Source organism: Zea mays, chromosome 1 (assembly GCF_902167145.1).
Source record: "Zea mays cultivar B73 chromosome 1, Zm-B73-REFERENCE-NAM-5.0, whole genome shotgun sequence".
Classification (NCBI taxonomy): Eukaryota; Viridiplantae; Streptophyta; class Magnoliopsida; order Poales; family Poaceae; genus Zea; species Zea mays.
In genome coordinates, this window is record NC_050096.1 from 129054943 (window position 1) to 129174713 (window position 119771).

General features: G+C 47.0%; 2 protein-coding genes and 1 pseudogene across 3 annotated transcripts; all 3 read right to left on the minus strand.

Moving 5' to 3' along the window:
- Positions 1 to 37530: 37530 nt before the first annotated feature.
- On the minus strand, positions 37531 to 45727 carry LOC103644908 (bifunctional dihydrofolate reductase-thymidylate synthase-like). Its single transcript, XM_020542213.1, has 4 exons — positions 45390 to 45727; positions 44890 to 45289; positions 44771 to 44815; positions 37531 to 37638 (listed from the first exon to the last, which is right to left on the minus strand). Exons 1-4 carry the CDS (start codon positions 45716 to 45718, stop codon positions 37531 to 37533), a joined length of 882 nt encoding a protein of 293 aa, XP_020397802.1. The 5' UTR covers positions 45719 to 45727.
- Positions 45728 to 47807: 2080 nt separating this feature from the next.
- Positions 47808 to 48381, minus strand: LOC109941388 (uncharacterized; annotated as a pseudogene).
- Positions 48382 to 54200: 5819 nt separating this feature from the next.
- Positions 54201 to 101391, minus strand: LOC103638582 (pentatricopeptide repeat-containing protein MRL1, chloroplastic). Of its 2 annotated transcripts, none has more exons than XM_008661455.3 (19): positions 100977 to 101391; positions 100100 to 100775; positions 99765 to 99975; positions 99551 to 99614; positions 91153 to 91297; positions 90937 to 91052; positions 90731 to 90859; positions 90398 to 90589; positions 90140 to 90304; positions 89908 to 90048; positions 89589 to 89688; positions 73475 to 73583; positions 73308 to 73399; positions 60752 to 60842; positions 57059 to 57290; positions 56882 to 56974; positions 55809 to 55857; positions 55317 to 55410; positions 54201 to 54678 (listed from the first exon to the last, which is right to left on the minus strand). In XM_008661455.3, the coding sequence occupies exons 1-19, from the start codon at positions 101313 to 101315 to the stop codon at positions 54447 to 54449; spliced, it is 3270 nt and encodes a 1089-aa protein (XP_008659677.1). In that variant the 5' UTR covers positions 101316 to 101391; the 3' UTR covers positions 54201 to 54446. The 2 variants fall into 2 exon arrangements, with proteins under 2 accessions (XP_008659677.1, XP_008659684.1); XM_008661462.3 differs by having other exon boundaries at positions 99765 to 99991; positions 100977 to 101363.
- Positions 101392 to 119771: the final 18380 nt, after the last annotated feature.

The following is a 119771-nucleotide window of genomic DNA, read 5'->3' on the forward strand; positions in this document are numbered from 1 at the left end:
AAGACTTTTGAGCTTCTCCCTGTTTTCTTTTCTTTTTTCTTTGCACTCGATGGTGCGTTCTCAGCTTTTACATTTACATCTTTGGGGGATATTGCTCTTATAGAGCTGAAATCAGAAAAAGGGAGATTACATGCTGTGGCCCCATTAAAAACCTTTCTCCCCCTTTGGAAAGGAAAAGGGTGCCACAAGAAAGAATAGAAAAAATTACATCAAGCTAGACATAATATCGCCGAAGCTCATCCGCATTCCATGATCTAGGAATGTCGTTGCCGTCCATATCCTTCAATCTGTAGGAACCGGGTCTTGACGAAGATACTACCAGAAAAGTTCCTTCCCACTTCAGCTATAGCTTGCCTACTGTGTCTAGGTTGGCCACTCTCCGAAGCACCAAATGTCCTGGCTTAATATTCTTTAGTCGAACCTTTCTATCACGCCATTTTATTGTTTCGGCTTGGTATTTATTGATGTTTTCCACAGCCTGAAGCCTGATCCCTTCTATAGCATCTTTGTCCACAGAATAATCAGCTTCGTCTTCTGCCAAAGCCACTGTTCTTATTGATCCTGCTTTTGCTTCTTCCGGAGTTATTGCTTCGTCACCAAATAATAACTTGAATGGTGTAAAGCCTGTTGACCTTGATGTCGTTGTATTGTGGCTCCACACCACTTTAATTAATTCATCTGGCCATTTTCCTCTGGGCTGATTGAAGATTAATTTCATTATTCCCATCATTATGATGCCATTAGCTCTTTCGACAAGTCCATTTGACTCTGGATGCCTAACCGATGCAAAATGGATCTTCGTGCCAATTTGTCCACAGAACTCTTTAAAAGCTTCGGCATCAAACTGTGTTCCATTATCCACAGTAATGGCCTTCGGCACTCCGAAGCGACAAACGATGTTCTGCCAGAAAAATTTCTGAATGGTAACCGAAGTTATTGTGGCTAAAGGCTTCGCCTCAATCCACTTGGAAAAATATTCTACTGCTACCACAACATATTTTAAATTTCCTTGTGCTGGTGGTAGCGGGCCTAACAAATCAAGGCCCGACCTTTGCAATGGCCAAGTGGGTTGTATTAACTGAGTCAGAGACGAAGGCTGTTTTGATCTCTTGCGCATTTCTGACAGCCTTCGCACTTTTGGACTAATTCCGCTGCATCCGAAACTGCCTTTGGCCAATAAAATCCTTGACGAAAAACTTTTTCCAGCAAAGGCCTAGATCCAATATGAGATCCACACAGGCCTGCGTGCATTTCCTTCATTAATTCTATACCTTCGGCTCTAGATAAACATTTGAGTAGTGGAGAACAGACTCCATGCTTGTACAGCTCCCCTTCTATTATAACATATGGTCGAGCTCTTGCCTCTATTCTCTTGTTATAAGCTTCGTCATCTGAAAGGAAATTACCCTGAAGGAAAGAAATGATCTCAGTTCTCCAATCTTCACTATGAACAGGAGATATATTGAAGACTGCTCTTTCAAGAAGTTCAACCGAAGGTGCTTTTATTGTTTCAAGGAATACTTCCGAAGGTAAGGGCAACCCCTGTGTTGCTGACTTGGCTAGCAAATCAGCATGTTCATTTTCTCCTCGAGGAATGTTTTTGACAGAAAACCCTTCAAAGGAAGCTTCAATCCTTCGGACCGTGTCTAAATATTTCTCAAGCTTCGGGTCTCTTGCTTTACAACCCTTGTCAATATGGCCAGAAATAACCTGGGAATCGGTTTTAAGAACCACCCTTCTAATCCCCATTGCCTTTAACTTCCGAAGGCCCAAAAGCAAAGCTTCGTACTCAGCAATATTATTTGTGCAGCTAAAATCAAGTCTTGCTGCGTAGCAAGTTCTAACTTTGGAGGGTGCAACTAACACAGCAGATGCTCCTGCCCCGAAGGTTCCCCAAGAACCGTCACAAAATACCGTCCATACTTCGGTATCTTTAGTTGTTTCTTCTCCTTGAGCCCCTGGCGTCCAATCGGCAATGAAGTCTGCTAACGCCTGGGACTGTATTGAGGATCTGTGCACATAATCAATGCTGAACTCATTGAGCTCCGCAGCCCACTTTCCAATTCTTCCAGTAGCTTCTCTGTTCCTCATGACATCCTTCAAAGGTTGTGACGAAGGAACAATTATATGATATGCTTGAAAATAATGTCGAAGCTTCCGGGATGCCATTAAGACGGCATATAAGACCTTCTCCAATTCTGTATAATTCTTCTTTGATAGACTAAGAACTTCGGAGACGAAGTATATTGGGGCTTGCTTTTTGGTTTGTCCCTCAAGTTTTTTCTTGAACAAGTGCCGCACTCACTGCTGAGTGCGAAGCTGCCACGTACAGCAACAGAGGAGCCCCTGGCGCTGGTGGAGTTAACGTCGTTAGGTCTATCTAATACTGCTTCAGCTCTTCAAAGGCTCTCTGCTGAGCTGATCCCCATTGAAAGACTTCGGCTGACTTCAGCACTTCGAAGAATGGTAAATTTCTCTCTGCTGATCTAGATATGAATCGATTGAGAGATGCCAGTCTTCCTGTCAGTCGTTGAGCCCCCTTCTTTGTGCTTGGCGGCTCCATCCGAAGAATAGCTTCGATCTTATTTGGATTAGCTTCGATTCCTTTTGTTGAGACCAGACAACCAAGGAATTTCCCCTTCTTTACTCCGAAGACACACTTCTCTGGATTCAGCTTCAGACCAGCTTGTCTGAAATTAGCGAATGTCTCCTGCAGATCAGCAATGTGATTTTCTTGCTTGGTGCTTTTTACTATAATATCATCAACATAGGTTAGCACATTTCTGTCTATCTGAGAATGGAGAACCTTCGCTGTCATTCCGCTGAAGCTTCCTCCAGCATTCTTGAGCCCCTCAGGCATCCGAAGATAACAATATGTTCCACTAGGGGTTATGAAGCTGGTTTTTGGCTCATCCTCCTTCTTCATCCAAATTTGATGATAGCCTGAGTAACAGTCTAACAGACTCATAAGCTCTGACGAAGCTACTGCGTCTACTAGAGAATCTATCCTTGGTAATGGAAATTCATCCTTTGGACAAGCCTTATTGAGATCAGTAAAATCAATACACATTCTCCATTTACCATTGGCTTTCTTCACCATAACAGTGTTGGCTAGCCACTCTGGGTATTTCACTTCTCTGATGACCCCAGCGCTAAGAAGTCTTTTTACTTCATTCCGAGCACCTTCAGCTTTGTCGTCAGACATTTTCCGAAGCCTCTGCTTTCTAGGTCTAAAGGATGGGTCAACATTGAGTGAGTGTTCAATGACATCCCTGTTAACACCACAGAGATCATTAGCTGACCATGCAAAGACATCTTTGTTGTTGAACAGAAACTTTATCAATGTTTTCTCCTGTTCCTCAGACAATTGAGATCCCAGCAGCACCTTCTGCTCTGCGATATCTTCGCATAAAAGCATGAGTTTCGGCTGATCGGCCGAAGCAGCCTTCTTCCTTCTGTACTTGTACTGCTCACAAGCTTCGGCTTCATCTATATTATGGATTGCCTTTGAATCTGTCCAGCTCCCCTCAGCCTTTCTGGCAGCTTCCTGACTCCCATAAATAGCAATAGGTCCTTGATCCGAAGGTATCTTCATGCAAAGATATGCAGGATGAAGAATTGCTTCAAAAGCATTGAGTGTTCCGCGACCAATGATTGCATTGTAAGGGTACTCCATGTCGACAATGTCAAACACAACTTGCTCAGTCCTTGTATTGTTGACAAATCTGAAGGTCACTGGCACGGTAATCTTGCCAAGCGCTACAATTTGTCTTCCTCCGAAGCCACAAAGAGGGTGCGTAGCATCATGAATCTTGTCTTCTGGCTCTTGCATCTGTCTGAAGGCTTTAGCAAATATAATGTCGGCTGCACTGCCTGTATCAACCAAAACATTGTGGACTAGAAATCCTTTGATGACACAAGATATGACCATAGCATCATTGTGATGGTAATCCTTGAGCTGAAGGTCCTCTTGGGAGAAGGTAATTGGGATATGAGACCATCTTGACTTGATGATGGGTCACTGTACCCCGTAAGTTCTGCATTCCCTTAGGAACGTCTTTTGAACTTCTTCGCCTTTTACTTTCGGCGGTATCGCGTTGACTTTTCGCGCTTCGCCTTATACTTTGGCGTAATCAGCGTTGACTTTTCGCTGTAAGCTCTGCATTCCCTTAGGAACGACTTTTGAGCAGAAAACTTACGCTACGCTCCCTTAGGAACGGCTTTTTGTAGCTTCGTCGTGCTCTGCATCCCCTTAGGGACATCTTTCGAGCTTCTCCCTGTTTTTCCCTTTTTCTTTGCACTCGATGGTGCATGCTCAGTTTTTACATTTACATCTTCGGAGGATATTGCTCTTATAGAGCTGATATAAGAAAAAAGAGAAATTACATGCTATGGCCCCATTAAAAACCTTTCTCTCCCTTTGAAAAGGAAAAGGGTGCCATAGGAAAGAATAAAAAAGATTACATCAATCTACACATAATACCGCCGAAGCTCATCCGCATTCCAAGATCTAGGAATGTCGTTGCCGTCCATATCCTTCAACCTGTAGGAACCGGGTCTTCACGAAGATACTACCAGAAAAGGTCCTTCCCACTTCAACTGTAGCTTGCCTACTGTATCTGGGTTGGCAACTCTCCGAAGTACCAAGTGTCCTGACTTAATATTTTTTAACCGAACTTTTCTGTCACGCCATTTTATTGTTTCGGCTTGATATTTATTGATATTCTCTACAGCCTGAAGCCTGATCCCTTCTATAGCATCTTTTGCCACAGAATAATCAGCTTCGTCCTCCACCGAAGCTGATGTTCTTATTGATCCCGCTTTAGCTTCTTCTGGGGTTATTGCTTCATCACCAAACAGCAATTTCAATGGTGTAAAGCCTGTTGACCTTGACATTGTTGTATTGTGGCTCCACACCACTTTGATTAATTCGTCTGGCCACTTCCCCCTGGGCTGGTTGAAGATTAACTTCATTATTCCTGTCATTATAATGCCATTAGCTCTTTCAACAAGTCCATTTGACTCCGGATGCCGAACCGATGCAAAATGGATCTTCGTGCCAATTTGTTCACAAAACTCTTTGAAAGCTTCGGCATCAAACTGTGTTCCGTTGTCCACAGTGATAGCCTTCGACACTCCGAAGCGACACACAATATTTTGCCACAAAAACTTTTGAACAATGACCGAAGTTATTGTGGCTAAGGGCTTCGCCTCAATCCACTTAGAAAAATATTCTACTGCCACCACAACATATCTTAAATTCCCTTGTGCTGGTGGAAGTGGGCCTAGCAAATCAAGGCCCCACCTTTGCAATGGCCAAGTGGCCTGTATTAATTGAGTTAGAGACGAAGGTTGTTTCTGATCTCTTGCACATTTTTGACAACCTTCGCATTTTTGGACTAATTCTGTCACATCCGAAGCTGCCTTCGGCCAATAAAATCCTTGACGAAAAACTTTACCGAGCAAGGGCCTAGATCCGATGTGAGATCCACACAGCCCTGCATGTATTTCTTTCATCAGCTCTATACCTTCAGCTCTGGATAAACATTTGAGTAATGGAGAACAGACTCCATGCTTGTATAACTCCCCTTCTATTATTACATATGGACGGGCTCTTGCCTCTATTCTCTTATTATAAGCTTCGTCATCTGAAAAGAAATTGCCCTGGAGAAAAGACATGATCTCAGTTCTCCAATCTTCGCTATAAACACGAGATATATTGAGCACTGCTCTTTCAAGAAGATCGACCGAAGGTGCTTTTATTGTTTCAAAAAATATTTCCGAAGGTAAAGGCAACCCTTGTGCCGCTGACTTGGCTAGCAGATCAGCGTGCTCATTTTCTCCTCGTGGAATGTTCTTGACAGAAAACCCTTCGAAGGAAGCTTCAAGCCTTCGGACTGTATCCAAATATTTCTCGAGCTTTGGATCTCTTGCTTTACAACTCTTATCAATATGACCAGAAATAACTTGGGAATCGGTTTTGAGAACCGCCCTTCTTATCCCCATTGCCTTCAACTTCCGAAGCCCCAAAAGAAAAGCTTCGTATTCAGTAATATTATTTGTGCAGCTGAAATCAAGTTTCACTGCGTAGCATGTTTTGACTTTGGAAGGTGCAATTAAAACGGCAGCTGCACCTGCTCCGAAGGTTCCCCAGGAACCATCGCAGAACACTGTCCAAGCTTCGGCATCTTTACTTGCTTCTTCCTCCTGAGCCCCTGGCGTCCAGTCAGCGATGAAATCTGCTAGCGCCTGGGACTGAATCGAAGATCTATGCACATAATCAATGCTGAACTCGTTGAGTTCCGCAGCCCACTTTCCAATCCTTCCAGTAGCTTCTCTGTTTCTCATAATATCCTTCAAAGGCTATGATGAAGGAACAATTATATAGTATGCTTGAAAATAATGTCGAAGCTTCCTAGAGGCCATTAAGACAGCATACAACACCTTCTCCAATTCTGTATAGTTTTTCTTTGATAAACTAAGAACTTCGGAGACGAAGTATACTAGAGCCTGCTTTTTCAATTGTCCTTCAAGCTTCTCCTGGACAAGCGCCGCACTTACTGCAGAGTGCGAAGCTGCCACATACAGCAGCAGAGGAGCCCCTGGCGCTGGTGGAGTTAAGGTTGTTAAATCTATCAGATACTGCTTCAGCTCTTCGAAGGCTTTTTGCTGAGATGATCCCCATTGAAAAACTTCGGCTGACTTCAGCACTTCAAAGAATGGTAAATTTCTCTCTGCTGATCTGGATATAAATCGATTTAAAGATGCCAGTCTTCCTGTTAGCCGTTGAGCCCCTTTCTTTGTGCTTGGCGGTTCCATCCGAAGGATAGCTTCGATTTTATTTGGATTAGCTTCAATCCCTTTTGTTGAAACCAAACAACCAAGGAATTTCCCCTTCTTTACTCCGAAGACACATTTTTCTGGATTCAGCTTCAGACCAGCTTGCCTAAAATTAGCGAATGTCTCCGGCAAATCAACAATGTGATTTTCTTGCTTCGTGCTTTTTACTATGATATCATCAACATATGTTAGCACATTTCTGCCTATCTGAGAATGAAGGACCTTCGCTGTCATTCTGCCGAAGCTTCCTCCAGCGTTCTTGAGCCCCCTCAGGCATCCGAAGATAACAATATGTACCACTGGGGGTTATGAAGCTGGTTTTTGGCTCATCTTCTTTCTTCATCCAGATTTGATGGTAGCCTGAATAACAATCTAGTAGACTCATGAGCTCTGACGAAGCTGCTGCGTCTACTAGAGAATCTATTCTTGGTAATGGAAATTTATCCTTTGGATAAGCCTTATTGAGATCAGTAAAGTCAATGCACATTCTCCATTTACCATTGGCCTTCTTCACCATAACAGTGTTGGCTAACCATTCTGGATACTTTACTTCTCTAATGACGTCAGCACTAAGAAGTCTTTTCACTTTGTTCCGAGCACCTTCGGCTTTGTCATCAGACATCTTCCGAAGTCTCTGCTTTCTGGGTCTGAAGGATGGATCAACATTGAGCGAGTGCTCAATTACATCCCTGTTCACACCACAGAGATCATTGGCCGACCATGCGAAGACATCTTTATTGTTGAACAGAAACCTTGTCAAGGTTTTCTCCTACTCCTCAGACAATTGAGACCCCAGCAACACCTTCTGCTCTGCTATATCTTCACATAAAAGCATGGGCTTCGGCTGATCGGCCGAAGCAGCCTTCTCCCTTATGTACTTGTATTTCTCACAAGCTTCAGCTCCATCTATATTATGGATTGCTTTTGAATCTGTCCAGTTTCCTTCGGCCTTTCTGGGAGCTTCTTGACTTCCATGAATAGCAATAGGCCCTTGATCTGAAGGTATCTTCATGCAAAGATATGCTGGGTGAAGGATTGCTTCAAAAGCATTGAGTGTCCCGTGACCATGTCAACAATATCAAACACAACTTGTTCAGTCCTTGTATTGTTGATAAATCCGAAGGTCGCTGGCATCGTGATCTTGCCGAGTGCTACAATCTGCCTTCCTCCGAAGCCACAAAGGGGATGTGTAGCATCATGGATCTTATCTTTGGGCTCTTGCATCTATCTGAAGGCCTTAGCAAATATAATATCCGCTGCACTGCCTGTGTCAACTAGAACATTATGGACCAGAAATCCTTTGATGACACAAGAAATAACCATAGCATAATTGTGAGGGTAATCCTTGAGCTGAAGGTCCTCTTGAGAGAAGGTAATTGGGATGTGGGACCATCTTGACTTGATGAAGGGTCCTTGCACACCGACATGTTGTACCCTTCTCTGTGCCTCCTTCTTCTGCTTCTTGTTAGCTGGCTATGAGCATGATCCGCCAGTTATCGGGAGTACCAGCTTCAGAGCCGAAGCAGCTCCAGCTTGGTTGTTGAACGAAGCCATCAGCTCAAAAAAGTGGAAGTGAGTTCACCGGAGGTGGGCGCCAATGTTGGGGACTTGTTCTCAAATGCTATGAATTAAGAACAAGGCAACATGAAATGTTCAATATTAATGCCCTTCGTCCGCTGAAGCATTATCTCCCCTAGGATTTAATGAGCTTCGGACGAATGCCATGAGCAAAAATATCACGAAGGTCATATCTTCGTGATCAAACTTAAGAGACAATATGAAATAAGATATAAAGCATAAGACATTATAGAAAGACATACCGAATATGAATTACATTATTCACATATTTTATTATATGAACTTAAATATTAAAACATAGTAGTTAGATACATTTATACCTTCGTCTTGGCAGGAAACAATAATTCCAGCACAATGTGACAGCGATTACAGAATTCCGTGAACAGTGTCGGGGTACTGTTCACCTATTTATAGGCACAGGGTGCAACCTGTGTTAAATTACATTTATGTCCTTTACAACCGACTACAATAATGACACAAAACATCATGGGTCTTTAAGTCAATCCATCTTTAAGTCGGTTCGGCCCTTCGTCTTGAGATCTGTCATTGTGCCGAAGCTCTATAGGTAATAGCTTCGGCGCTTGCTCCTGAGAGAATCTTCCGAAGGTGTTCTCTTTCTTTAGGATCTTCGGCTACGAAAAGCATACCCCCAACAATGGTTTTCCTATTGTAATCGTCTATTATTATAGGATATTCGAGACAGTTTGATAAATATTGTATGACTAATGTTTGTATTCTCTATGGTTCTTTAGAAGCAGTGTCTTAAACAAAAACCTAATTCAAGACGGTTTATCAGACAAAATAACTTAAACAAATAACTTTTTTAGACGGTTATAAATTAAAAATTGTCTTATATAATATCTTTTAAGACGGTTTACAAACATCTTAAATGTGGGACATCTTTTACGACTCCATCAAATTTGGACATTTCATAAGCGTCTTAAGAACTAAAAATTAACCGTCTCATATAACATGTTTTGTAGTAGTGTGGCACCCCGGCGAAATTCTCAGGACAGAGTGCAGACACCACATGCTACAAGTGTGGTAAGACTGGGCATTATGCTAACGTTTGCCCGTAGAGGATTGCTACTACCCCCATTCAGAACAAGCAGCAGACTCCAGGATCTAGCAAGGGATTCACTATTGCCAGGGTTAATCAAGTCAGTGCTGATACTACTGCTGAAGGAGCTGACATCGCTATCGGTATGTTTTATATTAATGCAATTCCTGCAGCAATATTATTTGATTCTGGTGCTACACATTCATTTATGTCTGCTCGATATGCCAACACAAATGAGTTACCACTGCAAAATATGAAAACACTAATGGTAGTAATTACACCTAAAGGGCCTATTGAGGTAAACTATATGACACGCAGATTAACTTTGACAATTATGGGAAGAGAATTCTGGGCTACCCCTATAGTATTAGAGGAAAGCAGTATAGATTTGATCTTTGGTATGTCATGGCTAAGAAAAGCAAAGGAAGTTATACACTGTGCTAGGGGAACTGTAGAACTCACCAGCTCTAAAGTAGAAAGGTTTGAAGTTGAAATTATCGTAACTGCCTCTACCAGACCCGTCGTATTTCTAGTGGATGGGAAGTTTGTAGGCAACAACATTCGTGTCGTTAGGGATTTCCCCGATGTCTTTCCAGAGGAGTTACCCGGGATGCCACCAGATAGGGAAGTTGAGTTTGTCATTGATCTCTTACCTGGGACTACTCCTATTTCTAAATGGCCATACGGGATGTCCATAGAGGAACTAATAGAACTTAAGAAGCAACTAACTGAGCTGCAGGAGGCTGGGTACATTCGCCCGAGTTCCTCACCTTGGGGAGCACCGGTTCTGTTTGTACAGAAGAAGGATGGATCACAGAGGATGTGTGTGGATTATAGATCCCTTAATGATGTTACTGTGAAGAACAAGTATCATTTACCTCGCATTAAAGACTTATTTGATTAGATGAGAGGTGCAAGGGTATTCTTGAAGATTGATCTCAGGTCGGGGTATCATCAAATGAAGATTAGGCCATCTGATATTCCCAAGACGGCTTTTTCAACCCGATATGGTTTATATGAATTCACGGTTATGTCATTTGGACTAACTAATGCACCAGCTATTTTATGAATCTGATGAATAACGTGTTCATGGAGTATCTTGACAGATTCGTTGTGGTATTCATCGACGATATTCTTATTTATTCAAAGAGTGATAGTGATCATGAGGAACATCCACGATTGGTGCTACAAAAGCTACAGGATAATTGACTCTACGCCAAGTACAGCAAATGCAAGTTCTGGATTGACGAGGTGCCATTCCTTGGGCACATCATCTCTAATGGTGGAATATCAGTGGATCCTGCTAAAGTCAAGGAGATAGTGGAGTGGAGCATACCCAGTACAGTTACTGAAGTCCGGAGTTTCTTGGGGCTTACAGGCTATTATCGGTGATTTATTGAAGGGTTCTCTAAGATTGCTAAGCCTATGACCTCACTGCTAGAGAAGGGAAAAGAGTTTAACTAGGACTGGAAGTGCCAAGATAGTTTTAATCAACTGAAGTTGAGATTGATGTCACCCCTAGTATTGATTATGCCGGATCAGCAAAAGGGATTTGATATCTATTGTGATGCGTGCGGCCAAGGCTTGGGGTGTGTGCTTATGCAAGAAGGACACGTGATTGCCTAAGCGTCTCGTCAGTTGCGGAAACATGATTTGAACTATCCCACTCATGACTTAGAACTGACAGCCGTAGCGCATGCGTTCAAGATATGGAGACATTAAATTATGGGAACCAAGTGCCAAGTGTACACTGATCACAAGAGCTTGAAATACATCTTCACTCAAAAGGATCTCAACCTTAGGCAACGCCGTTGGTTGGAGATTATTAAGGATTATGATTTGGAAATTCACTATCACCCGGGCAAGGCGAATCTGGTTGCGGATGCCTTGAGTCGGAAGGAGCACGTCCATGCAGCTATTGTGGCCCAGCTACCCGATGAGCTTGTTGAGGATTTCAGGAGACTCAACCTGGGAATAGTTGCACATACTAAAGAAGTTACTATTGAAGTGGAACCTACCTTGGAGCAAAAAATCCGCAAGGGTCAACTTGGTGATGCTAAAATCCAAGAGATCAAAGATCTGATTACTGAAGGTAGAGGTCCAGAATTTACGGAGGATGAGCGAGGCACAATATGGTTGAAGAACCGGATATGTGTTCCCGAGATTGACAGCCTTCGTGAGACTATACTAAAGGAAGCCCATGATTCTGATTACTCTATTCATCCTGGTAGCACTAAGATGTATCAGGATTTGAAGCAGAAGTACTGGTGGTATTGGCTGAAAAGAGATGTGGCTGCACATGTGGTGATGTGTGATGTGTGTCAAATAGTCAAAGCTAAACACCAAAGACCAGCTGGACTACTGCACCCGCTAAAGGTACCCGAATGGAAGTGGGAGGAGATTGGTATGGACTTCATTGTCGGGTTGCCTCGCACCCCGGAAGGGTATGATTCCATATGGGTGATTGTGGATAGACTGACCAAAGTGGCCCACTTCATTCCGGTCAAGACTACTTACAAGGGATCTCAATTGCCAAAGTTATACATGGCTCGGATTATGTGTTTACATGGAGTACTGAAGAAGATAGTTTCGGATAGAGGCTCACAGTTTACCTCCAGATTTTGGAAAAGCTTTCATGAGAATATGAATACAAAGTTGAGTTTCAGTTCGGCCTATCATCCTCAAACTGATGGCTAGACTGAAAGGACCAATCAAGTACTAGAGGATATGTTGAGAGCTTGTGCCCTTCAGCATGGAGGCAGTTGGGACAAGAGTCTACCATATGTTGAGTTCTCATATAATAATAGTTACCAGGCCAGTCTGAAGATGTCACCATTTGAAGCTTTATATGGCAAGAAGTGCAGGACTCCTCTATATTGGGATCAGACTAGAGAAAGATAGTTCTTTGGGCCTGAACTTATTCAAGAGGCAGAAGAACAAGTCTGTATAATCCGAGAGAACTTGAGGGTAGCTCAGACCAGGCAAAAGAGCTATGCTGATAATCGAAGAAGACCACTGGAGTTTGAGGAAGGTGATCATGTGTACCTTGAGGTGTCACCACTTCGTGGTATGAGGAGATTCAAAGTCAAAGGCAAATTATCCCCTCGCTTAATTGGACCCTTCAGAATCTTTAGGCGAGTTGGGGAGATGGCCTACCAACTCAAGCTACCTGATCATCTATCCGATGTACACAATGTATTCCACGAGTCTCAACTTAAGAAGTGTCTCCGTGTCCTCGAGGAACAGCTACCAATGGAGGAACTCAGTGTTCAGGGTCATCTGACTTATAGAGAATATCCTATCAAGGTTCTTGATATTTTGACTCGAGTTACAAGAAATAAAGTGATAAAGATGTGCAAAGTGCAATGGAGTCACCATGGAGAAGATGAAGCTACTTGGGAGAGAGAAGAGGAGCTTCGAATAGAATTTCCTCATCTTTTCCCTAGTCCTTCCTAATCTCGAGGACGAGATTCTTTTTAAGGGGGGTAGGATTTGTAATACCCAAAATTTGTAAATCATAAGAAGGATATAATGTCCTTATGTGTTTTGCTTCTATATATAAGCACATGTGAACAATCACATTTAAAATGAGTAATTGACTAATGGCATCTAAAATAAATCATGCATCATGCTGGAGTTTATTTGTGTGTGCATATAATAATAAAAATCTATAGAAAAACACCAATGTTCAAATTGGGAATTTAGACCTAAATTTGGAATTCTAGAATTTGGACAAAAAGAAAAATACTATACAAAATAAAGAAATAAATATATAAACACATGAAATCCTTTCCATACTAGTATATTCAATTTGTACATCTAATGTGAGTGCAAGTTCACAAACTAAATTTGAATCCAAGTTTGAAAACCTAAATTTAGAAAAGAAAGAAAAAAAAGAAATACAAAAGGAAAAGGAAAAGGGTAATTGGGCTCACTGCACCAATTCGGCACACATGACCTCACCCTTGCGCGGCCCAGTCATTCCTTTCTCTTGCGCCCGCGTGTGCCTACCCGTGAGCACCTGCCACTGGGGTCCACTTGTCGGTCATCGTGGCTTGCGCTGCGATGATTTGCGCCCGCTAACTGAAAGGGAAATAGGGTCAAACCTTTTCCTATATGATTTTGGTGGTTGAATTGCCCAACACAAATTATTGGACTAACTAGTTTGCTCTAGATTATAAGTTCTACAGGTGCCAAAGGTTCAACACAAACCAATAAAAAGTCCAAGAAAGGGTTCAAATATAAAGAGCAAAAGACAACAGAAGGCTGTCATGGTCTGGCGCACCGGACTGTTCGGTGTGCCACCGGACAGTGTCCGGTGCACCAGGGTGGATCAACTCCAACTTGCTAGCTTCGGGTTTTCTGGGAGCCACTCCGCTATAATTCACCGGACTGTCCGGTGTAGAACCGGACTGTCCGGTGTGCCATGTGGAGCAATGGCTATTGCGCCAATGATCGTCTGCAAAAGCAATAGTGAACAGTAAACAGTGCGCGACTACGCGCGCATCGTCAGAGCAGGCGCCAAAAGGCGCACCGGACAGTGAACAGGACCTGTCCGGTGCACCACCGGACTGTCCGGTGGCCCAGTTGTCAGAAGCTCCAACGGTCGAACCCCAACGGTTGGGTGACGTGGCTGGCGCACCGGACAGTGTCCGGTGGTGCACCGGACTGTCCGGTGCGCCCTTCGACAGCAGCCTTCCCCAACGGCCACTTTGGTGGTTGGGGCTATAAATACCCCCCAACCACCACACTTCAAGAATCCAAGTTTTCAGCCAACACATTCAATACAAGAGCTAGTGCATTCAATCCAAGACACAAATAGAGTGAATCAAAATCTCTCCAAGTCCCAATTCCACTCAAAGCAATGGTGACTAGAAGAGAGAGTTTTGTCGTGTTCTTTTGAGCTCTTGCGCTTGGATCGCTTTTCTTCTTCCCAATTTCTTGTTCCCAAGTCATTTGTAATCAAAGCAAGAGACACCAATTGTGTGGTGGTCCTTGTGGGGACTAAGTGTCCCATTTGATTGAGAAGAGAAGCTAACTCGGTCTAAGTGACCGTTTGAGAGAGGGAAAGGGTTGAAAGAAACCCGGTCTTTGTGACCACCTCAACGGGGAGTAGGTTTGCAAGAACCGAACCTTGGTAAAACAAATCACCATGTCATCCGCTCTTATTCATTTGTGATTTGTTTTCGACCTCTCTTTCGGACTCGATTATATTTCTAACGCTAACCCTGGCTTGTAGTTGTGCTTAAACTTTATAAATTTCAGATTTGCCTATTCACCCCCCTCCCCTCTAGGCGACTTTCAATTGGTATCAGAGCCCGGTACTTCATTAGAGCCTAACCGCTCGAAATTATGTCGGGAGCTCACGCCAAGAAGGAGATGGTGACCAGCGAGAAGCCCGTCACAAGCCACGGAAAAGCTCCATCGGGAGAGTCCGGCAACAAAAGGGAGGAATCACCTCCCCGCATCAAGTCACACCGGAGTGGCGACAAGAAGAAGAAAATTAAGAAGGTGGTCTACTACGAGACCGACTCTTCGTCGCCTTCCACCTCCGGCTCCGACGCTCCGTCCGTCACTTCTAAGCGCCATGAGCGCAAGAATTTTAGTAAGATCCCCTTACGCTATCCTCGCATTTCCAAACGCACTCCTTTACTTTCTGTCCCACTAGGCAAACCACCAGTTTTTGACGGTGAAGATTATTGTATGTGGAGTGATAAAATGAGGCACCATCTAACCTCACTCCACGCTAGCATTTGGGACATTGTTGAATTTGGAGCGCAGGAACCATCCGTAGGGGATGAAGGCTATGACTCGGACGAGGTAGCCCAAATTCGGCATTTCAACTCCCAAGCCACTACTATACTCCTCACCTCTCTAAGTCGAGAGGACTATAATAAGGTGCAAGGGTTGAAGAGTGCCAAAGAGATTTGGGACGTGCTCAAGACCGTGCACGAACGAGATGAGGTGACCAAGATCACCAAGCGGGAGACGATCGAGGGGGAGCTCGGTCGATTCATGCTTCACTAAGGGGAGGAGCCACAAGCCATGTACAACCGGCTAAAGACCTTGGTGAACCAAGTGCGCAACCTCGGGAGCACCAAATGGGATGACCATGAAATGGTAAAGGTTATTCTTAGATCACTCGTTTTTCTTAACCCTACTCAAGTTCAATTAATTTGTGGTGATCCTAGATATAAACTAATGTCTCCCGAGGAAGTGATAGGAAAGTTTGTGAGCTTTGATTTAATGATCAAAGGCTCTAAACAAATAATCGAGCGAGGCGCCACCTCTACACCCGAGGTGCAACCCGTCGCCTTCAAAGCGACGGAGGAGAAGAAAGAAGAGTCTACATCAAGTAAGCTCCCCATCGACGCCTCCAAGCTCGACAACGAGGAGATGGCGCTCATCATCAAGAGTTTCCGCCAAATCCTCAAGCAAAGGAGGGGGAAGGACTACAAGCCCCGCTCCAAGAAAGTTTGCTACAAGTGTGGTAAGCTCGGTCATTTCATTGCTAAATGTCCGTTATCAGGTGATAGTGACAGGGGCGACGACAAGAAGGGAAGAAGGAAGGAGAAGAAGAAGTATTACAAGAAGAAGGGCGGCGATGCCCATGTTTGCCGGGAGTGGGACTCCGATGAGAGCTCCACCGACTCCTCCTCTGACGAGGACGCCGCAAACATCACCGTCAACAAGGGCCTTCTCTTGCCCAACGTCGGCCACAAGTGCCTCATGGCAAGGGACGGCAAAAAGAAGGTAAAATCTAGAGCCTCCACTAAATATGCAACATCTAGTGATGAGGAGAACTCTAGTGATGATGAGGATAATTTACTTGCCCTTTTTGCCAACCTAAACATGCGACAAAAGGAAAAATTAAATGAATTAATAGGTGATATTCATGGGAAGGATGAACTCTTGGATAGCCAAGAGGACTTCCTTATTAAAGAAAACAAAAGGCATGTTATGGTTAAAAATGCTTATGCTCAGGAAGTAGAAAAATGTGTAAAATTAACTAGTGAGCTAAGCACTTGCCATGATACTATTTCTCACCTTAGAAATGAAAATGCAAAATTAATTGCTAAGGTTGAGAAGTTAGATGTTTGTGATGATTCAATTGTTAGTCTTAGAAATGATAATGCTAGTTTGATTACTAAGATTGACAAGTTGAATGCATCACTCTCTAGCCTTAAAATTGAAAATGAAAAATTAATTGCTAAGGCTAAATGTTTAGATGTTTGCAATATTTCTATTTCCAATCTTAAGAATGAGAATGCTATTTTACATGCTAAGATTGATGAGCTAAATGTTTGCAAACCCTCTACATCTACCATTGAGCATGTTACTATTTGTACTAGATGTAGAGACATTAATGTTGATGCTATTCATGATCACCTAGCTTTAATTAAAAAACAAAATGATCACATAGCTCAACTTAGTGCTAAAATCAATGAGCATGACTTAGAAAATGAAAAATTTAAATTTGCTAGAAGCATGCTCTATAATGGGAGACGCCCTGGGATTAAGGATGCCATTGGCTTCCAACAGCGAGACAATGTCAAGCTTAAAGCCCCTAAAAGATTGTCTAATTTTGTTAAGGGTAAGGCTCCCATGCCTCAGGACAACGAGGGCTATATTTTATATCCTGCTGGTTATCCTGAGGATAAGATTAGGAGAATTCATGCTAAGAAGACTCATTCTGTTTCTCACCATGCTTTTATTTACAAGAATGAGGCTTCTAGCTCTAGGCGTTCTATCCATGTTAAAATGCCTAAGAAGAAATCTCCTATTGCATCAAATGATCATAACATTTCATTTAAGACCTTTGATGCTTCATATGTTTTAACTAACAAATCAGGCAAAGTAGTTGCCAAATATGTTGGGGCCAAACACAAGGGCTCAAAGACTTGTGTTTGGGTACCCAAGGTGCTTGTTTCTAATGTGAAAGGACCCAAGACCGTTTGGGTACCTAAGAACAAGGCCTAAATTTTTTTCTAGGTTTATGCATCCGGGGGCTCAAGTTGGATAATTGATAGCGGGTGCATAAACCACATGACTGGGGAGAAAAGGATGTTCTCCTCCTACGAGAAAAACCATGATCCCCAAAGAGCTATCACATTCGGGGATGAAAATCAAGGTTTGGTCAAAGGACTTGGTAAAATTGCTATATCTCCTGACTAGTCTATTTCCAATGTTTTTCTTGTAGACTCTTTAGATTATAATCTGCTTTCTGTTTCTCAATTATGCAAAATGGCTACAATTGTCTTTTTACGGATTTAGGTGTTACTGTCTTTAGAAGAAGTGATGATTCAGTAGCATTTAAGGGAGTGTTAGAGGGTCAGCTATACTTAGTTGATTTTAATAGAGCTGAACTCGACACTTTCTTAATTTCTAAGACTAACATGGGTTGGCTCTGGCACCGCCGACTAGCCCACATTGGGATGAAGAATCTTCATAAGCTTCTAAAGGGAGAACACATTTTGGGACTAACAAATGTTCATTTTGAGAAAGACAGGATTTGTAGCGCCTGTCAAGCAGGGAAGCAAGTTGGTGTTCATCATCCACACAAGAACATCATGATGACTGACAGGCCGCTTGAGCTATTCCACATGGACCTATTCGGCCCGATAGCTTACATAAGCATCGGCGGGAGTAAGTACTGTCTAGTTATTGTGGATGATTATTCTCTCTTCACTTGGGTGTTCTTTTTGTAGGATAAATCTCAAACCCAAGAGACCTTAAAGGGATTCTTGAGACGGGCTCAAAATGAGTTCGGCTTAAGGATCAAAAAGATTAGAAGCGACAACGGGACGGAGTTCAAGAACTCTCTAATTGAAGGCTTTCTTGAGGACGAGGGCATCAAGCATTAGTTCTCTTCTCCCTACACGCCACAACAAAATGGTGTAGTGGAGAGGAAGAATAGAACTCTACTTGACATGGCGAGGACCATGCTTGATGAGTACAAGACTTCGGACCGGTTTTGGGCGGAAGCAGTCAACACCGCTTGCTACGCCATCAACCATCTCTACCTTCACTGAATCCTCAAGAAGACATCGTATGAACTCCTCACCGATAAAAGCCCAATGTGTCATATTTTAGAGTCTTTGGTAGCAAACGCTTTATTCTTGTTAAAAGAGGTAGAAAATCTAAATTTGCTCCTAAGGTTGTAGAAGGCTTTTTACATGGTTATGACTCAAACCCAAGGGCATATAGAGTCTTTAACAAGTCCACTGGACTAGTTGAAGTTTCTTGTGACATTGTGTTTGATGAGACTAACGGCTCTCAAGTAGAGCAAGTTGATCTTGATGAGCTAGATGATGAAGAGGCTCCATGCGTCGTGCTAAGGAACATGTCCATAGGGGATGTGTGTCCTAAGGAATCCGAAGAGCCTCCACAAGTGCAAGATCAACCATCATCTTCAAACCAAGCATCTCCACCAACTCAAGATGAGGATCAAGCTCAAGATGATGAAAATGAAGATCTAGAAGAGCCACCTCAAGAGGAGGACAATGATCAAGGGGAAGATGCCAATGATCAAGACAAGGAAGATGATGAGGGTCAAAGACCGCCACACCCAAGAGTCCATCAAGCGATACAACGAGATCACCCCGTAAACTCCATCCTCGGCGATATTCATAAGGGGGTAACCACTCAATCTCGTGTCGCTCATTTTTGTGAACATTACTCCTTTGTGTCTTCTATTGAGCCATACAGGGTGGAAGATGCATTAAGGGATTCGGATTGGGTGTTGGCAATGCAAGAGGAACTCAACAACTTCACGAGGAATATGGCATCTTGTTCAATGTCCTAATCAAAATGTTGTAGGAACCAAGTGGGTCTTCCACAACAAGCAATATGAGCATGGTGTGCTGACAAGGAACAAAGCCCGACTTGTGGCCAAGGGATATTCACAAGTCGAAGGTTTGGATTTCGGTGAAACCTATGCACCCGTAGCTAGGCTTGAGTCAATTCGCATTTTACTTGCCTATGCTACTTACCATGGCTTCAAGCTTTATCAAATGAACGTGAAGAGTGCCTTCCTCAATGGACCAATCAAGGAGGAGGTCTATATTGAGCAACCTCCCAGCTTTGAAGATAGTGAGTACCCTAACCATGTCTATAAACTCTCTAAGGCGCTTTATGGGCTCAAGCAAGCCCCAAGAGCATGGTATGAATGCCTAAGAGATTTTCTTATCGCTAATGGCTTCAAAGTCGGAAAAGTCGATCCTACTCTCTTTACTAAAACAATTGCAAATGATTTGTTTGTATGCCAAATTTATGTTGATGATATCATATTTGGGTCCACTAACAAATCTACTTGTGAAGAGTTTAGTAGGATCATGATTCAAAAATTCGAGATGTCTATGATGAAGGAGTTGAAGTATTTCTTAGGATTTCAAGTAAAGCAACTTCAAGAGGGCACCTTCATCAGCCAAACGAAGTACATTCAAGACATACTCACTAAGTTTAGGATGAAGGATGCCAAGCCCATCAAGACACCCATGGGAACTAATGGGCATCTCGACCTCGACACAGAAGGTAAATTCGTAGATCAAAAGGTATACCGGTCGATGATAGGATCTTTACTCTATTTATGTGCATCTTGAAAGGGAATTAGGCTTACACCTAGTTCCTATATAATTTTGGTGGTTGAATTGCCCAACACAAATCTTTGGACTAACTAGTTTGTTCTAGTGTATAAGTTATACAGGTGTCAAAGGTTCACAACCTAGCCAATAAAATGACCAAGTGTTGGGTTCAACAAAAGGGCAAAGAGCCAACCGAAGGCCCTCTGGTCTGGGCGCACCGGACTGTCCGGTGTACCACCGGACAGTGTCCGGTGCACCAGGGGACTCCAGCTCGAACTCGCCACCTTCGGGAATTTCCAGGGGCTCTCGCGCTATAATTCACCGGACTGTCCGGTGTACACCGGACAGTGTCCGGTGCGCCATGGAGAAGCGGCCTCAGGAACTCTTCAGCTTCGGGAAAAGCCAACGGCTCGTCCGCTATAATTCACCGGACATGTCCGGTGTGCACCGGACTGTCCGGTGTGACTCCAGCACAACGGCTATCCCGCGCCAACGGCTACCTGCAGAGGCATTAAATGCGCCGCAGCGCGCGCAGACGTCAGGTTTGCCCATACTGGCGCACCGGACAATGAACAGGAGCTGTCCGGTGCGCCACCGGACATCAAGGGTGGCCCACAAGTCAGAACTCCAACGGTCAGATTCCAACGGCACTGATGACGTGGCAGGGGCACCGGACATGTCCGGTGTGCACCGGACTGTCCGGTGCGCCATCGAGCAGACTGGCTCCCCAACGGCCACATTTGGTGGTTGGGGCTATAAATACCCCAACCACCCCACATTCATTGCCATCCAAGTTTTCCACTTCTCAACTACTACAAGAGCTCTAGGCATTCAATTCTAGACACATTCAAAGAGATCAAATCCTCTCCAATTCCACACAAAACCCTAGTGACTAGAGAGAGTGATTTGCCGTGTTCATTTGAGCTCTTGCGCTTGGATCGCATTCTTTCTTTCTCTTTCGCTCTTGTGATCAACACTCAATTGTAACCAAGGCAAGAGGCACCGATTGTGTGGTGGCCCTTGCGGGGAAGTTTTGTTCCCGGTTGATTGAGAGGAAGGAAAGCTCACTCGGTCCGAGGGACCGTTTGAGAGAGGGAAGGGTTGAAAGAGACCCGGCCTTTGTGGCCTCCTCAACGGGGAGTAGGTTTGCAAGAACCGAACCTCGGTAAAACAAATCCACGTGTCACTCTCCTTATTTGCTTGCGATTTGTTTTGCGCCCTCTCTCGCGGACTCATTTATTATTACTAACGCTAACCCCGGCTTGTAGTTGTGATTATTTTTGTAAATTTCAGTTTCGCCCTATTCACCCCCCCTCTAGGCGACTATCAATTGGTATCAAAGGAGGTTGCTTCATTAGAGCCTAACCGCTCGAAGTGATGTCGGGAGATCACGCCAAGAAGGAGATGGAGACCGGCGACGACAAGCCCACTACAAGCCAAGGGAGCACTTCATCTTCATCGGAAGAGTCCCGCACCAAAAGGAGGGAGAAAAAGAAGAGCTCCTCCAACAAAGGGAAGGAGAAGAAATCTTCTTCTCACCACAAAGAGAAGAAGGAAAAATCTTCTTCCCACAAGCCGCATCGGAAAGGCGATAAGCACAAGAGGATGAGGAAGGTGGTCTACTACGAGACCGACACTTCATCAACTTCTACCTCCGACTCCGATGCGCCCTCCGTCACTTCTAAGCGCCAAGAGCGCAAGAAGTATAGTAAGATCCCCCTACGCTACCCTCGCATTCCAAAACATACACCTTTACTTTCCGTCCCATTAGGCAAACCACCAACTTTTAATGGTGAAGATTATGCTATGTGGAGTAATTTAATGCGATTTCATCTAACCTCTCTCCACAAAAGAATATGGGATGTTGTTGAGTATGGTGTACAGGTACCATCAATAGGGGATGAGGACTATGACACGGACGAAGTGGCCCAAATCGAGCACTTCAACTCCCAAGCCGCAACCATCCTCCTTGCCTCCCTAAGCAAGGAGGAATACAACAAAGTACAAGGATTGAAGAACGCCAAGGAGATTTGGGACCTACTCAAGACGGCGCACGAGGGTGATGAACTCACCAAGATCACCAAACGGGAAACGATCGAGGGGGAGCTCGGTCGCTTCCGTCTTCGCCAAGGGGAGGAGCCACAAGACATGTACAACCGGCTCAAGACCTTGGTGAACCAAGTGCGCAACCTCGGGAGCACAAAATGGGATGACCACGAAGTGGTTAAGGTTATTCTAAGAGCTCTTATTTTCCTTAACCCCACACAAGTTCAATTAATTCGTGGTAATCCAAGATATCCACTAATGACCCCCGAGGAAGTCATCGGGAATTTTGTGAGCTTTGAATGCATGATTAAGGGCTCCAAGAAGATCAACGAGCTTGACGAGCCTTCCACCTCCGAGGCGCAACCGGTGGCCTTTAAGGCAACGGAGGAGAAGAAAGAGGAGTCTACACCAAGTAGACAACCAATTGACGCCTCCAAGCTCGACAATGAGGAGATGGCCCTAATCATCAAAAGCTTTAGGCAAATTCTCAAGCAACGGAAGGGGAAGGACTACAAACCCCGTTCCAAGAAGGTTTGCTACAAGTGCGGTAAGCCCGGTCACTTCATTGCAAAATGTCCTATGTCTAGTGACAGTGACAGGGGCGACGACAAGAAGGGAAGAAGAAAGGAGAAGAAGAAATACTACAAGAAGAAGGGCGGCGATGCCCATGTTTGTCGGGAGTGGGACTCCGACGAAAGCTCAAGCGACTCCTCCGACGACGAGGACGCCGCCAACATCGCCGTCACCAAGGGCCTTCTCTTCCCCAACGTCGGCCACAAGTGTCTCATGGCCAAGGACGGCAAAAAGAAGGTAAAATCAAGGTCCTCCACTAAATATGAAACATCTAGTGATGAGGATGATAAAAATGAGGAGGATAACTTACGGATTCTTTTTGCTAACCTCAACATGCAACAAAAAGAAAAGTTGAATGAATTGGTTAGTGCTATACATGAGAAGGATGAACTCTTGGACTCTCAAGAGGACTTCCTTATTAAAGAAAATAAGAAGCATGTTAAGGTTAAAAATGCTTATGCTCTAGCAATGGAAAAATGTGAAAAATTGTCTAGTGAGCTAAGTACTTGCCATGAGACTATAGACAACCTTAGGAATGAGAATGCAAATTTGTTAGCTAAGGTTGATTCTCATATTTGCAATGTTTCAATTCCTAGAAATAATGATGATGATTTGCTTGCTAGGATTGAAAAATTAAACATTTCTCTTGCTAGCCTTAGAAATGAGAATGAAAAATTAATTGCTAAGGCTAAGGATTTTGATGTCTGCAATGCTACTATTTCTGACCTTAGAACTAAGAATGATTTGTTACATGCTAAGGTTATTGAATTAAAGTCTTGCAAACCCTCTACATCTACTATTGAGCATGTGTCCATTTGCACTAGATGTAGAGATATTAATGTTGATGCTATCCATGATCACCTTGCCTTAATTAAAAAACAAAATGATCACATAGCACAACTTAATGCTAAAATTAGAGAGCATGACTTAGAAAATGAAAAATTTAAATTGGCTAGAAGCATGCTCTATAATGGGAGACGCCCAGGCATTAAGGACGGCATTGGCTTTCAAAGGGGAGACAATGTCAAAATTAATGCCCCTCCTAAGAACTTGTCTAACTTTGTTAAGGGCAAGGCTCCCATGCCTCAGGATAACGAGGGTTACATTTTGTACCCTGCCGGTTATCCCGAGAGCAAAATTAGGAGAATTCACTCTAGGAAGTCTCACTCTGGCCCTAACCATGCTTTTATGTATAAGGGTGAGACATCTAGCTCTAGGCAACCAACCCGTGCCAAGTTGCCTAGAAAGAAAACTCCTAATGCATCAAATGATCATGCCATTTCATTTAAAACTTTTGATGCATCTTATGTGCTTACTAGCAAATCTGGCAAGGTAGTTGCCAAAATTGTTGGGGGCAAACACAAGGGCTCCAAGACTTGTGTTTGGGTACCCAAAGTTCTTGTATCTAATGCCAAAGGACCCAAAACCGTTTGGGTACCTAAAACAAAGAACTAAACTTGTTTTGTAGGTTTATGCATCCGGGGGCTCAAGTTGGATACTCGACAGCGGGTGCACAAACCATATGACAGGGGAGAAAAGGATGTTCTCCTCCTATGAGAAAAACAAAGATCCCCAACGAGCGATTACATTCGGGGATGGAAACCAAGGTTTGGTCAAAGGTTTGGGTAAAATTGCTATATCCCCTGACCATTCCATTTCTAATGTTTTTCTCGTAGACTCTCTAGATTACAACTTGCTTTCTGTTTCCCAATTATGTCAAATGGGCTACAACTGTCTTTTTACTGATATAGGTGTCACTGTCTTTAGAAGAAGTGACGATTCAATAGCTTTTAAGGGAGTGCTAGAGGGTCAGCTATACTTGGTAGATTTTGATAGAGCTGAACTCGACACTTGCTTAATTGCTAAGACTAACATGGGTTGGCTCTGGCACCGCCGACTAGCCCATGTTGGGATGAAGAATCTTCATAAGCTTCTAAAGGGAGAACACATTTTAGGATTAACAAATGTTCATTTTGAGAAAGACAGGATTTGTAGCGCATGCCAAGCAGGGAAGCAAGTTGGCACTCATCATCCACACAAAAATGTCATGACTACCGACAGGCCGCTGGAGCTACTACACATGGACTTATTCGGCCCGATCGCTTACATAAGCATCGGCGGTAGTAAGTATTGCCTTGTAATTGTGGATGATTATTCTCGCTTCACTTGGGTATTCTTTTTGCAGGAAAAATCTCAAACCCAAGAGACCTTAAAGGGATTCTTGAGACGGGCTCAAAATGAGTTCGGCTTGAGGATCAAGAAAATTAGAAGCGACAACGGGACGGAGTTCAAGAACTCTCAAATTGAAGGCTTCCTTGAGGAGGAGGGCATCAAGCATGAGTTCTCTTCTCCCTACACGCCACAACAAAACGGTGTAGTGGAGAGGAAGAATCGAACTCTATTGGACATGGCAAGAACCATGCTTGATGAGTACAAGACACCGGACCGGTTTTGGGCCGAAGCGGTCAACACCGCCTGCTACGCCATCAACCGGTTATATCTTCACCGAATCCTCAAGAAGACATCATATGAACTCCTAACCGGTAAAAAGCCCAACATTTCATATTTTAGAGTTTTTGGTAGCAAATGCTTCATTCTTATTAAAAGAGGTAGAAAATCTAAATTTGCTCCTAAAACTGTAGAAGGCTTTTTACTTGGTTATGACTCAAACACAAGGGCATATAGGGTCTTTAACAAGTCCACTGGACTAGTTGAAGTCTCATGTGACGTTGTGTTTGATGAAACTAACGGCTCTCAAGTAGAGCAAGTTGATCTTGATGAAGTAGGTGAAGAACAGGCTCCATGCATAGCGCTTAGGAACATGTCCATTGGGGATGTGTGTCCTAGGGAATCCGAAGAGCCTCCAAATGCACAAGATCAACCATCATCCTCCACGCAAGCATCTCCACCAACTCAAAATGAGGATGAGGCTCAAGTTGATGAAGGGCAAAATCAAGAAGATGAGCCACCTCAAGATGACAGCAATGATCAAGGGGGAGATGCAAATGATCAAGAAAAGGAGGATGAGGAAGAACCAAGACCGCCACACCCAAAAGTCCACCAAGCAATCCAACGAGATCACCCCGTCGACACCATCCTCGGCGACATTCATAAGGGGGTAACTACTCGATCTCGGGTTGCACATTTTTGTGAACATTACTCGTTTGTTTCCTCTATTGAGCCACACAGGGTAGAGGAAGCTCTCCAAGATTCGGATTGGGTGGTGGCGATGCAAGAGGAGCTCAACAATTTCACGAGGAACGAGGTATGGCATTTAGTTCCACGTCCTAACCAAAATGTTGTAGGAACCAAATGGGTCTTCCGCAACAAGCAAGATGAGCATGGTGTGGTGACAAGGAACAAAGCTCGACTCGTGGCCAAAGGGTATTCACAAGTCGAAGGTTTGGATTTTGGTGAAACCTATGCACCCGTAGCTAGGCTTGAGTCAATTCGCATATTATTAGCCTATGCTACTTACCATGGCTTTAAGCTCTATCAAATGGACGTGAAAAGTGCCTTCCTCAACGGACCAATCAAGGAAGAGGTCTATGTTGAGCAACCTCCCGGCTTTGAAGACAGTGAGTATCCTAATCATGTCTATAGGCTCTCTAAGGCGCTTTATGGGCTCAAGCAAGCCCCAAGAGCATGGTATGAATGCCTTAGAGATTTCCTTATTGCTAATGGCTTCAAAGTTGGCAAGGCCGATCCTACACTCTTTACTAAAACTCTTGAAAATGACTTGTTTGTATGCCAAATTTATGTTGATGATATTATATTTGGGTCTACTAACAAATCTACATGTGAAGAGTTTAGTAGGATCATGACACAGAAATTCGAGATGTCAATGATGGGGGAGTTGAAGTATTTTCTAGGATTCCAAGTCAAGCAACTCCAAGAGGGCACCTTCATTAGCCAAACGAAGTACACTCAAGACATTCTTGCTAAGTTTGGGATGAAGGATGCCAAACCCATCAAGACACCCATGGGAACTAATGGGCATCTCGACCTCGACACGGGAGGTAAGTCCGTGGATCAAAAGGTATACCGGTCGATGATTGGTTCTTTGCTTTATTTATGTGCATCTCGACCGGACATTATGCTTTCCGTTTGCATGTGTGCAAGATTCCAATCCGACCCTAAGGAATCACACCTTACGGCCGTAAAACGAATCTTGAGATATTTGGCTTACACACCTAAGTTTGGGCTTTGGTACCCTCGGGGATCCACGTTTGATTTGATTGGTTATTCGGATGCCGATTGGGCGGGGTGCAAAATTAATAGGAAGAGCACATCGGGGACTTGCCAGTTCTTGGGAAGATCCTTGGTGTCTTGGGCTTCAAAGAAGCAAAATTCGGTCGCTCTTTCCACCGCCGAAGCTGAGTACATTGCCGCAGGACATTGTTGCGCGCAATTGCTTTGGATGAGGCAAACCCTGCGGGACTACGGTTACAAATTAACCAAAGTCCCTTTGCTATGTGATAATGAGAGTGCAATCAAAATGGCCGACAATCCCGTCGAGCATAGCCGCACTAAGCACATAGCCATTCGGTATCATTTTCTTAGGGATCACCAACAAAAGGGGGATATCGAGATTTCTTACATTAATACTAAAGATCAATTAGCCGATATCTTTACCAAGCCACTTGATGAACAATCTTTTACCAGACTTAGGCATGAGCTCAATATTCTTGATTCTAGAAATTTCTTTTGCTAGCTTGCACACATAGCTCATTTAAATACCTTTGATCATATCTCTTTTATATGCTATGACTCATGTGTTTTCAAGTCGATTTCAAACCAAGTCATAGGAATATTGAAAGGGAATTGGAGTCTTCGGCGAAGACAAAGGCTTCCACTCCGTAACTCATGCTTCGCCATCACTCCGAGCAACTCTCTCTTCTTTGGGGGAGAAATAAGCATCAAGGAAAAGGACTTCATTCTTGAGGGAGAGAGTAAAAGCTCAAACGCAACAGGACTTCGTCTTTGGTATAATCTTAACTCATTTATTCATGACCAAAGGGGAAGATTGCACTTCAAGGGCTCTAATGACTCCGTTTTTGGCGATTTATGCCAAAAAGGGGGAGAAATGAGCCCAAAGCAAAAGGACCGCACCACCACCACCAAATTCAAAAACTTAGTGCTTTCCAAAAAGTCTTTATCATTTGATATCCTATTGTGTTCAAAAGGGGGAGAAAGTAGTATTTCAAAAATGGTATATCAAAACCCTCTTGAACACTAAGAGGTGGATCTCTTTTAGGGGGAGTTTTGTTTAGTCAAAGGAAAAGCATTTGAAACAGGGGGAGGAAATTTCACATCTTGAAAATGCTTTTGCAAACTCTTATTTATTTACCTTTGACTATTTGCAAAAGATCTTTGAAATGGATTTACAAAAAGAATTTGCAAAAAACAAAACATGTGGTGCAAACGTGGTCCAAAATGTTATATAAGAAAGAAACATTCCTTGCATATCTTGTAAGTAGTTATATTGGCTCAATTCCAAGTAACCTTTGCACTTACATTATGTAAACTAGTTCAATTATGCACTTCTATATTTGCTTTGGTTTGTGTTGGCATCAATCACCAAAAAGGGGGAGATTGAAAGGGAATTAGGCTTACACCTAGTTCCTATATAATTTTGGTGGTTGAATTGCCCAACACAAATCTTTGGACTAACTAGTTTGTTCTAGTGTATAAGTTATACAGGTGTCAAAGGTTCACAACCTAGCCAATAAAATGACCAAGTGTTGGGTTCAACAAAAGGGCAAAGAGCCAACCGAAGGCCCTCTGGTCTGGGCGCACCGGACTGTCCGGTGTACCACCGGACAGTGTCCGGTGCACCAGGGGACTCCAGCTCGAACTCGCCACCTTCGGGAATTTCCAGGGGCTCTCGCGCTATAATTCACCGGACTGTCCGGTGTACACCGGACAGTGTCCGGTGCGCCATGGAGAAGCGGCCTCAGGAACTCTTCAGCTTCGGGAAAAGCCAACGGCTCGTCCGCTATAATTCACCGGACATGTCCGGTGTGCACCGGACTGTCCGGTGTGACTCCAGCACAACGGCTATCCCGCGCCAACGGCTACCTGCAGAGGCATTAAATGCGCCGCAGCGCGCGCAGACGTCAGGTTTGCCCATACTGGCGCACCGGACAATGAACAGGAGCTGTCCGGTGCGCCACCGGACATCAAGGGTGGCCCACAAGTCAGAACTCCAACGGTCAGATTCCAACGGCACTGATGACGTGGCAGGGGCACCGGACATGTCCGGTGTGCACCGGACTGTCCGGTGCGCCATCGAGCAGACTGGCTCCCCAACGGCCACATTTGGTGGTTGGGGCTATAAATACCCCAACCACCCCACATTCATTGCCATCCAAGTTTTCCACTTCTCAACTACTACAAGAGCTCTAGGCATTCAATTCTAGACACATTCAAAGAGATCAAATCCTCTCCAATTCCACACAAAACCCTAGTGACTAGAGAGAGTGATTTGCCGTGTTCATTTGAGCTCTTGCGCTTGGATCGCATTCTTTCTTTCTCTTTCGCTCTTGTGATCAACACTCAATTGTAACCAAGGCAAGAGGCACCGATTGTGTGGTGGCCCTTGCGGGGAAGTTTTGTTCCCGGTTGATTGAGAGGAAGGAAAGCTCACTCGGTCCGAGGGACCGTTTGAGAGAGGGAAGGGTTGAAAGAGACCCGGCCTTTGTGGCCTCCTCAACGGGGAGTAGGTTTGCAAGAACCGAACCTCGGTAAAACAAATCCACGTGTCACTCTCCTTATTTGCTTGCGATTTGTTTTGCGCCCTCTCTCGCGGACTCATTTATTATTACTAACGCTAACCCCGGCTTGTAGTTGTGATTATTTTTGTAAATTTCAGTTTCGCCCTATTCACCCCCCCTCTAGGCGACTATCACATCTCGACCGGATATTGTGCTTTCCATATGCATGTGTGCAAGATTCCAAGCCGATCCTAAGGAAGTTCACCTTAGGGCCATGAAACAAATCTTGAGATATTTAGTTTATACTCCTAAGTTTGGCCTTTGGTACCCCAAGGGATCCACTTTTGATTTAATTGGATATTCAGATGCTGATTGGGTAGGGTGTAAAATTGATAGAAAGAGCACATCAGGGACTTGTCAGTTCTTGGGAAGATCCCTGGTGTCTTGGGCTTCTAAGAAACAAAATTTAGTAGCTATTTCTACCACCGAAGCTGAGTACATTGCCACAGGCCATTGTTGCACGCAATTGCTTTGGATGATGCAAACTCTTAGGGACTACGGTTACAAATTAACCAAAGTTCCTCTCCTATGTGATAATGAGAGTGCAATCCGCATGGCGGATAATCCCGTTGAGCACAGCCGCACTAAACACATAGCCATTCGGTATCACTTTTTGAGGGATCACCAACAACAGGGGGATATCGAGATTGCTTCTATTAACACCAAAGAACAATTAGCCGATATCTTTACCAAGCCACTAGATGAGAAAACTTTTACCAAACTTAGGCATGAGCTAAACATTCTTGATTCTAGGAATTTTGATTGATATTTTGCACACATAGCTCATTTATATACCTTTGATCATATCTCTTTCATGTGCTATGACTAAATGTGGTTTTCAAGTGTATTTCATGCTAAGTCATAGATTGAAAGGGAAATGGAGTCTTCGGCGAAGACAAGGCTTCCACTCCACTCCATCAAATTATTTACCCTTCGCCGTCACTCCGCATCGCTTCAACTTTGGTATAATCCTTCACTCATATATTGTTTACCAACGGGGGAGAGAAAGTAAAAGGGCTTATATTTCACTCACAAGTATTCGTTTTTGGCGATTCATGCCAAAGGGGGAGAAAGTATTAGCCCAAAAGCAAAAGGACCGCACCACCACCAATTTCAAAAATGTATTTGTATTAAAGAAGTTTTTCAATTGGTATATTATTTTTGATATAATTTCAAATTTGTATGACCCCTTTCAAAATTAATATCCAAAACCCTCTTGAGCACTAAGAGGAGAATTTCATTAAGGGGGAGTTTTGTTTAGTCAAAGGAAAAGCATTTGAAACAGGGGGAGAAAATTTCAAGTCTTGAAAATGCTTCTCGAAATCTTATTCATTTATCTTTGACTATTTGCAAAAAGACTTTGAAAAAGAATTTCCAAAACATTTGCAAAAACAAAACAAGTGGTGCAAGCGTGGTCCAAAATGTTAATAGAAATAAAGCAATCCATGCATATTCTATGAATGTATAAATTGGTTTAATTCCAAGTAACCTTTGCACTTACCTTATGCAAACTAGTTCAATTCTGCACTTATATATTTGCTTTGGTTTGTGTTGGCATCAATCACCAAAAAGGGGGAGATTGAAAGGGAAATAGGGTCAAACCTTTTCCTATATGATTTTGGTGGTTGAATTGCCCAACACAAATTATTGGACTAACTAGTTTGCTCTAGATTATAAGTTCTACAAGTGCCAAAGGTTCAACACAAACCAATAAAAAGTCCAAGAAAGGGTTCAAATATAAAGAGCAAAAGACAACCGAAGGCTGCCCTGGTCTGGCGCACTGGACTGTCTGGTGTGCCACCGGACAGTGTTCGGTGCACCACTGGACACTGTCCGGTGCACTAGGGTGGATCAACTCCAACTTGCTAGCTTCGGGTTTTCTGGGAGCCACTCCGCTATAATTCACAGGACTGTCTGGTGTGCCATGCGGAGCAACGGCTACTGCGTCAACGGTCGTCTGCAAAAGCAACAGTGAACAGTGCGCAACTACGCGCGCAGAGTTAGAGCAGGCACCAGAAGGCATACTGGACAGTGAACAGGACCTGTCCGGTGCACCACCGGACTATCCGATGGCCCAGTTGTCAGAAGCTCCAACGGTCGAACCCCAACGGTTGGGTGACATGGCTGGCGCACCGGACAGTGTCCGATGGCGCATCGGACTGTCCGGTGCGCCCTTCGACAGCAGCCTTCCCCAACGGCCACTTTGGTGGTTGGGCATATAAATACCCCCCAACCACCACACTTCAAGAATCCAAGTTTTCAGCCAACACATTCAATACAAGAGCTAGTGCATTCAATCCAAGACACAAATAGAGTGAATCAAAATCTCTCCAAGTCCCAATTCCACTCAAAGCAATAGTGACTAGAAGAGAGAGTTTTGCTGTGTTCTTTTGAGCTCTTGCGCTTGGATCGCTTTTCTTCTTCCCCATTTCTTGTTCCCAAGTCATTTGTAATCAAAGCAAGAGCCTCCAATTGTGTGGTGGTCCTTGTGGGGACTAATGTCCCATTTGATTGAGAAGAGAAGCTCACTCGGTCTAAGTGACCGTTTGAGAGAGGGAAAGGGTTGAAAGAGACCCGGTCTTTGTGACCACCTCAACGGGGAGTAGGTTTGCAAGAACCGGACCTCGGTAAAACAAATCACTATGTCATCCGCTCTTATTCGCTTGTGATTTGTTTTCGCCCTCTCTTTCGGACTCGATTATATTTCTAACGCTAACCCCGGCTTGTAGTTGTGCTTAAACTTTATAAATTTCAGATTTGCCTCTTCACCCCCCCTCTAGGCGACTTTCACTAACCAACTAGACCCGCTCGGTCGGGGCTTCAGCCGTATGTGTGTTCCCAAGTGACCGCCTTGTGGGCCCCCTGTTAGCTACTTCCTTGACCACCCACCCGTGCTCGGCTGTTGCAACTGCCGCCGGAATCCTCACCATAGCTCGGGGCCACCTCGCCCGAGTCTCCAGGGATCATACCACGCCTCGACCTGGGGTTATAAGCCGCGCCCAAGCCGCCAGTTAGTTCCTCTCTCACCCAACTCGCGACCTAGGAGATAGAGGAGGGAGTCATGCGCGTGGTCGTGGGCAGAATTCATGTTTCACCGCCTACTAGTGTGTGGTGCTGGGTCAGGGAGCTTCCCCTGAACCCCCTGATTGCGCTTGTTGTGGTGGCCAGGAGGGAGAACGGTCCTTGCACCTCCAATTTGTTGTCGTGGTCACGGATCCGTCCTGCTCCGCGGGTGGGATAAGGCGCTACACGAATCATAGTAAGATTTGTACCAAAGTTTTTAGTACTCTGTTGTCGTCGTATAGCTAAGACTTTCGGTAGAGTTAGGGCGCTAAAATCACATGCGTTCGTGCACGACAATGGCGTCGCCATAGAAATTTCTTTGCGCCACTGTTGTTCGGTGATGGGTAAAAGGAAGGGGAGATGCGCCTAGCCGTAGATCTATCATCGAACATGCGAGATTAACTACCTGTCTGGTCGGTCGATATGTGACGTTGGTCGATGATCCAACGGATGGATTGAGATCGGGCGTATATTAAATCGTGGGCGCCCGATCATGATCGGACGATCGGAGGGAACGGAGGGTTCGTGATGTGCGCGCTTCTAATCCAAGCCAACCATTCCGGATCGGGCGACCTTCTATGAAGGATACCTCTTTGGTCAGGGATAACCGCAAAAGAACCCACGAGCTTTTAGGAAATAAACCCGCCGTGCAGTGCGGTTGTTCACGGAGACTAGGAAATCTTGCGCAGGGGCCCCTGTGGTTCTCTAAAATCATGTGCGCAGTCCAAGAAGATAGAAAATCAAAGAAAATGATATGGAAATTGTTTTTTAATGTAAAAATAATTGCTAGAACTTATTTAATCCCTAGAAAATTCATATATAGTCCAAACTGATCCATTCCAGTTCCTATAATTTTGTATTAATATTGTCTATAGCTCAGTAACACTCTTTTAAAATGAAAATTGTATTAAAATGATCTCTTACTTAATCTTGTACCAAATACATAGAACCTTCGGAAATTCATAACTTAAAATCCATAACTCCAAATTTAATGATTCTTCTTCCTATGATCTTATTTTAATGTGTAGATTATTAATATGTATTTTGTATACATGTTTGGTGTGATGTTAATTTCTACTTTTATACTAAGCTTGTGAGTATTGTGGCGAGTAGAAGAGCCACTTACCGAGGATCCCGGGGTTCAGCAGGTAGAAGTTGCTGAGCAGGAGCTCATTGAAGGAAAGTTGTGCCCTTGACCACTTTTATTACCCAATAATGTTCTTTATAATCATTTATTCATCCATAGGTTTAATTTTGATTGGACCTAATAGGTCACCCTAGTCTGGTTATCCTTTTACCTTGTTCACCACTGAATCATTTAGGTAGTTTTGCTATTGCTCTATATGGTTTTGGGTTTAATATTACATTATATTCATGTTCCAATCATATTGTTACTTTATTTATTATTCATGTCAAGATCATTATTTTTAATTGGAACATGGAGCTTAACTTGAGAAACACGTGCCACCACAAGGGTGGAATGGGATGCCCTTGACTGACAAACTAGGAAAGCTAGTGGAGGACTACCTTACCCGATAGGGGCAAGGGCAGTAGGGGAGTAAGCATGTAGGGAGGTTCCCGGGTTGATTTTGCTACGATGGCGGTCAGACGGGGGATTCCTGCATTGCTCTTCCTATAAACTGTAGCATGTTTTCTGAAGCTAGTGGAACTTTGTAAAGGCCTAATAGTGTTACCCTGCCCCGCTTCCTTGGTAGAGGTGTATGTGGTCCGATCAACCCCGTGGCAGATGGGTAACATGACTTGTGGGTACAGGGTACAACCTCTGTAGAGTGTAAAACTGGTATAATAGTCGTGCTCGCGGTCATGAGCAGCTCATGACTCTCGCATTATTAAATTATGGAACTAAATTCAATTTGTCATTTGCATTGCTTGGGATTTATTATTAATTTTGTTCTATTATTATTATGATTTGGTATTCGCTTACATCTAGTAATTGCTAATAAAATTAGACCAACTTATTAAAAGCAATGCTCAACTTTAACCCTATTGTTGATCAGCCTTACACATCACATGAACTCCCACCTTTGGTGAGTTCATACACATTCTTACCCATGACATGTTGAGCTATGATCTTTTGTGAGCTCACACTCGTGATATATAACCCCCCACAGGAGAAGAGCAGGTTGTCCAGAAGGAGTCGCACATCGAGGAGTACGACTTGATCTAGGTGGCGTCTCCCAGTCAACTTTATGGCGGCAAGGATGTACATTAGTTTGCTTTATATTTATCTTTTATTTTGTAAGACTTCCGCTATGTAATAATTACTTCTATGATATTGTGACATTTATCTCTATACACTCTGTTATTATATGTGTTGTTCTTCTTTGCCGCACATATGAGACACACCCGGCTTTATCCCTTAAATCCGGGTGTGACAGTACTTTTGGGTAATAACTGGATTTATTACTAAAACTTGGTAATAAATACCTGACGAACTAAAAGCAACTTCTTAACCTTAACTCCACATACAGCTAGTCCACTTTAACTAAACGGGACATTTGCTGAGTACGTTGATGTGTACTCACCCTTGCTTTAAAAACCACCCCACCCAGGTTGTCCCCACTGTATTCAGTGCTCAAGAGGAGATGCAGGCAACATGGAAGACTTTGAGGAGTTCCAGGACTACGACGAGTTCTAGTTATGTTAGTGGCAAACCCTCGGTTAGCTTCCTGTGAAGGCCATATCTGCTACGTTCGCTTTTCTGCACTTTGATAATGTTAATGACTATGTTATGTAATGAATCTGTGGATGTCTTGGACATCTTGATGTAATAAAGTACCTTTCTGCTATTTACTTTGAGCAATGTGTGATAATGTCCAATTATGTAATCGTTGTGTACGTGTGTTTCTGATCCTCGCACATACATGGTTCCCATTTGGTTTGCCTTCCAAAACCGGGTGTGACATAAGTGGTATCAAAGCATTGCTAACTATAGGACCGCTAACCTAGACTAGAATGGTGGCTAGACTTGACCTTTGGTGTCACTTCAAAAGTTGGTCATCTTGACCAATTCTATGTTATATTACTATCTATATACTCATCTCAGAAAAAATTTATCTCACTTTACTTTTGGTTTATTTGCTGGTCATATAGTTCTGCTCTCACTCTTGTGCTTACGATGTCTTTTGTATATGGCCCGTCTTAGATGCACTGCACGTAAGTTAGTGATCCCCTCTTTGCCCTCTCGCCTTGTAGAGCACCCACTGCGCTGCACGGTGATAGGTCAGTCTAGCCACCTAGAGAGACTGCATCATCGCCTGCACGAGGAGCAGGAGAGACGACGCCGGGAGCAGGAGTAGCAGGACTCTTCCCCCTCGCCTCAGCAAGAGGTGCAGTCTGAGAGGCAGCCTTCCCCTACACCTCAGCTAGAGATGCCCCTACACCACAGGGCATCCCGGCTATTGAAGGAGACCCTAACGAAGACGGAGACGATGACGATGGTGGCAGTTTGACAGCCTCGACCTGAAGTACTACCCTCGTCGTTCGACCGACAGTGCTGCAGGTGTAATTGTCTCGCCCGTTGGTGAGGGCAATCCTAGGCTGAACAGCATGGTCAACCTGGTCGTCGTGCTCAACACCGAGCTAGACCACACCCATGATGAGTTGGGCAAGGCTCGGGCGAAAATTACAGAACTACGTGCTGAGCGCGCAGCGCGCCACTATCAGGATGGTGGTTCCCTCGCTCCCGTCCAGATTCAGCACCCTTACCGCTCGCCGCCCCATGGTCGTTATGCTTATGGCACCCCTGACTGTAGGACCTAGATAGATTTGGAGCCATAGATCGACAGAGTTGGAGTCTATAATAATGCTTAATTTGGTGTCTTAGTCTTAGTCAGTCTTAGTTAAAGTTAGTTTTCTTATCATGTTTATCTATGTTTGTCATGATGAACTCATAATGAAGTTGGATCTTTATAATGATTGTCACCAAGGTGTGGGTATCCCCTGCCACTTGGTGTAGTTATTAATAAAGTCAATTATTTAATTGGGCAACCTTTTATTTCCACTTTCCTCTTTATCTGAGAAGTTGTGTTGGCTGTGTCGAGAGTCAATGAAGATGATCATTTGTGCAGTATTGTGAAGATTTCCATATACCTTTTCTTATGCTGAAAGACTGTAGAGTTAGATCTGATGTGTGTATGCTTTCTACAGATGTTTCAGAACAGGCGTAGAGGTGGAAGGCGTGCTCAGCAAGAGCAGCAGGCACCCCAGGAAGATGCACCTCAGAAGCAGTGGCCACCGCCACCCCCGATGACCATTGAACAGGTGTTCCTGATGCAAACCCAAGTAGTCCAATCAATTGGTCAGACCCTAGCAGCAATGCAGCAGGTGCAGCAGCAGCAACCCCCACCTCAACCGCAGATGCAAGTTTAGATGCCACAGATGCCCAGGGACAAGCGAGCGAAGTTCATGAGGGGTCATCCCCTGTATTTGCCCATTCTGCTGATCCCATGGACACCGAGGATTGGTTGTGTACCGTGGATCTGAGTTGCACACTACTGAGTTCAACGATCATGAGAATGTGTTGTATGGTCCCTGCCTGCTAAGGGGAGCAGCACAGTCTTGGTGGGAGTCCTACCTCGCCACCCATGCAGACCCTGAAGCCATCACCTGGGTGGAGTTCAGGGAAAACTTCCGTCATTACCATGTGCCTGAAGGCCTGATGATAGTAAGGAAGGAGGAATTCCTAGCATTGAAGCAAGGGCCCCTGTCTATAAGTCAGTACAGGGACAAATTTCTACAGCTATCACGTTATGCACCTAAGGATGTCAATACAGATGCAAGAGGCAGCACAATTTTGTAAGAGCTTTGGTTGATCCCCTTCACTATCAGCTGATGAACCACACCTTTCGTACCTTCCAGCATTTGATCGATGGAGCAATCATGACCGAGAGGAAGCGTCGGGAGATGGAGGATAGGAAACATAAGATTGGTGGATCTCAGGCCGGGAGTAGTAGTCGTCCCCGTTACTCAGGCAACTCACCTCAGCAGTTCAAGCAAGGCCACCAGCATCAACATCAGCGTCAGCACCAGCAGCAGTACCAGAGATAGTTCCCTCAGCAGCAACAGTACCGCCAGAACAACCAGGCACCTCGCCTTCCTACCAAAGCAATCAACCAAAACAACCAAGTAGCTCTAGTGCAAGGAGGATGTCGCGGGTGTTTCCATTGTGGGGAATAAGGCCACTTGGCGAATCATTGCCCAAATAAAGCAGCTCAGTAGCAGCCAACCCCTAATGCCCCTACCAAATAGAATGCACCTCAGCAAGGAGGCAACAACTGTGGGCAGCCTCATGCCCAGTATGGAAAGGTGAACCACATGGAGGCCGACACAGTCCAGGGGACCCCAGGAGTGGCACTAGGTACATTCTCAGTCGAATCCCATTCTGCAAATGTGTTATTTGATACTGGAGCAACGCATTCTTTTGTAACTGCATCATGGGTAGAAACACAAATTTACCAGTAGCACCCATGTATCCACCTATGAGGGTTAGTTAATTTGGTGGGAGGACCCAAACATATAGATTTTTCCCTAGTGCAAGAGTTCAAAACTCGGGATGCAACCATAGATGTCATCCTAGGGATGAATTGGCTAACCAAATTTCGAGCAAGCCTTAGCTGTGACAAGAGGACTGTGAAGTTAGTGTCCTCGTCAGGAGAGGAAGTGTTTGTCATCAGGTCACTGCCCATATTAAGGAAATCGAGCCATCAGAAGCTACCAAAGTAGTATCATAATTCCTGGATGTGTTTCCCGAGGATTTACCAGGTATGCCACCTAAAAGGAAAGTTGAATTTGTCATAGAGCTTATACCTGGCACCGCCCTTATTTCCAAGAGAGCCTATCGAGTGTCCAAACCAGAATTGGTGGAACTCAAGAAGCAGATTGATGAGTTGTTAGAGAAAGGCTACATCAGACCAAGTACCTCGCCTTGGGCCGCCCAATGTTATTTGTGGAGAAGAAAAATGGGACAAAGAGATTGTCCATTGATTACAGATCTTTGAATGAAGTCACAATCAAGAACAAGTACCCCATGCCCAGAATTGAGGATCTGTTCGATCAGTTGAGAGGAGCCAATGTGTTCTCGAAGATAGATCTGAGGTCAGGCTACCATCAGCTCAGGATTCGACCTTCGAATATACCAAAGACCGCATTTATCACCAATTAAGGACTATATGAGTTCACCATCATGTCATTCGGATTGACAAATGCGCCAACTTATTTCATGTACTTGATGAATAGTGTGTCATGGACTACCTTGACAAGTTCGTAGTGGTATTCATTGATGATATCCTCATATATTCCCAGAATGAGCAAGAGCATGAAGAGCACTTGAGGAAAGTATTGCAGAGGCTACGAGATTGTCAGTTGTATGCCAAGCTGAGCAAGTGCGAATTCTGGATCAATGAAGTCCTGTTCTTAGGCCATATTATAAACTGAGATGGATTAGTTGTGGATCCGAAAAAGGTAGCAGCTATTCTGGATTGGAAAGCACCGAAAGATGTCTGGGGAATCAAGAGTTTCATTGGAATGGACGGCTACTATCAGGGTTTCATTGAAGGTTTCTCCAAGATTGCAAGGCCAATGACAGCCTTGCTGGCAAAGAAAGTTGAGTTCAAGTGGACCCAGCGTGCCAAGAGTCCTTTGAGACGTTGAAGAAGAAGTTGACAACAACACCGGTATTGATTCTGCCTGATATTCACAAGCCATTCTCAGTGTATTATGATGCTTGGTACACTGGACTGGGATGCGTGTTAATGCAAGAAGGGAGAGTAGTGGCGTACTCGTTCCAGCAGTTGAAGATTCATGAGAAGAATTATCCCACTCATGATCTGGAGTTAACAGCAATAGTTCATGCACTCAGGACTTGGAGGCACTATTTGTATGGGCAGAAGTGTGATATCTACATAGATCACAAGAGTCTCAAATACATATTCACCCAGTCAGAGTTAAACATGAGGCAGCGAAGATGGCTGGAACTAATCAAAAACTATGAGCTGGTGATACATTATCACCCTAGCAAGGCTAATGTGGTTGCAGATGCTTTGAGCAGAAAGAGCCAAGTCAACATGATGGACACTCACCCGATGCCATATGAGCTAGCAAAGGAATTCGACAGGCTGAGTCTCAGATTTCTAAACCACACTCAAGGAGTGACAATTGAGTTGGAACCCACTCTAGAGCAAGATATCAGGAAGGGCCAGAAAGATGACGAGAAAATCAATGAGATTCGACAGCTGATCATAGATGGGAAAGGCAAAGATTTCTGTGAAACGCAGAAGGAGTGGTATGGTTCAACGTTAGATTGTGCGTTCTCGACATCAAATCGATCCGGGAACTGATTCTCAAGGAATCTCATGAGACAGCTTATTCCATACACCCTGGCAGTGAAAAGATGTACCAAGACCTGAAGAAAAGATTCTGGTGGTACGATATGAAAAGGGAGATAGCAGAGTATGTGGCTATATGCCACAGTTGTCAGAGGATCAAGGCAGAGCATCAGAGACCCGCAGGTTTGTTGCAGCCGTTGCAGATTCCTCAATGGAAATGGGATGAGATTGTGATGGACTTTATAATCGGTCTGCCTCACACTTGTGCTGGTTATGACTCCATCTGGGTAGTAGTGGATCACTTGACATAGTCAGCCCATTTCATACCAGTCAAGACCACCTATAATAGTGCAGTGTTGGCAGAACTATATATGTCTCGGATCGTATGCTTGCATGGTGTTCCAAAGAAGATAGTATCAGACAAAGGTACCCAATTCACTTCTCATTTTTTGCAGCAGTTACACGAAGCTTTGGGAACACATTTGAAGTTCAGTTTAGCTTATCACCCGTAGACAGATGGTCAAACTAAGTGAACCAACCAGATTCTTTAAGATATGTTGAGAGCTTGTGCATTGCAAGACAAGTTAGGTTGGGACAAAAGGCTACTGTATGCAGAATTCTCTTACAACAACAGCTATCAGGCCAGTCTGAAGATATCACCATTCCAAATGCTCTATGAGAGGAACTATAGAACTCCGTTGCATTGGGATCAGCCCGGCGAAAGGCAGGTGTTCGGTCCAGATATTTTGCTTGATGCCGAAGAGAACATCAGAATGGTTCGAGAGAATCTGAAGACAGCGAAGTCCAGGCAGTGAAGCTATGCCTACACTAGAAGAAGAGAATTGAGTTTTGAAGTGGGAGACTATGTATACTTGAAGGTGTCACCCATCAGGGGAATCAAAAGGTTCAGAGTCAAGGGCAAGCTAGCACCTTGATACATCGGGTCGTACCAGATTCAAGCAAGACAAGGAGAAGTGGCATACTAACTCAGCTTACCAGAAAGTCTGTCAGCTGTGCATGATGTGTTCCATGTTTCTCAGTTGAAGAAATGCTTGCGAGTGCCAGAGGAGCAATTGCCAACCTAGGACCTTGAGGTTCAAGAAGATTTAACTTATATTGAGAAACCAACTTAGATTCTGGAGAACGCAGACAGAGTCACTCGAAGAAGCACCGTCCAAATGTGCAAAGTCAAATGGGGCCATCACTCAGAGGAAGAAGCAACCTGGGAAAGAGAAGATGATCTAAAAGACAAGTACCCTGAACTCTTTGCTAGCCAACCCTGAATCTCGAGGGCGAGATTCTTTTTAAGAGGGATAGGTTTGTAACACCCTAAATTTGGGGGTGTAAAATTTCTTCTATAAATGCCTACCAAATTCAGGTGTTACCTCTTGTCTTTCTCCCTCTAGACTCCTTCTCTCCTATTTTTGTTTAGAGTTAGGTTAATTAGGTTGAGGATTAATTATTTATTTTGTCAAAACTAAGTGAGTCATGAATTGTTGCATCATGCTCAGCCTAAATTATTTTTTGATTTGAAACACATGTTTGAATTATTTGAATTTGAATTTTTGTTCGAATTTGAATTGAGTTCACTAGAGAAAATAAAAAGAAAAGCAATTGGAAATTCGGAGAAAATGGAAAACCGCATTTCAACCCAGCCGGCCCAGTCCAGCTGCGCGCGCGCCCGCCCTCACTAACAGGAGACCCCCGCCTGTCTGCACCGCGCTCACACTCGCGCGCTCTCACTCTCTCCTCCTCTCTCTGCCATATGGGCCCTGCATGTCGGTGCCTCCGCCCGTCCGTTGCAACAGCCGCACGCTTGTGTCACCGTCTTGCGGGCCCCGCTTGTCAGCTCCCCCTCCCTCCTCTAACCTCTAGTCCGCGTGCCCGCCATGGTCGCGCCCACATCCGCACGATTCCTGAGCACTACCCACGAGCCCGACCCCTACTCAAACCTCCCTCCCGCGCGCTCTGCCATTTCCTCCACTCATAGACAGCTCCCAGCCCGCCCTCGCTTGTGCGTTTCTCTTCCCCGACCTCAGAGGACCACCGCCGCTCACCGTGTCCGCGCGCATGTTCCGCCGCCATCGTTTAGGCCTCGCCATGCCCTTTGCCTCAGTGAGTTCCGCCTCGGTGTCTGCAACTCGAGACATGCCTCAATTTACTCTCTCCACCTCTGGTTCTCTATGTCCGTGCTCACTAGAGCTTCCGCACATAGCCGGAGAGCTGCCGTCGTTGACCCAAGCCCTCCTCGTGTCCCTGTCGTCGTTCAAGGATCCCGGAACCTCCTCTCAAGGTAACCAACCTTCCCCGCCCCTAAATTGCCATTTCTCTATTCTTGGCTAGGCGTGATTGCTCGCCGAAATGTAGTTGCGCCACCGTCGAGCCGCCCCGCCGCGGACGGTTGTCCTCTGGCGCCTCTGCGTCGTTGCTATGCCCATGACCATGTTCGCTACGTCCCCCCCTGAACCTCCCTGAGCCCTTCCCGGTGCAATGGGGGCCCCAGCGCGCTCGCGCCCTCGTCTCCGGTGGGCCTCCGCCGTGGACACGAGCGGCGCCACCACTGGCGGCCAGGGGACCTTGCCCGAGCTGGCTGTTAGAACCAAGGCGTTCGTCTGAGATCGTATGGCTCGGATCTAAAAAGACCAATCCTAATCCCGATCGCCTGCTTGAGATCTGACCGCTCGGATTACCCCCTCACCCGCGCCCCTGCCACTGGGCCCGGTCTGTCAGCCCCGTTAACCCTAAGTCACTGCCCGCCCTGACCAACTGGTTAGCCGTGCGCGTGCGCCCGCGGGATCTGTTCTCGACCGTTGATCTGAGATCTGATGGCCGAGAGAGCCCGATACCCCATCGTGTGTGATTTTGTTAAAGAGACCCCTGGATTTCTGAAAATCAACCCGTCGTCCCTCAATTTCACGTGCAGGCCCTTGTATTCTTGCAGAAAGAACCCTAGGCTTTTATTTAATCACAGATTTAGACCTAATTTAGGGTTTTAAATTCCAAAACTTGTTCATTTCATATCTTTTGCATATGAACTCCAAATTGAGTGATTCAAATTGCAAAATGTTCATGGGATTATTCTCTATCTGTTAAAATTATGATAATTAATTGTCTGCCCATTCTAATTTTATGCCTAGACTATAGGTTAGTTTAGGAAATAATTTATTTACTAGTTAGTTGCCCGTGCGTTGCAACGGCAAACAAAATATTCGATAAAATGTTAATGGTACATCTGGAGGAGAAACATGAAAAGAAACGGGTGAGATATGCAACAGTTAGAATGTAAATATTAGCTAGCAAGTTTACACAAGAATAGAATACAACAAAATTGAACATTAGCAGCATGCATTGCGTCCTTGTTTTTGGCATCTATCATCTACAACCGAGTAAGTTACACAGTATTACTGAATACAGATATAAATTTTTCTAGTAGCCTCATCCTTCATTCTCAACAAAATTTTCTAGTAGTCTCATCCTTCGTGAGCCTTTGGTAATACCACCTAAAGGCATGTATAAAATATGACAAAATACATAAAACAACTAAATCACAAGAAAACACTTAATCGCAGATAGAGCCCATAAAATATAGTATGAACCAATGAGATGTTGGGTTGACCTTATATAAATATTATGGGATCCACAATTCCACATCATGTGCAATAGATTCTTCCTTACGGAGGAATATACATGTAAATTAAAGATCTTACATAATGAGCAGCTGAAGGTAGTTTATTGCCTTAAGGGCATGTGCTCTTGTGGTTTACACCAGTATGTGCATTGGCATTTCTTTTGCAGAAGATAGACAAAAATGTTCCTAAAACTCCTATATTTCATGAATCTCGATGAGCATATGAAGGAATTCCATGTATGTCGTGTTTGTCATGTTTGTGGGGCTTCTAGTTCAATTTTCAATAAAATAGAGAGAGACGAACACTACTTTAGTTTGTTTTGCGCTAAGGAGCATGAGCAATTGCAGCCCCCGGGGCCTGTTCGGAAGCTTTTTTTTCTTTTTGCAGCTGCAAACCCCAACACAAGTTACTATTAGGAAATGACTGCGGCAACCATCAGACACCAACAAATACGTACGCTCATGAACACGACACAACGACACCTTCCGGTCGGCCTAGCTATCACTGCACACCTTTGCATTTGTTGAGCCACTGATGAACCAAAGGAGTTCTTCGACAACACCACGCCAAAATACCCTCTGTTAAAGAGCACATGTTGTTCCATTAATAAAGAATTGGTAGCTAAATATATGGTAACATATAATAGTTCTTCAAACTTTATTTTGGACTTTGGATTGGACTCATTTAACGTATGGTGGCCTTAAGGCTCTCTGTTCACATGTTGAGGGAATGTTGTACAGGTAAGAATGTTATATAAAAGAAGAGTTACAGAGTGGTATAATGTTTGAAAAGAATGTTGCACTGGATCAACATATCTGTGTCCAGATAACAATAAATGCGGCGCATAAGAGCACTATTAACACAATGAACTATACGATCAAATGTATTCATGGTCTCACACAATGTCTATCTTAATAACATATCAATAAGTGTATAGCTATGTCAGATAAATAATAACTAAACTATAGTAGATGATCCAACAAAAACTGAGAATTCAGAAAAGAGAGTATGGGAGTCATAAAGGAAGAAAATTAAACCAGTATCAACTTGATTGCAAATAACATAACAAAAGGAAATAAAAGGTCAGTGCAAATTTAATAAACATGCATTTGAATTAACAAGCACAAAACATTGAAGACATACAACTTTGTAAACACTGATTTGCTTTTGTTTCTTCTTATATATCATAAGAAAACTAAACAATTTGCAGCACATTCCTACTGCAAATTTTGACTCACTGTTAAATCTGAAAACTACAACATATATGTTTGCGTACCTTTGTTGTCATCAGAGGAAATTTTTTCCTTAAGTTGAACCGCATCTAATAAGAAAATAAAAAAGAAATTATTTTTTCCTGGTTGATCAAATTGAATATTCGAAGTTAAGGAGAAATACCTGACACCCAAATTTTGACAATGTTCCAGTTCCTGTCCTGTCGTTTTTCTGAGCACCAGATCTTATAATATCTTCAACAAGATTGAGATATTGGTACTCCTCATGGCGGTCATATACCATCTTGGGGAGAAAAGAGAAATTCTCTTTTTCAAATTTGTCATTCTTGGTATCAACCTCGGTTGATTCCTTGCCATTTGACTCATGAGTTTCTGCCACTGACTTTCTAACACGAACAAAAGACACAAACGAATGCCTAATGTTGCTCTCTATCACCGGGAAAGATGAATACCATGGCTGGAACACTGAGAAGTCAACCGGAGGGATGAAAGTGTCACACTCAATGCTCGACTGAATGTCAGTTAGATGGATAGCCTCACATGCAGGTCCTTTAAGATATTCTCTACACAAAAATATTCCAGAAGGGTGAATAGCATTGCAACACATGACATGCAGCAACAGAATACATGTACAATATGTTGTTCCAAAAGGTAATAACTCACCTCAGTACCTGCCCGCCTCCTATAACAAACACTTTCTCAATTGATAAGCAATATGGAGTTGATGCTAGCAGTTTTAAGGCAGACTCCATACTTGCACAGATAACAACATTCTCTACTGTTGCAAAATCAAAAGTACCAGATCGAGTAAGTATGACATTCAAACGACCAGGCAATGGCCTTGACTTAACTGGAATGCTCTCCCATGTTTTCCTTCCCATTATAACTGCATTCTTTTTGACAGGATCAGATGTAATTAGTGTAAACTCTTTAAAGAATTTAAGATCACCAGGAAGCTTCCATGGCAAGACCCCATCCTTCCCAATGCCCATGTCACGAGTGCCAGCCTTTGCATATAATACCCTCTGTTAGTGTCACTGAATACAAGTGAGCAGTACCTGCACCTTCAGGATACAAGTGAGCAGTACCTGCACCTTCAGGATCTTCCTCTATCTGTCTCAATTTCGACTCAATGTCTGCAAAAAAACTATGTTACAAGGGGATGCAAAACATTGTCCATAAACTCAGGATCATGAACATTTATTTGCAATATGGATGTATCTAACAACTACACAAATACCATCTATTGTAGTTTTGCACGAGACAAAACAATCGAAGTTCTCCTTGACTACTGTTTTTTCTGCTGTGTTCTCCCTTTGAGATAAGTTTTCAAGGTGAGAGCGCCAGCATCTAAGTCAGCAGCGCTCGTGTCTTTGTGGACCCACGAAAGGAAAACTTTAGGATCAAAATTTGGAGATGAATAGATAACTTTGTCTGCAAAAGTGCAAAAATAGACCTCTTAATAAGCATGAATCAAATGCAAGAAGAATTCCTGTAAAACCATCAAACCTTCCTCGCATATTGGGGTCTAAACCTTGAGACTTCTCCCTTGAAATTGGAGAACTTACTGAAGCGTCAGTGATCAAACCGCAGGGATTTATCATCATATTTTCATACAGTTAGTTGGTAAGTCCTGTTATAAACTTTGATATATTAACAGCACAATAACTTAGAATAAAGAAAATAGAATAATACCAACAAAAGAGAGGGAAGAGCATTTCGAATTCCATACCCAAAACCTGAAGCCTCCTACAGTGAAGGATTGCAGTTGCAGGCTGCTGCAGGTGTTGCCTTGGCCCCTAGAGCGTGGTCTTGGCCCTTGGACTGGAGATTTCTCCTGCTGCTTCTAGCCGGCAAAGGGCAGGGTTGGCCACCATCGATCTGCCTTGCGCATTGCACCCTTACCTAGCCCGCTAGCCACCTTGAAGCTGTCCAGTCGCCGTTATGTAGGTTGTGTTGACACGACCTTGCGTCATTGCCTGGCCACCTTGGGGCTTGTCAGTTAGGGCCTAGCTGTCTCCCGCTTGAGTGCCGGTCGAAAGAGAACTGATGGATATAGTAGTTTTACATGAGGCCGTTCTTGCGCTGGTCACTTTGGAGCTGAATGACCTGCAACGGATAAACAGATCAGTATACCCACCAACCAGCAGATACCATTTTGTGAGCTTGAAACACGTTATTCTCGCATCTTACCAGGCCTAGCTCTGGGTCCTGAACTACAATACCATTGTAGCAGAATTCCTTCTTCAGATCAAAGGTTCTTGTTATAGCTGAATTCTTTGTTCAGACCCTGGACTGTAGTTAGACTCTTTCTATCGTTGCGCTCTTAGATGCGCATATGCACATAATCCTTCGTTCCAAGATCAACACCAGACTCCTCAGCATTAGCCTCAGCAAATGGATCTATCAGAGACAATACCATACCATCAGATGCATAATAATACTAAGCATGTTCAAGATGAACTTCATGTTATCAATCTATTCAGCTCAAACGAGGTGACAATATTTAATTTCAATTCAGTTTAGCTCTATTTAAGGATAAATCAAACGGCATGTTTATTCTGAAGCCCACAGAACCAATAAAAGAGCTAATAATTGCATATGATATTCATTGCTTTGAAAATGTGACTGCATCGGTTTTAGGAATTGGGATTCAATAATACAGTGATGCATTCTAGATTTCTACCATAGTGGAGAAACCAGAAATGCTCATAAAAATTGGACAGAGTATCATGACAATGAGACCTTAAAATATCCCGAACACCAGAAACAGAGCAATGTAACTACTGACTTATGATTTGGAAATGAATGAAAAAATAACATATTGAGAAGGATACCTGGTCTTTAGGATCAGGCAGAGAATCAATCTCAGAGTTGACAGTGACCAATTATACCTTATGTTTGTGTTCACGACTCTTATTACCATTGAAAACTTCAGAAAGTAAAGGTACTTGTCATACATGTTCCTCTAGTCTATTATCCAGCTGATAATAAAGATACTACTACTACGACTCCAGTGACACTAACAAAACGGTTAACCCATTCTCATATAGGCCATAGCAGCATATCAAAACTTCCGCGCATCGGACCACCAGATTACCTCTTGAGGTTAAACAAGACCACTGCGATGCCAGCCGTGGCAGCTGCTCCAGCAGCCGCGGACCAGTGCGGGAGGCACCACGCCCTGATCCTTAGGCGTCCCGGCCCTAGCAGCAACAGAATCACATCCCTCTTCCACGCCCTTGCCCTCGGCAGTGGCGGAACCCTTCAGGGTCTCGATCTCCTCCTCGAGGGCGGCCTTCTCCTGGTACGCGGTCTGCAGCTGGTCCCCGAGCCGTGCACCCCTGCGCATCTCCTCCTCATGGCTAGCCTTCTCCGCGGCGAGGAGACCCTCGAGGCGCTCGACCTCGCTGCGGAGCGTGGCGGCCTCGCTCTCGTTGGTGATAGCAGCTTGCTCGGCGGCGGCGACCTCCTACGGTCTGCGGCGACGCGGTGGACGTGGATCCGAGGACGCTACGGCAGCGGACTTCATCTTGACGTGGACCTCGAGGTCGACGTCGATGCAGAAGAGGATGTCCTCTCCGGGGAGGTGGGTCGACGGCAGCGAGTACGCCGAGTAGCGCGGTGCCGACGGCGGTGCGGGGTCCGACACCATCGGGCGGTCATCGGGAGCTCAGCAACGAGCATCGCGCGATGCGGGGCGGGGGCACGATATCCTTTGGATTCAAGCCAGGTGTGCTTCAGGTCGGGGCTAATGCCGCTCGATTGGTGGTAGCGCCTCCCACCATCCCCGCACGTGTAGGCTCGCCTCACCGTTCGGTGGCTCAATCGGTCAATCAACCGCGGACACCACCACCAGAGGCTCATCGGCTTCGATGCGGAGGGAGGGTGGTCCCCGTCGGCGTCGCCCAAAGTCAGGTTTGAGGCGCAGGCGCACGATGGCGCGACACGACTGCTCCTGACCCGGTGATGGGATGGGGTTCCCGGTTCTTGGACGGCTCCTTCAACTGAGAATGGGGGCAGCTGAAAGTGAGCGAGGATGGAAGGGGAGCATGGCATGGGGGCGACGATGGAAGGCGGGGCGGTGATCTTTCGTATGACGGAATCAGGGCGTCGAAGCGAGATCTGCGGGCATGGCTGGCGGGCAGAATCAGGCGGGCGCGGCGCGTGGTATGGGAGAGGGAAATGGGATTTCGGAGGGCTGGGAATGCCGGCTGCCGCGGAATCGGATCCGATTACGCGGAGGGGACCTGAGCGGAGGGAGAGGAGGGCGTTGATGGCGGCTTCGATCACGGCTTCACGGAGCGGAGCGAGGGGGAGGATGTCGGAGGCAGAACGCGCACCATGTGGACGCCTACGCTGCATTCTTAAGAGTAGTAGAGATTAATAAGAAAAAATAAAAAGGATAACCCCAATGGTAATTAGATGATTAAATTTGTGAGATTAATAACATGTAATGTATGAATCTATCCCTGGTATAATTTTTGTGTCTCATTAAAATAAGTGCAATTAAATTATGTAATTTATGGAGATAGATAATACTTAGAGAATCACAAACTTCTAAGTGTGCTAGTCCACCCTAGAACCCAAGTTTTACCTTTTGTGTTTATACTATTCTTTAGAGCTTGTGTCCACTTGTTTGTATATGTTTGGTGTATTGTTCATTTGTCTTTATCCAAATGTGTTGAATGCATGATCACTTTATTTAGACAATGAGCAGCCCGTGGTTCCTGAGTGTGTTGCCGAAGATCTTCCTGAGCAACAACCTGGTGAAGGCAAGTGTTCTCTGACCTATTATGTCTTACTTACTTTATAATTCATTGTCCCGTATTACTTTATTGAAACCTAAGTATTTACTAGTATGTATTTACCTTATCCTTGTTTACATTTAGGGTTATTATGGTTAGCTTTATGCTATTGTTTTACCTTAATCAACGAACATGATATGAACATTTATGATATGATGATGTTATCTCAATGATGATCTTGTGATACTTTAGGGGACTCAGGCTGTTTCCTGAGTACCTCTCCGTGAGGACCTATTCGTTGAGTGACCACCTGGGATAACAGTGTGTAAAGCCCTAAAATTGGTGTAAGAAAAAAATATATATATAATGAATAGATAAATAAATAAGTGGGTGTTTTGGGGATTCCTTGAATTCCTTTTTAGTTCTCTTTGCATACCCAACTAATGGCATTAAATTATGCAAATAACAAATAAATAAAGAAAGAAAAGTGCATCCCATGCTCATGTTATTTTTGTGATGCATTTTATTGGAATAAAGAAAATCATAAATTGGCCTCAACTCATAAATAAAAATATAAAATAGAAAATAAGAAAGGAAATCCTAATCAAGCCATTTCTAATTAAAGAATAAATAATAATGGAAATAGGATTCACATTTACATTAGAATTATATATTGAAAGTGAAATCTGAAAGTTTAAACAGGGATTTGAATTTAAATTTGATATCTGAAATTAAAATAGAAAAGATAAAGGAATAGAAAAGAAAATGGGAGAATTTCCTGCGCTTGGGCCGATTCCCTGCTTTCGGCCCACCTCACCTTTTTCTCTTGCGCGGCCCAGGAATCCCAGCTCGCGCTCGGTCGTTCTCACTGGGCAGTGGGGCCACTGCTCAGCCTCTCGGCCGCGCGCCACCGTGCGCTTCCGTCTCTCACACCGACGGGCAGATCCCACTTGTAAGCCTCCCTGTGCCGTGGACCCGGGGTGTCTGCTGCGTCTTCTTCGTAACGAACCGCGAGCGCCCGCAACAAACTCGCACAGAGTCCGCCTGGGATCGCGACGCCGGGCAAAAACATGTGCGGTTGGGGTCCAGTAGCCTGGGGGCTATAAAAGCCGAAGCTTGTCCATCGCTTTGTCCATAGGAGCTGTCCACAAAGAAGATTGCCGATGTGCTGTGACGATGGAGCTAGGACCCGCCGCCACACCCCCCATCTACCTGTGTCGTCGTTGTGCTGCCACCACCGGTAATGTGTTTCCCCTCGATTCGTCTTAACATCTGTTGTAGGTAGCACGGATCTATTCGGTGTTTCGGGCACTAGTGTGCGGTCGATTGCTCGCCGGGGTGTTGGGCGCCGCCGCGGAGCCACCTGCGTGGGCAGCCTACTCTGTTGCGCGGCAACCGGTAGGAAGCCACCCATTGTGTTCGTCATAGCCTCCTAGTGGAATTGCACTGGTTCAATGTCTCAGTTGGACACCATGGTGCCCAGCCCCGGCGGGCTCGCTGGAGTAATCGGGCGGCACCGCCTCGGGTCTAAGCGTGGGCGATGGGAAGAAGAACGTGTCGTTACCGTTGATCTCAGGATGATCGGTCCGGATTAGGTTAGAATACCACTTGATTGGTGGCCGTCGATCTCCCTGCGATCGGCTCGGATCACATGGCCGAGGTAACGTTTCACTCGGTCTCATCCTATGCGTAGGATCTGGATCGTGTGGTTAATCGCGTGCGCCAGTTTATAAGCGCCCAAATCCATTCTGCACCGTTGGATCTAATCTGTGCGGTTCGCATTCACCTATACCCCTTCGGTCGGGATCTTTTGCTAAAGAGCCCCAGCTCTTTTGTGAATCAACCCGCCGTCCATATGGGGGTTAGCCTGTGTCTGGGAACCTTTGCAGAGTAGCCCTGACCTTTTGTTTATTCGTGCGCCCAGTCTAGAAGCCTAGGAAATTCAGGAAAATAATTTAGGAAATGGTTTTTTATGTATAAAAATATATCCAGAACTTATTTAATTCATAGAAATTCCATTTTTACTCCCTTTTAACCCATTCCAGTTGCAATAATCTTGTATTAATATTGTCTACCAACTAGTAACACTTTTTAGCCATGAAACTAGAATTAAAATTGTTCATTAGGATTAATCTATTCTAAGCACTAAATAATTCCGAAAATTCATAACTTAATAACTGTAGCTCCGAATTTAGTGGTTCTTGTTTCCACGATCTCGTAGCAACGTGTAGATTATTATTATGCAGTTTTTTCTCATGTTTGGTGTGATGTTAATTTTGCCTAGACAATGTTTGTCTGTAGTGCTACGACTAGCAGTGAGGTCACGAGTCATCTGAAGATCATCCTGGTACCTGGAATCTCAAGTCCCAGGCAAGTTGTGCCCTTGATCACTTATTTTTACCTACTCATGTTCTGATTAATCATAATGATCTGCAAAGGTTAATTTTGATGGGACCCAATAGGTCACCCTAGTTTGACTATCTTTATGCCTTATTTACCACTGAACTTTTTGGGTAGTACTCTCTAGTGCTATATGTGGTTTTGGGTATGGAGATACATTATTAATAATTACACTTTTGTTATCAGTTGTTATTTACTGTTCATGATAAGATCATTATGTTAATTGGAACATGGAGCGACCACCCGGGAAAACAGTGCTACCACAAGGGTTTAATGGGACGCCCTTGGCTGATTAATTAGGAAAGCTAGTGGAGGACTACCTTACCCGAAAGGGGCAAGGGCAGTAGGGGAGTGGTCGGTGTAGGGAGGTCCTTGGTTGATTTTGCTGCGATGGCGGTCAGGCGAGGGATCCCTGCATTGGAGCTTCCTATAAACTGTAGCGGGTTTTCTGAAGCTAGTGGAACTTTGTAAAGGCCTCATAGTGTTACCCTGCCTCGCTTCCTTGGTAGAGGTGTATGGGGCTCGTACAACCCCGTGGCAAATGGGTAACATGACTTGTGGGTAAAGATGCGCAACCTCTGCAGAGTGTAAAACTGGTATACTAGCCGTGCTCACGGTCATGAGCAGCTCGGACCCTCACATGATTAATTTATGGAACTAAATTCAATTTGTCATATGCATTGCATCGCAGGTGATGTTGTTATTATTTTGTTCTACTACTTAATTGGGTTGGTATTTACTTATACTTAGTAATTGCTAATAAAATTTTGACCAACTTTAAAGGCAATGCTCAGCTCTAACCATCCTATTTGGTAAGCCTTACACTTCACATGAACTCCCACCTTTGGCGAGTTCATGCACATTATTTCCCCACAACTTGTTGAGCTATGAACGTATGTGAGCTCACTCTTGTTGTCTCACACCCCCCCACAGGTCAAGAACAGGTACCGCAGGATGAGGCGCATGGAGGATGTTGTGATGAGTTTGTGAGTGGTCTAGGTCGTCGTCTCCCAGTCAACTTTGGGTTGCTGGACCGTTGTCTCTTTATAATGTATTTATTTATTTATTTTGTATAGAACTCTTATTATATAGTAAAGATGTGACATTTGATCCTCTGTCATGATTCATCATATGTGTGAGACTTGGTCCTAGCACACCTGGTGATTATGTTCGCGCCGGGGCTTTGGACCCCTAAAACCCGAGTGTGACAGAAGTGGTATCAGAGGAATGTTAACTGTAGGACGAAACCTAGATAGAACTGGACAACCATTACCTACTTACCTTACACTAGACGAGCACCAATTGCGCGTGGAGAAGGCCCGCGGCTCAATACGAAGTTACTCGACCGAGGTGCTTGGCCCTCGTTTGGGCTACCCTTCGTGTAGGGGCACCAACGACAACGAGGATTAGTCGGAACCTTGCGTGGTTCCGGATACCTCGGTAAAAATATCGGCGTCATCTACGAGAGTTTGTATCTCTACCTTGCTCTTTACCTTCCGCATTTATATTAAGTATTTAAGTCTCAATCTCGCCTTTCTAGTTAGATTACTTAGGATTAAAACTTAGGCTTTGCGGTGAAGATAGCAACACTTAGACAAAACATAGTTTGTATATTCTGGATTGTTTATTTGCATAGGTTTTGCTCTAGTGATTTAATTGTAGTCTAGTTTAGAAAGAAGTTTTTAGAAGTCTTAATTCACCCCCTCTTAGGCGTCACCGTTTACTACACATACGTCCATACCCCTTCTTCAAGCACGGACCAATTTATCAATCAAAGGATCCATATACACACATTTTGAAATAGAGGAAGTACAGTTCTTGGAGTATTAATTAGAATTGTATATACTATAATAAAGAATATAGAAATTTACAATTTCACAGATAATGTGAACAAGAAATCTAATGTACCATGTTTGGATAGGAAGAAATCATGACCAATTCCTGTTATCTCCAATCGAAGGAAAGGTATACCTGATCCTCCATCCAACAATGCTCGGGATATCCTTGAAACAGCTAAGAAGTTTGTTTAAGTGCTATGAAGCACATTTGGGAGCTAAAAATGCTTGGTACTAGAAAATCTGTTCCTTCATACATAAACTGATCATAAGTTCATAACTCAGTTGATTAGGTTTCCTTGTGATGAAACATGTCCACAATAAATATAAACTTGTCATAAACATTGGCATTTTCCTAACTTTATTTCACGAAGAAACAATGTTATTCATTTAATTATATGCGGCTTGCTCATAAATATTGAGACACGTGTGCTGACCTGTCAATCTTAAGATCTAGCATAGCTTATCAAAGATGCATACAAGGATGAGCAGGCGTCCAAATATGTAACTCTATATGTATATTATGTTCAGGGGAAAATCCCTTTACCTGACATGATTACAAAAGTTTGATGCATCGTGCATATCTTTCCTTCGACTACTGTCATTACAGATTGATGGATTATGTATTTCCTTCTACCGAACAAACTCTTCACACGTTTGCACATCTTACTATACTACGCTTCTTATCACACGGGTTACTGAGATCGCTTCCAGGATAGCCGTGTAGTACTAGTCTACTACTCGAGTGAAAGGTTTCTAATATCGCGTTGCTGACCAGCAATCCCTTTGGCTAACCGCGAAGGTAGTGGAAGCAAGTCAGCTGGGCCGGCAGCAGAGGATTTGCTATTCAGTTTTGGATTGAACCACCTCCTTATCGTGAGGCCATTGATCCTCATCCTCCCATGAGATTCCTCCCCCTGGTATGAAATTCCTAATCGCCTCAGGAGAGAGCCAACTGCTTGACCAATTCTGTACAAATGTAACCCAAATCAATCTCTTCAAAATGCTATCAGGTCATTTAAATGGATAACTGAGATATAATGTTTTCAGTAAAATTAACAGAGTGTTTGCTAAACTTATACGGCAAAGTCATCTAGATCCCAGACTCGAATTTTTGGTATTTGAGTCCATGAACTTGTATAATGGTGTCATTTGGGCTCCAACTCTCAAATTCTGATATTTAGGAGATTGAACTTATACACCTGTGTCATCAAGTTATTGGTACAAACGGGGTGTGATACGCTCCATGTACTGACTATATGCCAAATCAGCGCATATAGCAGGTCAAAGCACATCTGGACCAATGCTAAAGCCAAAAACAAATTCATAAGTTTTGAGACAAAGATGACATCGCCGTACAAGTTTGTAGGCCTACATATCATTTGAGAGTTAGGAACTCAGATGCCGCTTTAAAACATGGGAGATCAAATATAAAATTCAAGTGTTTGAGGCCCGGATGACACCATCGTACAAGTCTGGGAACTACTTGTGAATTTTACTCTAGCATTTTAAAAAAAAATTAAAGCAAGATTAATTTCCAAAAGTTTAGCCATCAAATATAAATATGTCTAGCAGAAACATCCATATAATAATAGATATGATTTCACCTTCCAGCAAGTTTAAGTGTTTTCTCCTTTTCATCAATGTCAACTTGTTTCTTTTCTGTAGGTAACAAGATTGTCACGTTTGGTAACCTTGAACCTGCATCATTATTAAGAAATATTAAAACAGAAAACCTAATGTAGAATGGTACATGAGTACAAAATTCTCCATTTTCTTATTGGGGTTCTAGCCTGTGAGGCATTCAATTGACTAAATAATACTCAGTAGTTATACTCAGAAAAAATGTCCAGAATATATTTGTCAGCTCGCCTTATCAGCAAATGGCCAATATTCTGTATTTATATAGTTTACAATCTAAACAAAATGTACAGAAGCACAAATAATCCATTGACCCTCCATATTTATTGTTTCTCACACCATGTCCATTTGTCCTGTGTCGGTACTGCAAAGCATGTATACTTTGTTTCTTTGATTCAATGGAAAATAGTAGGATAAACACACTAATATAATTTTTTTAAATAAAATCTAGCATTCACCTGCAGCCAATCGATGCTTCAAAGATCTTAAGGTTCTAAGAAGAGATACCTGCAAAATAATATATGTATATATATAATATATGTATATATATATATGAAATGCTGTCAGCTGCATAAATAGCTGGCAACACCACAATTCCTCTACATGATTGGTCCGCATACTCAAAACTGGAAACACAAACACATGTACTTCTGTCTTCTACATGATTGGTCCAGCAACTTTAGCCAAATCTCCATGCCATGAGCAGCATGCAACAGAACCATAATTTTCATACAGGGGCTTGCTTTTATATTTTAGGTTCCTGAACATCAGTGTCTCTATAAACCAGATTGTTGTGAAAGATGACTTTAGGGTAGCAAGAAGGCCCTAAAATCTAGAAGTGGACCTTTTTTCTGAACACAAAGGAGAGTTGTGTATCAGTGTATCAATATTAAGAAATAGAAGGGTCTAGACAACGGGCATGACCAGTACAGCAGAAATCACCACAAAGAAAAATATAGAAGTGTACCTACAGTAGCTAACATCAAAGGAGCTGTTTGAGAACGCTCCCAGCTCTAAATTTGTATTGTAAATTACTCCTAGGCAGAAAACCGAGTAAAGCACAACTAGATTCTAGTGTAGATGTGACATGGATTGCTTCTCCATTTACACTGCGAGACTGAGGGGTGAAAGCGGTACGAGGAAATCTCATACCCTTTTGCGTATTATGACACCATTTACGACTGTTTCTGTTTTTATCAAAATATGAAAGTGGACATTTTTTATTTTAGCACAACCGTTTTTTGAGCTATGTTTATTAGGTATTTTGATAGAAACAGGAAGTCTCAATTCTGTATTATTGTACTGTTCTCAACCATTTTCATCCCTAGCTGGGAGCTAAAAAGACCCACTCATTCAATCACCACCACAATGACTTCCAAATTGCTCCCTGCCCTGTGGCTCCACCAGAATCACTCTTAACTCAGAAAATATCCTAAAATACAGAAACAAGAAACAGGACATGTTGATGTGTCCTTGAATTGCATTTGGATACAGATTCGCTTATGTGGCATGTTCCAATCAGCAATAGTACCTCGGCTGTGAAGATCTTTAACTTTCTAGCATCAATAACAATCCGGGTTTCTTTTATGGAAATGCTTGCAACTGCTCCTAATGAAGCAGCCTCCTGTGACAAGAAGCCATGCAACTTTGATTAATACCTACATATGTTGAAACAGAGCCATTCTTTAATAAAAGATAACATAATTACCTCCAATATAGAAAAAGCTCGAATGTCATATTCACCGAATCCTTCGAAAAGTGAATTTATATTTGGGTATTGTGGAATGTCACAACTTACTCCCATGTTTTCAATGAAAGTACTCTTCAGAGAACTGCCATGAGGAAGCCTCAGACATCCCAACACTTGAGATAAAACATCACTTGAGGGTAGTAGCCCAGCTGAAACTGCCTCACGATACACCATAACTGCTGAGGAAGTCCTACAGAAAATACAAATGACTTAGAAAGAACATTGTAAAGTTTTTTTAAACATAAAAAACTCGGTCGCAGTATTATATTAATAAAAGGCCGCAGCAACAGTCCCGACCGAGAAACCCTAGAACCCTGTCTTCCCATCACTAACGGGTCGGGTCAAGGTGCCCACGCCGCAAAGGCCCATCTAGGCCTAAGGGTAGAGCACAACCGATTTGTAAACCCAAGAGCAGACAAGAAACGACGAGGGGATTATTTTGTGCAGGGCCAGGGATCGAACCCATGACCTGGTGAAAGGGACCCTGCTGCCTTCACCACTGGGTATAATGAAGAACGTTGTAAAGTAATTACAGTACAGAATTAGGGAACACCACATACCCGTTAAAGGAGGGGTGACTTTCATACATATAGTCAAGATACAACATAGAGTACAAGTATATACATGTATTTAGACTATACATATCTCTAATACCTGCCCACAGTCACAGCAAGAGGAAACTGGACACAGAGACTGGACCAAAAGTCACTAAACAAATGTACATGCAGTAGTCATGATGACTATGAAGATGAACTTATGTGCACACGAGACATGTAGTACTTGAACCTGCCCTAAAGCAACGTTCTCAATGATAAAGTGGATGTCAATCTCAATGTGCTTCGTGCGACGATGATGAACTGGATTGATGGTCATATAGACTGCACTAATGTTGTCACAATAGACAGTTTTGTCCTCGAATGAATCGGGACGAGCTCATGAAGCAAATGTTGCAGCCAGCAGCAATCAGCAATTGCATATGCAACAGTCTGATACTTGGTCCCTACAGTGGAACAGGATATTATAGTCTGCCACTTTGAAGAGCAGGAGGCAAAGTTATCACTGAGGAAGATGCAGACGCCCGAAGATGCCAGGAGTTTGGGCAACCTGTCCAGTCGGCATCAGAGTAGGCAGTGATGGATGAGTACCACCAGTGCCTAAGTGGAGACCAACTTCAAGGGTGCCCTTCAAATAGCGTAGTATGCGCTTGATCAGGCAAGATTTCGCTCTTGTGAGCCATGCACTAGACTTGTTGAACGGAGTAGGCGAGGTCAGGCCAAGTCAGTGTGAGGTACTGCAGAGTGTCAGTGTTATGTCCGGCCTCCATTACCAGAGGCGCAGAGCCCAGGGAGCTTAGTTATTATTAGATAAGAGATAACCACCATGGGTGGATAAGAACAGATGAGAGTTAGTCGGTTAGTAGTTCTCTTATCTTATCAGGAGGTTGTTAGATCTAGATAGAGGTTGTTTAGCTCCCTTATCTTATCAAGAGGTTGTTAGATCTGGATAGTGGTTGTAAGATGTATTAGTTAGCATTGGCTATATAATGCCAAGGAAAGAAGGAATAAAGGAAGCAATTAGCAACCAATCTTGTTGCCAGCTTCCCTCAGGGAGCTGGGAGGCTCACCTGCGCCTCCAGTTTTCCTCCTTCAACCTGCGACCACGGCGTCCAAGCGCCTGCCACAACCTGCCAGCAGTCGCCAACCAGCCCTTCACCCCTATTCCCTGCACCAACATTCTGATCCCTTCACCCCTATTCCCTGCGCCAACACTCTGATAGGGCAAGGAACCCTATCAGCCAGCCAGACTTTAGTACTCCGAGGGGTCAGCAACAAGGTCACCGTCAGTCACAGACCACTTGGACCAAAGTCAATTGGAGTCTCTATGGGGTGACACTCAGTCATGTCAGCCCACTGGAGTAGATTGACGGTGTACCGTCGCTGTGACAGGAGCAAGCCGTAAACGAAGCATGTCAGGAAGATGCCGAAAAGTGGAGAGCACCAAGGTCTATCATGGCAAACTCAGAGTTGAAACAATCAGTGATGCGCCGCATTAGAGCAGTAGAGGACGTCGTCGGTACAATGTCATCGACGTAGAGAAACAGATATGCGACATCACCTCAATCTTTATAAATAAAGAGAAACCGTCAAACTTCGCTATGAGGAAGCCATGCTTGAAGATGTAGATGGTAAACCACTAATGCCACGCTCCAGGAGTCTAATTGAGACCATATAGTGACTTCTGCAAGAGGCAAACTGAGTTAAGGGTCTACGGGTTGACGAAGCCAGATGGCTGCTAGCAGTAGACAATCTCCACAAGATTGCCATGATGAAAAGCATTCTTCATGTCGAACTGATAAACGACTTGCTCCTGGTAGACGACACCGAACTGGCCAGACCCGCCCGAAGCAATAGTCGGGGCAAGATGTCCATTGGGTTGAACAACAAGGCGTCATGATGATAGCTGGGTTATCGAGCAATGGCTAGCGGACTTTCAAAGACAAGGGAGCAACCGAAGAAGAGGGTGGTTGTTCTACTCCTTAAGGTGGAGCGATCGACGCAGCAGCAAAAGCATCCTGCAACAAAAGTCAAGTGAAGCCGCAACAGATAAGGCGAAAACACTGACTTGCCGAACATGACGTCGGGAAATGATCATACGCCGCGTAGAGATATGGAGGCACCGGTAACCCTTCTGGGAAGAGGGATACCCGAGAAACACACAAGGTGCGGAACAAGTTGCAAGTTTATGGGGAGTCGTGGCACTAAGGTAGGATAACACAAGACGAAGAAACCAATACACAGTTTTGTTGCCGACAGAAGAGGAGGGCCGCCAGTTAAGCACATAGCAAGTGCCTCAGCCTGGTAAGCCGGCAGCATGAAAGCATGGACAATGGTACTGACAATGATGTCGATGGTGTGAAACATACGCTCAACTTTGCCATTCTGCTGAGAATTATAGGGGGCACTAAAATGCACCCATGTGTATTTTAGTTTGTGGATGCATAGACCTCAAGACTCCCTGTCCGACCAGAGCACCTAACACCCCAAGCACGCCTCCCCATAAGAGCATGCCCTCGGCCCTCCTGTACGCGCGCCTCCCTGCCCCACCCCCTCCCCCCGCCGCGCGCCTCCCTGTCCCCGCGTTCCAACTAATGATTACAACTGCGGGGTTTGTTGATTTTCTGTTGCGACGTTTGTTGCTTGTTGATTGCAACTAGGGGTATCCTCTAATTGCAAACTTGAGTCTCTGTTTTTACTCCTTGATTACCATTGCATGGTGTGTTGTTACTCCAGTTGCAATGTTTGTTGCTTGTTGATTGCAACTAGGGGTATCCGCTAATTGCAAACTTGAGTCTCTGTTGTTGCTCCAGTTGCAATGTTTGTTGCTTGTTGATTGCAACTAGGGGTATCCTCTAATTGTAAACTTGAGTCTGAAGTGAAAAGGTTCTGTCGAGAGCGTGCGGGAGGGACGAAGACAAAGCGTCGGTTCGACCTGGGTGGGGCGGTTTGGCTCGGACCAGGTGCTCCTGGCGCGTAGGTTCGGCCTGGGTGCATTCTATATATTGAATGCACCCAGGTGTAATATATAAATACAGTATATATATATATATATATGAGACTATAAGACGGTCTAACATGACCGTGAGAAGCATACCATTTGTTGTCAATCTGTGGTTTCCCTGAGCTGAAGTTGACAATAATATTCCCAAGCGAAAAATCAATGTTGAACATTTGAAGGCACAAACCTGAAGACAAGTCATGTCAGTAGGAAGCATTGTCATCAAAGACCAAAAGACGACTAGTTCAATTTCCAATATAGAAGCAGAACCAAGGTTCTTAAGGCGGTGAGACAAGGAGAACCACCCTTCCAATCACCTAGGCGATGCCTAGATCATAAAGTGAGGCAAGGCAATGCCATATATCATTTTAAGAAACTTCAGAGCAGCAGGCAGCAGCATGGAGGAAGGAAAAAATAAAAGGAAAAAAGAAAAGAAGGACAAGACACTAGGAAAGGCCCAGTCCACCAGCCAGCCCATATATCCTTCCAGGCATGTTGTCTGACCTATCTGTTACCCTTACCTGCGGCCCTCTCCAAACCATCAACAAGCATTCCAGCACCACAGCCACTGCCCCTCTCTGCGCGACTCTGCCTCCATCCCTCCCTCTCCAGTTCTTATGCACTGCTGCCACCCACAACCATTCCCTCTAATCGTACCTTTCCCCCTCCCTTTGCTCACTGCTGGTGCCACCCCTTTCAGGTCCCCCCTGCAATCGTCTGCAGAACACAGATCAAGAGTTGCTGACTGCTGCTACCCCTCCCAGATGTCTCAGGTTGAAGAACTTTGCGATGGCCATAGTGTCTGGAGCCAATGGGGATGGAAGAAGAGATGAGACAAGTGCTTGGCCTTATCTGTCCTCTAGTTCATCCCCTCTCTCTTCTGCTTTCCCTCCTCTCACATTTTACTGATTTCTGGTCATGGTAGCGTGGATGCCCAGGTTTTTTAAGCGCTTGGATGCTTAAAAACTAGGATACGCCATAAAAACCTTGAGCACGACAAATAAAAAGACTCCCAGCAGACGTATGAAAGTAATTGAGATTACATGAGATTGCATTGATCGGTGTGTAAAAATACATATACAAGTGTCTACATGTACTACGGACTAGGAGAGCCACAGGAAGAGGTCACCGCATGGCGACATGCACGGATCCACTATACATGGTCAACACCAGACACGCCTATGATGGGTTGGCCGGCTGCGTTGGCTGGCTGAGTAGGCCAGGCTCAAGACCCAACACACATGTACACAGTCAAACTCTAACATTCCCCACAGTCAACTCATTGGTGGAACTAACATTGAGACTAGATCGGAACTCCATAAATACTGACGAAGGCAGTCCCTTGGTGAAGATGTTGACGAACTAAGACGTCTTAGGGACGTGAAGAACACAAACATCACCAAGTGTGACGGACTCCCAAACAAAGTGTAGGTCGATCTCCACATGTTTGGTGTGCTAGTACTGGACATGGTTAGAGGACATGTAGATAGCGAAAGGGCCTCTAACCAAGTTGGTTAGGTGGTCTTAGCAACACTCCTCAGGTCCTGGGATCGATTCCCCGTGGGAGCGAATTTTAGGCTGTGGTTAAAAAATCCCCTCATCTGTTCCACGCCAAAGCACAGGTCTAAGGCCCGGTCCCAATCACGGTCGTTTCTCACATGGGCTACGGTGCCATTGTGTATCAGTGGAGCAGGGGTTCAGGGGTTTTCTCGACCTGCGTGAGAAGGTCTTCTTAATATAATGCCCGGGGGCTGTCTTACCCCCGCAGGTTGAGTTTTTTAGAGGACATGTAGATTGCACTGATGTTGTCGCAGTACGCCAGAGTTGCCTTGCGCAGAGGAGTGTGTAGCTCAGACAAGAGTTGGCATATCAAGTGACTTCAGCAACAATGTTGATGACCGCTCGATGCTCAGCCTCAACACTAAAGCGGAAAACTATATTCTAGAGCTTGGATGACCATGAGACCAGATTGTCATCGAGGAACAACGCATATCCAAAAGTTGATCGATGGGTGTTAGGACAACCAGCCCAATCATCACTAGAGTAAACAACCAAGTCAAACTTAGAAGAGTGACGCATCAATAGGCCCATATGAAGGGTTGTCGTGGACGTAAGAATGTGCTTGAGGGCAGCAAGATGAGGCTCCCGTGGGTCATGTCTATGAAGGCAGACTTGAGCTCCATAGGATATATCCAACCTGGTGAAGGTAAGATATTGAAGAGCGCCCGCTAGACTGCAAAAACTTGTAGGATCAAGCACTAGGACACCATCCGCAAGGAGCTTTAGATTCACATCAACTAGCGTGGAGCAGTGCTTGCAGTTAACCATGCCAGCATGGTCAAGGATCTCAAACAGATACTGATGATGAGAGAGAGGGTCGAGCCTTTATGTTGGACGTGCTGTTGGAATTAGGCCCACTAGTGTGTGGCCCAATTCAATAAGGAAGCCAAGGTAGTGTGTAGAGATGGCATGGGACTTTAGTCCCATATCGCCCATCTAGATAGGAGAGAACTAGCTTATATGTGAAAGTGTTCCCTACTCTTCACATGAGACAAATAAAAGGCTATGGAGGCTACCATGCGCGCGCTCGCTCGTGTTTCGCGTTTTTTCGCGTTATTTGTCACGTGACTTGTGACTTGCGACGATGTGCGATCGCGTCGTGACGAGTTCTAAACGGCAGTTTAATTTTTGCCTTTTGTTTATTTTGGTTATCAAATATCACACCTAGACTGGCACGTCAACCAGAAGTAATGGGCACGCACGTTACGTGCGAGATCTCCGGGCGGTTCCTGGAATTTAGCAGATCGAGTCATGGGGTTGTGGTGGCCCATCCATAAAGGGCAGTCGTCCTTCAGTCGGAGAACAGAGGAGGACAGCAACTGACGCGTCCTCTTCTTCTCAATTCTCTGCGCCGTTGCTTCTCTGCTCTGCCGTCCCTTCGTCTGTCGTGCAGCAGATCAAGGGAGAGCGGTGTCTCCGAACCATCGTCGGCGTTTTGACGACCTGCACGGGTGCCGGCGAATCAGGTTTCTGGGAAGTGCTTCGCGCACGTCCGCTCGAGTTTTTCTTCAACACTCGTGAAAATCACTGTGAGTAAATCTGCATTTTCAGTTTATTGTGATGACGGTCTTATGGTTAGATCAGTTGTCGATTCTTCTTTTATGTGTTAATCTTGTTGAGTTAGTTTAGATATGTTCTGTTCTAATGTCGTGGATATTATCTGCCGATCTGAGTTTTTCGTTGTATGCTGCATTATCAAATTAATCTTAATTTTACAACACGTGCATACCCAACAAATGATGAAGAGTGTCCAAATCCTTCATGGAGAACTCCCGTTAAGGGCATACCCAACAATAACTGATCTGTTAGACGACTTTTTTTCTCAAACACGCAAGAGATCTGCACATCATTAAATTAAGAAGAAGCAAGGTCCAAAATAGACCAGTACAAAATAGTAGACCACGCAGCCCACTTATGGAGGCCAAAAACACGAATACAAAAAGGATCCATTGGGAATAACAGATAAAACACAACCATTATAGCTACAGCTAGTTCCTCAAACCGGGGATTGGAGCAGTCAAGCGGGAAAGGTTCTTAGCCCCTGCCAACCTCCAAAGCTCCACCTCTTGTTCAGCCTTCCTGATAGCAGCATCCAAGTTGGGGCTAAATTTCGTGTAGCACATGAAGATGATGCATGAAAAACTTGTGTAGCACGCGAAGACGACGCATGAAAGGGTAGGCGAGTGTGGCGGCTTAGCCGATAAGCATGACAAAGAGCATCGCTAGCACTTCTTACAAGAAATAGACGATGCATGTGTCAGTTTGGAGAAAATGTCATGACCAGGGTGCCCAAGATATTGATGCTAAAGTGAAGAGGTGGACGCACAGAGAGCAGTCGCTAAGAAGCACAAAGAGTATAGGGGGCGGAGCTATCACAAGATACTTCACAAAACAACCAAAGGGGTCAAATTCCATAGAACAATTGTTATCAAAGGTAAACTAGCGAATGGAAATGATGTCTTTAATAAGGTTCGGAGAACCAAGAACAATATTAAGATGAAGCTTATGAGGAAGGTGTGTAGTGCCAGTTCAAGTAACTCGAATGAGGTTCCCGTTACTGACAACAATGTGAGGGAGAGTGACAAGGTGTAATAGTGTGCGAGACGAGACCAGCATCGAAGGCCATATGATTAATATCACATGAATTGAAATATCACTCAGGTTGTGGTGGTTGTTGCAAGGCCATGGTTTGGATGTTGGCTACTAGGGCCTATAGATCCCATATTGGAGCTGCAGGTGGGGCACGCGCTACAGCAGGAGGCAGGACACCCCACTGACCGGACCACTACCCGTGTGGTCAAACAAGCAGGGCGTGAGGAGGCTAGGTTGGTCCAATGGGAGTACAAGGCGGTTGCGTCCCGAGCCACATGTGGATGGAACAAGACCACAGGTTGTAGATAGTCGACTAGGTACCATTGGGGGCATGTCCTGCAGCACCCCCAAAGGTGGCAGAGCCGACACTATCTCTATTGCCACCAAAACCCTAGGTGGCACAACCACTGCGCTTGTTGTGCTACTAGTTGGGGCCACTACCAGATCTGCCGCCGATGTGGCCCCTAGAGGCCGCATGTTCCGTAAAATGCTTGGACGGCTAGGATAGCGGGGGCCGCGAGATGGCCGACAAAGGTTGGGAGACACGCAGGAGATGGACCGCCTATCCGCATGTCCCAAAGGCGCAAGTGCCATGGCAGACGTGCACCTGCACAAAGGAGGGAAATGGGTGCTATAGAGATTATGGAGATCGATGGGGATGAAGCGCTTGTTGAGACCATAAATAATGTTGAGGATGAAGGTTTGGTAGGTGATTGTTCATTGAGGTCATGAAGGTCCTCGAATATCCGCTTGTAGCAGCGGCAATACTCGGCGACAGAGAATCACCTTGCTGGAAAGAGCAAAACTCCTGGTCGATGTAGAGGGTGCAGGTGGTACGATTCCTGAGGAACTAGGACTCAATGGCGAGCCAGGTGACATGGGAGATGGCGTCGTGCTGAGAGACGGTGTTGGCGAGACCATGAAGATGGTGCTGAGGAGCCTAGTGCGAACGACACAATCCATGCGCACCCAATCTGGGGAGTGGTGCACAACGTCATTGGAGAGGACATGGTGCTCCAAAGAGAACGTCTCGACAATGAGGAGGAATGGCTCATACCACCGTGTGTAGGTGGAATTGACGTCGAGGAGCAGTGACTCGAGGGCTTAGATGTTCTGCACAACGACTGCCTGCACAACGACTGCGTAAGCGTGTAGGTTCAAAAGGGTCATGGAGAGGTGAGATGGCTGTCGCCTCGGCTCCATGCCCTGGCGCGGCGCCTCGGCTCCTCCTCGGAACCCCAACCCGCCTGTTCGGCTTCCCTCCCAGCTCCCCTTCCCACCAGCCCCTCGCCAGCCATCTCTCCGGTACCGGCGACCACCCCCTTGATTTCCACCTCCTCGGCGTCTGCTTCCTGGCCGTCCCAGCGGCTGTGCTCCCAGGATGGGCGGTCCAAGGCCCAGCGCTGGCGCGGTGACTCTTCAGCTGGAGGTTCCATTCCATCTTCTCGATCCTTTAAAGATGCACTCCTCTCCAGCTCGGTTTGCGCCGCCGGTCTCTCTCCCTTGGCAAGCCATGTCTCCCCCTCCCCTACTGCGTTAGCTGCTCCTGCTTTCCCCGCCAAGGTGTCGACTGGTGCGGCCCTTCCGATTGAAGAAGGCTGGCAGGTGGTTGAGCGCAGATAGAGGACCCGTGGTGTGCACCTCCCTCGTCGAGGGTCCCGTGTGGATCTCCGAGGTCGGTGTTACAACTGCCTCTCTACTTCTCACCGGGTTGCTACCTGCCGGCGTCCAACAAGGTGCTTTCGGTGTCTCAACTTTGGACATCGGGTGGCAGTCTGCTCGTCTCTGCTAGTCGAATCTCAGAAACATCCAGTGTGGCAGCGCATGGGCAACGTCAAGCAGCGTCTTCCGGGAAGACAGGAAACCTCCCAGCATGCCTTGGTGAGGCTGAGGATTCCGGTGCGGCCTCCGGTGTGGCAGAGGTTGTCTGGCATGGACAAGGCTCATTCTCTGGAGGGCACGCGCAAGACCTCGGTCTGGAGACGTCTTGCTTCGTCGCATGATCATGTCGCGATGGAGCCTGCCATGGATTTAGTGAGGCAGCCGCCCTTACTGCCCAAGCGTAAAAGGAGGCGTTCTAAGCGCGGGAAAGGGGCTGCGGTGTTGGGGCACAGTCAGTCTCCCCCTGCTGACTTGGTTCCTCTCACGTCGAACTTGCCCTCTTGCGTTCTGGAACTTTCGACGGACATGGCAAGAGAAGAAGTTGCACTCCGCCGAGCATTATTTGTCACTGTTACTGGTACCAGACCCGTTGTTCTCGGCTCGGATGTGCTGGAGGAAGCGGCCCGTCGTTATTGCATCAATATTGATGATATGTCTATTCACCAGTCCATGCCGGAAGACTTCCTTCTGTTTTTGCCGGATGAGGAAGTGGCGACAAGAGTGCTTAATGAAGGAAAGCCTTTCAGAGGACCTATGTTCTCGCTCGTGTTCAAGCAATGGACAAGATTTGCACATGCCTCGGCTACGTCCTTCTCTCACTTGATGGATATTGAGATCCGTGGGATCCCAGCGCACGCGTGGGGTCTGAACACAGCCAAGATGCTTCTTCACGACTCATGTCACATTTTGGAGTTGCACCCCGCCTCTGCGAGCAAGACAGATCTCTCCTCACTCAAGCTTCGGGCATGGTGTTTGGATCCGATGAAGCTTCGCAGGGATATGGACCTCCACATCATTGAGCGAGGGCCATTTAATCAGGAGGCGAGATGTCTAACCTACAAGATTAGCATTGCTGCTATTTCGGCTCCCCTTCAGCTTCCCTCGGACAGCAGTCTGCCTCCTTCAGATGAGAATGAGTTTCATGGTGAGGAGGATGGAGATGTCCGGGGTCCGTCCAATCCCCGGATCCGACAGTCGTGCCCTTTGCAGCGTCAGCCTATCCACCATCGCCTCGGTTCACATCAGAGAGTGGGCAGAGAACGGTCTGTAGCTATGCATGGAAATATGATGGAGGCGCCGGTTCTAGCTCTGGAAGATGGTGCTGCTATCAGTGTTGGTGATGGGCTGCTGACCTCATCTGGACCTTCCTCGCCTCAGCACAGAAGTTTGGCTGAGCCGCTGGAGAAGGCTGGGTTGAGCTCACCCCTTTCTGCCACTCAAGTGCCATGCATGACAACCTCGAAGATTAACTTAGCTGGGCCGTCTGGGTCGGCTGCTGTAGGCACGCTGGATTCAGTCCTCCCTGTTTCGCCCCAGCGACACGGGGCTGTTGTTGGGTCGCTGGAACAGGCTGGTGCGAATTCGCTCCATCCTGGTGGTTTTGATTTTACACTCGAGGCGTCTTCTGTCAGAATGGGGGTGTTGTCGGTTGCTGGGACTATTTCCCCACGGGCTCTGCTTGTCTATTCTAGAAGACGCCCCATTCTCGCAGATGTTGGTGCGGACTCTGTTTCTAGGACAGCAGACCGGGTGGATGATCTCGAGCTTAGTTCTCCAACGGGAAGGCAAGAGCTACTAGAGGGACAGACGGGGGATGATTGCTCCACTGACTGTATTTCGGCATCAGTTTTGGATACCACGACTTCAGATGTTGACCATTCGCTGGTGCAGGATTTTTTGGCCACCATCACTAAGCCAGTTGACTGCATCTTGGCCAGACCAGCTACCCAAAAGCGGCGACGTAAGCAGACGCCAAAAGACTTTATGCCTAGAAGAAGTCACAGGCTGAAGAAGGATGGTAGGGGGGGCGCCTTCCACAGCTGTCAGAAAAATCAGAGTGGATATTGCTAGAACTTTGGGGATATTGGCTGACCAGGAGGGATTGGCACAAGAAGCTCTTGATGAATATGGGCGGCTGTTTTCTAAGCCTCTATCTCAGGACCATGTCGCTGCCTTAGCTGCATTGTTCGGTTGGGTAATTCCGGAGAATGCCGATGCTGCAGATTCATTGTTGGGACAGAGTCCCATTATTGTGTAGTTCCCCCTTTTTTTGGGTTGGAAAGTTATTTCCTTAGTCGTACTCCTGTCTTTTGTCTCAATGGATATCTCAAAAATGTTGATTTGGAATGTAAGGGGACTCAATAATAAGTCTCGACGGGATTCTGTTCGTAGTTTGATTGATTATGTGAAGCCGGATGTGGTTTGTCTGCAAGAAACAAAAAAGGAAAATATTTCTAGGAGGACAGTCATGTCGACCCTTGGGGCTGATTTTGATGAATTCGTGTTCCTCCCAGCAGATGGTTCTCGGGGTGGCATTCTGGTGGCTTGGAAGGGCATATGTGTGCAAGGCTATTGCATCAAGGGTGGATGTTTTTTCTGTTTCTGTTCAGTTCCAGCAGAGTGAGGGGCCCCCCTTGGTGGTTCACTGGAGTCTATGGCCCACAGTCGGACATCTTGAAGGTGCAATTTCTGCAAGAACTTCGTAGCATTCGCCTTACCTGTGTTGGACCATGGGTTGTTGGAGGGGATTTCAACCTCATTTATAAAGTGGAAGACAAAAATAATCAAAATGTTGACAGGGCAATGATGGGCCGTTTTCGTCGTCTTCTTAATGAGCTTGAGTTGGTGGAAATTGATCTTTTGGGTAGACAATTTACTTGGTCTAATGAGCGGGAAGCGCCAACCCTTGTCAGATTAGATCGTGTTTTTGTGACCACTGATTGGGACCAGCTGTTCCCAGATTGCATTCTGCATGCTTTGGCTTCTTCCATTTCAGATCATTGCCCTTTATTGCTGGGTTTGAGGGACTCCTTCATGGGTAAACGTCGCTTTCATTTCGAAAGTTTTTGGCCAAAACTTGATGGCTTTATGGAGGTTGTGCAGCAGTCCTGGGAGCAGCCGATTATGGCTGTTTGCCCTTTACAAAGGCTCGCAGACAAGCTGCGGAGGCTTGCCAAAAATCTGCAATCTTGGAGTCATAGGAAGACAGGCAATATCAAGCGACAACTTCTTGCGAGGGAGATTATTCATCAACTGGAATCTGCCCAGGATTCAAGATTGTTGTCCTCACTGGAAATTTGGCTTCGGAGACAGCTTAAGCATCATATTTTGGGCTTGTCTTCCTTGGAGAGAACCAGGGCAAGGCTGCGTTCTGGTCTGAGATGGCTCAAAGAGGGGGATGCCAATACTGCTTACTTCCAGCACCATGCCAGATATAGGAAAAAGAAAAATTTTATTGCCAGTTTGAAGAAAGAGGACAGGGTGTTCACTGATCAGAAGGATAAGATTGAGGTGGTCTGGGATTTTTACAGCAATTTATTGGGATCTGAGGGACAACGTAACTTCACTTTTGATCTTCAATCCTTTCATCGATCAGCTGTTGATCTTACCGAGTTAGACCGGATTATTGATGAGGAAGAAATTTGGAACACCATCAAATCCATGCCTTCAGACAAAGCTCCCGGGCCAGATGGCTTTACAGGTAGATTCTACAAGATGGCTTGGCAAATTATCAAAGTAGATTTTATGGCTGCTGTGAATAGACTGTTTCAGGGTGATGATAGTAGACTTTTTCTCCTCAATTCTGCATATATTACCCTGCTGCCCAAGAAAGTTGATGTGGAGGAGGTAAAAGATTTTCGCCCCATAAGTCTGATCCATAGTTTCGCCAAGATCATCACTAAACTGCTGGCTAATCGGTTATCAGGGAAATTATCGCAGCTTGTGTCACCTAATCAAAGTGCGTTCGTGAAAGGTAGATACATTTTGGATAACTTTGTTCTTGTGCAACAGATGGCCCAAGCTTTACCCAGGCAAAAGGAACCGAGAGTGCTCCTAAAGCTTGACATCACCAAGGCCTTTGATTCAGTTTCATGGCCTTTCCTTTTGGAGGTCTTACAACATCTTGGTTTTGGCACTCGGTGGTGTAATTTGTTGGCAAAGTTGTTACGCTCTTCTTCTACTAGAGTTTTGGTTAACGGTGATCCAGGAGAGTTGATTTACCATCAAAGGGGTTTCCGTCAGGGAGACCCTTTATCTCCTATGCTCTTTGTGTGTGTTATGGACGTTCTAAATTCAATAATCTTGAAGGCTGAGAGCTTTGGTTTGTTACATCCGCTGCTTCGTCGGGGAATTGGACAGAGAATTTCCTTATACGCCGATGATGTGGTTCTTTTTATGCATCTGGTGAGGAGCGACTTGGAGACAGTCAAACAAGTTTTGAAGGTTTTTGGTGAAGCCTCAGGACTTGTTACTAATTTAGCAAAGAGCTCGTTTACTCCGATTTGCTGCAATGACCAGGAGGTTTTGACAATCCAAGAGACGCTATCTCGTAACTTGGTGAATTTTCCTTGCAAGTACTTGGGCCTGCCTTTGTCTATTAGAAAGCTCTCCAAGAGGGACCTTCTCCCTCTAGTTGAGAAGGTTGCAGATCGATTGCCTGGTTGGAAAGCTGCTCTTATTCACCCGGCCGGTAGGGCTACTCTTGTCAAATCTGTCCTCTCACTATTCCAGTTTACCACCTTATTGCACTTCAATGCCCCAAATGGGTCATCAAAGCCATTGACAAGATTAGGAGAGGTTTCCTCTGGAAAGGCCGCAAAAATATCAAAGGAGGGCACTGTTTAGTGGGATGGCTGAAGGTGTGTTTACCATTGACTTTGGGTGGTTTAGGTGTTCCAAATCTTGAAGTTATGGGCTGGTCCCTCAATATGAGATGGTTATGGTTGAAGAAAACACAACCTGAGCGGCCGTGGGCTTTCTTGGATGTCCAAGTTCATCCCAATGCTGCTGCCTTTTTGCTGCATCGGTTCAGTCAGTAGTGGGCAGTGGAACTGACACCAAATTTTGGACTGATCGCTGGCTGCACGGCAAAAGAATTGCAGATTGGGCTCCTTCACTGTTTGCTGCTGTTCACCAAGGCTGTGAGGTCAAGAACTGTCCAGGAAGCAATTAATGGTAGCAGTTGGGTTCTTGACATTAGGGGAAATTTCTCCTCTATGGCTTTCTCCGAATTCTTCCAGATCTGGGATCTTGTTCGGGAGGTTCGACTATTATCAGATGTTCCAGATCAGCACATATGGACACTTTCCTCCTCAGGCTCTTACTCGTCCAAATCGGCGTATGATCGTTTTATGATGGGAAAGGTGGGTTTTGCGCCTGCTGAGCTTATTTGGAGAAGCTGGGCCCCTCCAAGATGCAAGTTCTTTGGCTTACGACTCGAGATAGGTGCTGGACTGCAGATCGTTTGGCGAAGAGGGGTTTGGACCATCCTGTTCAATGCCCCTTTGTGATCAAGAGGATGAAACGGTGCATCATCTTTTAATTTCTTGTGTCTTCTCTAGGGAAGTGTGGTTTAGGATTTTCTCCCTGGTTAATCTGCGGCAGCTCTCCCCCAAAAGGGCTGGTTTGGTGTTCCAAGATAGGTGGGCTACTTTGTAGGCCAAGGTCCCTTATGCGCTGCGCAAAGGGATCAACTCCCTTGTGATGTTGGTGGCATGGTGGCTTTGGAAGCAGCGGAATAATTGTGTGTTCGAGGGGGATCCTCCTAGTGGCAACCAGATTATTCAGAACATCAAGGACGACGCTCAGAGGTGGTGTCTCGCGGGTGCCAAAGATCTGGGCACCATCTGGCCTTAGTTTTGGGGCAGCTTTGGCTGTCTTCTAGATGGATGTTTATTTTATTTTTATATCTATTTTTATTTTTATTTTTTTGTTTTCTTGTTTTTTCTCTGTACTCTGGTCTTCTTTAGACCATTGATGTTTCTTCTATCTTAATATATCTAATGCACAGTTCTCCTGCGCGTTTTAGAAAAAAAAAGGGTCATGGACTCGTGTTGACGTAGAGCAGCGTCGAGGGCAGGAGGATCCCAACCGACGGCGGGAGAAGCATCAGTGGAGTCCTCCTCGCCACAGTGTGGCTCCGCGATCGTGTGCAGCGGTTGAGGGCATCACGAAGAGCACGCATCAGCGGCGTCACAATCAGTTTGGGCAAGGGTGGCCTCATGCTCTGCCTCCACCGTGCGAGCAATGGCAACGTTGCGAGCGGCCTTCGCCACAAATGCTCACGATACTCCTGGCTGACGCATTCTTACTCAATGCACTAGAGGGCAGCAACCTCGACCAGGAGATCCTAAGGGGCGACGGTGTCAGCCATGGAGCAACACCAGAGAAGATGGTGTGCTACGTGTGGTAGAAGAAAAGGAACCGGTGATTAACCTAAGCTTTGATTATCATTAAAGTAATTGAGATTAGGGGACATTGCATTGATTGGTGCGTGAAAATACATATACAAGTGTATGCATGTATTATTGCAGACTAGGAGAGCCACAGGAAGAGGTCACTGCATGGCTACAAGCGAGGGGGATCCACCAGACATGGTCACCACCATACACTCCTATAATGGGTTGGTTGGCTGAATGGGCCAGGCTCAAGGCCGAACACACACACACCTATGATGGGTGGTCGGCTGAATAGGCTCGGATCAAGACCCAGCACACATGTTCACAATCAAATTCTAACAACATACACAAAATTAAAAGGGAAAACAAGTAGGTTGAAGAAACCAAAAAAATGCAAGCTCTCCTATATTATAACATCAAAAAGCAAGGAAACAACTTACCAGTAAGAGAACCAATTATGGTCGGATTGATGTCAATGCCATCCATTTTTAATTGTTCAAACAAATCCAAACCTAGTTGTGCTTCACCATTTCTACATGTCAGCTGTTAGTATCTGACGAACACCATAAATTAAATTGAAAGGTGAAGTTCATGCTCAGATTATTACCTTTCGCAAGCAACAAATAAGACTGAGTATGTTATCTCATTTGGATGGACCCCTAATATGTTCATCTCATTAAGGATATCAACAGCCTTTAAGACCTGATCACCATCACCTGTAGTTTCATTTCATGGTCAATAAAAGCATGGACACATAAAGGACAAGATTTAAATAAAAAGGACAAGTAGCTATTATGTGTGTTCATGCAATGTAAATCCCATGGATTCTCCTAAATTTGTGACTTAGGACAACTGAACTTGAAAACTAACTCAATATATCCTGAAACTTGAATGAAGCCACACTTAGGTCAGGGAAAACTCGCAGACTATAGTAATTACGTATAGCAAATTTTCACTAGATAATGTGTGTGTGATACCACTTTCATATCTCTACTAATTTGCCACATCATCTTCTGTAGATAACTAAAAAAGATTAGGTATAAATACTTAAAATTTGGTATAGCTGGCCTTGTAAACACATGGTGGTGGCTAGAAGCTAGATTACTGCCTATTGTTATTAAACTTAGGGATCTGAGAAGATGAGCATGCCACAAGTGGACATGACTATTGTTATGATCGGCTTACTTACCAGCATCACCCAAAACATATGTAGGTGCATGCAGCCAATTAGTTAGTCCTTATCAGGAGTTCGTTAGGTGCCAATTAGTTAGAGTTTGTTAGAGTCCTTATCAGGAGTTTGTTAGGAACCTTATCTCCAAACCAAGGCCTTATATAATGTACTCACTTGACAATGAATGGAATCAAGCAGGGCATTAATCTTGTTGACTGTTCACTCGTGTCTTTCCCCTCGCATTAGTGTTCATCCGCGAGACTGTTCATGTGTGAACAGTACTATGACCTCTCTGCTCCCAAAACCCCAGATCACAGCACCCAAGCGTTAGGGGTCCCGGTCTCCGTCCCCCCATACAACACTCTTATTATCTTCCTAGTGCAGGCTCCAACAAACTGGTATCAGAGATGTTAGGCCATGACGACACCAAACCGGTGGTCTCCTCCGCCGCCATCTCTATTGTCACAGCAACTACCGTCAACTCCACCTCCCCCGCCACGCCCAACCCCCAATACACTAATGACAACTTCCAGCGCTTGATCGTGCAAAAAATCACAACGCTCTCGGCATGGCCGAGCGCCATGGGTGTCCAACAGTCTGCACGCTTCACTGCCATGGAAGCTCAGCAGGTCGCCGCCCCTTCGCTTGTATACCCACCTGGCTTCCCCTAAGGACTACCCGGATACGACGGCATACCAACATCTTTCACCACAATAGCCACGATCACCCTTCCCTCTATCACCGCCATGCAACCGTCTCCGATCCCATCTTTTAATACCCGCCGCCACCCATGTTGCCATTCCCTACCATCGCCATTGCCCCTCTTGCATCAGTCGCGCCACCTACCACTGCACTCCTACCAATCCACCTCGCCACATTTCCACACTCACCTTCATCGATCCCATCCATGGTTGAATCACATAATGCAGTGCCAATCATGATAATTGCTGATCTCCACCCCACCGCACCCATAGCCAGCCACTCTCACTTCCATAAGCTTTCCTTCCCGACCTTTGACGGCAAGAAGGACCCCTTGGCTGGCTCATCCGTTGTGAACACTTCTTTCGTGGTCAGCGTACCCTCGAGACGAATAAGGTCTAGCTCACCACGTTCCACCTCACCGGTGTCGCGCAACATTGGTTTTGCATGCTGGAACGTGACGAGCCCAGCATTACATAGCCAAGCTTTAAGCTTCTATGCCAGCAAAGCTTTGGATTGCCAACTTGACACAATCCGTCAAGTGAATTGGTGCAGTTGCCATTTCCTCCATGGTGACCAACTACCAGCAGAGATTCTTGGTGTTCCTCTGCCACAGCAACCCACTGGCTCCACACGTCCAGGACTCCAGGTATAACTGTTTGTCACAGGCCTTCCAGAGCGCCTGTGTAATGACGTTGAGTTGAGAGCGCTAGCAGATGTCCAGCAGGCCATGGCACTTGTCTAGGCCTACGAGCGGCGCACGCTGACCCTAGATAGTGTGACAATGGGCGGCAGCCGTGGACCACAAACCCCGACCTATCCCTCCGGTGCAGCTAGGGCGGCTGGTACCTCTCCTTCCTTGACCGCTGCAGCATCTACGCCTATTGCGCCGAGTCAAATATACAAGCGTCTCACCGCAGATAAGATGACCAAACGTCGACGCCAGGGAATGTGCTACAACTGTGATGCGTCGTTCTTCTGCGATCATCGCTGCTAGTGCCTCTTCTACCTAGAGGTGATCAACGAAGATGATGACGATGACACTACACCACCATGCATGGAGGTTCCTGAGAACGACCCCCGGTCATCTCCATGCACGACATAGCAGGGCTGGCACGGCGGACACCATGCAGGTCATCGTAGACATCCATGGCCACCAGCTCACTGCCCTAATGGACACGAGATCGGTGCACAACTTCATCAACACCGCCATAGCGGCTAAGATCACCCTTCGCTTTGTAGACTACCCCGACCTTTGTATCTCAGTCACCAATGGTGACAAGGTTACCTGCTCTGACTGTGGCACCAATATCTAGCTTGACGTTGGTGCTAAGTCGTTCCCCATCACCTGCTACGCCATTCCACTGGGGCTACAACATCATCTTGGGCATCGCCTTCCTACACTCATTGGGATCGATCCTCTGGAACCTCGACAATCACCGGATGGCCTTCTGGCACAATATGATGGTTGAGTGCAGGGGTTGTAAAAGAAAAGATGATCCTCAACGAATTGCACATCATAATAGATACAAATGTGCTATGAAGAGGGATCATACACTGATAACATTCATGCTCAAGACTATACCCTAGAAAAACACATTCAGTAGATTGTGCAGTTACCTTAGTATGCTCACAAGGGACAAAAAGCACGTCACTAGGACATTTGTCCGGCAGTTTGGAAGACATTTGTCTATTGATGAGATAGACAACAGTACAAACAACTTCACCCCAAAATGAGAAGGAGGGAAGGATGAAATCAAAAGTGCACGAGCTGTCTATATGACGATGGTGTCTATGTTCAGCAACACCATTCTAAACATGGGTGCCAGGAAAAGAAACTTGAGCAAGAGTACCTTTTGAATACAAAAACTGGCAAAAAGCATCAGAAACTTGAGCACTTTCCTGTTTCTGGGACATCCTTGCCTATATGTACTAAGCCTTGGGCTCCCTCAATAATCAATCCAATAATCATTTCCCAGCCATCCTCTTTCATGGTATCACGAGACCGGGACTAGTCTTTCCCCTCTCACTCTTCCGCTGCACCTCTGCGCATCCTCCCTGTGCGCCGGGTATGGTTGGGACACCTCCCCTCTCCCTCGTCGACCCTGCCGACCCCCACCGCCAAGACGACGATCCACCCCCGCAGCAAGACGTCGAGGCTCGCCGCGCCCTCCGCGAGGCCGCCCTGGCCGCTGCCCAGGCCACCGAGCAGGACGCCGCCAACGCCTCCAACGAGCGCGACGCCGCCGCAGAGCGCGTCCGCGTTGCCCTTGCTCGGGCGGCCAAGGCCCGGGCCGACGCCGCCGCAGATCCCGCCGACCAGCCCCACGCGGGCGGCGAGTTGAGCGTCCCCCACGCCATGCTTCTCCACGAGGCCGCTGCTGTCCTCAATCTCCACGCCCAGGCAGTCTCCGTGCAGAACGCACGCAGCCTGGTGCCGACGGTCCTCGACACCGCTGGCAACTACCCCCGTTGGCGCGAGCAATTCCTCCTCGCCGTCACCAAGTACTCGCTTCTAGACCACGTCCGCAGCGACTCCATCTCAGCCCTTGCTGACTGGACTCAGATGGACGCCGTCGTCAAGTCATGGCTATACAGCACAGTCTCCGCTGACCTCGCCGACGCCGTGATCGACCACCGTGCATCCGCCCGTGAGGCCTGGCTCGCCATCGAGGACCATTTCCTCGGCAACCAGGAGACCCGCGCCCTCCACCTCGACGCCCAATTTCGCACCTTTGCTCAAGGAGACCTCTCCATCACCGAGTATTGCAAGCGCTTCAAGAAGATGGCCGACGACCTCGCTGACCTCAACGAGCACGTCACTGACCGCACCTTGGTCCTCAACGTGCTTCGTGGGCTTAACGAGCGCTACAAGGACATCGGTGTCCATCTCCGGCGCGGGCGCCCGTTCCCCTCCTTCGCCGTCGTCCGCAATGAACTCCTCCTCGAGGAAATCAACATGGTACACCACCCTGTTGCCCCCTCCACTGCTCTTGTCGCCACTGGTTCTTCTCGCCAGCCTACAGCGACCAACAGTGGCTCTCTGCGGATCGGCGGTGGCGGCCCCAAGCCAAAGCACAAGAAGGACCGCAGGGCTGGCAGCACCTCTACTCCAGGCCCCAGCGCTCCCTCAGCTCCCTCTTCCGCCCCTGGGGCTCCTGCTGGGTCTGGCGCGACCTGGCCCTCCGTCTACAATCCGTGGACCGGGTCCATTCAAATGTGGCCCGGCACCCGTACCCCTCCACTGTCCCCGCTTCCCCAGGGTCGCGCCGGCCCTCAACAGCAGGCTCTGCAGCAAGCTCTGCTGGCCCAGCAGATGCACCTTCCCCAGCAGACTTACCTGCCCTCCGTCCAGCAGGCCTTCCAGCCGCAGCAGCTGGCGCCGGCCCAATACCAGCCTATGGTTGGCACTCCGGTTTGGGACCAAAACTCGCTGGCCTCTACATTCAGCACCATGACGCTCACTCCACCGGTGAACAACGACTGGTACCTTGACACCGGTGCTTCCTCTCACATGACCTCTCATGATGGTACCCTCTCTCACTCCTCAACACCTCAATTTCCCTCTCCCACATCAATTGTTGTCGGTAATGGTTCGCTCTTGCCCGTCACTGCCACCGGCAAGGCGCAACTTGGCCCTCTTATTTTAAATAACGTTCTTGTTTCACCTCCACTTATCAAGAACCTTATTTCTGTTCGACAATTTACTATCGATAACCATTGCTCTGTGGAATTTGACCCATATGGTTGTTCTGTGAAGGATCTTCTCTCGCGGAACGTGATCATCAGGTGCAATAGCTCCGGTCCGCTCTACCCCTTGCAGTTGCCCGTCGCTCACTCCCTTGTCGCCAGTGCTGCACCATCCCACCTATGGCACTGTCGCCTCGGTCATCACGGTCGCGAGGCCCTCTCCAAACTAGCTTCTGCCATTCCGGCATGTAATAAAAGTTTGGATCCTATATGTCATGCGTGTCAGTTAGGACGACATGTTCGTCTTCCCTTTGGTACTTCAGTATCTCGGGCGTCAAATAACTTTGATCTTATTCAATGTGACCTATGGACATCACCCATTCCTAGTATCTCCGGTTACAAATATTATCTTGTTATTCTTGACGATTGTTCACATTACTTATGGACATTCCCTTTACGCCTGAAATCTGACACTTTTACCACTCTGTCTAACTTCTTTGCCTATGTGTCTACCCAGTTCGGCAACCGCGTTAAGGCCGTCCAAAGTGACAACGGCAAGGAATTCGACAAATCCAGCACCCGCACCTTTTTACTCACGCATGGCGTCTTGTTTCGCATGTCGTGTCCCTACACGTCCCCACAGAATGGTAAAGCTGAGCGGATTATTCGCACCACTAACGATGTCATCCGCTCTCTTTTGTTTCAGGCGAGCATGCCCCCTCCATATTGGGCCGAGGCGTTGCACACTGCGACTCTCCTCCTCAACATCTTACCAACCAAGACGCTCGATTTCTCGACTCCGCACTCTGCCCTTCTTGGTAGTGCGCCGTCCTACGATCATCTCCGCGTTTTTGGTTGTAAGTGTTACCCCAATCTCTCGGCCACTGCTCCCCACAAACTTGCACCTCGTTCTGCTCTTTGCATCTTCATCGGCTACTCTGCTCACCATAAGGGATACCGATGTCTTGACCCTACCACCAATAGAATCATCATCTCTCGTCATGTTATCTTCGACGAGTCCACCTTCCCTTTCGCCGAGCAGCCCTCACCGCCCGCAGCTGCGGACTTCACCTTTTTAGATGAAATTCCTAACCCGATAGTCCCCCCTATAGGACTGTCGACCATGTCTTCTGCAGGATCTCTAGGCTCCCGTGGCGCTGTTCTTCCTGCGCCTCCAGTTCCCCCGGGGTTCCACGCACTCCCACGTGCGGGTGCTGCGCCACGCGCGGCTCCGTCTCCCTCTTCACCGACCAGGGTGCCGACTCCGACCGCCTTCGCGCCACGCGCGGCCACGTCGGCCTCCTCTCATGCGGGACAGCAGGACATTGCTGCGTTACCACACGCGGCACCGTCTCCACCAAGCACGCAGCCTCCAGTTCTGCGCGTCTACTCCAGGCGCCCCACGCCGGCCACCGCAGCACCAACTGAACCAGTTCCTGCCGGACCGGTTGCTCCACCACCCGGCCCTCTACCACGAGGTGCTGTCGCCGTACCTCCCACGGTTAACCATCATCGCATGGTGACCCGGGCCAAGGACGGCTTCCGCATGCCGGTCCTTTACCACGTTGTGCCCTTGTCTCCGGTGCCGAAGACCTTCCGCAGCGCCCTGGCCGATCCAAATTGGCGGGCCGCTATGGAGGAAGAACATACGGCGCTTCTTCAGAACAAGACTTGGGACTTGGTTCCTCGCCCTCGTCACGCCAACACTGTAACCGGGAAGTGGATCTTCAAGCATAAGTTTCATGCCGATGGTTCCCTGGAACGCTACAAGGCACGCTGGGTACTTCGGGGCTTCACCCAGCGTCCTGGCATTGACTTCGCCGAAACTTTCAGTCCCGTCGTCAAGCCTGCAACTGTTCGCACAGTACTCTCTCTGGCCCTCTCCCGTCAATGGCCTGTTCACCAGCTCGACGTCAAGAATGCATTCCTCCACGGCACCCTGACAGAGACAGTGTTCGCTGCTCAACCCTCCGGATTCGAGGACCCTGCTCACCCGGACTTTGTCTGCCACCTGAACAAGTCACTGTATGGGTTAAAACAGGCTCCTCGTGCTTGGTACAGCCGCTTCGCCACATACCTGGTATCCCTGAACTTCGTAGAAGCCAAGTCAGACACTTCGTTGTTCGTCTTCCACCAAGGTTCAGACACTGCCTACCTACTACTTTACGTCGATGATATTGTTCTCACTGCCTCTTCGACACATCTGCTGCGGAAGGTCATCCTGGCTCTCCAGCGGGAATTTGCTATGAAGGATTTGGGAGCACTTCATCACTTCTTGGGGATGCAGGTCCAGCGCACTTCTGATGGTATGGTTCTCTCTCAGCGGCAGTATATGTTGGACATCTTGGACCGTGCTGGCATGGCGGAATGCAAACCTTGTACCACGCCCGTTGACACCAGTCCCAAGATCTATGCCGACTCTGGCGCTCCAGTCACTGACCCGTCAGATTACCGCAGTCTTGCCGGTGCCCTACAGTATTTGACCTTCACACGGCTCGACATTGCTTACGCCGTGCAGCAGGTCTGCCTTCATATGCATGATCCGCGAGAGCCTCACCTGGCTGCTCTCAAGCGCATTCTTCGGTACGTTCGGGGTACTCTTCACCTGGGTCTTCATCTCCGACCGTCGACTCAAGATGACTTGGTGGTTTACTCTGATGCTGACTGGGCTGGCTGTCCCGATACGCGCAAGTCCACGTCAGGCTACGCTGTGTTCCTCGGCGACAACTTGGTCTCCTGGTCCTCCAAACGTCAGAATACTGTCTCTCGCTCCAGTGCAGAAGCCGAGTATCGCGCTGTCGCCAATGGTGTTGCTGAGGCTTCTTGGCTACGTCAGCTCCTCCACGAGCTACACATCCCGCTTCGCAGTGCCACTATTGTCTACTATGACAATGTCAGCGCAGTCTACATGTCCTCCAACCCGGTACAACATCAACGGACGAAGCACATCGAGATCGATCTTCACTTCGTACGTGAAAAGGTCGCCATGGGTGTCGTACGGGTTCTCCATGTTCCCACGACATCTCAGTTCGCCGACGTCTTCACGAAGGGGCTACCTTCTTCGGTGTTCGCTGAATTTCGGTCCAGTCTGAATGTCCGTGGCTAAGCACCGACGTTCACACTGCGGGGGCGTGTTAGCATGTTGTATAGGCCCATGGGCCTTGGGGGGTGTTCGGTGTTTGGTTGGCCCAGGAGGGTGGTCGGCTGAAACCCTAGAGGGTGCTGCTACAGTGGTGGCTGCAGCCTCCCTCCCTTTTTGGTAGTATTGGATTTGATTAGCAAGGTGTCCCTAGATTAGCACTTTCCTGATTCTCTAGATTAGCACTTTCCTGTTTCTGGGACATCCTTGCCTATATGTACTGAGCCTTGGGCTCCCTCAATTATCAATCCAATAATCATTTCCCAGCCATCCTCTTTCAGTATTGAGTCGGTTTAAATCCATAGTAAGTCAAAATCCATCCCAATTCATTCCAATATACTCCAATCCACATAGAATTGGAATAACCGAACAAGGGCTTAAGGTGGTGGCTAGTCCAAATCACTTGTCCATTGGGGAGATCCTGAATAAAATAAGATGAGTCATCAAAACCAGCAAAGCAATTTTGGTTGGTAACTTGACCAACCGAAAGGAGGTTCATATACAACTTGGGTACAGAAGAAACTTAGAGTACATCAAAATGAGTATTGCAAAGGGAGCCCTTGTGGGTGATAAGACAAGATGTACCATCAGCTGTCTAAACAGAAACATCATCTATGACCAGTTTGCAAGCAAACATGTGGGACAGGTTAGATGTCAGATGAAAAAACGCCTCTGAATCAAGCACCCAAGGCAATGAAAAAGCACTAGCAGACGAGGTAGCAGCAACAGAACCTGACCCAATAGAAACTGAACCTCTAGAAGTAAAAGAAGTACCACGACCATGAGAGCAGCACCGTGAGTGTAGAATTCAACCAACTTCTTTGGATGCTTAACAAAACTACTTTTTGAAGTGTGATTAGTCCTATCATAATGCTTATAGGGTTCTCTGGATGCACTGGTCCTTTGAAAAGCTGCCAACACACTGAGTTTGAGACATAAAAGGGGACAAGGACTGAAGACATGCCTCTTTAACAAGTCAGGCAATGCATGTACCATGGTCAGCGTAGAAGAATTATGAATCAACCTTGTACAAATAGAATCAAACTCTGTCCTAACTCCCATGACAGATCCATAACTAGGATTCTGCTTATTAGAATAACCGTTAGGGTTTGGGGTTCTCCCCGTGTAATTACCCTCTCACCCCTCTATAATGGGTCTGGTGCAGTTTACTCAAGTCTATTAATATAGCACCCAACCCTAATCCAGGGTTAGGGTTTCCCACATGGCATAGAGCTAGGTCATTTTCAGTCCACCTCTTCCACCCAGCCGACGGCTACCTCCCAGTCGCCGCCCTCCCCTTCCCATCCGCCGGCCGCAACCCTCCCCTTCCCACCCACCCATCGCCCCCCCCCCCTCTGCGTAGGCCTTCCCTGGCGCCGGTCGCCGCCCCCTCCCTACGCCGAGCCTCCCAGTCACCGGCCGCCGCAGCCCCCTCCCTGCGCCCGGCCTCCCAGCCGTCGGTAGCCGCAGTCCCCCTGCGTCGCCGACTGCCGCAGCCCCCTGCGCCGCTGGCCAACCCGCCGTCGCAACGAGCCATGGCGGCACCGCCCCCCTCCCCCTCCCGGGCCGACCAAGCCCTGACCGCGGCCACTCCGGCCGTTGTCGCGGCGGCTGCTGCGACCCAGCAAGCACGCGCAACCATGGACGCGGCCACCGCTACTGTGGCCTCGCCTGCGCGCGGCGCCCCAAGCGCGGTTGTCACTGTCGCCACTTCTCGTGCAGCAGCCACAACCGCCGGACTCGACCCCTACAGCGAGCTCGCTGTTGGAGGGGCCCCTACATCGCCGGTCTAGGGCCCCTCCCAGACGCGACCTTCGATGCCCAATCGCGTCGTGGTTCCCCATTGGGCTTCCCCGCCCTCGCTGCCCCTACATGGTCCGACGTCACTGTTTCATCGCCGGCTTCCTCGGCGCTGGTCACGGCCATCGCCACCATCCAGGCGGTCGTGGCTGCTTCCCGCCACCACGAGCGCGCTACGACTCTCGCCCTGCACCAAGAGCGTGCCATGAGCGTCGCTCTGACCGCCCATATGGCCACCGCTCAGCGTCTCATCCTCGGGCATCCTGCAGTCGCCCCTGAGGCCTCCCCGCCCACACTCGAGGCCTCCCTCGCCCCTGGACTCAACGTCGACCACATCGCCGCCCTCCACGCACAGGTCGTCGGTCTCCACAACATCTGGTCCCTCATGTCCATCGTGTTGGACCCGTCGTCCTCCCACTACTATCGTTGGCAGGGTCAGGTCCTCCTCACTCTTCGGCGCTATGCTCTCGTCGACAACGTCCTCGACGACATCGTTGCCCAACCGTCTCCATCCTGGTACCTGATGGACGGTGTGGTGCTCTCATGGCTCCACGGCACCATCACCATCGACCTCAAAGGCAACATCCGCGACCAGGCAGACACGGGCCGTCAGGCGTGGCTCGCTCTCGAGGAACAGTTCCTCAGGAACCGGAACGCTCGGGCCCTTCACCTCGACGCCCAGTTCCACCAGTTCTCTCAGGGGGACCTCTCCGTGTGGGAGTACTGCCGCCTGATGAAGGGCCTAGCGGACTCCCTCCGCGACCTCGGCGAGCCAATGGCGGACCGTACCTTGGTGCTTAATCTCCTGCGTGGCCTTAGCCCCCGCTACAGCCACCTGAAGACTCTGATCAAGAGAATCGTGCCCTTCCCCACATTCCATGTCGTGCGGAATGAGCTTCTCGAGGAGCTAACCATGGCGATTGAGGCACCTCTCCGGCCCCGGCACTCTACAGCGCTACCACTGGTGCTCAGGCGCTCTTCTGGTTTCCACCGCCGACGGCGGCCGTCGCCCCCGCAAGGGCGGACGCGGGGGTGGCAGCTCCACCTGTTGAGGTTCCACCGACCGGGGTGGCGGCCAGGGCTACCCGTCGTTCTACAACCCCTGGACTAGAACCATCTCCATGTGGCCAAGTCAGGCCCCCAGTGCCTCCCATCCTCCGGCGCCGGCGCCGGCTCTCCTGACTGCGCCCCCCTACGGCGCACCATCGCCGCCTGACTACGGCGTGCCCCCGACAACCCCGACTCCGCCTCAGCTCCCGCCTACGGGGACCCCCACCATTACTTCCTGGTCCCCGTTCGATGGAGGCTGGGACCCAGCCTCTCTCGCCGCCGCCTATAGCACCATGGCGCTGGCTCCTCCCTCCCCTGACTTGGTCATCGACTCCGGTGCCTCATACCACACCACCCCCACCGCAGGCATGCTATCTCGCTCTCACCCACCTCATTCCTCCCACCCCACCTCGATCGTCGTTGGAAACAGTTCCACTCTGTCGGTCACCTCAGTAGGTGCCTCGGTTCTCCCTAGACCGTTCTATCTCAACGACGTTCTCGTAGCCCCCCATATCACCCACAATCTCCTTTCTGTCTGTAGGTTCACCACTGACAATTCTTGTTCCATTGAGTTTGACTCCTCTGGTTTTTCTATGAAGGGTCTAGCCACCAGGACCCCTCTCGCCCGATGTGATAGCGTCGGACCCCTCTACACGCATTGGCCTTCCTCCACCGGCGTGTCTCCTCTACCCGTCCTGTCCACCACCACCTCCACCACTTGGCATCGTCGTCTCGGCCACCCAGGACCTAACGTCATGACCAAGCTTTCCAGCAGTCTAGACTCTTCTTGTAGTAGTGGACATTTTGAGGGCCTATGTCATGCTTGTCAGTGAGGCCGACATACTCGTCTCCCATTTACTACCTCGTCCTCTCGGGCTGAGCAAGCTTTTAATCTGGTTCATTGTGATCTCTGGACCTCCCATGTACTCAGTCTTTCTAGATATAAATACTATTTGGTGATTTTGAGTGATTTTTCCCATTTTCTTTGGACTTTTCCTCTTCGGTTGAAGTTCGACACATTCCCCACTCTCACACACTTCTTCGCCTGGGTATCCACCCAGTTCCGTCGCTCGGTATGTGCCCTAAAGTGCGACAATGGTCGCGAGTTCGACAACCACGTCTCCCGGTCTTTCTTTCTCACTAGTGGCGTTCAGTTGCGCCTCTCATGTCCCTACACCTCTGCCCAGAACAGTCGGGCCGAGCGCATGATTCGAACCACCACCAATATGATCTGCTGCCTTCTCTTTCAGGCATCTCTCACTGCCAGTGACTAGGCAGAGGCCCTGCACACAGCCACCCACCTCCTCAACTGCCTCCCATCGAAGGCGGTGAGCCACCCTACTCCCCACTACGCCCTGTACGGCACAGCCTCGTCCTACGACCACCTCGTCGTGTTCGGCTGTGCTTGCTATCCTAACACTTCCGCCACTGCTCCTCATAAGTTGTCTCCCTGCTCCACCCGCTGCCTCTTCCTTGGCTACTCTCTTGACCATAAGGAGTATCGTTGTCTTGACCTCGTCTCCCACCGCATCATGTCTCGTCACGTCATCTTCGACGAAGATGTGTTTCCCCTTGTTGGCTCCTCCCCACACACCGATCTTGACTCCCTCCTTGAGTCCGATCGGAGTACCCATCCACCTCAGCCGCCTAGCCTCGCACCATTGCTCGTGCCACGCGCGGCACCGTCGACCCCGCCTTACGCCACGCGAGGCTCCGACGCCTCCGCTCGCATGTCTACCCGTGCCCCGTGCGGCCCCAACGATCATGCCAGCGCCACGCGCGTCCCCGTCGACCCCTCCCACGCCACGCGCGGCCACGTCGACTCTAGTCCCGTCGACGAGCCTCACTCGCTTCGCCGACCCCGCCCTCGTCTATCACCGTCGCAGGAGCGCCCCTACCTCGGCGCCCACCGACCCAGGCCCGTCGACGATTGCGGCCCGCTTCGCCGACCCTGTCGTCGTTTATCACCGCCACGAGCCAGACACGCCTGCGGCCCCCGACGTCCCGACGGCCCGCTCTGAGCCGCCTGTGTACCACCTGGTCGCCATTCACCGCGACCCTAGGCACGTCCACCCGATGGTGACTCGACGAGCCGCCGGTGTCGTTCGGCCCGTCGACCGGCTGATTCTGGCCGCTGACACGGCCGCTACTCCACCGGACGCCTCTCCGGTTCCCTCCTTCGTTCGCACGACCCTCGCTGACCCTCACTGGCTTCGAGCTATGGAGGAGTACGCGACCCTGCTGGCCAACCACACCTGGGACCTGGTGCCATGTCCTCTAGGCAACGTGGTCACCGGCAAGTGGTTCTTTCGCCACAAGCTAACATCGGACGGCTCCCTCGACTGCTACAAGGCTCGTTGGGTCTTTGGGGCTTCACCAAGCGCCCCGGAGTGCACTACGACGAGACCTTCAGCCCCGTCGTAAAGTTCGCCACCGTTCGCGCCATCCTCTCCCTCGCCCTCTCCCGGGACTGGGCGATCCATCAGCTCGATGTTAAGAATGGCTTCCTCCATGGCACCCTGACGGAGACGGTCTATTGCAGCCAACCCACCGGTTTCATTGACGTCGCTCACCCGGATGCTCCCTCTACGGCCTCAAGCAGGCGCCGCGGGCCTAGTACAGCCGCTTCGCCTCCTACTTAGCCTCCATAGGCTTCGTCGAGGCCAAGTCGGATACGTCACTCTTCATCTACCAGCGTGGCGAGGACACCGTCGCCCTCCTACTCTACGTCGACGACATTGTGCTCACGACATCCACAGCCGATCTTCTACAGTGCACGATCATCGCCCTCTAGCGAGAGTTTGCGATGAAGGACCTGGGGCCCCTTCACCACTTCCTCGGCATTACCGCCGAACGTCGGTCCCAGGTTCTCTTCCTTCACCAGTGCCAGTAAGCCATCGACATCTTGGAACGGGCTGGCATGTCCGACTGCAAGCACTGCTCCATGCATGTCGACACTCAGGCGAAGCTCTCTGAGGATGACAGGCCCCCGGTAGCCGACACGACGTCTTACCAGAGCTTGACAGGCGCGCTCAAGTATCTCACTTTCTCCCGGCCCAACATCGCCTACGTCGTCTAGCAGGTGTGCCTGCATATGCACACGTCGCGGGAGGCCATCTCACCACTCTCAAGCGGATCCTACGCTACCTCCGCAGCTCCCTCGACTAGGGCCTCCTACTCCGACCATCCCCGACATTGGAGTTCGTGGTCTACACCGACGCTGACTGGGCCGGCTGTCCCGACACTCACCGGTCCATTTCCGGCTATGCCATGTTTCTGGGCGCCAACCTCGTCTCCTGGGCCGCCAAGCAACAGCTTGTCGTCTCCCACTCCAGCGCAGAGGCCGAGTACCGCATTGTGGCCAATGGCGTGGCAGAGGCCTCCTGGATGCGCCAGCTCCTCCACGAGCTCCACAGCCCCCTTCAGCGCGCCACCCTCGTCTACTGCGACAACGTCAGCGCCGTCTACCTATCCAATCCCGTGCAGCATCAAAGCACAAAGCACGTGGAGATCGACCTACACTTCGTCCACGAGCATGTCGCTGCTAGTGACGTTCGGGTTCTCAGCGTTCCCACCACACTGCAGTTCGCCGACATCTTCACCAAAGGGTTACCGTTGAGTGTATTTTTAGACTTTCGCTCCAGTCTCAACATTTGTACAGGATAGAGTTGCGACTGCGAGGGGTGTTAGAAGGGTTTGGGGTTCTCCCCATGTAATTACCCTCTCACCCAGTTTACTCAAGTCTATTAATATAGCACCCAACCCTAATCCAAGGTTAGGATTTCCCACACTGCTCAATAAATGAAAGGTTGTACAGTTCTGACCGGCTGTACACTGGGTACAATAGATATCAAAGAACCCGTTAGATGAGTATTCCTCAGTCATCAATGGACATGTCTCTATGTTCAATAACATGAAGTTGCTGCATGAGTATGTTGAAGAGCACCACTTTCCTAAACATAGCGTGCCTTCAAACAAGACCACATAGGTTCGGCTTGCTTAAACTTATCCAAACTCACAATCATGGTGTGTTTAACACTGTTAACCGTAGCAGCCAATACTCCCCCATCATTGATTTCCCAACTTCATCAGTCAATTCAAAATGAAGACCAACACCTTTTTTTCTCGAACACGTAGGAGAGCTGTGTATCATTATATTAAGAAGATAAGAGGGTCCAAAATAGACCAAAATATGTAGTTTCAACAAAAAAGGCCCATTCCAAATAAGCTGGACCATCAAGAGTAATATTGATGACAATTGTTGTAATTTGAAAATTTGTTGAAGCCTACTAGAGAATTAGCACTAGCATGGAAGTAGTTGCGGGGATCACCACAATTGAGTAGTCGCAAGGCTACAGTGGCAAGTCCTCTATTCCTTACTATCGTGGAGACAATTGCCAAAACCAGCACTAGAAGATAGGCAATAGGTAGATCCATGAGTGTCACGGAAGCAAGCAAACAAGCCACAGGCAGATGAAGGAGACTTCGCATGAAGAAGCCGAAGCTGCGCATGAAGCGTCCGTGCGCGAACAAGCCACACAGAGGCGGATGTCGTTTAGGAAGACGAGTCTGAGGTGTCGCGCGATGATGAGCGGACAAATCTGCATGTGAAGAATGAGGTCGCACAGTAAAGGCAGCGACGCGAGCACACGACGATGGACCGCGCGGATCACGCGCAGATGGTGCAAAAGACTGCACACAGTGACAGGACATGAGTCGAGGACCCCGCGTGAAGCAGACGGAGAATCCCAAGCAAAAAAAAGGATAGTGGGTGATTAGATCAGCTCAATCCTAACCCTAATCCATGGCTTTGGTACCATTGTTACTAACTTTGGAACCTTGGGGATCTGAGAAGGCGAGCACTCCACAAGTGGAGATGACTATATATCATGGGCCATATGGGCATATAGTATAAGGGCCTTCATACACTTAACACCTATGTGAGGTCAAATCAACTTAGGACCCACTCCTTTTCTTAGGCAAGGAACTAAGATAACCCCAAGCAACACACCAGTGCCTAGCAATTTGTTTAAATAGGAGAAATTTTGAAATACTGCATATCAATTTATTTAACAAACTAGATGTAACAATGACAACGTTAAAGACATACTCTCTTATAGTATATGTAAGTGGCAAATGAAAACATTTTTTATCTTTTTTCAGTAGACATACACAGAGAGGTGATCAAAGCATTCATCATTGAAACCGATGGGGTCAATTTGATAGACTTGATCTCCTCGTATAGCTGCAGTGCCTTCTTCCAGTCGTCCGCCTGAAACAGCAGTCCTCAAATCATGATGTGCTAAAAGGAATATTGGTAAAACATCAGTGTATTAGGAAGAGGGGAAATGGGATGTAACATGCAAGTAACAAGACAGGCTTACCTATGCAAGTTATACATTACTTACAAAAATATAGAGTTATTGAACAACATGCATGTCACAGTTAAAATCCTAGAGGTGCTTTCCATGCAAGAGTATACACAACTTACATTACAGCAAGCCCCCATTAACGAACTGTATGCAATTGTTCCAACGAGTAAACCTTTTGCTCTTGCATCTTTCATTATTTCAAAGGCAGCATCTGCCCTCCTAGCATGGCCAGCTACATCAACTAGAGCACTCAAAAACATCTGTAGTTCACGAGAAAAAAAAACAAATAAATAGGATAAAGGGAATGCATTAGTTTCTTCATACTTTAAGGTTATCAGCAACAAATAGCACCTCATCAGGTTTTACTCCAATCCTGTTCATATCTTCATATATCTTCAGTGCAAACCCTAAATCACCAGTCAAGCTACAGCTTCTTAATGCGATTGTGTAAACTTCTGGGGTACCCTTTATATTATACTCCTGAAGCATTTTGTACACCTCACGAGCTCTATCAGCCTAGAGGGACAAGATGAACACAACTTAATGTTGGATACACATACTACTTTTCCCATGTTGCATTTTCAAAACAATGTTTAATCAGTAAAGAACCTGGCCCGCCAAAATACATGTTTTCATCAGTGCTCCAACAGTAACATGATCAGGAACGATTGGTTTCCATCCTTTAGATTCAGAGGATTCTGCTGTCATTTCTGATAAAACATCAAATGCCCGAGCCAGAGCTCCAGATTCACCGCATGCACTGATCAAAGAATTGAAGACAACTCGATCTGGCTTCACCTTCTACTGCAGGTATGACCGAGTAAGTTTAACAAGTATGAAACCCTTATAAAGGGTTATAGACTGTTATAGCTTCAGTAACATTTATAACCAAAATGAAACGAGCACATCTAACATCAACTCCATCAGACAAAACATTATCACCTTTGAACTCATAATCCCATAAACACCAAATGCTTTAGCCACTTGCCCAGCTCTAGCACAGCCATCAATTAATGCACTGTATGTGTTAACATTTGGCTCTATACCAGCACTGACCATCTCATAAAATACCTGAAATTTAAATATAGAGTGTCTTTTATTAAATTGTACAATGAAATCACCTATATCTAATTATGTGATTTAGTTACCTCAAACATGGCATCAACTTTTCCACACTTTGCACAAGTTGATATCAGCGTTGTGTAAAGTTTACAATCAGGTTTTAGCCCAGCTTCCTTTAGGAGCTCCATAACTTGGAGCGCTCCTATATAAAGGTAAAAACATTTGGTTATGTTCCATGCTTCCATGCCAACTCTGGCACATCTGACAGGAAATGCTAAAAACTTCAAGGTTAGAGCAGTTACCGTCAAAATCTAGTGAACTAGCACACACCGACAAAAGCATATTGAAGGTACTTATCTTGGGGTTCCCAATAAATCTGCAAAAGCGAAGAGCTTCCAAGACAGCTCTTTGCTTCTTACACATACTGAAAAAGCTGGCATGGTGTATCTAAAAACAAATGGAAATCAGTAGTTTAAAGATATTTATAGGAAAAAGAGTAAACCATCCCTCTGAAGTGTGTCAATATGACCTTGAGGCCCCCCCATCCCTCCACCCTACACACACAAAAAAGGAGCCTAGTTTTGGACGTTGTACTATCCTAGTGGGCACTAAATTGCTGAACATGGCATCTTGGTAGACAGTGGTCAGCACCAAATATCTACTCCTACCTCCATCATCTCTTCATCCTATTCACCATGAAAGGCATGTAAAACTCCACCACCAGGATGTTCCAGAGTAGGGCTTGTTCGGTTAGCTCTCAATCTATGTGGATTGAGTGGGATTGGATGGGTTTAAATCCCAAACAAATCAAACTTCTTCTTAATTTTTTCCTATCTCATCCAATCCATGTGTATTGGGAATAACCGAACAAGGCCTTATGGAGTCTGTGAACCAACAAAAATATATACGCAACCCAACGAAGATCCGGAGCTCGTATTTCCACATAGTATTGCTTGTGTGTTTGATGCCCCCCCCTGAGCATCAGCAAGATCGTACAAGATAATTAAGATGATGTTAAGCTATGGGGAATGGTGGGACCAAAGGATCTTCGACAACTGTGGCATTAAATTAAGATGTTGTAGGAGCTGATGACCCCCCCCCCCCTCCCTCTCTTTGTCTCTTCTTTTCGTTTATCTTTTTGTCCCTACTCTTCCTGCCTTCTAGGGAAGTTTGTACTTTGGTCTATCTTAGATATGGGTGACAATGGGCTTTAAATTTTACACTATAAAATTTATGGATCAGGTCGGATTAGGATCGAGCTCTATTTCTATTCATTTTTGAACTACAAATTATTTAGGGCCCTAACAAATTGTGAAGGAACATTTGGATCGTGATCCATTACCACCCCTAATCTTACACCTTTCTTATTCTTCTTAATACCAAACCTAATCCCCCATCCCAAATAGTATGCATTGCACCTGGTATCCCCAAGGCCGAACCCTTCGCTCAACAAAAAACAACACAATAGCACTCGTCAGAGCCTAATAAGCGGCCACCACTGAGCTCTGTAGGTAGTGGCAAGCTGGCAGCAACCAAATAGGCAGAACTGAGGCAAGGCCAATCATGATGACACTTAGCTCAAGCAAAAAAAAAGGGCGTATCCAGTGTCGTAGGCTCAAACAGAGAAAAAAGATATGAACGTAAAAAGACAAGAAAGAGAAAAGAGATGAAAAAAATAGCCTGGCATGCAGTTCTAAACATGTTCCTAATTGAGTTTCTTCCATTGGAACTGACTTGTTGCCATGTCATGTAATCAAGATGATTTAGGTTCAGGGGATTATTTGTTCTAGCATCAATAGTTGAAGGATGAATACTAGACAGTTCCATAGTGAAGGATTAGAATTAGAGCAAGGTTATCAAAGCGATAAAGCGTTGAAGCGCTCATGAGTACTTCTTAAGTTTAAGTGTTAGACATATATGGACATTGCTGTCCATATATGGACAGACATATATGGACATTACAGCCATATATGGACAGCACAGCCGTGTGCAGCCATATATGGACAGCACTGCCGTATATAGACTAGTATAGACTGATTATAGTCTTCCTTGTATAGGCATATAGCTTTCCCTGTTTAGGAGATTGTATACTTGTACTCCAAGTTACCTTGGCTATATATATGAGAGATCACCCCCCTCATTGGGTGTGGTGTCTTCCCAATTCTATCTCTCTACATGGTATCACGAGTCCAGGGTCTCCCTGATTTTGTGCCCTCCCTCCCGCTTCCTCTACCACCACCATATGCCGCCGCCTGACCTAGGGCGCGGCACCTACCTGCGCCGCCCCTCCCTCTGCTGCGCAGAAGCCTTGGATGTCCACGATCACCCACGTGGACTCCTCCGCCGGTGACAGCGATTCCGACTGCTCCGTCGGATTTTCTCTCCTGTTCGGCGACGACGTTCTTGCTGCCCAGATCCATCTCCCCATGGCGCTTCCCTACGCCACGATCTCTGTGCAGTCCTACGTCCCCATGAAGCTCGACCTCCACGCGGACAACTTCTCCAAGTGGAAGGCCTGCTTCGAAGCCCTGTGTGGCACCTTCGAGCTGCTGTCCCACATCGACGGGACGGCGCCTCCCAATCCCCTCACGCCGGTTTGGCTCCAGGAGGACTGTTGCGTTCGTGCCTGGCTCTACGGCACCGTCTCCGACGCCGTCCACGACCTCATCATGACGCCCGAACCGACGGCACGCAAGCATTGGGCTATCATCACCGCCCGCTTCGAGGTGAACAAGGCGCCGCGTGCCATCTTCTTGAGCCAAGCCTTCATGACCTTGACTCAGGGAGATTTAACTGTCGAGGCCTATGGCCAGGAGATGAAGAGAGCGGCTGATCGCCTCCGCGATGTCGGCAAGCCCGTCGACGACTCCACCATGGTGCTCAACCTCCTCCGCGGCGCCAATCCCCGCTTCAGCACCACCTGCGACATCATCGCTGGTGACGCCACCATGGACTTCGCCGGCGCCCTCGACATGCTCGCCCTCAAGGAACTGCGGCTGGCTGAGGAGGGCAAGATGGTCAAGTCCACTGCCCTCCACGTCTCCTCCACATCCTCCTCGTCATCCTCCGGCTGCACAGGCCCCTGCCGGTCCTGTACGTCGTCTCCCCAGCAGTTTTGGGTGCAGCACCAGCAGCCGGGGAAGCAGCAGCGCGGCGGCGGGCAGCCAAAGCGCAAGAAGACCCATTTTCGCAAGGGCGGTGGCGGCGGCAACCAACAGCAGCAGCAGCACCGTGCGCCCAACCCCACTGGACCATGGATTTGCATCAATCCGTGGGGCCAGCAGCAGGGACAAGCCGGCGGCAGCAGCGGTCCTGGAGGTGGCGGGCAGACATGGCGCGCTGCGAACAGTGGCCAGCAGCGTGGTGGCCCCGGCCTTCTCGGGTCCTCCCCGCAGGCCCACACTGCGATCAGCGACCAGCAGTCTGCCGGTCCCCACTACTTCGACACGGCGGGCCTCATGGCGGCGCTGCAGCAAATGTCGCTGCAAGGTGACGCCTGGGTGATGGACACTGGTGCCTCTACACATATGCACTCCTCTGAAGGTATCCTTCATTCTCATCTCCCAGCTGCTGCTTCTTCGATCATGGTAGGCAATGGTGCAAGTATTCCTGTCACGACCCGCGGCTCATCGATCCTTGACATCAACTCCACTAAATTTGTGTTGAACAACATCCTTGTCGCTCCTTCCATAGTCCGTAATTTATTACTTGTTCGTCAATTTACCCGAGATAATGGCGGTTCTATCGAATTTGACGCTTTTGGTTTCTCTGTCAAGGAACCCAAGACGGGGCGAGTGATTCTTCGCTGCAATAGCTCAGGCGATCTCTACACACTTTCACCAGCCGCCCAGTCCACTGCCAGCGCCCTCCTCGCAGCCTCCTCCTCAGTGTGGCATCGTCGCCTAGGTCACCCTGGTCCAGCAGTCTTATCTAGTCTCAAGCGGAAAAATTTAATTTCATGTAATAAAGTAGACCAGACTCTTTGTCATGCCTGTCAACTAGGCAAACATGCCCGTCTACCTTTTAGTACATCTACTTCCCACACTGTTTCCCCTTTTGAGATAGTTCATTGTGATGTCTGGACATCACCGGTTCCTAGTATATCTGGCTGCTCATATTACTTGGTTTTACTAGATGACTTCACACATTTTTGCTGGACATTTCCCCTTAAGCACAAGTCTGAGGTCCGTCAGCATATTGCTGATTTTATTCCTTATGTTCGCACACAGTTTAGCTACACTATTAAATGCTTCCAAGCTGATAATGGGACAGAATTTGTTAACCATGCCATGGATGAACTCCTTGCTGCCTATGGCATCGTTTTTCACCTTTCTTGTCCCCACACTTCACCACAGAATGGCAAGGCTGAACGTATTCTCCGTACCCTCAACAACTCTGTGCGTACCATGCTCCTTCATGCGTCCATGCCACCCAAGTATTGGGTTGAGGCCCTCGCAGCTGCCACATACTTGCTTAACCGCAGACCTGCCTCCTCCATACGCCATGAGGTTCCATACACCCGTTTGTACAATACTCCTCCTTCCTATGAGCACTTGCGCGTCTTTGGTTGTCTCTGTTATCCTAACTTACAGGCCACGTCCCCGCATAAACTTGCGCCCCGCTCTGCCGCATGTGTCTTCTTAGGGTACCCTTCTGCTCACAAGGGGTATCGCTGTCTGGATCTTTCCACGCGCCGCATTATTATTTCCCGTCATGTTGTATTTGATGAGCTCAGTTTTCCGTTCGCACATGACCCGCCTACTCCCGCTAGCTCCTTCGATTTTCTTCTTGGTCGCGACTTGGATACTGCGCCTTGTGTTACTGATCATGCAGCTAGTGACTCCTCGTCTGGTGGGCGTGGACCTGTGCCCCTACCTGGCATCTTCTCTTCTGGTGGGCGTGGTTTCGTACCCCCATCCGGCGCTTCGGATGCTCCTACTCCGGGCGGGTGTGGTCTCGTGCCCCCGTCAGGATCTCTCGACGACACAGGGGTCGTTGCTCCCAGCGGCTCTGGATCAGGGGCTTCGCCGTCAACGCCAGCACCCAGTGCAGCCGGCGCCCCCTGCTCCTCCCAGCCACCTCCGGTCCCCGTCCGCGACCACTACATCGTCTACAGCAGGCGACCACCGCCTCCAGCGCCTCAGGCTCCAGCTGGGCCCCCACCTGCACCAGCACTGTCCCGTCCTGTGACGCGCACACAGACCGGGACGATCCAGCGTGTGTCGTACACAAACCTGTCTGCCACGACTCCTTCGCCGATCCCGGCAAATTACCGCAGTGGGCTAGCGGACCCCAACTGGCGTACAGCTATGGCCGACGAATACAAGGCGCTGATCGACAACGACACTTGGTGCCTTGTCCCGCGGCCACCAGGCGCCAATGTGGTCTCCGGGAAGTGGATCTTCAAGCATAAGTACCACTCTGACGGTACTCTTGCTCGCCACAAGGCACGCTGGGTGGTCCGGGGCTTCTCCCAACAGCACGGCATCGACTACGATGAGACTTTCAGCCCGGTGGTCAAACCGCCGACTATTCGGGCTGTTCTGAGCATCGCCGCTTCCCGTTCCTGGCCGATTCGCCAGCTGGACGTGAAGAACGCCTTCCTTCACGGTCACCTTGAGGAGACAGTCTACTGTCAGCAGCCGCCTGGCTTCGTCGATCCAGCGGCTCCTGACCATGTTTGTCTTCTTCAGCGCTCCCTCTACGGCCTGAAGCAGGCACCGCGAGCTTGGTACCAGCGGTTCGCCTCGTACATTCGTCAACTCGGGTTCACTGCTTCCGTCTCCGACGTCTCACTCTTTGTGTACAAAGAGGGTGGGGACATGGCCTACTTGCTGTTGTACGTCGACGACATCATCCTCACCGCCTCTTCGTCAACTCTTCTCCAGCGCATCATCGACAGGCTCCACTCCGAGTTCGCCATGACAGATCTTGGGGATCTCCACCACTTCCTCAACATCTCCGTCGAGCGCCTCCCCACCGGGATCTTCCTGTCCCAGCGACAGTACGCCGTCGACCTTCTTCAGCGTGCAGGCATGGCCGAGTGTCACTCCACGACGACCCCTGTCGACACTCATGCCAAGCTCTCCGCGACTGCTGGTGCTCCAGTCGCCGACCCTTCCATGTACAGGAGCATCGTCGGTGCTCTCCAGTACATCACGCTGACTCGACCTGATTTGGCATACGCGGTTCAGCAGGTGTGCCTTTTCATGCATGACCCGCGCGAGCCACATCTGGCCTTGCTCAAACGGATCTTGCGCTACTTGAAGGGCACGCTTTCCTCCGGTCTTCACCTGGGCGTCGGCCACATCCAGTCTCTCACCGCTTACTCGGATGCGGACTGGGCTGGGTGTCCTGACTCCCGTCGCTCCACTTCGGGCTACTGCGTCTACCTCGGCGATAACCTCATCTCTTGGTCCTCCAAGAGACAGACTACCGTCTCCCGGTCCAGCGCGGAGGCTGAGTACCGGGCAGTGGCCCACGCTGTTGCTGAGTGCTGCTGGCTGCGGCAGCTTCTTGCGGAACTCCATGTGTCGATTACTTCTGCGACGGTCGTCTACTGCGACAACGTGAGTGCTGTCTACATGGCAGCCAATCCCGTTCACCACCGCCGCACCAAACACATCGAGATCGATATTCACTTCGTCCGTGAGAAGGTTGCCCTTGGACAAGTACGCGTGCTTCATGTCCCATCTTCTCATCAGTTCGCGGACATCATGACGAAAGGCTTGCCTGTACAGCTCTTCAACGAGTTCAAATCCAGTCTTTGCGTCCGGGACCCTCCCGCTGCGACTGCGGGCGGGTGTTAGACATATATGGACATTACAGCCATATATGGACAGCACAGCCGTGTGCAGCCATATATGGACAGCACTGCCGTATATAGACTAGTATAGACTGATTATAGTCTTCCTTGTATAGGCATATAGCTTTCCCTGTTTAGGAGATTGTATACTTGTACTCCAAGTTACCTTGGCTATATATATGAGAGATCACCCCCCTCATTGGGTGTGGTGTCTTCCCAATTCTATCTCTCTACATTAAGGCTAGTTTGGGACTGTCTATTTTCCCAAGGGGTTTCCATTTTCCTAAGGAAAATTAATACATTTTCCCTTGGGAAAATAGAAATCTCTTGGGAAAATGGAGTTCTCAAACTAGCCTAAAATGTTTAAGCGAGCTTTAAAACGTCCTTTTAAACAACATGTACAAAATATGAATATAACACAATTTCACATAACAATATAACATGTCCACAACTGCTTGCCATTTTCAGTCTGCAAATAACCAAAATTAGAGCACATCAGGGGAGGATGAGAGCAGGGACAAGGAAGAGGCTATAGCAGCCAAGCAGGCAGTGCAAGCGCAACAAGCGGCGTCGAGCAGGGACTCGGGGCCGAGCGCGAGCAGGGAGGTAGGGCCTGGCGAGTTGACAGAGCAGGGAGGCAAGGACCGGCAAACTGACAGAGCAGGGAGTCGAGGACCGGCGAGCTGACAGAGCAGGTAGCAGCGGCGCCGAGCGCGAGCAGGGAGGCAGCGGCGCGCAGCCGCGGGGGAGAAGGGAATTCGAGCAGCAACGCAAGGAGGGGAGGGAGGCGGCGAGCTCAGGCAAGGTTCTTACCGGCCGGCGGCAAAGCCCAGGGATGCCGAAGGCGACGAATGGACGAAGGCACCGCGAGTCCATGACGGCTAGCTCAAGGTTGAACGAGGTTGCGGGCGTGACAAAAGAAGGATGTTTGTTTTAGGTTAGGGGAACTGGGCTAGGCTGGAAGTCTAGAAAAGTGACAAAAAGTGGCCTTTTACGGTCCAGAGCGTTTTAACGCTAAAAAGTGGCGCTTTAGCGCTTAAAATGGGCGCTATACGTTATTTCATGAAACGTTACCATGCTTTACGTTCTGAGTAGCGCTTTAGCACTTAAAAGGCACTTAAGCGCCTTTTTAATAACCATGAATTAGATAACCTTAGAATTGGATAATATTGTTGGGACGAAGGCCGAACCAAACCTCGATCACATTCTACATTGGCCCCACACTGACCTTGTCTACGTATGCAGGACACCAATACAATGCGGACAAGTCCCAAGAATGAGGACTACACCACGTATGTGAAGTCCCCACTTGCGTGGTACGGAGGGTTCGCAGACCCCAATCGGGTTCTGTGGACAATAGGGGCTTGACTCACAACGGAGGCCCCGGGTAGGAGGGGCCAAAGGCCTGTAGGACTTCGCTCTTGTCCGCCCGTTTGCCCTGGAACAGTCGATCCAGGCCAAGGAATGGTCTTGGGCGGGGCGACGGGTAACTGCTCCCCCTCGGTATCGCATCAGGAGACGGACAACTTTGAAGGCTTCAGGGTGAAGGTCTCCGAGTCTTGGGACCGAAATACTGTGTGCAGCTGGCAGAGGCCCAATGGACCCTCTACATGCAAAATACCCATGTTCAGTCTGTGTACGAGACACGCTTAACAAGACATTCGAGCCACCCAGCTTCCCGTTTTGACGGGACACGCTTAACAAGACATTCGAGCCACCCTGCTTCTCGTTTTGTCGTGCGTTGTCGCTCTCACCTGCTCCCGAGTGATTGGGCCCACGAGTCAGGACCCAACAAATATATACTTAATCTGTTATAAAAGGCCTATTGTAAAACTCATGTAGTCATGCCCACAAAAAAATATAAAAATGTCAAACACTCAGAAAAGGTAATTTACCTTCCTCATATCAAGCAGTCCATTTTGTTCCATGCTTTCTAACAAATCCACGCAGTCCTTCAACCTAAAAATACCAAATGGATGTTTAAACCAGAAAACTTCCATCAATTAACCGGAGCTCCAGGCACAAAAGTGCCACAATGACATTGTGTATAGAGTTAACCACAGCTCCAAGCACAAAAGTGCCACAATGATTATCCATAAATTATGTTACCTTCCATCAATTAAGAAACTGTTGTATATCCTCAAGTACTCTAATGTATCCTTCGTGCCCTTCGATCCCCCTCTCTTTACTGGAGCGAAGTTATCTGGATTCTCTTTGTTTAGTATGTTAGAAATGTTCCAGCCACCATCATGGACCTTCACAGATTTCACTTGTTTACTCACTGGAACTTCCCTTAAACATCCAACTGGAGCAAAGCGTCCTGAATATAGAGTATGCTTCAGAGAAAATGGGCCAACATCATTCCAGAGAAGATATGAAAAATAAATAAACTATTTTTCAGCAGATTAAGTACCAAGAAAAATACATGAATTCAAAAATAAAACCTGCTGGCAAATAAGAGATCCCTGCATTAGAGTTGGTGAATCCAATCACCTTCCCTGGTTCAAGTAAATTGCAGTAGCTGGCCAGGGGAACAAAATTAAGATGACCTTCTACTTTTTCAAAGGATGAAAGGGATGTGAAATCAAGATGTTCCTCTTCATCACTCTGAGGGTATCCAACTAAATTAGCATCCTTGGTATTCATTTGCTTATCATCATGACCTTGACTATTTTGTGCCTCTTCCTTTTGCCCTGAAAGGGATAAAAACTGATATGGTAGCCCAGCTACCCTGCCTGTTCTGTTAGACAAATACTTGGAGTTATCTTGCCCTTGTGACACAGAATGTGGCATCACAGGAAGACTTGTATCCTTTTTTATGGAACTATTTGCAGTTGGAGTTGCGCAACTAACTTCTTCAGGTCTAGAAACATATAACGGTATATCTGGAGATATCCAAGGAGTAATTACAGAATAAGCCTGTTTTTCTGTATGTACAGTGTGTGCACAGGGAAAGTTACCAGCCTTGTGATTCATTTCATCAACAGTCATTCTTCCAGAAACACAAGGCTCTGAAAGCCAGTGACTACCCTGAGTTAGATGTGGTGCCAAATTACTGTCATACATTGCTTTTGATGTACGAAGGGTCTTTACAATGATTATGCCATGTTCATGTAAAACCTGCCAAATTAGAAGATCCATCCGAGTTAGCAAATAGCTTCTGTAATGTAATGCTCAAAAAAAAAGGAAAAGTTTAAAAGGGAGAAAACAGTATACTATGTTGCAAAATCAATTCAAGCAACTCTGCCTCCAGACTATGTGACGTTAACTAAATAATTGTCAAAAAAGCATTAACCCACGAAATCGCTACTACAGGTTCACCTCCGGGAAATCCCCGTGCCTCGCACTGCGCCACCGCAACCATATCAGCTGCAGAGCGGTGAGGAGAGCGACCGCCGCCAAGCTAACGAACGAGGCCCCGCCCAGCAGCACTTCCGCCTGCTCGGGGCTTGACACGCAGCAGGTCGTCCTACAGCGGGCACGGGAGCCGGAGCCCAGCAGCGGCGGCTGGAGCAGAAGGCCACCTCCACCCCCAATCGCGAAGCCGTGGCGGCGAGCAGAGGGACGGCGGAGGGGGAGGTGGAGGAAGCGCAGCGGGGCAGCCAGCAGCGGGAGGAGCGCTGCAGGAGCGGAAGCGTAGGAGGAAGCGGAGGCCTCCATTGCCTGGGGAGGAGTGGCCGAGCGAGTGAGGTTTAGGATGATGACGATGAAACGTTCGTAAATGTATAGTAATATAATATATGGCTCAAACTCATGGAATTACTAAAGGAATAAAAATGATATTTTAGTTAATATTATATTATTGGAGACTAGAGGCACGCGGCACGCCGCAAGTTGAGAGTAGAGGAAAGTAATAAAATTTGACACAAGATGACAACGTTATTCAGGTTCCGATATGGTCGAGGATGGAAATGGATAGAAAGGTCCTTCCATTGCTACGGGTTAAACGAAAACAATTCAATTAAAGACTACTTTTTCGTTTTTTTATCGTGTTTTAGTTTAAAAATGAACTAGCAGACGACAAATATTCGAGAACAGAAGTAATATTTTGTAATATTAGATGTTTGAAGCATGTTAGTAGAAGAAAAATATTAGTTGAGTTGCTACATAGGTTTGCTATATTTGTTTATAGGAGACTATCAAAAATTCTTTCAAGTTGAAGTTGGAGAGATTTGCTCTTTGAAAAATCTTATTTTCTTGGATTAGGTTATTCCGAAGGTCTTCTAATGCTACTTTGTTTCCGGGGGCAACAAATATAAGTGATTTTTTTCATAACTAGTACAATATCCGTGTGTTGCAACGGCACACATTATTCGTTGTAATCCATTAACGGATAACTTCTAGACACTAGGCTGAGACTGTTCTAAGTAGAAAGTGAATATGATGAGTCACTCCTCGATATGCAAGTGATGCATGTCATATTTTTGTTCTAATAAACATGAAAACAAATCCATCCATAGTTCAACAAGGTGCAATAAATCTAATAAACAATAGGTCTCATAATCTAATGTGACAATTCAATTTTTTTTGGATCAAGACCATCAACAAACTAATACTGGATTTGTTTTGTTCCTTACAAGACAAACATACATAACCAATTTACCACTTCTTTCTCTAAGATAGCAGCAATCCAAGTATCATACCACCGCAAAATAAAATAGGAAAAGCAACTTTACTTGCTCAAGGATAGTGAATGTCAAGATAGAAAAAACATACATAACTAGTTTACCACTTCTTTCTCTAAGATAGCAGCAATCCAAGCATCATACCACTTGTCGAGGGAGCAGAGTCATCGAACCCTTCGTCGGGACCAAGCGTTGTGGTCTTCGCCTGGCGAAGCCTTCGTTATTGACCCATGCTTCCTTGTCTGCTACAAGAGTGGACATGTTAGTACTCCTAGGGTGTAGGCCTTCACTACCATGCCTTGGGGTCTTCACTTTTCTATGGCTTATCCCCCATGTGTGCCTTCGTTTTCTCCCTCGGCTTACTCCCCTGCATAAAGCACTTCAACTATAGGTTAGAAGTAGAGAGTGATCAAGGGCCGGTTCTGTCTTCGCTCCAACATTAGCCCCTCGAGGGATGTGTTCGACATGATGAGTCAATCCTGAAGTCCCTTCGAAGAGGTGTGTTGGGGGTCTTCTTCTCCGTCGAAGGTCCTCAAGACAAAGACATCATCGGCAAAGTGATACTGGAGACGTTCTTTTTCTCTGCCGAAGCTCCTCAAGACGAAGGTCTCGTCTGAAAGCAACGATGCAAGTGTCGAAGCTGCCACCAGCTTCGGCTTAGACCAAACAGAGGAGGAAAAGACTAGGTAGTCCCTATTGGTTTATGTTATGATTATGAACAAATGTTAAAGGTTATAAATGTACTTTTACCCGGGCTGCGTCACATGCCTATAAATAGGTGAACAGTATCTCCGCACTGTTCACGCTGGTTTGTAATCACTCTCGCATCAGTACCTTCGAGCAAGCCGAAGGTATCAATGTTATATAAACTTTGTTAATATTCATGTGTATATTATAAAATATAAATGTGAATGAACCAATGAATTATATTTCTCATCTTTATGTACTATAAGATAGCAACAACATGAGTTCGAAAACCCTGAGTACGAAGTGTACTTTCGTAAGTCTTACCCGTCTAAGGAAAAAGACTCTCAAGGATATGCTGGCTTTTGAGAACCAAGGTTAAGCTTATCAAGATTCAAAGACTCTTTTGCAGAAAAGCTTACTATGAGTGGTGTTGGAACTTGCTCTCCTGGGCAAGATGATCCAACAGGAGAGTGGAAAGAATGCAAACAAGGTTTAACTCGGGATGGCGATTGCTCTCTTGATCCAGCCTCTCAAGGGCACTGTACGGGGGTATTTATAGGTGCCCGAGTGCCCAACGTCTCGATGTAAGGACGTTTATGCCCTCAGGCACCTGGATTATCCCCAAAACATTCCCATAAGGGAGGGTTACAGACTGTCATTATAGAAAAGGTATTACAAATCGGGCCTGTAACACGCTTCTCCGTGCGGGGCCTGTTACAATGGGTCGAATCCCACGTGGGCCTCCCGGTTGGGATGAGGACGTGGGATGGGGAGCCTTCGTCGTAGGCCTTCGTCTTGCGGTGAGGAGGACGGAGGGTGGGCCACGCCGTCATCTTGTCTCCGTTGGTGCGGCGAGGTGACGAAGGCCAGGAGCGAAGGGTAGCGTCTTCGCCTTCGCCCCAACATTTGCCCTCCGAGGGACCAGTTCGACTGAGTCATCTGGTGTCGAAGACGTCGCTAGATGGTGGAGACGCTGCCCTCGCTCGAAGTGGTTCCGCGGGGGTTTCTGATGTGACCGTTGACGGACGTGGTACTGTTGGACTGCGGGCTTCCTGAAGCGTCGCGCCCTGTGTATAAAAAGGGGGCGGCGCATCTCAGGCTCTCTTACCTTTCTGTGCGTCGCAAAACCCTAGCATTTTGAAACCGTTCGCCCGCTCGCCTGCCCTCCTTGCTCCTGTTCATCGGAGATCTGGCCCGCGTCAAGTAGACTGCGCGCCGCCGCCGCCGGTACGTAGCCATGTCGTCTTCTTCTTCATCCGCTATGAATACGCCGTTGGGGAATCGTCGTCCGAAGATACCTTCAGTGATTTGCCGGTGGTGGAGCTACACCCAGGCCACACGGTGGAATTCGGCGTTTCGAGGATCTCCTTGGTTCGCGTGCAAGACATGCATCAGTTAGGGTATTTTGGGAATGGAGTTGGACGAGTTCCGGGGGCAGAAGAGATTCCTGAGCCAGAGGGTGAGATAGTTGTGTTCGAGGCATTTTTTACTGTCGGTCTTCGGTTACCTGCGCATCATTTTGTGGCGGAGGTGTTGCGGAGGTATGACGTGCAGATCCATCAGCTGACACCTAATGCTGTGGTGGCCCTGGCGAAGTATGTCTGGGCAGTGACTTTGTATGGCGGTCAGCCCTCCGTAGAGGTCTTCGCCAAAAATTATTGTTTGCACTGGCAGAAGAGAAAAGTTGGAAGCAAGATTGCACAGTTTGGGTCATGCACCTTTACGCCGAGGACCGGGAAGACTTCGGTGGAAGTTGTGGAGCTAGTTCCCTGTGCCCGCAACAAGTGGGGCAACTGGTATGATTATTGGTTTTATGTGGCGGGAGGCAAAGTCGAAGACCTCCCAGGCTCCCGGCGACCGTGACGTGCTCCCACTGCTATGTGGTGTTTCCGCCGTTTGAGGTGGTGGAGGATGATAGTGACGAAGGGGCCCTTCGTTGTGCTGCCCACATGAGTAGCGGGCACGATTTAGTTGAGGAATTCATCGGTTATGGAGTGTGGCCCTTGGCGCATGGCTGGGCGTTGGGCGAAGTATGCCCTCGCCAGATGCCCTCCTTGGTCGATCAGCAAGTGCGGAGTCCGGCCTTCGCGTTGGATCTGCGTGGCCGGGATCCAGCCGCATTCGTGCGTGAAGTGGAAGACAGAGCTGTGCGGATTGTGGGGTGTTATGTGCCGAGGACGGAGGCTATGCGGAGTTGGGATATCCGTGGATCCAACGTTCGCCTGAATAGGGTCTTCGAATTGAATCGTTTGCCATACGACTGCTATCCCGGGGATGACGGTGCCGTGGCTGTCGACCGCCGCGGGAAGAAACCCGTGGCCGTGACTGAGGAAGGCCCTTCGCAGGAGGCTGCCCCGGCCACTAAGAAGAGAAAAATAGGTACTGCAATGGGGGGACTGGGGGTCTCGGATAGTTTTGCTGTGGAGTTGATGGGGACGTGCGCGGCCCTCGGGGGAAGGATGTCTTCGCCCGAGCTCCGGGAGTCTTCGACGCGAATGCTGAAGGTTACCGGGGGTCGATGGCAAAGAATGTTCCGATCCCCCGCGTGGCTGGCAAAGACATATTTATGTCTCGTATGGCTCGTGAGTTGAAGATTTTTCCTTACGGGCGAAATATTGTTGTTGTTGTATCGGCAGTGATGGAAAAGGATCGTCAAGATGCGGCGCAGAAGAGCCGGATGGTCGTTCGGATCGGTGACCCCTTCCGCGAGGCAAAGAAGGCGCGGGGAGGCGCGAAGTCTGCCACCCCTGGCAGCAGCAAACCACCACCGGCTGCGAAGCCGGCCTCCCTAGGGTCTAGCAAGCCTTCGGCAGGTGCTAATGTTGCTGCTACTGGCGCGGGCAAGGTGCCCTCGGGCGAGCCCGCGAAGGAGCGAAGGCTGCCCTCGCCGGCGCGCACCGACGAGGGGGGCGCGTGTTGCCGACTTTGACACGGACATCTACGTGGGGGATTATTTCGTTGGTAAGTGTTTTTTTGGAGACTAGGTCTTAACCAAGATCATGGTGCAGGGTCGGATGCGGGGCAACTGGCTGTTGTCCCGGCTCAGGTGGCGGCCACTTCGCCAACGACGGCGGTTGGGGCAAAGGGTTCTTCGCAGGACTCGTGGTCCACCTTCTGCATGGGCGGCGAGATTTTGTCGGCCGCTGACGCCAAAGATGTGGCGGGTTTCGTGTCCCGGCAGCTGCGGCATGTAAGTCGTGTTGGACTTCGATGGTTCGTTGTTTTTATGTGGTTGCAAGTCTCATGGGTGTCTGTTGCAGGTGGCCGACTTCACCGACCGTGTCGCATCGGGTGCCCTGACCGTGGAGTTTGCTGCCGAAGTCGAGCGTCTCCGGGCGCAGCATACAGATGCTGTCCGGGAGAAGTCGGCTGCGGAAAACAAAAGCCGCAGGCTGACGGAGAGGTTGGCCACTGCGGAGGCTGAGAAGGGGGATCTCCGGCGCCAGCTGATGGAGGAGAGGAGGGACGCGAACAAGGCCATTGTTGATGCGCAGGCTGCGCAAGCCGAGGCCAAACTTGCGCGGGCGGAGGCCAGCCTCGCCCGCCAACGCGCCGAGGAGCTGGAGGCGAGGCTCAAGAGCCTGCGCAACCGCGTAGACAAAGCCGAGGCCTCGACGCGCGCGGAGGTCGAGCGGACGCATGCGCAGTTCGTGGACACGTACCGAGAGCTGGGAGCGCGGACCGTCGCCTTCGAAGCGCCCGGCCAAGAAGCGAGCCTCTGCTTCCTTGAATGGTTGCAGGAGGAGGTGGGGGTGCTCCTGACGATTGTGACGGGTCTCATGTCCTTTGCCTCCCTCGTCACATGTGAGGGGGCTGTGAATGCTTTGTCCCTCGAGGGGTGCAGGCATTTTGAGGTCTTCGACCAATCGGACGAAAACTTTGAACGTGAAATCTTCAAGGTCGAGGACCCTGTGCTAAAGCAGTCGGCGGGGACGCTGTTCGACTGGATGTGGGGCCTGCACGGCCGAGAGACGGTCCGGGAGCGGTCCGACCGGGCAATAGATCAGGTAAAGGCTAATTTGTGTGGTTATATGTGTGGGTATGCGTGGTTTTGCTGAATGAGTGTGTTGTTGCTGCAGATGGCGCATGCCGAAGGGGTCGAGGACCTTGGAGATCTGGACGGCACGCTGCCCGACAGCACACTGCTCGAGGCCTCGGGGGTGGATCTGGCGCCGCCATCCGATGCCGGCGAGGGCCCCTCGGCGACCCCCGCGTCGATTGTTGCTGGCAAAGACCCCATGCCAACCCCTGTGCTGACGGGCGAGGACACCTCGAAGGCGATGGGTGGACCAGCTGCCGAAGACCCAGCGACGACGGCCGGGCCTTCGCAGGTGGCGGAATAGGGGTTAGGGATTTAAGTGCAAACTTATGTTTCTGTGATACTGAACCTCGGTTGCTGCGCAGGTTCCAACGTTTGGACCTGCGCAAGCAATCGCTGCTGTTGATACCGATTTTGTGGCGGCCTCAACCATAGTGCATGCCGATGATAGTTTGTTTGATTCTGTGTCTGAGTGTTTTGATTCTGACGGTGAATCTGGGAGTTCGTTTCCTTGGACGGAAGAGTCCTCGGACGAAGGCTTGGATTATTTTGTTGCGTTGGATGTGGCTGCGGCAGAGACTTCGTCGCGTCTGGAGGGTGCTGGGGATCTTCCTAGTGCGAGGACTGGGTGCAGGCGTCGAAAGGTGGTGGGAAAGCGTAGTGTGGGGGAACTTTCGCGAAGTGGTAGGCGTCGTCGTATGGGAATGGAGCGTGGCCGTCTCTGAGTAGACCGGGTTGGTAAACGGGAATTGTTGACCTCGCCGATAGGGGCGAAGGCCAGGGCGATCTACGGAAGCTTTTTGAGGGTGAAGAATTGAGGATAATGATGCTCAATTACAGGGAGATGGGTATCATCCCGAAGGTTGAGCCGATGTAATATGTGATGCCCTCGTTGTGTGTATGTGACTGTAATTTGTAAGTGATGTGGCCTGTTGGCCGCATTCGTACTTCTGTGTTGGTTTCGGCTGCACCCGTGGGCGAGTTTGTGCGAAGTGTCTAAATAAAGGACTTCGATTAACACACATGTTGTGCTATTCCGGATGCACCCTTAGGCAAGTTTTGAGCGGGTTGTCTTTTAAATAAAAGACTTCGATTAGCGCACTTGTTGTGCTATTACGGCTGCACCCTTAGGCGACTTTTGCGCGGAGTGTCTTTTAAATAAAAGATTGTGATTAACGCACTTGTTGTGCTATTCCGGCTGCACCCTTAGGCGACTTTTGCGCAGATTGTCTTTTAAATAAAAGACTTCGATTAACGCACTTGTTGTGCCATTCTGGCTGCACCCTTAGGCGACTTTTGCGCGGAGTGTCGCACGCGAGGGTAGTCTGCGCTGCCTCTCGCGGTGACTTCGAAGTGGTCGAATGCCGAAGACCGTCGATGCGGTCTTTTTTGACATGTTGCATCTTAGTTTTTGCGGGGGATTTTTGTAGGTATATTACATGGCTCCACCTCGTTAAAAACCTCACCCCCCAGGAGGAAAAGAGTGCGGGCCGGAAAAATACTGTTTGGTGAATTACAAGGGCACGTGGGCCCTAAAGATTTAAACAAAAAATTTGCGGAGATTGTCAATATTCCAGGAATTCTCTAGGTCTTCGCCAGATGGCGTTGTTAGCCTGTACGCGCTGGGGGACGCCTTCGACTTGACGATGAATGGACCCTCCCACTTTGGCTCCAGCTTGCCCCGTGACTCTGTCCGGGTGGTTCGGACGAGTACGAGGTCTCCTTCGTTGAATTCTCTTGGTACGACTGTGTGGTCGCGCCAGGCCTTCGTTTGAGCTTGGTATTTGTTGAGGGCCTGCAAGGCGAAGACGCGGTCTTCGTCGATGAGGTCTTTGGACGTTGGTTCGTCTATGTCGGGGACGACTGATGCGCTTGTTCAAGGTGACCCATGCTTTATTTCCTGCGGGGTCATGGCCTCCGATCCATATAGTAGTTGAAAAGGAGTGAATCCAGTTGCTAGGCATTCGGTCGTGTTTAGTGCCCAGACTGCTTCAGGTAGCTGGTCGGCCCATTTACCCTTCCTGTCGTCGAGAAGCCTTTTCTTGATGGTAGTGAAAATCTCGACGACGCCGTTAGATTGCGAGTGATATACCGAGGCGAAGGCAAGCTTGGTGCCGATGGAGAAGCAGAAGTCCCTGAAGTCCTGGCTGTCAAACTGTTTGCCATTGTCGACTGTGAGCTCAGACGGGACTCTGAATCGGCAAACAATGTTTTGCCAGAAGAACTTCTGGCAGTCTTCGACGTTATGGTGGATACTGCCCTCGCCTCGATCCACTTGGTGAAATATTCGACGGCAACGAAGGTGAACTTGTGGTTCCCTTGAGCCGTGGGTAGTGGCCCGACAATATCCAGCCCCCAGCGTTGAACTGGCTATGTGTGGGCAATTAGCTTTGTGAACTGCGAAGGGTTGCCCGAGCGGGGAGAAAACTTCTGACAGGCTTCGCACGACCTGGTGACTCGATTCGCGACGCAGATTATAGCGGGCTAGTAGAACCCTTGACGGATCACCTTGGCAGCGAGGGCCCTAGGCCCCGAGTGAGAACCACAAGTTCCGTTGTGGACTTCGTGCAGGATCTGGATGCCTACGGTTTCGGTGACGCATTTGAGCATGGGTTGACTGACCCCCTTCTTGTATAGTTGGCCCTCAATAATGACGAAGTCCCGGCTTCGGTGTTTGAGGCGCTTGGCCTCGTTGACGCCGCTTGGGTGGTAGTATCCTTGCAGGAACAGGGTTATTGGAGCCCGCCAGTCTTCAGTCATGATGAGGTTGACGATGCGATGGCTCTCGGTGTCGTTGGTTACTTGTAGACCCTCTGGACTGCGGACGGCTGGTGTGCCAATGACATGGTAGAACACGTCGGAGGGGAGGGCTTCGCCTCTGGCCGCTGCCTTAGCCAACACGTTGGCCTCCTCGTTCCTTGCGCGGTCCACATGCTGCAAGGTGAAGCCCTTGAATTGTCTCTCAAGACTGCGAACAGCCGTGAGATACTGCATGAGTGCAGGGTCTTTTGCTGAATATTCTTTTTCGACCTGGCCTGCAACCACTTTGGAATCTGTTTTGATTATGCAGGTGGTGACACCAAGCGCTCTTAGCTTGCGAAGACCCAGGATGACAGCTTCGTATGTGGCTACATTGTTGGTGCATCTGTCGGACTCCAAATCAAAGCGAGGCGTGCTGCATATCTGTGTTTGACTCCTGTGGGTGACGTGATGACTGCAGCTGCGCCTGCCCCCGCATGGCACCATGCACCATCACAGTGGATGGTCCTGAAAGGGAAATAGGCTTACACCTTTTCCTAATTGATTTTGGTGGTTGAATTGCCTAACACAAATAATTGGACTAACTAGTTTGCTCTAGATTATAAGTTTTACAGGTGCCCAAGGTTCACAACAAACCAATAAAAGGACCAAGAATGGGTTCAAACAAAGAGAGCAAAAGACAATCGAAGTGTGCCCTTGTCTGGCGCACCGGACTGTCCGGTGCACCACCGGACAGTGTCCGGTGCACCAGGGAACCCAACTCTGAACTGCTCACCTTCAGGAATTCTGGGAGCCACTCCGCTATAAGTCACCGGACTGTCCGGTGTAGCACCGGATTGTCCAGTGCGCCAGCGGAGTAACGGCTACAACAGCGCCAACGGTCGTCTGCCAGAGCAGTTAAAGCGCTACAGTGCGCACAGAAGTCAGAGCAGAGCCAGAAGGCGCACCGGACAGTGAACAGTGACTGTCCGGTGCACCACCGGACTGTCCGGTGGCCCAGATGTCAGAAGCTCCAACGGTCAGAATCCAACGCCCGGGTGACGTGGCTAATGCACCGGACAGTGTCCGGTGGCGCACCGGACTGTCAGGTGCGCCATGCGACAGAAGCCCTCACCAACGGTTCTTTTGGTGGTTGGGGCTATAAATACCCCCCCCCCAACCACCCACACTTCAAGGCATCCAAGTTTTCAGACTTCCTACACCTTACAAGAGCTATAGCATTCAATACAAGACACATCCAAAGAGATCAAATCCTCTCCCAAGTCCAAAGATCATTCCAATCAATTAGTGACTAGTGAGAGAGAGACTTGTGTTCATTTGAGCTCTTGCGCTTGGATTGCTTTTCTTCTTCATTCTTTCTTGTGATCAACTCAATTGTAACCAAGGCAAGAGACACCAATTGTGTGGTGGTCCTTGTGGGGACTTAGTGTCCCGTTTGATTGAGAAGAGAAGCTCACTCGGTCTAAGTGACCGTTTGAGAGAGGGAAAGGGTTGAAAGAGACCCGGTCTTTGTGACCACCTCAATGGGGAGTAGGTTTGCAAGAACCGAACCTAAGTATGCAACAAAAGAATGAGGTAAAATCTAAATCCTCCACTAAGTATGCAACATCTAGTGATGAGGCTAGTGATGATGAGGATGATTTATTAACTCTTTTTGCCAACCTAAACATGCAACAAAAGGAGAAATTAAATGAGTTAATTAGTGCTATTCATGAAAAGGATGAACTCTTGGACACCCAAGAGGACTTCCTAATTAAAGAAAACAAAAAGCATGTTAAGGTTAAAAATGCTTATGCTCTAGAGGTAGAAAAATGTGAAAAATTAACTAGTGAGCTAAGCACTTGCCATGATGTTATTTCCAACCTTAGAAATGAGAATGCTAAATTAATTGCTAAGGTTGAGAATTTAAATGGTTGTGATGATTCTCTTGTTAGTCTTAGGAATGATAATGCTAGTTTAATTACTAAGATTGACAAGTTAAATGCATCACTATCTAGCCTTAAAATTGAGAATGAAAAATTGATTGCTAAGCCTAAAGATTTAAATGTTTGCAATGTTTCCATTTCCAATCTTAGAGATAAAAATGCCATATTACATGCTAAGATTGTTGAATTGAATTCTTGCAAACCCTCTACATCTACCGTTGAGCATGTTACTATTTGCACTAGATGTAGAGACATTAATGTTGATGCTATTCATGATCACCTAGCTTTAATTAAACAACAAAATGATCACATAGCTCAACTTAGTGCTAAGATTGATGAGCATGACTTAGAAAATGAAAAATTTAAATTTGCTCGTAGTATGCTCTATAGTGGGAGACACCCTGGCATTAAGGATGGCATTGGCTTCCAACAGGGAGGCAATGTTAAACTCAGTGCCCCTCCTAAAAGATTATCTAACTTTGTTAAGGGCAAGGCTCCCATGCCTCAGGATAACGAGGGTTACATTTTGTACCCTGCCGGTTATCCCGAGCACAAAATTAGGAGAATTCACTCTAGGAAGTCTCACTCTGGCTCTAATCATGCTTTTATGTATAAGAGTGAGACATCTAGTTCTAGGCAATCCACTCATGCTAAATTGCCTAAGAAGAAAACTCCTATTGCATCAAATGAACCTAGTATTTCATTCAAGACTTTTGATGCATCTTATGTTTTGACTAAAAAATCTGACAAAGTAGTTGCCAAGTATGTTGGGGGCAAACACAAGGGGTCAAAGACTTGCGTTTTTTTAGATAATGGAAACATAGTCCGACCTTGACCTCTAGAGTGCCTACGGCCAACGTTTACAACTGAAGGCAGCTTACTGCCTTGACACAACACACGACTGCAACCAAGACCACCTATGACAAGACCAAAGGTACTACAACGTTAATCGCCAAGAAGCTCCCCATCCGAAATTGCGAAAAAACTTTAGTAGCACCATCTCCATCTTGCGACATGAAGATTTTATTAACTCTTGGTCCTCCATCTTAAGCTGCAGCTGTGCCTAGAAGCGACACCTATATGTTGCCCTGAAGGTTACCTGCATACAAGATTTAGGAGAAGATTTATTGAAAGTCACATCATTCCTGCTTAACCAAATGGCCCAGCAAATTGCAGATGCTGCAGTTAGTAGTAAACGATGTGATTTGACTGATAGCACCCTCGCCCAGTCCCCAAACAAATCATTTGCATCCCAAGGTGGTCTCAACCCTGTGCTTATCTGAACCAAACGCCAGATGAAAGACGCATAAGTACACCTGAAAAACAGGTGATTTATTGTCTCCAGTCTGCTACAAAAGCAACAGGTCTGATTACCAGGCCAATTCCTCCTGGCCAAGTTATCCTTTGTTAAAGTTACACCTCTTTTGAGGTACCACATAAAAACCTTTATTTTCAGAGGTATCTTAAGCTTCCAAAGGTCCTTGTTATCCCTAACCGCCCCATTGTTAAGAATTGCCTCATACAGGGACTGAACAGAGAACAACCCATTAGCAGTCAGGTCCCATCTGAATGAATCCCTGTTATTAGTCAAATTAGTATACGCCACCAACGTCACTAGTTGGAACCATTGAGCCCTCAACTGGTGCACCAATCCCCTACGGAATGATATGTTTAAAGGTACTGTGGAGAAGACAAAGGCAACAGTTGAATTCTTCCTCCTTGCAAGATTATACAAAAGAGGAAAGCAGAATTTTAGCGCTCCCAACCCAAGCCAATTGTCCTCCCAGAAACGCGTTTGGGACCCATCTTTTACCTGAAAGGTACCTTTACTCATGAATAGATCCTTAATCTTCATAAGGCCACTCCAAAAGTGAGAATCTGAAGCCCGACGTTGTGCTTGGGAAAGAGTTCGATTGGCCAAATATTTCCGTCTCAGCAACGATTGCCACATTCCTTCTTCATTGAGAAGTTTATACAACCATTTACTTAAGAGACATTTATTTTGAATCTCTAAATTCAAAATGCCTAACCCGCCTAACTCTTTAGGTTGGCAAATTACATCCCATCTTGCCAACCTATATTTTTTCTTATGGCCATCACCTTGCCAAAAAAACGTGATCTGAAATAATCTATTTTCTCTAGCACCTCTTTTGGTACTTCAAAGAAAGACATCATAAAAATCACAAGACTGGTTAGAACAGAATTAATTAACACTAACCGCCCTCCCACGGACATAAGTTTTCCTTTCCAACTACTTAGCTTTCTCTCGAATTTGGTTTCCACTGTTTTCCAATCACCATTAGCCAACCTGCGATGGTGCATAGGGATTCCAAGATATCTAAAAGGCATGCCTCCACTTTTACAGCTAAACAATCTTGTGTACCTCCCTTCCTCCTCTTTGGCCTTCCCATAGCAAAAGACCTCACTCTTGTGGAAATTTATTTTCAGACTCGACAGCTGCTCAAAGGCACATAATATGAGTTTCATATTCGTTGCCTTGTCCAAGTTGTGCTCCATAAACAAGATTGTATCATCTGCGTATTGTAGAATGGAAAGCCCTCCATCTACCAAGTGCGGTACCAAACCCACTACTTGCCCGTTCACCTTTGCTCTCTTAATCAAAGTGGCAAGCATATTTGCTACCAAATTAAAGATTATAGGTGACAACAGGTCACCCTGTCTAACCCCTCTTTGAGTCTAAAAAACGGACCCATTTGATCATTAACTTTAACCGCCACATGACCCCCTTCCATAAAAGTCTTAATCCAAGTACACCACGTATCTGAGAATCCTTTCATATGAAGGACTTGCTGGACGAAGCTCCACTTCACCTTATCGTACGCTTTCTCAAAGTCAATTTTGAAAATGACCCCATCTCTTTTCTTAGTGTGAAGCTCATGTAAGGTTTCATGCAGGACCACCACACCCTCCATGATATTTCTTCCAGGAAGAAAAGCCATCTGCGATGGGCTGATTACATTTTGCGCAACCACCGTGATCCTCTTAGTCGCCACTTTTGTGAAAATTTTGAAGCTAACATTTAGGAGACATATCGGTCGATATTGTTGAACAGTAATCACCCCATTACTCTTAGGAAGCAAGACTATAGTCCCAAAGTTAAGACCGTACAAGGGAAGGTTCCCAGCATGGAACAGATGGAACAAAGCCATAAGATCATTTTATAACATCCCAACAGACTTGATAAAATTCCACTGGGAATCCATCAGGCCCAGGTGCCTTGTTATGTTCCATACTGAACACCGCCGCCTTGACTTCTTCCTTTGAAAAAGTCTTAATGAGCTCTTCATTCTCGGCCTGGGTGACTTGTATTATATCATCTCTAAGATCCTCATCCAGAGTAAAAGATGACCTTTCTGGTGGGCCAAATAGATCTTTATAATACCTAGTTATATGACTTTTTAACTCCCTATCCTCATATAACATACGGTCACCATTATGCATTTGGAAGATACGATTCTTTCTATGCTTCCCATTGGCGACCATATGAAAATATTTGGTGTTACTGTCGCCCTCAAGGAGCTCCTTGACCTTCGCCCTTTGGTACCACTTTATTTCCTCTTCACGGAGAAGCTGAGCTAGCCTACTCTGAAGGAAATTGCAAAGATCTAACTCTGATGTACTCAATGGAACCGATTCAGCTCGCTTATCAATTTCATCAAGCTTGGAAATAATCTCCTTCTTTTCCTTTTTTAAAATACCAGATGTATGCTGCGCCCATCCCCTTAAGTACTGACGCACTTTCCTAATCTTAGCTTGCCATTTCTCCAACGGATTCGATCCCCCTGCCTCGTTAATCCATATATCTTTAACCATATCCACAAATCCATCCCGAAAGAACCATCCTAATTCAAACTTGAAAGGAGGTATTGTTTGAACAGATCTTATTCTCGTACTAAGAAGCAAAGGGGTATGGTCAGAGATATTTCTAGAAAGGGCAAGCACTGCGGCTCTAGGATATTTTTCCTCCCACTCTGTGGCTACTAGGATCCGATCCAATTTCTCATAAGTCGGGTTATCCCTAGAGTTAGACCAAGTGAACCTTCGCCCAGACATGTCCATCTCTCTCAGATCAAGACCATCAATTACGTCGTTGAATAGAAACGGCCATCGATGGTCAAATCTATCATTATTTTTCTCAGATGGAGATCTTAAAATATTAAAGTCTCCCCAATGAGAATAGGTGATGTCTCCGTATTACTCAAACGAACTACCTCTGATAGGAAGCTTTGTTTGAGGCAATTCTGAGCAGGTCCATATACAAAAACAAGAGCCCACTTGAAACCATCCTCCTTATTAAGTAACTTAAACTTTATAAAGAAATCACCTTCCTCAATGGTACCTATATCGAACACATCAAGATCAACTCCTAGAAGCATCCCCCCAGATCTACCATGAGGTTCTTTGCAGTGCCAAAAGAAATTCTTCCTAGCACACAAATTCCTTAGTAAATTATCTGAAAAGGTTTTGCGTCCTGTTTCAGAAATCGCAATGAAACAAAGATTATGCTCCTTGGTAAGATCCATAACAAATCTGTGTTTCTTAACATCTTTAAACCCATTACTATTCCAAAAGATTCCTTTCATTGGGAAACAATTAATAAATGTTCAAACCCGACCTCCTCTTTGAAAGTTGGGGGCCGTGACTAGGTGGTTTTGTACGTGCTGAAATAATTAGCTCATCATTACCATCCATCACATCTTGCATACTATCCCCGCACAAGTTATTTAAAATGAAGCTATCTAACTCTTCCTCCTCTTCTACTTCCTTTTCCAACAGATCAGCTAAAGCAATTCTGTAGTTACTTTTTCGTTGATCTTTACCTCTATTAGTCTCTAACTGTTTTAGCAGACTAATAGACATTGAAACTGAACTGGGATTGCTACCCGCCAGAATACCAATGGATTTAAGGGACTCAGAAATAATATTATCTGGGAAATCAACAAAAGTATCACTGCTACCTTTGGAAGGCAGATCGTCCAGATTGTTTCCTGCCTTAAGTTTTTCTGCCCAATCAAGCGAGTGTTCGCTCACCGAGTCGGCGTGACGCTTACTGCGACGGAGATCATGCATTGGGTACCCAAAGTTCTTGTATCTAATGTCAAAGGACCCAAAACCATTTGGGTACCTAAAATCAAGAACTAAATTTTTTTGTAGGTTTATGCATTCGGGGGCTCAAGTTAGATCATTGATAGCGGGTGCACAAACCACATGACAGGGGAGAAGAAGATGTTCTCCTCCTACGAGAAAAACCAAGATCCTCAAAGAGCTATCACATTCGGGGATGGAAATCAAGGTTTGGTCAAAGGATTGGGTAAAATAGCTATATCTCCTGACCATTCTATTTCCAATGTTTTTTTGTAGATTCTTTAGATTACAATTTGCTTTCTGTTTCTCAATTATGTAAAATGGGCTACAACTGTCTTTTTACGGATATAGGTGTTACTGTCTTTAGAAGAAGTGATGGTTCAGTAGCATTTAAGGGAGTGTTAGAGGGTCAGCTATACTTGGTAGATTTTGATAGAGCTGAACTCGACACTTGCTTAATTGCTAAGACTAACATGGGTTGGCTTTGGCACCGCCGACTAGCCCATGTTGGGATGAAGAATCTTCATAAGCTTCTAAAGGGAGAACACATTTTGGGACTAACCAGTGTTCATTTTGAGAAAGACAGGGTTTGTAGCGCATGCCAAGCAGGAAAGCAAGTTGGTGTTCATCATCCACACAAGAACATCATGACGACCGACAGGCCGCTTGAGCTACTCCACATGGACCTATTCGGTCCGATAGCTTACATAAGCATCGACGGGAGTAAGTATTGTCTTGTAATAGTGGATGATTATTCTCGCTTCACTTGGGTGTTCTTTTTGCAGGAAAAATCACAAACCCAAGAGACATTAAAGGGATTCTTGAGACGGGCCCAAAATGAGTTCGACTTAAGGATCAAAAAGATTAGAAGCGACAACGGGACGGAGTTCAAGAACTCACAAATAGAAGGCTTTCTTGAGGAGGAGGGCATCAAGCATGAGTTCTCTTCTCCCTACACACCACAACAAAATGGTGTAGTGGAGAGGAAGAATAGAACTCTATTGGACATGGCAAGGACCATGCTTGATGAGTACAAGACTTCGGATCGGTTTTGGGCGGAGGTGGTCAACACCATGTGCTACGCCATCAACCGGTTATATCTACACCGAATCCTCAAGAAGACATCCTACGAACTCCTAACCGGTAAAAAGCCCAATGTTTCATATTTTAGAGTCTTTGGTAGCAAATGCTTTATTCTTGTTAAAAGAGGTAGAAAACCTAAATTTGCTCCTAAGGCTGTAGAAGACTTTTTACTTGGTTATGATTCAAACACAATGGCATATAGAGTCTTTAACAAGTCCACTGGACTAGTTGAAGTTTCTTGTGACATTGTGTTTGATGAGACTAACGGCTCTCAAGTAGAGAAAGTTGATCTTGATGAGCTAGATGATGAAGAGGCTCCATGCGTCGCACTAAGGAACATGTCCATTGGGGATGTGTGTCCTAAGGAATCCGAAGAGCCTCCACATGCATAAGATCAACCATCTTCCTCAATGCAAGCATCTCCACCAACTCAAGATGAGGATGAGGCTCAAAATAATGAAGGAGAAGATCAAGAAGATGAGCCACCTCAAGAGGAGGGCAATGATCAAGGGGGAGATGCCCATGATCAAGAAAAGGAAGATGAACAAGACCCAAGACCGCCACACCCAAGAGTCCACCAAGCAATTCAACGAGATCACCCCGTGTTCACCATCCTCAGCGATATTCAAAATGGGGTAACTACTCGATCTCGTGTTGCTCATTTTTGTGAACATTACTCTTTTGTTTCCTATATTGAGCCACACAGGGTAGAGGAAGCACTTCAAGATTCGGATTGGGTGATGGCAATGCAAGAGGAGCTCAACAACTTCATTAGGAACGAGGTATGGCATTTAGTTCCACGTCCTAACCAAAATGTTGTAGGAACCAAGTGGGTCTTCCGCAACAAGCAAGATGAGAATGGTGCGGTGACAAGGAACAAAGCCCGACTTGTGGCCAAGGGATATTCACAAGTCGAAGGTTTGGATTTCAGTGAAACCTATGCACCCGTAGCTAGGCTAGAATCAATTCGTATATTACTTGCCTATGCTACTTACCATGGCTTCAAGCTTTACCAAATGGTCGTGAAGAGTGCATTCCTCAATGGACCAATCAAGGAAGAGGTCTATGTTGAGCAACCTTCTGGCTTTGAAGATAGTAAGTATCCTAACTATGTATATAAACTCTCTAAGGCGCTTTATGGGCTCAAGCAAGCCCCAAGAGCATGGTATGAATGCCTAAGAGATTTTCTTATTGCTAATGGCTTCAAAGTCGGAAAAGCCGATCCTACTCTCTTTACTAAAACACTTGCAAATGATTTGTTTGTATGTCAAATTTATGTTGATGATATCATATTTGGGTCTACTGACGAATCTACATGTGAAGAGTTTAGTAGGATCATGACACAAAAAATCGAGATGTCAATGATGGGGGAGTTGAAGTATTTTCTAGGATTTCAAGTCAAGCAACTCCAAGAGGGCACCTTCATTAGCCAAATGAAGTACATTCAAGACATTCTTGCAAAGTTTGGGATGAAGGATGCTAAGCCCATCAAGACACCCATGGGAACTAATGGGCATCTCGACCTCGACACGGGAGGTAAATCTGTAGATCAAAAGGTATACCGGTCGATGATAGGTTCTTTACTCTATCTACGTGCATCTCGATCGGATATTATGCTTTCCGTATGCATGTGTGCAAGATTCCAAGATGATCCTAAGGAAGTTCACCTTAGGGCCGTGAAACGAATCTTGAGATATTTAGTTTATACTTCTAAGTTTGGCCTTTGGTACCCCAAGGGATCCACATTTGATTTAATTGGTTATTCCGATGCTGATTGGGCAGGGTGTAAAATTAATAGAAAGAGCACATCAAGGACTTGCCAGTTCTTGGGAAGATCTCTGGTGACTTGGGCTTCTTAGAAACAAAATTTTGTAGCTCTTTCTACCACTGA

Excerpts from the sequence above, each read along its gene's own strand:
- LOC103638582 (XM_008661455.3), bottom strand. The coding sequence starts at position 101,315 with ATGGAGGCCTCCGCTTCCTCCTACGCTTCCGCTCCTGCAGCGCTCCTC. Across the intron at positions 91,298-99,550 it reads GACTGCTTGATATGAGGAAG|ATACACCATGCCAGCTTTTT; the intron begins GTAAATTACCTT and ends ATTTGTTTTTAG. Across the intron at positions 89,689-89,907 it reads TAATGGGGGCTTGCTGTAAT|GCGGACGACTGGAAGAAGGC; the intron begins GTAAGTTGTGTA and ends CTGCTGTTTCAG.
- LOC103644908 (XM_020542213.1), bottom strand. The coding sequence starts at position 45,718 with ATGGGCATTGGGAAGGATGGGGTCTTGCCATGGAAGCTTCCTGGTGAT. Across the intron at positions 45,290-45,389 it reads GGAGGCGGGCAGGTACTGAG|AGAATATCTTAAAGGACCTG; the intron begins GTGAGTTATTAC and ends ATTTTTGTGTAG. Across the intron at positions 44,816-44,889 it reads TGTCAAAATTTGGGTGTCAG|ATGCGGTTCAACTTAAGGAA; the intron begins GTATTTCTCCTT and ends TTTTCTTATTAG.